This window comes from Mangifera indica, chromosome 4, assembly GCF_011075055.1.
Source record: "Mangifera indica cultivar Alphonso chromosome 4, CATAS_Mindica_2.1, whole genome shotgun sequence".
Lineage (NCBI taxonomy): Eukaryota > Viridiplantae > Streptophyta > Magnoliopsida > Sapindales > Anacardiaceae > Mangifera > Mangifera indica.
The window spans coordinates 18,307,377-18,447,859 of NC_058140.1; the positions used below are offsets into that span (position 1 = coordinate 18,307,377).

Genomic DNA, 140,483 nt, shown 5'->3' on the forward strand with positions numbered 1-140,483 from the left:
AGGAGAGAAAACCCTATGAATTTAAAGAAGAAAAAGTTAATTTTCAAAGTTTAGGTTAGAGGGTGAAATCGAAAAGAAAAATAAGATAAAATTATATATATTTTAATATGATTGATAAAATGACGATTTTATTCTTAGTTTTAACAAAAAATTTTAGGCCAAACAACTATTTCCCACCCAAGGAATGCTGAAATGTCAAGTTTTCACTCTTTATCTTTCATAATATCAAACACCTACCCATGAGTAGTTAAAATTAACGGAATCTTAACCCCTTAAAATTTTATCTCTTTTTGCCCCCCTAAACTTTTAAAACTAAAATTTTCCCCCAACATAAGTTTTAAAAAATAGTAGTTTCACCCTAGGGTTTTGTTTTGAAATCTCCGGAGATATCTCCGGCGCTATTGCCGACGACCTCTCCCTCCCGAAGCATCCTTTCCTTCCGACGATCTTTTTCCTCTCATTTGGAGGTCTGATCGACGTCGGAGACAAAGAACTTCGTCGGGGAAGACGAACCCAGACGAAGACGAAGCTGTCGTTTTCGTTTGGGAAGACAGTCGTCTTCCTAGAGGTCTTCTTCTGGGAAGATGATCGTCTTCCCAGACGAAGATGACAACTTCGTCTTCGTCTTCCAAGGAGTCTCCGACGCCAATCGAACCTCCAAATGGGAGGAAAGAGATCGCCGAAAGGAGATGGTGCTTTGGGAGGGAGAGGTCGTCGGCAATGGAGTCGGAGATGTCGTCAGAGATTTCAAAACGAAACCCTAGGGTGAAACTGTCATTTTTTAAAACTTAGGCTGGGGGAAAATTTTAGTTTTTTAAGTTTAGGAGGGCAAAAATAGATTATATTTTAGTTTATTTTTAATATTATAGAGAAAATGATGATTTTACCCTTACCACCGTTAATTTTAACTGCTCATGGGTGGGTGTTTAGTATTATAAAAAATAAAGGGTGAAAACTTGACATTTCAGCATACCTTGTATGGGAAATAGTCGTTTGACCAAAATTTTAATAACAGTTTATCTGTGGTTAGATATTTAAGATTTTGAAACTCTGCAAATATATATTTATCTTTGCATTAAAACTTAAATAAAAAATAACCCTTTGATTTATATATACATTCTTTTTTGAAATGAAAAATTTATCACATGCTAAATAGCTTATTTTTTATCTGATGAATTTTGTATATGTTCTGTAATAACAAAACATCCAGAACTCGTACACATGCAAAGATTTATCATCTAAATTTATTGTTTAATTTTTGTCCAAAGATATCTATGATCTTGTGTTCTTGTATGTACTAAAATTATATATAGCGGCTTTAAATTAAGATGTGTCATTCAACATTATAAACAAACGTACTAGCTGCGTCGATCGACCACTGCATCCAAATTTACGTGGGTGAAATATCATAAACCAGAAAATTAGAGTAATTGCAGAGAAAAATAGAAAAGATCTACAGAAATATATAGACATGAAGAGAGGAAACAAGAAAGTGAAATACAATAATATATTTTATGTACAATAGTCTATCACTTGCTTTCATTTCTCAGGGACTTCATCAGTGGTAAAAATGCCATAGGAGGGTTTTTTTGTTTTTTCTGGTTATGAACTCACAACCAGAAGTGGAATGGCATGAAACATCATTGAACAGATAAGAAGAAGGTAGACATGGTGGGGACGACAAATACAACATGACGAGAACAACATCGTCACCATTCTTAAGATGATCATTATAAATTCCACATTAACTGACGACACATACACGCACACTGAAAAAGAGAGAGAAAGAGTTTGATAGTAAGGTTAAAAACAGTGAAGGATCTTTTTCGTGCCAAGAGAAACTTTATATCAAAACTTAACATAGAAAACCTGGAATCCATCCCATTTGCACCACCACATTGTGTTTTGTTTTGTTTGTTCTCTAGTACTCTCTGCAGTGCGCTTACTCTTCTCTGAACGAGCCAAAACAAAATGGGAATCCTCACAAACTATCAACTAAACCTCTCTCTCTCTTTTACTCTCTATATCTCTCTTTGCATTTTCCTATTTGGGATTCATGTAAGTACACAAAACACACCATCATAACCTATTTGTTCACTGAAGGAAACACACAAAGCAAAAACATTTTCAAATAAAACACACCCACAAATTAAAAAAGTTGAAAAAAAAGAAATCAACAAGTGAATTCAAAGAGACCTGTGTTCAAGGTTATTGATATTGGTTCTTTGTCTCTTAACATTCGCTGAAGAAGACTCTTCACCAGAAGTCTTCTCCATCACTGCTTTTAATGCTTCTTGGATTGAGCTTATAGAATACTGTTGTTGCTGTTGCTCACCGCTACTGATTGAATCTTCTTCACCAGTAATGAACAAAACATTCTTTACACGCCCCCCGAGTGTTGTAATTTCTGCTTTCAGCGTTCTTAAACGTAAAGCTTTCAAGGTTTTTATCAGGTCAGGTAAGAGATCAGACCTATCTTCACAGCAAAGTGAAGCTTTTATTACGAACTTACCATCCTCGTCCGATGCGTCCACTGTTAGCTCATCGATTTCCGTTGGTACTGGACTCGTTTCAGCTATCAAAGAAGTCTGCCGTTTTAGCTCTTTAACATGTTGGATTACTTCAGCTAGTAAAGAAGCCTTGTCCGTCTGTCTCAAACAAACATCTATTAATGTACATGCAAGTACCACAGACAAAACAAAAGAAAATAAAAGTAAAGTTGTTGTTTTGTGTGTTTCACCGAGTGGACATTAAACTGTTGAGTATGTTGAAGTTGTTTTAGTTTGTGAAAAGAAGAGCTTATCGTTTGATGATTCAAACTCCATTGTTAACGATAACGTTTCACAAATGGAAGTGCACGGTTCACGGTATAGAGTGAATAGACTGACAAGAATGCCAGATTGTCTGTCTTCGTTTCTTTTCATTCTCATTTTAGTTTGACTGGTAACCGGCAGGAAATTTCTGCGGAAGCTTTTCTACTGCTTCTTGGTTCCTCTTTATCGTATCAATGGAACGTTTTTGTTTCCGTGGAACTAACAAAATACTCAGAAGAACAAATCAAAAGCAAACAATTTTTTTTTTTCAAAAGCAGAAAGAGATCAAAGTGAAAAGAAAAGTGTAGAAAATCAGAAATGTAACCGCCTTTGATGTCTAAATGGTAGGTTTTAATCATCTTATCAGACCAAAAACCTAATTCGAATCTTCCAAAGATCTACAGAGATCTTTGAATGGAAAAGCCCATTATAATACAAAACAAAAAGTGAACTAAAATAAAAGGTATTGGTTACTCAACAGTCTACCCCATATAATATACCCCATGTTGAAAGTGTGAAATGTGTGGGTTTTTTTTCAGTGAAATTTTTTTATCTTTACTTACTTTGGTGGTGCTGGGTAGTAAGCTGCGTAGCTTAGCAAGATGGTTGTTGATTCTTTCCCTTCGTCTCCTCTCAGCTTCACTGTGGCTTTTTGAAGCAGCGAGGGCCTTAGCATCCATAATTTCTTGGGCGGTCATTTTTCCAAATTCAGCTTGTAGACCAAAAGGGGCTGAACCGGGTTGAACCATTGGTCCAAGAGTATCTGATATGATCCTGAGATGATCACTTGATGGACCGTCATATGCAAACTGAACGCCGGGAGCTCTTCTGTTGACCAAACTCCCATATGATGATGGTGGAGGTGGAAGAAGAAATGGGTCATGTTCATGAACCGGGTTGGTGGTGTAGTTAGCCGGGTTGAAAGAGTGAACTTGAGTGAGAGACCATGGCAGGATGGGAGAAACTTCAGGAAAAATCAATCCTCCTCTACCTCCTCCATACATATCATTATTGTGTTGCTGTTGCTGTTGCATGAGTTGTTGCTGAAGAAAAAACTGTTCTTGATAGCCTTGAATGTTATGAATAGTTTGAGAACACTGTCCTTGATCTTCTTCCTTAAATCCGCACATCTCTCTTCTGTAATTAAAAACTAGACACCAAGAATATTCAATATGTATAGCTAGTTGGTTGGAGAGGTTGTTATCATATTGATCACTTACTTGAGTGAAAAGGATGAATAAAAGAAGAAAGGATATGGAAGTTGATATAGACTTTTCTATAGACAGAAAAAAATGGTAAAAGAGAACATAAGAAGACAGAGCTTCCTTTGATATGTGTAATAAATATGTGTGGATACACTGACTTTTCTGTGGTGGACTGGTGGTGGTGGTAAAAGAAAGAAAAGCCAAACCCAAAGACCTCTTGGACTCTATGATAATGATCTATTTCTCAATCTCTTTCACTCCTTTGTGCGGGTGAAGATCCTCTTTTATCCTTTGCTTGAAACTAAACTTCCCTTGGTGCTTTGTTGTTATAGAGCCTGTAAATATATAGAGCCTGTAAGTACTGCTACACTCTGCTTTCTTCTTACGGCATTCTCAATCCAACAATATCCCTGTAGCTATCAGGATGAATTGAATTGAAGTATCTTTTTTAATTTTTTATACACAAAGTAATATGGTGGTCGTTTGCTTAGAATAACAATATATGTTGCTAAGTGGTTGGTGGAACCGTAGAAGTGTATAATTACACAGTGTGTATGCAGTGGGAGAGAGAGAGAGAAAGGAAGAAGGATGGGAAACACAAAAACAAACACAGTGAACACACAACACACAGATTGTCGACCGACCAAAGACCAAAAAGGCTGATAGTATCATCATGATAAAAGGCTTAGCTAAACCCTTTTCTATTCTTTAAATTTTTAGCCTCTCTATTTTCCTACCTCGGTCAAGCCCCCACGTTCTTCCATACTCTTGGCTATTTCCACGCCACCCTTTCTGCTTCCCCAAGACCATGTAATCATTGTGTCTTGGAACATACTCCATCTCTCTCCTCTCTCTCTCTCTCTCTCTCTCTCTCCTGCTAACCATAGCTTTCTTCTTCATAAGTTTCTTGGTTTTCAGTTACTTGAATTCATTACATTACTTCTTACAGCAATTTCACTTTTGGAAGGTGTTAAAGCATTGTTTATTTTAATTAATAAACTTAACAAGTCCAATATTGTGTTTATGAAATGTGCCCACATTGTGTAATTTTGGAGGTATCCAAAATTTGTCTCATTTTTTGTTAAATTATGATGAAGTCCTTGATGATTGGCGGGGAATTAGACAAAGTATACTTTATGCTGGTTCAGGTAAGGTTTTGTCTATTGCAACACTACAAAATTATAAGTGTTTCTAATTACTTTTACCAAATGGCTCGGTATTCCGAGTTTCTAATCACTGTTTATCTTTACCCTATGCCACGAGCTCTAGAGTTTGCTGCAATCGGCTTGCTGGTTGGGCCAAAAGATGTCCTATTTTCTTCTAACATATGATGCGTTTATAGTAAAAAGAAAAAGAGTGAAAGAAAGAAGCATCATGGCTCAACTCAAAGGTCTTGACCAGGAGGGTCAAGGCATAACTTAGTTACACAGTTACTAAGTAGTTTAGCCAACAAAAATCATTAAACCAACCTACCCAATTCAGTTTTAAAGCTTTTTAATTGAAAATTTTCGAATATTAACCAATGTAGAGCATTGGTAGAAAGGTGGGTGAAGTTTTTACCCTATGGAGTGAAGCACTAGGCATATTGTTTGTGTGTACAATAGTAATAGTTTGTGTTGGGCAGAGAAAAGTTGAGTATATTTTAGAGGGGTTTGTGGCCACACGCATGGGTTGGTTGGTCCCCATTGTTTATCTTTTTTTTTTTTTTTTTCAGTAGCCTATTCATTCAAACATTTGATGATAGCTGCACCACCACTACTGCCTCCAGCTTTCTCTTTTCTTCTCTTCTCTTCTGTTCTCTTCTCTTTGTTTTTGTTTTTCATTATGACATCAAATCCACCCTGTCATGACGTTTTCTTCTTATTATACTTTTGCCTCTTCCCCTTCGCCTACACATTCAATTTTCTTCATTACTGCCTCTTCTTCATCCCCATATCTGTTGTTTAAGGATTAACATGGCTTTTAACTGTTGTCTCCCGCGAAAAACAGAAATTGGCTATTGCTTAATTCTACTTTTTGTTGGATGTTTTTCAATTCAACGAACAAAGGAAAGGGAGAATTCTTTTTACATTCCCTAATGATTCTTATGGTATAAAAAAATTGATCTGTTTTATGGTAGATTCTTAAACTCGTTAAACCTAAATTTTGGAGTAGGATTATTTAAGGAGTCTATGAAAATTTACCAGAATTGAAATATAAACTATATTAGTAGGAAATTCTACATTTTCTTGATATTTAATGAGGAATTTCATGCATCCTACGTAGTTGGATCAATCATGCATGTCAGTAACTCTATATGTTTTTCATCCAACAACTGACATAATTAATGTTTCTCAAAATAAAAATACGTTATATATTATTTCAGTACAATATGTCTAATATTAATGTGTCATAGATTCTCCCATTGATGTAAAATTAAGAGTGACGGATACAAAAGTACGATGATAATTCACATTTGCAGCGAAATCATTGAATTTTACAATCATTACAACAACAAAAAATAAAACTATAATCTTAATTGTATATTCTACAATGTTGTTAATTTTTAGGTAGACTGGTTCCTGGTGTAGTCACCGACGTCGTTTCTTTACCTTGGATGAGTTTTGAGCTAAAGGAGTTTCACACAAAAATTACTCCACCATTGTTGCTGACAATTGTAGAATTTCAAACCCAATACATTCTTATTAATAGATATTTGCAGCTTTTCAAAAACATAGCGTTCTTTAGCCTATTACCGGAATTTAAAGGGTCGTTTTTTCCAGTCTCCTCAACTGTTTTCTATAAGATTCGGGAAATCTTTGTTACGAAGGCTTTGTTATTAAATAAGTAGTGGATTATACAATAATTCAATATTTAACATAAGAGTAATGAAGTTAGAGGAGCCTAATAATCGGCACATCAAGTGCCTTTTGCGGATCATTGCTTATAATAAACAGGAATATAATGAATGCTCAGCTTCTTCCTCAGGTACATTGTACTTTTGAATATTTATAAATTCATATGTGGTCCATCATATGAATGCCACCAAGGTATCCTATTTCTTTATACGAAGTAGTGGTTCTCGCAAGAGATGGGCAGATTGCTACTACCACTATAGAAGTATATGATCTTAACTAACTATGACAATATATTTAATGCATAATTTGCCCACTCAAATAATTAATTCCTAGACGGCTAAAAATTAAAAGCCTTTCCCTAGATGTCACTTCAACAAATACCCATCAAAGACTGATGAGTTTCTCTTTTCTCTTGTCGTTTCAGTGAACAAATCTTTTGCTCCATCCATCGGCTGCATCACTTTCATTTTAGTTTAGCTTTTACGATCGCAAGTATATAATTTGGATGCTGGTATGCAAAGGATGATTTTATTAAATCTTTTATGTCTGCTGCTCGCTCTCTGCTTTATACACTAACTGGATATAATTCAACTCTCTCTTTTCTTTAAACATATTTGCAGAACTGCAACATTGAATTACAGATGGTCACTCATGACATCCACTATGTCGCTTTGCAGGGACTTGAATACTTCCATGTATATATAGATAATCCATGATTCATTTCCTTTTAAGCAAAAGGCGAAAATCATCAACAAATTGCACGCTACAAATAATTCTTAATTAATACTTGATTAACGAAGGCACCACATGATAGTCTGAGTTTACTAAAACTAATGGATTATATGTGAAAAAAATAACATTTTGGCTAAAATAAAATAACTATCTTTTATTCATGTGTATATATATATCATCTTTACATTTATTTTCTATTGAAGGTATGTCAAGTAAATAGTCTAACTTTAGAATCATGTACATGTGAGATATATATAATCAATTCATTTTGACAATCATTCAAGTGATTATCGATCTTAATTTTTATTTTAGTAAGTTGGAATATAACTAATAAACGATGAGAGTGTTATTCATAGATATAAAATTTATAACTATGATTAAAAAGTTAATATAATCCATTTATGTTGGACTTGATTGAAGTTTGTAGATAAAACAGAACTTTTCCTTAAGCTTATTATGGGTTACTTGGGGGATATCTCATTATAATTTAAATAGTCAAATTTAATAATATGTATTTAAATACTCATCGCCTAGTAAATTAAGGAAGATCAAAAGTTTGAATCGATTGTTAGAATTTCCAAATCCCTTAAACCTTTTTGTAAAAGTAGTCTTGGTCCAATTGGCAATCATGTAGCTAGCTAGTTGTCCTAATGGCGTGGATGAACAAGTGTTAATTCTTTGTCTGGTTGGAGGCAATTCCTATGACTACATTAGTCAAAATAATGACTTAAATTTCCAATGAAGTGTATCCCCATTATGGGACAGTGCGTTTCTGCAATATCTAATCAGAAGCCCACTTCCTAAGTCTCTTTCATTCACGCAAGTACAAAATATTAATGCCTCACTGCTTCTGTAATTATCATTTCTCTTAAGCCGAAAGTAAGTTCTCCCACTACCTTTAATTTTGACTTTCATCAGCAAAATTCTAAGGCAAGTTTGAAGGTTATTTTATCATTGTTCCTCAACCCCTTTTTATCATGAGGTTTGCAATATTTTGCAGCTGTGTTGCTTTGTTCTTCCATAATCATTCGTATGGATGATACAACAAGTAGAAATAAGAAAATTAATTCATACTTAAAGTGCATGTGATGAAGACAGTGGGAGTGATGCATGCTTAAACAGAACGCTTTGTAAATTTAGTCGACGATCACATGCATTCATCATGGAGAATTAAAGTTATAATTCAAAGCTTTGATTTTTGATCCTGATGATCAGTAATAATCTGGAAACAAAAAGACACTGCTACAGTAGAATGATTGTGCATGCATGAACATGACAGTGAGTATTTCTCAAGCTAACCTGTTTTTATAAAATGCTCATCAAATTGACATGCCAGACAAAAAGAACAATAAATTGATTACCCAAAAAGTCTTTGAGTAATTTATTTGAGCTTACCTGATTGTCTTCAGATTTTATAATAATATATAACAATATGTACCAAAATTTTGCTGCATATTGAACTTGTCTCCTGAGTAATTATGTTATCTCTTTTGAATGAAATAGTTCTAAACATAATCTAGAAATTAAAAATCCAAATTCTCCGATTAAACTTTGCTGTGTCTTCACATTCACACACGCACATGGTCAAGGTTGAGGATATGGATAATATACAGTATTACTGATCTTAACGGACCGAAGGGCCTACAAAATTTGAAGCCACAACGCACACAGATGCCCAATTCCCCAGTTCGTGGGCTGACAAGAAAACAACTAGCTGAGTTGTTTACTTGTCAACCAGATGAAAAGGGCCTACGGTTTGTAAGCATCAGAGCTTGGATGACAACAAACAAAATGGACTGGAGTTACGTGTATTACCGCAGAAATTTGGTGCTAAAAAACTGAGTTGCCATCTGACAAGACAAGCAAATTATTATCTACGAAAATGAATACCAATTGCCATCCAATTACATAAGGAAGTGTCGACCATTTTTGATGAGCAAACATGGGGAAAGGCCCCATATCTCTACACAAAGAAAGGAAACAAGCCCACTGTAAGAGGAGGCAGAACAACTTGAGGGAATCATGTGAGCGGAAATAGTGACTCGCAGGTTTTGCAGCCGTCTCGACAGCTGGCTCTATCTGTCATATCGCCTATTTATTCATTGCTTTTGTTCCTGAATTGATTGGTCTTCAATTTCTCCTGAAACGTAATTACTCTCTGTTATCCATCCATCCCATCCATGTCAGAAAGAAGCCACAGCTTCCGCTGCTCCGTTTTGGCTTTAGATACCGTAGCTTATCCCTGCACCGCCTAATCTGTTAACTGCGCCTAGTGAAAGAATTTGGATCTTAATCAATGCTACCTCCCACACCCACAAAAATTGACACGAGCCAATACAATGTATCTTCATTTGATTGAAATTTTGATCAAAGCAAAGGAGACGACTAAATTAAAAGTTGATATGAGATATTCTTCAATTCTTGTATCTTTAATTATATTGGTTCCCTTGCATTTTATATAGCAGGCAAGTGGTGGTCTTATTTTGGAGAGCAACATCCTGAATTACAAAAATTAGTCAATAGAGTTTTGAGTCAGACATGTGCTGGGGTGGGCTGAAAAGGAACCTGTGTGAGAAGTTGCTGAACATGGGAAGGAATCTTATCCACCAACAATTATTAAGTGATCTGACATTTGACGGCTCCGCTGTCCGCCAGGACAACTTGAAATTGTTATCCGTAATTCGCTACTTGGATGTACCGAGGACGAAAGTCTCACTAAGTCTAGATGAATAACCAAAAGAAATTTATTTTCGAGAAGTAATTTGAATGAGAATTTATGAAATTATTCATTACACTTTTTAATTATTTGTCATAATATTATTACTTTGATAGTATTTACACGGAAGGGATATGAATAGGTGAAAAAAGGGAGAAAAATATACCATAATTCTTATAGTGGGAACAAGACGATGGCGAAGAGGTGTCCCATCCTACATGAATGAGGATGAAGATAACCATCCTTGTCCTGCCCTTTCCCATTGCAATCTTTACCCCACCACAACTTCCTCACGCGTTATCATTCTCAACTGCTTCCCTCGCTTCCATTGCTTTGAGGACTCCACCACCACCCACACATGGGCCATAAACTTGCCTTTCCAAGTCGAATCTGTTGGTATTGATATCCAAGTAGAGCTCTCCCACTTGTCGCATCAAAAGACCATGGTCTTGCTATTGTTTGACTGGGTGCATTGCGTTGTTGGTTTGATGGAGCTGAAAAGTAAGCCAAACGGGTCTAACTCGAGTTGGGATGGGCTAGGATAGTAAAACAATTTTTTAAGGGAAGGGGGAGGGGGTTTGTTGTAATTGAAGATTTTGGCCGAACCACAACACACCTTTCTAAACTGAGTGGTGTCATGTCAACTCATTCATATATTGTGTTCGAGTTAGTCTGTTTTTTACCTCAAATACAAAGAGACAAAATTCCAACACTCATTTACTGAAACAGGTCTAATTGGACATTAACGAGGGTACAATATTCATAAATTACTCGTTTCCATCTTTTTTTAAATTTCTTTTGGCTAAGTCACATGAAAATCACGCACAGGGTATAGAGAGACAACGAAATAAAAAACCATTCTCTCTCTCTCTCTTTTATTTTTCCACAAACCATCAATCACAAGACCCCGAAGACTTGTCTCGTTGCCCACATGAATCACATACACCAAATTCAAACAAATGCCCAAAATTCATTACTTTTTAATATTAGGCATTAAATAATTATATTATGTATTTAAAAAAATTAAATAAAAACCAACAAGATTTGTTTGACTGACTGAGTCATACCTCATGAACTCAGCGTATGGCGCAACCATGATGGGAAAATCCGAGCCTCGATCTGTCCCTATCAAACTCAAACAAAAATCCTTGCTGCATCAGATTCCCAATCACCGAAGGCCCAGACTCCTGGTTAATGGGTTGCATCGCCAAACACTCCACCAGCTCACTCGTTTCAATGAAATAATTCCCTTGCGGAGGCCTCAACACCGAGCCGCCAACCAATTCGAAACTCAGTTTAGGATAACTCGGTCTCGATGTGCCAGAAATATTCACGCATAGATCAAACCCTTGAATCGGCTCAGCTGGACTCGGTAACTTCACTTGCCGTTTAAATGCAGCCAATATTTCACGGTATGCTGGAGCCGCCAACAACGTCAAAGTAGTACCCGAGTCAATGATCGTGCCTCCGTTGCCTAACTCATCGATTGACCAAACGGAAGGGTGGATCGGTAACTTCACATCGTTTAAATATACGCTCTTGATGCCAATGTAGTAGAATGTAGGAGATAAAGGGTTAACAAGCAACGCAGTGAAGTTGATTTTAGAATTCACACCAACGACGTCGTTCTGTTCACTGCCGATCACTAGAAAACTCGTTGGAGTTGGAGAGAGAGTGTAGTCCATTAGACAGTAAGAGAACTTGTTACCGAAACGTCGACCAAGTTGAGAAGAAAACGAAATGGGGCCCCGACCGAGGCCCATTACACCATTAGCTCCATTGAAGCTCTCACCGGTGACACTGGGACCGGAGTTGTGAAAGCCGCATCCGAAATTGAAATGTTTGAGTTGAAGTTGCTGAGAAGTAGTAGTATTAAAAGTTATTATCTCTTGAGAGAAGAATCCAGATGTAAGTGAGCCATCAGCGTATGGGTACTCATAACGGCAGGGGCTGTGAAGTTTGGTACGGTTACAGGGGTTGGGTTGAGGCGGAGGGGCGAGATTGCGACAGGTGCGTTGAAAACAGTGGTGAGGATAGAATGAAGAAGAGTGACGAGGGAAAAAGGTAGATCGGGGAGAGTGGAGAGAGCAGTTGCGACAGGCGGAGCACTTGACCCAAATGAGGTCACTGCCGGTGTCGGCTACGAGGAGCAGAGCTTGAGGAGGTGAGCCAATATGAAGTGAAACGAAGTACTGACCGGAACCAGCGAAGGCCCCGGAAATGACAGGAGATTTGAGGTTTTGGCGGTGGCGATGGTGGCGGTAATGGGAAAGGGAGGTTTGAATGTGATGTTGAGAACTGTGGAGCAACGGGAGCTTAAGGAATTGAACTGAAGCGGTGGCGACGGCGGCGTATAATAGAATGGGGAGTAGAACAGAGAGAGAAGAGAGCGAGAGTGAGAGCATAGCTGTGGTTGTGGGGAAGAGGACAGCTGGAGAGAGAAGAGAGGAGAGGAGTGTTGTTTTTGAGATTCAAATGATAATAATGCCCGTACAATTACACATCTGATATCTGTGACTCCTTGGGGATTTTATTTTGCACATTATACAATTACAGAACAGTTGATCAATATTAATATTAAAGACGAATGTCTAATTGAGAATCCAATGATTCAGGGTCACGTGCACCATCTACCTACATCTGCAAATGTTGTAGCTAGAATTCAATACAAAATCACATCTCTGTTTAACAATATAACATCAAATCAGACGCCTAATTTAAATGCTGACAGGATAATGTTTATTGACCAAAATAGTACTATGAGATAGAACCCCAAGCTTCATTAAAGAGGCTTCTTCCTTCTCTATTTATAATTTAAACAGCCAAACTTTAAGACGCCTAACCTAATAATGTTCCTTTTTTAATGAAATAAAACATGTCTCGAAGAGCGTGTTAACCCTGAATGAGTTTTTTTGGGTGAAACTCAACTGGGGGCCCGTGGGGATTTATGAGCTACCTATCCATCCATAAACGACCCACCAACCCGGCTTCTAGTTTGATCAAGTTGGATTTCATCCACCCATGCAGTCTCATTTACACTGCTTAAAGAGCTTTAAGCTTGTTCATTTTGCGTACCTAGTTCATCCAAGTTTTGTTTTTAAACTTTATAATCTAATGTATCTAGATATTTTAAAGATCTTACTAGTGATTTAGTCATTTTTATCTTAATATTCTTATACGAGGTGAGATGTGTATACAAACCCAGTTAGGATTATATTTTAAAAATCTCTGTTATTATTGTTTTACTATCACTTTCATGCTTTGCTTTCCAGATATCGCATTCCTTGTTCCTGATTCAACCAATCACGTAACAAAAATTTGAAGCAATTAATTATCCTGATGTTGAGAGGGCAGTTTTATACATTGATAAGGCAACCTTATTTATTCTTTTCCTATTCGAGCATGGGGCTCAATGTTTAAATCTAGCTGAAACATTTACAAATTTGATAAAATATATGTTAAATCTATAATAATTAATTGCAAGAGGAAGTATGGGGCACACGGAAGAAGCATGTGACTGGAAATTGGAAAGACAAGGTGAAATTAATGCATGTCTTCCTATAATGAAAGTTTAAAGACAAGCATACTAAGTTGGGAAAGAAATTGCACTGTGGATTCGGATAATGTTATATGCAAGACCACCTACTCAACTATAATAGTATTTATGTAAGAATTTAATATGTTTTTTCCAGTATCAAGAAACTCCACCTGAATTGGACTGTAAAACAAACTTCAAATCTAATAACCAAATTGAATGTGGTAAGTTCACGGGCTGATTGTAGTGTATGAAAGGTGGCTGTGAATAATGAAGATTGTGTTTAAATGCGTAAGCAATTTCTGAAGTTATTTTAATGCGTTGCTGTACTTTTTTTTCCAGTTGTAGTTTTTGATCGTGTTTTATACAAGTTCTAATTGTAGTACAACCTGTTGCCCTATTTTCATGCTTACAATTATCATTATGTACAAAATCCCAAAAGGAAATCAAACTTATTATGAAAAGAAAAGAAAGCTGCACGTCTTTGCAGAGCAACTGAGAAGAACTAGGGCTACTTGCTGCAACTCTAAATTTCTTTTCAACCTTCTTTCCAACAGGCCATTTCTTATTTTCTTTTTCTTTTTTCTTCTTGCAAGCAAACATTAAATTCAGTCGACTAACTAAAGCAACTTAACGTAATAAATTAACACAAAAGTTAAAACTAAATTAAGCTAAAGGCGTAAGTGTTTTCATGCAAGTGCATTTAATTTACAGTACGGTAATGTCCCATTTACGAACGTAGCTAAAAGTTTGAGATTTTGTAAATTTTTTTTATCATATGTAGATGACATTCGAGGATATAATAATTTCTTTTTCTTCCAAGAGAAGTTTTACTTCTATGCGAACAATCAAATTAAATTACATGTGTCATGATCCATAGCCTAAAATTAATTATAAGTGGAGGGAAATTTTTGGTAGACTTAGCAGACATAATTAATGAATGCATTACTAATGCAGGTATTATCCACCTTAAATCTAGTCTTATTCATTAATATCATTCTCCACAATGCCCTGGAACGAATAAAAGAAAAAGATTAAGTTAAGTAGAAGCCAGATCAGATGAGGAAAGATTTACAAAAGACCTTAATGGTTGAACATCGATCTAGAGGGAGTAGATTCCTGTAACAGAAACATATACATAATTCTCATTTTATGCTTGTTCATCAATGTTTAGGTTTTGGGAAAGAATTTTATGGGACATCAGGAACAGTGAAGAAAATGGCAGTTTGACTCTACAATAAGTTGTTCACTGATTCAACCTAGAAAACCTCAAGGTTCAAGTTATGACTAACTATTAATTGGGATATTACACATTCCACTAATTTTTCAAAAGAATTGTAGTTATTAGAAATTGATGTTATGAAGTGTTGAAAGCAGCCTTTGTTAATTTATTAAAACTCGATGGATACGCAAAGAAGATTAAGGGACCCAGATGGTTTAATTACTCTATGCTTTTAGTGACATATATATATATATATATATATATATATATATATATATATATATATATATATATATCTCAATTAGTATCAAGGTATACTAGCTTGCTCAAAGTTTTCCAATATTTCATTTGTCTTTTTCTATTGCTTTAATTTGAGTAGAATAGCTAGACCAACTCAATGTTCGAAAAATCAGAACACTGAAAACTGACAGTACAAAGATACCAAAAAAGCTCAACTAGAAAAAGAGAGAACCTTTAACAAAGACTTTCATAGATTCTCGGGTATAGCTTCATACAAGTTTATCAAGGGGTTTAGCTGTAAGGTTCGTGCATGCAGTCTTTTCCCCACGCATCTAAAAATGTTTTATGATTAGGCAGATATATAGTTATTTGAATTCATGCTAAGAAGCAACTGAAGACAGAATAACATAATTTTCCAACATTCCAATTTATCCATTTTTAGTAATGCAAAAACACCCCGACTAAAGAGGCGGAGAGTATTTATTTTTGTTTTATAGAATTTTTAATATATATATTATCATCTTAATCATCTCAAATGCCCAATGCCACTACTATTTGCCTCATTTTATGGCAAGCTTGGCCTCTGCAGCCATTACATGCGCCGGTTTAGGGAAATAAATATCATTATGACTTAGTGTATGGGGAAGCAAGAATGTTAACTTATTTCTATAGGGAGAGTACCAGAATAAGAGCAAGATCGAAACAAACTCTGTACTTAATAACTGATCTATGTAAAGAGGCAGTTTCGTTTAAGCTGATTCAAAAGGCTCGGAGAAGTGTAACATTATGTTATATATAGACTAATAATTATACAAGAAATTAGAGAAAGTAAAAATTCGAGCTATGCTCATTTATGGGCATATATGCGCATGCAATGAGAGAGAAACGAAAGTGACATATATGGTCATACAGTCAAAGAACTCTGCTCTCCCACGGGCGGGAAAAGCAGATGCAATAGCCAACAGGTACATGAATCTGTTCAATTGCTTTAATCAATAATTGTCCTTTCTTCTTTCTTTCTTTCTCCACTCTCCCTAGCTAGGTTTTCTGGAGGTAGATAGACATGTCTAAACCTTTTCCTCCTTTATATATAATAAGTATATATCTATTCCTATATTTAAATATATTCAAAATATATACTTAATTTTACAATTCTTATCATTACCTCACCGCAGCTCTTCTGTTTCTGTCACTTTTTTTCATCCTCTATTTTAGATCTGTATCGTAGTTTTTACAGAAAACACACTTCAAAGGCATAAAAAGAGAAGAAGAAAGATTTCGCATTCTCTTATAAATACCACTTTCTAAGCTAAACTTTTCTATTTTTATTGGCCTATCCTTTCGTCGGTTTCGATACCTATTCTTAAGCCATGTTTCCATCAGGTAGCAACTGTAACCCCTTTCCTTTCACAAATCAAACCATGCTTGGAACAGAGAATGGAAACCCTAGCTCTTCACAGGAACATCAATATCATCCCTCACCATTACCGCTCTTCTCTGAACCCTTCCTTGCTGACGAAAATGAATTGCTTATGACTCAAATTCTATCACATGAACCAATCATGTTTTCCAGTTCTAATCAGGAAGCTCAGAGTGAGATTGAAGTGGCATCTCCAATGAAAGTAACAAAAAGAACCATGAGGAACAAGATAAGTGTGAGTAGTGAGAAGAATGGTGAAAAGCAGGCGAATCCCCGAAAGAGAGCTGGAAAAAAGGACAGGCACAGCAAGATCCACACGGCTAAAGGCCTGAGAGATCGCCGAATGAGGCTGTCCCTTCAAATTGCTCGTAAATTTTTTGATCTTCAAGACACGTTAGGCTTTGACAAAGCCAGCAAGACTATCGAGTGGCTATTCTCCAAATCCAAGGCTGCAATCAAGGAACTTACTGAGACTTTTCCCGGTTTCAAAAAACGATGTGGTGGTGCTAGGAGTCTTTCGTCTACTTCCGAGAGCGAAGTAGTCTCAGGATTAAAGTGCAGCGAAGGAGCTCTGGTTGTAAGAGAACCTTTGATGGCCACCCCTAGAGAGGCAAAGAATAAAAAATCAGAAAAAGCAAAGGAATCCAGGGAGAAAGCAACGGCAAGGGAAAGACCAATTGAGAAGATGAAGAGATCAAAACATTGTTCTAACGAAGCAAACCCGAAAGATTTAGAACCATTTGGGTCAACTAGTACCCTTCCGACCACTCAAAATTTCGGTCCTTGTGGCCAAGAAATGAATTCGTTCCTGAAGGTGGTGGCTGAAGAAGAAGCTGGCACTTGTTACTTGCCAGAACATGAGATGGACCCTGTGAGCGTCATTGAGAAGTTTCTTGGAGTTGCTCCAGGATCGTCATCCACCTTCATTTACGCACACAACATTGCAGAATCAAGTGCCGGAAATTTCCATCAAAAGAATGCACTTTTTACGGGAAATTGGGACAATACCAACAACGATGGGCTTCAGTATACTTATTGTACAGAGACAAACATGATGGAATTAACAGGCAATCTCCAAGTACAAAACCCCTGTGCAATCTACACGATCAATCAAAATGACCAGGCTAGAAAATCTAGCTCAAATTTCATGACCACCACAAATGCCCATCACCAAAACCCTAACTCCGTTTTCATGTCTCCCTCAAATGCCCATGAACAAAACCCTAGTTCAATTCCCATGACCACCTCAAATATTGATTCACAGTCTCACCTGCTACAAAACCAATTTTCCAGCAACCCCAATGTTTCTAACAAATATTACCGTTTGAATTGAAGAGTAAATGCTCTTTTTAAGTGTATGAACAAGAAAAGTTGCTTGGCTTATCTCCGTTTCTTCCATAAAGTGAGTCCCTCCTCGCTTGGACGATTGAATACTGGGGATTTAATATTTCTTCTGGTTTATGAGAACTTGAAATTATGTTGTGTTGTATTTATTGTAATAAATGCTATCGTGTTTCTTTTTTCGTTTGTTGGTTTATCCAGTCATCCTTTTGTTTTGCATTATGAGGTAACTATTCATATATGATCGTGTTAACTCAAGATTGAAATAGCAAAGATACACTACAAATCTTTTAATGGAAATACTACCTGCTGAAATGCTGATGCAAATAACTTGAAATGTTGATGCATTTCCTTCTAACACCCAACATTTATAAAAAGAATAAAAATTCCAATGTATCCAGGAGTTAGATCAAATGAAGAGAAGATAAAACTCATGCAGGAATAGAGATATATACCTGAATATTTTCCTTTGATCTCTTTGTTCCTTCATAATTGGCTAGAAAGGATATACATGCTAGTACCTAGGACAACATCGTGAGATTTAATGGCTTAGCAAGGAACCCCTAAAAAAAATCTAGAAATGGAAATCCCGGAGAGGTAAGACTGAAAACATGCTTGGCCCGTTTATTTTTTTTGTTCCTTCATCATTTCTTGTGCTCATATAGATTATGGATAAGAAAATGCACTTTCTTACCAAAAGAACTGCTAGATGAGAGTACACTGCCTCACGGGTTCAAGAACCAAACATGGACTGTTGGCCCCAGTTTCATATTGGGTGGTTCCAACAGAAATTCAAACTTATCTAGGCGATCAGATTCAGAGCTAGCTGCTTTACCCAGGTAGAATTTTATTATTATCAGATTTTTTTTTTCCTCCTGACAGCATTCCACTGTCCTAACAAAGTTCTGATTAATAACAGATCTTCCTCCAACAGAATTGAACGGGTTATACAGTCGGTTCATGATTATGATGAATTAATCCTTAATAAATTAATAGTAGGTTTTAAAGAGTGTATTTTTAAAAACTAGTTGACTGATTATAGAACTTTCAGTTATAATTAAGCATAGGATTTCGGGATATACGGCAAGAAGATCCAATCTGTTGACCCTATAGTCTGAGAATTTAGGACTCTCTATTATATCCGGATAATGTTCTGAATTCCAATACATTAGTTATATATATTCATACCGGAATATGATGCACTGATGCAACATTATACGTTGAAGACATTTATATTTTTTAGCTTGAAGACTTTTAGAAGAAATTTTCAAGGTACAACAGCTGTATAAGGCCATTTATATGACAATAGTGAATAAATTTATATTATTTATGTATTATTAATTTCTCAAAGCAAAATTTTAGAAGGGAGGTGCAATTCCTTTCTCCCTGTTTTAAATTATTGACAATAAGTGCAGCTAATTCAGTAGACACTGGACCAAATACAGTTGGTATACTGCAAAACCATAGATGACCTAAGTATTCAGCCCAGCCGTTTTTTGGAAGATCTAACTTCACTTCTAAGTAATATCCCTACGGCCATAAAAAACTTCATGGCATCCAGGTTTCAATTATCGGTAGGATTGAGTTACCTTTACCTAGCAGTTTTCAGTTTGACCATATGTGGTTGTGCAGGTGGTTCTTTTTTTTTTTTTTTTGTATTTATGAATTTTTTTGTGATATTTAACGCCTATTATTTCTTGAGCTTGCACCTGCTAGGTGGGTTTGTTCAAAAAAAACTTTGACTGTACTCCCATTGAAGGACAGAAGTAAAAACTTAAAGCTCCTCAGCATGGTCTATCCAGTAGGAACCCTGGAAACTAAATATCATTTCTCCAATTATGTTTATCGATCATACACTAACTTTCTCGTAAAAATGGCAGAAAGCCCCAATGCTATTGCCATCACTGAGTAGAGAATCCCTATATAACATGAAAAAAAGGCATATTAGGAACAAGGAGAAATTAAAGAAGCATCCAAAAGGTGGCATCAGGCAGAAATGGAGGCATGAATATACTCACCAGACACGATTTTTTCCAAATATATTCAGCACTCTCTATTCCGGCAGCCTATTTCCTATAGAAGAGAGAAAGAAGAGAAAACGATTTGTTAACTCCATCATCTCAACTAACATCCTTCATATCCTCCCTCAAAACAAAATTTCCAAATTTTATCTTGAATGAAGGATGGCGAAAAACAACTTTCCAACTCAACAAACTTTCGACCATTGTTCCAATATAGCACACAACCAAAATATAACTCCTCCCTGAGATCAAAAACGTCTTCTCAAAATCAACCCTTCTTCCAAATTATTTACTCATCCTTGAAGCCAAAACTTCTATACTTTTCAGCTTTCACTTTTTCCCATACCGAACTCCTGTACAACATTCTCTTCTCCATTACTCAACTCCTCTGGAATACTCTTTGTATTATAGTAAACCCCATTCAATTTGCTTCTTAAACTGCAAAATCTAGCTGCTGAAAAAGGCTTTGTCAGCACACCCGCAATTTGAAATTTTGAAGATACATACTGCACTTCAAGAATCTTTGCAGCAATTTGCTCCCGAATGAAATGAACATCAAGTTCTATAAGTTTAGTTCGACTGTGAAACACTGAGTTGGAAGCTAAAGCATCCGCACTGATGTTATCACACGACACACCACTGCTTGATCTACATCTGGGTTACTTGTCTCAAACAAACTCTAGAGCCAATCAATTTCTGTGAAAACCTTACCAAGAGATCTATATTTTGATTCTGTCGAAGACAAGGCCACCACCCTTTGGGTACGTGAACACCACTGTACTAAATTACCACCAAAGAATACAAAAAAACCACTGGAACTTATTCTATCACCAAGATCTCATGCCCAATCAACATCAAAATAAGCTTCCACTTTGAAACCGAAGCTGGTCGAACAAAATTCCAAGATGCAACGTCCCACAACAGAGTCTAACTCGTCTTGCTTATAAGACTTATATATTATGCCTCTACTAAATTATAGTATTTCATCATTGCTTCAGGCACATGTTTCTTTTTCGATGTGTTTAGATCAATAGATCATGAATCAAATCTAGCGACAATCTAGATTTAATTTTCCTTGAGATTTTCCACGTACAACTTTAAATGTTTCACTTACAGGTGATTTAGTTTTTTGAAGGAAATTGAAGAATAAGCAATGGCTCACTAAGTTTTTGCCTAATCGTTGCATTACTGATCTAGCATTGTCAAATTCAAGATGTTAATGGCAAAAATCCACCAACGAGAGATAATTAAAATTAGAAGTATAATCTCATGCAAGCAATAAGACTTTTAGAGTGATTCGGTTGTTTGATCAGAAACCTAGGTCTATTATTATGATATTACTGTTGTAGATAAATTTTGACAGAGTAATAATATTAGATACCAAAATGTTGTCCCTTCAGCTTTTTAGTCAAGGGGGAGGGATAAATATGTAATTATACCTATAGATACAGCATAGGCCAAAGGACTATGTCCCTCCCAAGGATTATTGTTTTTTGAAGTATCCCCTTTAACTTTGAAAATCCCAAATGTCCACCTATGAGCAGTTAAAGTTAACGAAACTTTAACCCCTTGAAATTTTATCTCTTTTTCCTCCCTAAATTTTAAAAACTAAAAGTTTTCTTCCAACCTAAGTTTTAAAAAATAACAGTTTCCCTCTAAGGTTTGGTTTTCAAATCTCCGATGTCAAATCCGACGCCGTTGCCGGTTGTTTATTCCTTCCGAAGCTTCCTCTCTCTATCCATTTGGACACTCGATCGACGTCAAATGAGGCTTAGAAGACGACAGGAGACGAAAAGCTTCGTTAGGGAAGCCGAAGCTCTTCGTCTTCCCAGACGAAGAACACATCTTCATTTTTGTTTGGGAAGACAAATGAAGACGAAGAGCTTCATCTTCCCCGATGAAGCTCTTCGTCTTTCAAAAGAAGATCGATGTCGAACGAGTATCCAAATGGATGGAGAGAGACCTTCGAAGGGAGAGAAAGCTTCGGGAGGGATAGACAGTCGACAATGTTGCCAAATTTAGCGTCGAAAATCTAGAAACCAAACCCTAAGGGGAAACCATCATTTTTAAAACTTCAGTTGGGGGAAAACTTTTAGTTTTCAAAATTTAGGGGAGAAAAAAGAGATTATATTTTAGTTTATTTTTAATATTATAGATAAAATGACGATTTTACTTTTACTACCGTTAATTTTAACTGTTCATGGATAAGTATTTGAGATTTTCAAAGTTAAAGGGAGGATACTAGGAAAAACAACAATCCTTGAGTGGAAAATAGTCCTTTGGCCTACAACATATCCCAACACATTTTATGTAGATGTCTAATGAAATATGATAATCATACTATCTCGTAAGGATAGAAGATAATTCTTATCTGATAAATGTACTAAGTTGAGATAAAATATGGTTGAGCAAATTGCTAAATTGACCAAATTCATCCTTTCTGCTATTTTTAGATAAGATTCATGCTCACAATCTTATGTAAATAACATGATTAGTCACTCTATATTGCTCACATAGCCTCTTGTTGTATAATGACTAGACACATTTTTGTGTAGCTTTGATAAATTATCTATCCAGCAAGAAGCAGTCCCATAATTCAAATCTTGAGGTTATAAAAAAAAAAAAAAAGAAAGAAAGGAAGCACCTAAGAAAGAAGACGAAATAGCTAGAAATTTGTGAAGTGATGGACACTTAGAGATGGAGTCCTCCCAAAAAAAAATGAAAAACTGAAAATTTTAATAATAAAATTAGTAACAGCAAAGCAGTAACGTTAATAGAAGGCCAAAAAACTGTTTTCCACTGAGTTTTAGTCCTCTCACAAACATCCACCCACGGAGTTTCAAATCTCATCCATCATCTAATTTTAGTTAACTTTTTTATTAATTATAAAAGTAAAATCTTCATTTTTTTTATTAATATTAAAATAAATAAAATTACATCTAATTTTCTCATTTTAGTTTAACAAACTAACAATTCTCTCTTTCCCCACTCAAAAGTTTAAAAAATTGCATTTCTATCAGTTAGGGTTTTATTTTTTCATTTGGACTTTCCGATAACCAATCGGTTTCAATCGTCGATAGGTCTTCTATGCATTTTCCTCTCTGGTGGTTTCCTGACATGAAAACCACCCAAAATTTGACTGAAACGATCAGATGACATCACAAAGATCTATGCGTTGTTCAAACAATGTATATGTTTGTGCATCATTTAGATGACGCACATGTCTGTGCATCGTCTGACTAAAGCACAAAAGGTTAGTGATGCATAAAATTGTGTGACATTGTACGATCATTTCGATCAGATTTTGACTGATTTCTATATTCAAAAACCGTCAGGGAGGGGGATGCACAGAATTTCAGTTGATCATCGGAACCAGTTGGTCATTAGAAAGCTCAAATGAAAAAATAAAACTCTAACAGAAGAGAAAATACGAGCTTTTAAATTTGTAGGTGTGAGAAAATTATTAGTTTTTTAAATTAAAGAAGAAAATAAAATATAATTTTATTTATTTTAATATTAATAATAAAATAATAATTTTACTCATACAACTAATAGAAAAATTTAACTTGAGTTGAATAATAGGTGGATGGGTTTTTGAAATCTATGGATGGGTATTTGGGAATAGAATAAAACATGGGTGGGTATTTAGGGATAGAATAAAACATGGTTGGGGAAAGTGTTTTCGCCTCGATAAAAGTAACAGAGGTGGTGTACTTGGCAGAAGGACTCGTACTGAACCAATTACATCGGAGGCGAGAACTTTAGTTTCCCGCCTAATAGACTGATGGTAATAGTAACACAGACCATTGTTATTACTTCTAAGCTTTTATATCTTTTTACAGTAGAAATGGTGAAGTAGTTCAAAACATGAAATGAAGAAAAATTATAAACTTAATGACATTAACTTAGATATTATGATTTAGAACAGATTTTCAACTTAGTTTTATATCACATGTTTTAAGTTCTAGCGAAATTCTCTATAGCGATTTAGCATGGGACCCTGTTCAGAATTTATTATTTATATAATTTCAATAGCATAAATGCCTTACAAATCTTACATCCGGCAAACAGAAGTTTGAAGTAACTAAGGGATTAAATAAGATTCGCCATTATCGTTTTGTAGAGTAGTGAGAACTCAAAGAAGGAAAAATCCTACACAGAAAACGATAAATGTCCATACAGATAATTAAACAGGGAAAAAAATAGGTTAGACTAACCTGAGAAACTTTGAGAATGGTCTTTAACCTTGGTTTCTTTCTTCATTAGCCGGACAGGCATATGCAGTACACACAACAATAGCAAATGCTAGAATCATAACAATTTTTGGCGCAGTAAAAGACTTAAAATGATGCAAAGAAACTATACCGGAGAAAATTTAAAGTGGAGCTGCACTGTTGAAGAGTCAAAGCCGGAAAAGAGAGGTACCTCTCTGCAACGACAAACACCTGAAGTTTTGATGAGAGAAAAAGAAATTAGAGAGAGAGAGAGAGAGAGCGAGAAGAGCAAGAATTAAGAACGAAGATACTGTTATGTATACATGAATAAATGATCAATGGCTTTGCACTATACTGGCAGTGAAAAACCAATCAATCGCTTAAAGAGGCTCAAACTCAACGATGCCGTCTCTTAATCTTTGATAAGGTTAGTTACTTAAGATCTGCTTGTTCCAGCTCAGTTGCGTGTGTTGTGGCAGCGTTAGGTGCTGAAAGCATTATAACCTAATAGCCGTACGTGCTATGTTGCTACTGAGTAGCAGCCGTAGTTTTTGAATTTTACTATGCATTTTATATTAATTTAAAACCGGGAAAATTGTAAACCGCAGAAAAATAACTTGTTTATTATCAATGTGGATGTATTTGAATTTGCTTTTCTTTGCTGAGCCGTAATTTTAGGCCATCTTCAGTATTTTTTTGTACGTTGAGTGCTGTAGTGGTGAACATCCAAGAAGAAGAGAAATGAATTTATTGCTGAACATATACGCAAGATTCTCTAGCTGCAATGGGATCTAATGCAGAACTTTTGAATTCCACTGCATCATGCCTAATTTACTTTTTGTCAATATTTAATTCCTTCGGTTGTCATTACATGTCTTTCTTCCAAAATCTAACTCTTCATCCGAAATGGTGCTTCACCGAAAAAGCTTACTAGATGAAAACAAAATACTACGTTCCGAAGATATTCGTGGTCACGGGCGGAGGCAGGAAGATGATTGAGAAAGTACTTGAAGTTTGATTAACACCGTATGCCTTCTTCGTACACAAACCAAATGGCTCTAAGATTAATACGAGATATCTGACCATTGTACCTTCATCTCTACTGAGAGAAGTATAACTGATTAGTCCTTTGACCATGATTAAATATGTCATTTCATCAAGTCTTGAGTGACAAATAGTCATTTGGTCAATATTAATATCAATATGCTATGAATCAGTAAACATAAAAAAAATTACATACGACAGATTTATACATGTACACGCTCCGACGCCAATTTTCAGTCAAATGCAAATAGCACAAAACCCATATTAGAAACCCTCACACGCAATCTTAAATTATAGAAAATTTCTAGCTTAGAACCGTCTAGCTGAAACTGAAGTACCCTTATTTCTGCTTGCTGGCATAGAACTTTGAGACCATGATGATGGTTTAAAAGCTCCTGTCAGCAAGTTGGATGCTGCACTTGCACATATTTTCCTTCGCTTTGCTTCAAGTTCCATTCGTCTCTTATTTGACGTGGATGACCCAGATGACTCAGGAAAGATTGAAGCAGCTTTAATCAATGCTCGCTTATCCTTCCTATTCTTTTCAAACTTAGAAGAAAACCTCACATTTGCTGCAGCAGCAGTGTCTTCTTCACTTTTTGGTAGCAGGCGTAAGCCAAGACCCAGTTTCCTTGAAGAAACCTCTTCTTCAGCAACTCTCCTCTTTTGAGACTGAAAATAATGCGTGAATTTAGCACAATGTAGGAAAAATGAAGAACAAAAATATAATTTGCTCTCAGTGACATACTCTAAGTTTAGCCCTGAGTGCCTTGTTGAGGGCATAGTCATCTGAATGCCTAGCATCAGATACTCTCTGAAGGCTCACTAGTACTGGCTCTGCTTGTTTTTTCTTCTGCAGGTCCTGTTCCTGGTGCTCAAGCCGATAAAAGGGATCTGAAAGCTTACCCCGTTCTGCATGAAAAAATGTGTTCAGCTATTAGCTTCCATACAAACAATAACACAAATCATGTGCACCCCATCAAAGTAACCGGCTTTTGTTTTAGCACAAAACCTAACATTGTTGAATCTGACATGAAAAACACTCATGGTCCAAGAAAGAAAAACCAAAATGGCCAGCTCGGATACATGGTTGACTCAATTCAATTTCTATCTCCATAAGACATACAAAACTTTAATTACACCACACTTATTACTAACCTTCATCTGCAGGGAGTTCAAAAGTCTCTGCATCCTCAACATCAAACTCCTCAATCTTCCGCTGGGCACCGCTAATAATAACATATTCACAGTTCTTTGGATCTGTCTGGATAACAATCTGGTGTTTGCAGCATGCAGACTTCATGGAAAAGCTCCATATCTGAATGAAGAAATATAATCACTATAGCTGAGGAACGACTATCACCAATAATAGAAGCTAACACTAAGAGGTTAATTCTCCCATCAACCAAAGTAACAGGTTATACATGAATGTTAAAGGACTGTAGGCATATCATGAAAATCTAACCACAAATAGGCAATTGGATAAATCTCAGGCACACTCGCTCATAAAGACTCAGATTGACCATGCAAGTACAGAGTCAACTGTGATTTGAGTAACAAAAAGAAAATATCAAAGTCAATGCATATGGACAGGATCTTTTAAGAGACTGTTCAGCTCCTTCAAACAGTGTGCCAGCACAAACAAGGCTACAAGCAAAATTAGATATCCAAATAACACAAAAAATCAATTGACAAAATCTTTAACATGTTCAATTCTTAACTTCGACACCAGTAGGAATATGCAAACAGTATGAAATGTACCTTTGTAGAATAATAATTGCCCACTTGTTTCTTTTCTGCATTGAACCGAACACCCTTTGCTATCATAGAATTGCAACCACCACACCATATATTGAAAGGCATTTCGAACCTGAAAACATAACAACATAAATAGATGTCAGAAATTAACATTTGGGTATAAACATTCTGCATGGCAATATTTTATATAGCCCTGTACTTCAAAAATAATAATAATAATAATGTCATATAAAAGCTAATGTTAAAGAACGGGTCTGACTGTACTAATCGTCTGATAGTATTAATCTGAAGAGTAGCACTGATGATCAAGAGCTACAATACTAAAAGAAAGGTAAGCTTTTACGTGATAACATTTTTAAACTTGAGTACAGATCGAAAAATGATATATCAATCTATAATGGTGACTCCAAACTGTTATATTTGTCAAAGAAAAATTTATTCCACTCTTTTTATATCAAACTTAATTTAAGAAAAAAAAATAGTACATAGCAGCTATAGAATATAGCCATTAAAAAGGTTCATCTCAGTAAGACTATCACTTGTTAACCAGTATAATTTCAACAATAATATCTGAAAATAAGAAAACTGGCTCCTGTTCAAACGGTTTGACAAACCTCAAATTCATAGATCACAAGATTCTATAAATGACAATCTCTGTTACTTTTTAAAACCACATGGCTACACTTATAAAATACACTCCAGCACACACATGAACTATTATCACTTCCCACTATCAAATACATTCATAAACACCACCATAGCATGAGTACATTTCAGATATCAACTCAAGCTTTCTGAGAAACATTCATAATAAAAACCCAAAGAAAAAAAAAATTCGTCACCTTATAATCAAAATGCCCTGATCTATTTTTCTTGCTCTCTCTCTTAATGCATGTTGACCATGAAACTTGTTCAAAGAACCCTGAAGAGTAAAACCAAGATGAGAATGCACAATATAGATTTCTCATAAACTCATGACTCATCCTTATAAAAAAGTGCAAGGGTACCATGCAAGCACATACCTGATTTGGTGTCCATTCTGGAGGATAGTAAAAATTGTCTGCTCTAGCAGCTGCAAGTGAAGACTGCAGAAACACAAAAAAGCTTTTAGAAACTATATAAATTGATTACAACCCAGGAGGAAAGCCAGCAACTGAAACAACAGAGCATCATTTTTTAACCCAAGAAAAAGCTAAAAATTACATCAAACTGATTGACAAACTAAAATTCCAAATCAGGGACACAATTTTGACTCCCATGAATAAGCCAACAGAAAGAGTTTGACTATCCTACAATACCTAAGAGGACAAACAAAAAGGAAAAACAACCTCAATTTAATTTCCACTGAAATTTTAAACCAAACTAAAATCTTTTTAACAGTTAGTCATATTCTGCACAAAAACAACGACGAACCAAGTTCTGGTAATAAAAGATTAACCAATCCAACACTTATTCGTTCATTACGAATAACTTCCGATAAATATTCTTCAACGATGATGTAATAATAAGAAATTTTCACACAATCAATTGATCAAATTTTTTGACTTACAATCTTTCGTGATCAATATCCAAAATCAAATAATCATAATTAATAAAAAATTGAAGCTAGTAATTACTCAATAAGATCGTTCCATTTCACCACCGTCTTGTCCAATAAGACTGTAATATATTGATAACCTTAAAAACTAATGAGAAACCCTAACTGTAGCGAAGGAAACAACAAATCAAACAAAATAGCACTAAGAAAAATCAACTAAATATGCGAAGCTACTTACCATATTTTCTTCAAACTCTCAAGACTAAGATCGATGTTGGGAGATTTCTGAGACAGGAAATTGTTGTCTTTGGCACTAATTCTATTTCTGTTATTAAATTACAGAAAATTGAAATGCTGTCGTTTTGATTTCGTATTTCTGTTGGTATTTCGTAGTAGGTCGGCTTCATTGTGCTCCTAAAAGTAGAGAGGTTATAAGGTAGTCTAGGCCCAAAATCGAAATCTCGAGACTCAGTCCCGGACGAAGTCATATCCAACCCATCAATTATTGCTATTATTAGGGCCAATGGATAATTTTTCACTCAAAATTAAACCTAATTTTAAAAGCACATTTATAGTAATTTAAAAATCTAAATATCTACCTCATGACTCAATTATTTTTTAATTTTTATATTAAAAATAAAGATAAAATCGTTATTTTATCATTAATATTAAAAAAATAAAATTTATTATATTTTTCTCTTTAGATTTTAAAAACTAACAATTTTATCCCTCCCTAAAATTTTCTAATTTTAAAAATTAACATTTTTCTGCTTCCAAAACTTAAAGGATGCGTTTGGTTAAAAGTTTTTAAGATTATCTTGGTAATCTATCTTTTATTCCCTTGTTTGGTTTGTCAGTAATAAAAAATTACAGTAATCTTCTATTACCAATGCTGACGTGGCAGGTAATATAGGTGGTAATCTGATTACCACCTTCACCTTAGGTATTTAAAGATTACTGGGGTAATCTTGAGTTTATTCTAGAAAAATTATTATTTATTAATTTTTTCAAATAAAAATAAATTTATTTTTAATTAATATGATAAATAATATAAAAATATTTAAAAATAATTATATTTAAGTGCATTTAAGTAAAATATTTTACTAGTAATCTTTTATTACATTTAACCAAACACAATAATTATTTATACTTATCAAATTTTATCAAACATAGTAATCATTTATACTCAGTAATCTATCTTCAAGGTAATCTTTCTATTTTAGTAATCAAACATTACCCAAACCAAATGCCCCCAAAGTTTGTTTTCAATAACTCTTTAGGCACCATCGCTAACCCTGGTGACTCTTATTTAAACTCAAAGTTGTCATCGTCCCTAGGGCTGGACTCAAATCGAGTCAGTTTGAGCTATTCGTCAGATTTTCTAATTAAAAATTTTAATACAAAATGACGTCGTTTTGACCAATATATATTAAAACGATATTATTTTAATAACGAAAAATGAGTCAAACCGAATTCAAACCTAGTTCGAACTTGGCTTTCACTGGCTCGACGAACTTGAGCTCAACTATATGTGAACCCTAAACCCTAAACTCAAACTCGAACTCGAGCTCGAGCTCAGTTTGACTAGAATCCAGCCCTAGTCGTCCCTCCTTAGAGCATACTGTTGTTTGGAATCATTTGGACAACGAAGGCATCGACCTACGCTTCATCACACTATGCCTCTTTGTCATAGATGGAGGCTAGATTTCATCACGTTGTCGACTCATCGGACTATTGACTCAACTTAAGATGATGGTTGGTGTTTCCTCTATAACTTATGGGTGATAGCATCGTGGTCGATGACTGAAGAGAGGAAGAAAATAGACTATAAGTTTTAAAAAAAATTACTTTCTAAAGTTAAAAATTTTTGTTAAAATAAAATTGTTAGTTTCTAAAACTTAAAAAAATATATATAATGAATAAATTTTTAAAAACTCTTACCTTTAATAAAAAAAATTAATAATAATTAACTCATAAATAAATGTTTAAATTTGTATATTGTTAAAAGTGCCCTCATAAAATTAGGTTAAAACTTAAAAATAGCCCTCAGGCCTTGCTATTATTGTACTCTATCGAAACACCTGCAGGCTTTACTAATTTAATTTCTCGTGAACATGTTTTCTAAGGGAACGGTATAGTGTACCCCCTTAATTTTTTAAGATATAGTATTTTTATTGCATAATTAATACTTAAATCAACCAAAAATCTTGTGAAGATGAATAAAATTTCAATAATTTTTCTCAGATTTAGCGTGGGTAGAATTTCAAGTGATTTTCAAAAAAAAAAAATTATTGGATGGAGTTTTACAAGATCTGAAAATTAATAGACATCATCGAGGCAATTAATTAGAATTATTTTTCCCCACATCATAGTGTTACCTATTATTTAATCAAAGTATTTTTACATCAATAAAATTATGTATATGTCTTTATACACAAATAATAATATATTATTATATAATTAGATATTATTTTATTTTTAATTTTCAAATATTCGATTATAATAATATCATCTCATTGTTTGTATACATAACATTATTTTTTTCACATTAGAGTCTAATAATCCATACGTGATATCAGCTCACATGCTGAACTTTTGTATTTAACCTCTTCATATTGTCTGTGGAGGCATGAATAAAGGATAGGTTAAACAGCAAGTAACCCTCAGAAGTAGCACTTTTGTATATATAATTATGGTGTTTTATGGAGCATCATGCTTCTAGCTTTGTGTCTCCTCCTCCTTGGGTACGCACACGGCTTCTTAGTTCTTCAAATGCCTTCATGCTCTCCGCATCAAAGCCTCCGGCAAACTGCAAATCGATCCAAGTCAGCTTCTCATTGGCACAATTACTAAGAAATTCGGTTTCAAAATTTTCAACTTAGGTGAAATTTTACAATGACAGAACAGTTCCTCTTTCACCACTTTGAATGTGCTGCAGTTCTTCCTTTTAATAGATGTTTTCGGTTGATCAACTATTTCTTATTTTTTTGTAAATCTTATGCATATTAAACAAAAAATTGTGCCAAGTGATATTACCTGGTGGACACGGAAAGCAAATCGTACGCCTTGCAGAAGCAAAAATTCTCTGTTTGGTTCCTTTTCAGGTCCACTCATTGCATCGAGTTCTTTTGTTACACGTTTCATATACTTCCTTGCCAATTGAACAGATGAGAGCTTGATCTGCAATCAACAAAAACAGTGTGATTATTTTGTCTCTCACCAGCTGCCCAACAAATTCTCTCCTAACAGTTGCAAGTAAAATAGAAGCCAGTAAAATAGGTCCAAATTTAAACACAACAGTTTGAGGCCCCTCTTCAAACATATCACTGAATCATTGGTTTTGCAAAGTAGTAATGCAGTTACTTTCTAGAACATTTCATGATTGGTGAAACTTGGCTAACTAGTCCCCAGGGCAGTCAGCATCTATTATGAAGGAGCAGTTGATGAAACAAGCATGTATATCTGTACCTTGAAATAAATTTTCTAACTCAAATAATTTTTCCAGTTATGGGGGCATACCTTGCCAACAACTCCTGAATCTTGTAACCAGTTAACCGGAATTCCGAATTCTCTATACCTTGAAATAGCCATGTCTCTTGTCCGTAAGAGTGCAAATACACTCTGTTCCACTCTGGCAAAAAGAAAATAATAATAATAATCATAAAAATGAAAACGTCAGGGCAGCTACTCAAGAGAAAGAAGTTTATAACTGAATGAATGGATCGTTCACACGGGAGAGATAATGGCAGTTTAATTTGGTTTTTCAAAAGCTTATTTTCAACTGTTTATCAATCTTTCTTTTGCATTTTATAAATTCAAAATGTATGAGAGAATTCACATACTTTTCAAGCAATTTGTACATCTTCTTCAGTGCAGATTCACATGGGAGGTTGGGATCATCAACAAAAGAAGACATTTGCTTCTCTAATTTCACCAGGTCCTGATACTCAAAAGCAGCCTCTCTTAATGCATCTGCTTTCCCTTCAGGCCAATCAAAGTGCTTGAGAACAGCCCGTTCATCAACCTAATCAAACAGAAGAGAGTGGAATAATATGATTAGAAAGGAAGTCCTATAAGATGCATCTAAGAGCAAAGGATTTTCACAAAGTTATTTAGTTAGTTAATTTACACAATAAGTTTGAAGATAATAGTTAAACACCTTAGTTCTTAGCTCTTGCTTAAACAAGAGAGAAAACCATGGGAAGCATGTGTACAAAGCACCAAAAAGGTTATCATTAAGTTGTGGCATACATAATCTCCATAATTCATATTTCCTCAAAAAATAAAAAGCATGCACTTGTATGAAAATGGGATCCTCTTTTGATTTTGAAATAATATTTCTAATACTTGAAAGCTCATTGGGATACTGATTATTCAATTAGACATACCAAGAAGGAAAGCTCCTCATCTAGCCAGTTTACGAAAGCCACCAAATCATCAATGCTTGTGAAGGAAGCTGCTCGAACTTCAGCTGCCAACGACTGGACAAAATCACCTTGAGTTTCTACATCGGCTTTCACCTAGATCATGGCACAATTTCACCTTGTTAAAATTTTGAACAATCACACTGAATGCCCATGAAAAGGAGGAAAATTAAAATAGATGAACTATTTAGCATACAGCTAAAAGGAATGTTGATCTGTTCTCAATCTCTCCAATCATGTTGCTCCTAGCATCGGACACATTAGATGTTGATGAAATAAAAGAAGTTGTATCCTTCTTTGCTTCCCGTTTCATCAATGATTGATAGAATTCAACAAGTTCAGGAGCTCGTTGAACTTTATCTCCACTTCCTGCCACTCTTGGCAGGCTCCCTGGTGGAGGTGGAGGAAGAGGTGGCCCACTAGGAGGTGCTGGTGGTGGTGGTGGTGGTGGTGGAGCACCTGGTGGAGCTGGAGGTACACCACTGGAAGGATTTGCATTTGTACCCACAGCACCACCACCAGTTGGTTTTGGAGGTGGTCTAAGCACCCTGGGGGGCCTCCTCTGAATATTCTCAAGTTTCATCTTGCTTATCATTTGAGAATCAGCAGCATTCTCATTGTTAGATTGATCATTTGAACCACCAGAAACAATTGGCTTGTCCTTTACCAGAGCAAGTTTTGGTGGCAAAAGTGCAGGCTTAGACTCAAAATTTGAATTCCCACGAAACCTCTGTGCTCTTGCTCGCTCAGCTCTCTCCTTAATATTCTTTTCTCTCTCTAAGGCCAATTTATGCCGGTCTTTATATGCAGGATATTTTTCTGCTAGAACTCCATCAACTGATTTTGACATCAATTGGAATGAATCTGCAACATTATTCAGTGAGTCACTAGATTCGTGTTCTGCTTTCCCAAATGTAGTGATGGCCATAGCATCACCTGCATTTCTCAGCATCAAAGATTCCAAAGGACCCCTTGGTCGATGGCTCATGCTAATTCTGCTTGGAGAGCCTCCAGAGAGAGATCTGGTTGGTGATGAAAGAGTTGAATCATCTCTGCTTTTGCCCCATTTCTTCAGCTTTTGGATTAAGGTGGGTCTCTTAATGAGGTTACTGTACTTACTAGTAGAACTATCAATTGAGGCATTGTCAAAATCGTCACTCCCAGGTGAAGATGGGTGGGAAAAGTTACTTTCAAGATCTGTGTCCCCTTGGCCTCGCTCTGACCCTGCATACTCTAACATCAGCTGTTTAGCCTTCTCTTGAGATTTGGGGCTTAGGCTTTTGTTGAGATCACGAGCTGAAATTTTTCCAGCTGGTGCTTGGTAGTTCCGAAGCTCATACCTCAAACATGCATTGACCCATCGAAGGTACACTAGCTCTTCAACCTCACTGAACCTGTTCATCTGAAGCCCTTCCACTTGCTTTAACAGATCTTCATTAGCATGCTTTAAGGTATTAACCTCCTCTCTCACAGTGGCAACCATTTCACTCTGTAGGAAAAATGGCAATGTAAAGTAAGAATGATTTAATCAATCTGATGAACAAGAGTAGAATCATTAACATATTAGTGAAATAACCTAGGTTCTATCCACTCAACTAGTTAATTTAATTTCTTAAAAATATAGTTAGATCCTTCTTAGATATCTATAAGAACTCTATCCTTACTCAAGACTCTTCTCATTTGGCAGAAACATTCTGTCTTGAACAGCACAGTTAGCAAGGAAATTTTGAATAATTGATTATTTAGGGGAAAAAAAAAGGATGCAGAATTCTACTGATTTCAACAAAATCAGCAAATATGTGTGTAATAGCTTGACAGCACACCTAAAAGATTTACCAAAAATATCATGTTAGTTTTCAACTTGAAGACACTTAACTTTGGAAAGTCCAAATCTTTTCCAAATAATTCTTGTTATAGTTATTTTATCATTTCTTTGTTCCAATTACCCATCTTGAAGGGCACTTCAGTATTTTATGTAAAACATAGTTGATCTTAAAATGTCACGGAAGGAAGCAGCTTGATTGTGAACATCCATCCTATTCCCCAACCAAGGAATAAAAGAAAAGAAAAGAAAAGACAAAGGGAACACATATTTGAATTAGAACATAGATTTTGAAGAAAGCAGTAGAGCTACCTCTGTCATATTAGAGAGGGCTGCTATTTTTGCTTCAGCAGCATCCAATTTAACAGTCAACTCTCTCTTTTCAATTTGAAGTTCTTTATTCTTCCTCTTAAGCTCCACAACCAACATTTCTAACTCCTTAACAGATTTCAACTTATTATCAAGTTCAGCATCTTTTTTGACAGCTTCTTCCTCCTTTGCCTGAAGACTAGAAACCTGCTGTTTGAGCAGCAATAACTGACCCTTCGTCTGGTTAGCATCAAGTTGAATTTGCCTCTGGAGCTCCTTAATCTTTCTACTGGCAACCTCCAGCTCCTTCTTTGCAGAAGAACTCTGTAAAATCTCATCTTGAAGCTTCCTCCTCTCGGCCTGCAAGGAGTTTATATTAATATTCAGCATGTCAATCTCCACTGTCTTGATCTTGAGCTGCCTTTGTAATTCCACAACATCTGATTCCTGCTCCTTCAGTCCATAGTACTCAAGCAATTCACCTTCAAGCTTCACCTCCCTTTCCTGCAATTCCTTTACTAGGTTGCGTAAGCGTTCCATTTCCCTTGCATTATCCGCCATTGCAGTATCATAAACTTTATCCCTCTCTGCATCATCAAACTTGTCAGGGGGTAATGGATATTCAATCTCTCCAGATAAAAGCTCTTCAAACTCAGGTAAAATATCTCCATCTTCCTTATCAGGTGGACTACCACTAGCCCGATCAAATATGCTGCTAATCAATTTGACCTCTTCTTCCTCTTCTTCCTCCCACTACAATATAGAGCATGCCTTAATACAAAAGAGTAACGCAAAAAACTCCTATTCTTCTTAACGGAATAAATATAAGGCAGGCATAATTACTCTCGCATAATAGACCTTCATTCATCAGAAAGAAATTGAAAATTGATTAAAGAAAGCCTGAATATACACTTACCTTCTTCTCTTTGAGTCTCTCATTTTGACTTTGCTCACTATTTTCTGAGTTCCAATTCAACCCAATCAAAGGTTAGCATAATACAATGAACTTCAGAAAAAGTTTAAAAAGAAAATACACAACGCATAAACTATTTCATATAAGATTACCAAGCCATAAGGCTGAAAAAAAAATATAAATAAAAAAGGTTGAAAGATGCAGTATTTCTTTTCCTAATATAACTAATTTGCTGTATCATCAAAAATCAATGTAAATGATTGATAAAATGCAAGCACCTGAAGGCTTGGTAGAAGAAGCAGAAGACTTTGCTGCCTTAAGGTTGAGCTCCCTGACCGCACAGGCTGCAATTGAAGCAGCAACCAGGAATCCTAACCTGACTATCATGTAGATATTATTGTTGATATGAAAATTTTGAACTCACGCTCATCTATACACTCTAACCAACCCCAAAATTCCCCAGCCCCCATTTCTCCTCATCGCCATCACTTATAACTCAAAGTATCAGGTCTTTTGAAAAGCAAAAACAGCGTCCAAAATCCAAAATTTGCATACAGAGCTTTGCTTTTGCAAGTCTTTAAGCGAACCCGGATAAGAATGCTTAAAGCATGTTAAAATAAAATATATATACCAGCATTTTAAAAGATAATAGTTTAGTTGTATGCATAAATTCCTGACAAGTAGAATTCACGCTAAGAGCTACAGCAACCACGAATAACAAGTGGTCAGTTTTGCTCGAAAGGGATTGACAAAACACAAATAATGAAGTCTATATCTTACCGTTTTCCTTCAAGAGAATATATAGAGATAAAACAAACCCAGAAAAACAAGAGTGAAAGAGACAGAAGCAACTGTAAAACCTGAGCAAATAGAAAGTTAAAAAGTACCACCGGATTCTTCCTTTAAGAGGAGTGCTAGAGAACTTAGTTTGTCCCTTTTCAATCCAAATTAGATGTGTTTTGTTGGCTATTATCATAGCTAACTTGCAGGCGTCTGTGTAATTAAATGTCACAAGATTATTTCATGAAAAGTGAAGCTTGGATTCGGGTTTCAGTGGCAGAGGACCCGCACAGCAAATGTTTTGATCAGAGGATTCTGATTGTCCGAGAATGGTTTAACTTACAAAACTTAGTGATGTAAAATTAGTGGTTTATCACTGAATCTAAATTTTGTATTGATTTAAAATTATAATATCAAAAAATAAAAAGTTATTATTAATATATAAATTATTATTTTCTTTGGCACAAATAATTTTAGTGAGTTAAACTATTTCAAAATAAAATATATCATTGAAATAAAAAAAAAATCCATATTTAGTCCAACCTTAATTTTAATGATAAAATAATATTTTTATCAATTTATAAAATATATAAATATTATAGAATAAATATCATTTACACTTTTAAAATATAAACAAGTTCTTCTTTTCCACAAACTTTAAAATATATCGTTTAGACCATTATTTAAAAAATAAAAAATAAAAACCCTAACTTCAACCTATCTTAAATTCATAATTATACTAATTATAATTATAATTAATATTAAAATTACATTAGATTTGTGCGACTCCGTAAAAATTACATTATATTAGTACAATTATAGTCAAAATTAACAGTATAATTTTGATTGAATCACATTATTCTAATATGATTTTTAACTCGAAATTGTATAAATTTAGTGTGATTTTAGTTGTCATAGGTGACAAAAATGTGGTTGATGACTATTTTAAGTTTTGAAATTTAAATTTTATAAAACATGGGTGAAAATATTTAATAAAATTTATTATTTGACTTTATTAAAAATTAAAAGTTATCTATCTTAAAAGTTAACTAATTTCCTCAACAATATCTCATGGAAGGTGGAAAAATAACAATCTTAGCTATTGGCACCAATCTTTTTTCTTTTTAACAATTCTTTATTTTTCTAAATTCCTTTAATTTAATTTAATTTAATTTAATTTACAAGCTAGTTAAGGTAGAGGTGTGGGTATAATGGACATTTCATTTTATCATCAGTAAACAAAGTTTAGGGGGGTATTTGAGTAATTTCTTAATCACGGGAGATGGTGAAATACTCTTTGCCATACAATGAAGAAACAGATAGGATAGGAGTTGTGATATGTAAAGGAGGGCTGAAATTAAGTAATTGTGGAGGAGATGTATTGTAATTTGTAGCCAATAGAATGATTGTTTAAATTTACATGCGCACCTTTTTGGCTATCTTTGACAAACACTCTCTTATTTTATTGGATTATTTGGTAAGTGAGACACAGCAACAATGCGCGTGGCATGTCTTTCTTTTTGCAGGTTCTGGTTCTGCCTTTAATTATTGGGTGCATTAATGTCTAATCTTAAACCACTCCCTATCTTTTGATTTTCACTGTGTCAACACCCCAAATTATCCTTGATGTAATTCTATTTGACAAATTAAGACAAATTATGGTGGGCTCCAATGGCAATGTAGCGTCCAAAGTGCTATCCAGAATCCACAACTGACTCACGCCACACTTGTGATAATATCATGGGATTTATCATGGCATGATGACAAAAGATTTGGATCAGAGGATGTCATTTTAAGTGGCCTAAATCCACGCAAATTCTTAATTTGGTTTATGCAGCATTCTATCTGTTATTGCTGGCATTCACAACCAGCTTCAGCATGGTGAATTGGCGGCTCTGTTCTTAACCAAATGAATTTTCTTGATTGCTACATTAATTTCATTATTTCAATCCACTCAGAAATATCTGGCTGTTATAAGAAAAGACTAACAATGTTTCCCCATCCAATAAAACATAGTTACATACAGGAAATTCCAAAAGGAAATTTTGTGCACACCATATTATTCAGGCATTATTTCATAGCCCCAAGAAGTATTTTGACATTGTAATGGTTGATGTATTTTTTAAGTACTCGACACTCAGGCATGGCTGTTCCATCTCCACCTTCGTCCTACCTCCTCAAGAACCTTAGCACGGGCTTGACTTTTCCTTGCTTCATCTTCTACCCAAGATCTGCATTTATAGAACAATATAACAACAATTATCACTTCATTACATACCAACAAATTTTGATAAGATAAAGAAATATAATCATAATCTTCACCTAAGAATTCGAAGAGCTTCTTTCTCAGCTTCCAGTATAGACTTTGTATCAAGAAGTCCATCCTGCTTTGTTAGCAATTCACCAAGAATATTCTGTAATTTGCACTTCTCATCGACAAACATGGCCCTCTCTGATGCAAGCTTTTCTGTCATCTCATCAACCTCTTCCTTCAGATTCAGAAGTAGTTGCCTCTGACAATCCATGGCTGCCTTCTCCTTCAAAGCCTCAGCATAACCCATCTCTTGAACATTCAACTCCTGCTCCAAATCAGCACATGCCGATGCATAAAGTTTCTCCACCTCAAAACATTGAGTTCTCAACTCACTGAACTTCTCATCCCAACATCTTTGTATGTCTCCCCTATCAAGCAACTCAGACCTAATTTCCTCCATCTCAGCTTGCCTTGAGGACCTTTCAGCCTCAAGTCTTGACAATTCATTATATGTAGCTTCTGCCATCCTCCCACTCACCAATGCCACTGCTGCTTGAGCTTTTGTTGAAGGTTTATTTGGTTGAAATCGCTTGCTCTGACCTATGAAATGAGTATTCCAGCATAAAGTCATCATCTTTGTATGTTATTGGCTATCATGCAGTTTTACTATGTGGAAGTTCTCAACTCCCCAGAACAGAAAGAAGGCTAGGAAAACCACATATCATGAAGGAAAAAATCGATTCAAGTATTCAGGATTTGCTTATTACTCTGCCACTGGCTCTCTGAACATTTTCACAGTGGTGTTGAAATAATGAGAGGGACAGTGATCACTAATGAGTCTTCACACCACCTTCTATTTAAATTTTCCTTTCTCCTAGGAACAGGCTCTGACCTATTATTTCTAGTTGTCACACAAAAGTAAATTGTGATTCCCTAACTTGCAAAGAGGAATGTACTATAAAAGCATGTGTGTGGGAGTGTATATGATACAGACCACAGAAGAGGTTTTTACACATTTTTGGACAGTGAACTTAGAAATGATTAGAGCAACTTTGATTTCAGATAGAGACAGAGAGAAGAGATAAGTTGCATACCAAAAACTCTTCTAGCTATGCTCTTGTCTCCAGCTAGCAAGTCCATGTAAAGTTCCACAGGTGCCTCTGAACTGATCGCCTTCACATCCATATAACCCACTTTTGTTGATATCTGGACTGCAAACAGGTCAGGTTTTAACAACTATGAAAGACTGAGGAAGCATCAGTTTTACTTTGAAAAAGATCAAAGCAAAACATTGACCAAGTCATATTAGAATTTGTTGTACCTTTTGCAAGATTTCTGGCTTAAATTCATACTCTACTTGGGCTTTCCAGCCTATAAGATCCTGCCGAGAGATGAACCTACAGCACCAACTATTCTTTAACTACTGGGAAAAAATTTTAAAATAGAATTAAAATCAGTCCATGTGCTGTACCTCTCAGGGAAAAAGTTGACACTTTGTTGGCCTTCAGAATGGTCAGAACCATAGTTCTTCCCTGATAGCTTGCTGGGAACAATACCAGCCTCAGCAAGTGCTAAATTGCAAATTAAGAAATAAAAGTTCAAAATCCCTCTTCATTATATGCCCAACTTAAGATAAAAACAAACATAATGATAAAACCTTACCTTGGATAAACTCAAAATCTGGGTCTTCAACATCTACATCATTGAAAGCAGCAACCACGGACCCAGAAAGTGATATGGATGGAACAATCCTGTGCTTTGGACTCCTATAAGTTCAATTAAAAAAAAAAGGAGAATCAAACCATGAAGAATACACTAAAAAAATTGTTTAAATATATTGCAAGCTGCATACATGATTTGATTTATACCTCTCCAATGATGAGTTTATACAAACAAGCCATCTTGCATATTCCCTTCTAGTGCACAATTTATCAGTTTCAACATTATCTTCAATGATCTGTATACCTTAAAATTACAGTTGAGACACTCATGCTCAGAACTGGATCCAATGCTCCACTGACATTAGTTAAAAGGTCAATATTTAAAGAATAGAAGAAACACATCAAATATGCAAAATTCTAGGGCATCCAACTAGAAAAGTAATCATAAAGCCCAAATCCGGATAATTTTAAAATTGTCTCATTCATTGCAACAAAACAACTGTTTGGAGGCAATTAATATTCAGGAATTTCTGAACTCTATCCCTCCAACACTTTGTTCAGCAAAGAGTAAGAACTTTGACAGCTTCAGAACTCATAAAATAGCTGTACCACTTCAGGCTCATTTAGACATTGCATATACAACAATAAGAATATAGGAAATTGATGCCTCAACAAAGCCATGGCAAAGTTGAATTCACGACTTAATTTAAACAACATTTGTATCCCATTGTACTGCAACACCCAAAAATTAAAAAGAACAGATCAAAAAATTAAAAGCTCTAGAACTGAACCTTCAGTTTCTTCAATATAGACAAGGACTCTTGTTGAGTAGAATCTGTGGCAACTGACACAATAACCCGTTCAAGCCTGTCCACTGATCCTGAGGCACATGCAAGGCCAAAAAAGATATATAATAAAGTAAAATATGAATTTTACAAAAGAGTTTTTAGCTGCTGAGAGATTAAAAATAGAAACATTTAAGGAGAACATGGACCATAAGCAGCCAAAAAAATAATGAATGGAAAAAATGAAGAGCTAATATACTATGAATCTCTTCTAATTTTACAACAACCAGGTTGACATCACAATTTATACTGACAGTAAGCATCAGAAACTCAGTGAAAATGATAGTTATAGCCATAGGGAAGCACAACTATCAATCATTTCCCCAAGTATCTTCTCCCCTTTACTCTCATCTTAATGAATGTTGAAAGGTGCTGCTCATAAAGGAAAATACAATCCTAAAAAGCCTCAGAACCAACCACAGGTAACAATGGAGAGTGAGGAGTTCTCCTTTTGAAGTTCAGTCCAAATGCTTCTGGCTGGAATTTCTTAAAAGAACAAAAACAAAAAAAGTAGGAAACATTTAAAAAAAAAACTGATATCTGATACATCAGCATTTAGAAATCCAGCGGCTGTCCCTGAAACCCATTCCTTTTTGGACCGATTTTATACAAAAAAATCAATCATACAAAGAGTTAAACAACTTCTAACCTGAAATTTCAGCTTTGCAAATCTCACAGCAGCATAATAATCTAGTTGAAAGGGGATATTTAGAGATTAAAAGAAACTACATATTAACAACTGTGTAAATGTACCTGAAGCAACAGTTTTACCAGTGTCATGTTGTACACACTTAGGGCCAGGACTTGCGATGTTGTCTCCATCCGTTTCGCGAGAGTCCACAGTTTTGCTTTCATCAAAATTTGTTTCATTCAATTTCAAAATGTCATTCAAAACATTCCACGAACTACCAAACTGTAACTTGAAACCTGACATCAAAATACATTGCCGTAAATTTTAATAAAATCAACTCAGCGAAATCAAAGAATCAAATCAATTAAACAAAGAACGCAACCTGTTCTTGAGAGCGAAAAGTAAGAAATGGCAGCAAGTAAAAGAGCAAATGAAGACCCCACAGTAACTCCAATCACAAATGTAGAAAAACCTGAACAAAAGAAAAATGAAGTACCAGGGTTAGGTCAGACAATCGTTTAAATAGAAATAGAGAACGATCATGAGAAAAGGCAAATACCTTTCTTCTTGTTATTGTTTTCAGGAGGAGACTCGACAATGGCCCAACCATTATAATCGTTACTGCCACTTTGGTGCGGAGAAAGCCAAGAGAGATGAGAGAGAGAAGCTGAGAGGTGGACCAATTTGGAATTTCTGGTTCTGGGTCTGAGATAGGAGGGAGAAGAGAAGATGGGGCAATGGTGGCGAAGGCGTTGTAAGGGGAAAAATGAAGGAGATATAATATTTGTATTCGATGAAGAAGAGCTCGTATGCAATTGCAGTTCTAGGGTCCTCGAGACAACAAATTTCGAGGTTAGGGTTTTCATTTTGGAGAGTGGAATTACAGTAAGATCCGCCACAGGCCACCTCGGAGAAGTTCAAAGCCAATCTTCGGTAAAGCGCAAAGCCCTTGTCCATTTGGTATAGTATAGTGTTAAAATTTTGCGATACCCCGCCTATGGCATATTGTCAGATTTGCCCTTTTAGGTTCCATAACTAATAATTTTGCCCTTTCCAATCCTCAATTGATTTAACATGGTAATTTTGTTGATTATCGAGGGCCGTTTGATTCCCAATAAATAAATATTATTTTTGTAATTTATTTTAATATTAAAAGATTACCATATTCAACCCATGAATAGGATGGGGGCTGAGAAATTTCAACTAAAAGTCACAATTTCGAAATTTTAATGGATTAAAGTTGAATTTTTATAAAAAAATATTACTTCAATATTGACGAAAATAATAATTTAAAGAGGATTACAATACAATATTTGGCAAATAATGTGAAAGCCTAAAAGTCTCAAAGCCATATCAAGCCATCATCATTTCATTTTGTTTCCCATTCCCCTTTTGGCCACCATGTTGCCAAAACATTCAAACTACATATCAACTCAGCTAACCAGAAACAAATGAACAAATTTAACACATAGCACAGAAAACATACTTACATCAATACATCTTCTAAAATTGAATCTTATTATCTTGATCTATCGATTTCTTTTCTTTCATCAACAAGAACAGCACTGGAATTTGAGTACTTGAGTTTAGTTTGGTGAGCATGGAACTTGGGTGAAATAGCCACGAATATTACAATTCCACCAAGCAAGGCTAACCCCAGTCCTAAACTATTAACAACCATGGATTCTGGACATCGTTTCGATATAATTCTCCTGCTTTGTAGAAATGTCAGTTTCTCTATAAGACCTGTTTCTGCAGTTGCCACAGCCAACCCATATGTGTAGAGACCAAGGAAAATGTGCCATGGCAATACCCTAATTCTTGCCGCCCGCAGCTCCCCTCGATGCCAAAAGCTCAAGAAGCCCACTATCCACTGCATTTCAATCAAAAGACTTCAAAATTGTTACTCCATCTGTAAAGTCTATTAATCATCCCAACAAAATTTGGTGTGCAATAAAACTACTGTGTTCTTTGGGCCTCTCCTCGATGCTTAAAGCTCCAGAAGCCCACTATCCACTGCACTTGTTTGATTATCTTATAGGTTGATTCTCCAGCAAGAGAAAGATACCGTACATGCTATAAAATTATTGAAAAGGCAATGACTTATTCCCACCCAAGGTTTAGTCAAAAGCAAAAGTCACCCGCGTTAATTTTTTTAAATTTAAATACCTATTCATATATTAAAATTCATTATCAGAGTTAAAGGTAAAAACGTTATTTATCTAAATTATTTTAAAAAATTAAAAATTTATCATATTTTCTCTTCTAAACTTAAAAATTTAATAAATTTTTCTACCTAAAATTTAAAAAATGTCTATTTTCTTTTAAAGTTAACTATCACTTTTGGCGACAGTTACATTCTCTCTCAATTATGACCCATCATTGACTAGCAAAGACATAACGAAGACACATTTTAGTTAGTCGGTGATAGCCAAAGATAGAACAAGATTGAGAAAGAAGTCAGGAGAGAAAGAAAATATGACAGTTGCCATCTTTGAGTGTCGACAGTCATGACTAAAAAAATTTTAAAAGGAAATAGTTATTTTTTAAACTTTAAGTGGAAAAAATTTATTAAGATTTTAAATTTATGAGAGAAAATATGATAAATTTTTAGTGTTTCTAAATATTTTTACTAAATAACATTTTTTTACCCTAACTCTAATAATGAATTTTAACAAATAAATGAATATTTAGGTTTTTGAAAGATAATAAGTGAGAGTTTGGGTTCTCACTAAACTTTGATGGGAATAAGTCTTTTGGCCTATTGAAAATATCCAAAAAAAAAAAAAAAAGTATTTCTCAACCAGTCCTACTGAAAGAGAGAGCACTCTATCCTCATCTTATAAAATAAATCGGCTTCTATTTAAAACAATTAAGAATGCATTATTCTGTTGCTCCTCTACTTGGGCTTCTGGAAAGAATTTCTATTGGACCGCAATGGCCTTACCATTCACCATATGACTCTACATATGACTTGTTCATCATAGCAATCCTCAATATGAAGACACCCATCAAGTATATTCCCACTATTGCAGGAAATTCATGAACTTGCATTAAATATTCAAAAGGGCTAAAAAATTAAAGGAAAATTATAAGTAAAGATGAAGGAAATTAAAGAGCAAAACCTGAGCTCCAAACAAGGTAACACAAATCAAACCCATCCAAGAATGAAGACTGAAGAAATTAGCCACAACTCCATCTTGACCATGGAACTTTGTCCAAATCCCAAAAATCCCACAAGCCAAAGCGACTCCTTGAAGACATAAATGCACTGATTTCTTAAAACTCCTAGAGCCAGGCAACCATCTGTGCACCAGAATTGCTGCAAACAACAAAAACAAACAACACTCAAACGCCATTTTCCTAAAGACGCATTTTCTTGCCACGATTAATTAAAATATACAACTACATTTCTTTACGACCTTCTCCACTGATGATAATGAAACCGATCACCATCAACAAAGGATGAAGAACCTGTTAAAAACAAGAAAACCCAACACCATTTTTAGGTCCTGCTGTTAAAAGAAAGAAAACCACGCATGCAGAGAGAGAGAGAGAATACAAATACCGCATAGACGAGGTCTTCCTGAGAGGAAGAGTGAGGAAGGAAACTAGACTTAAAAGCAAGAGCCCATAAAATGACCAAACTTGCAACAAAAAGCCCTGATATTCTCGCAATGAACAAGAGTGGAAGTATTGAAGCAGAGAGAGTAGCCATATGGGAGTGTTTGTTTGCAAGATGTAGTTTTAGTTTCAACTTTCAAACACAGAGTTGATAGTGGACTGTTTAGAGCCACCGACAACTGAGCTCTGGATCTACAATAGCTCCAAAGGAAGCACTGTTAGCAGTAGAGTAAAGTAGTACTTTTATCTAAAAGTTGTTTATTTTGGAATGGAGCATCGAGAGTTACTGATTTTTTTAATAAATTTATAAATTTTTTCTAAGATAAGAAAAATAAAAGATGTTAAAGAAAAAGAAAAAAAAAATTGAAAGGACTTGGTGCTTTTCCCTTGGACTAAGATATGGCAAAGGCGGGCCACACCCTCCATTTTTGGCACGGTTCACGATAGTATAATCTTAAAATTAATGTCAGGACTCAGGCTCGTTGGTATAGCCCACTAGGCGTCTAATTGATGGGCTTAGAGACAATTTCAACCTCTAAGCATGATGAATTGTGCCGTGAGCTTGCAAATTCTTGTAACTCGTGTTACGTTGAGTGCCGTCTGCACCGTAAATAAAGACACATAAAAGTTAGAGAAATGTTATAGGAATGAGTTTTTATATACAAGTTTAACGTAAATAATTATATATTATTATATAATTAAATCATTAAAAAATAAAGATAAAATTATATTTAATTATATATTATTATTTGTATATAAAATTATACATATAATATTATTGTAAAATTACTGTTTTTTGTTGGGTAAAGGACTATTTTTCATCCAAGTTTTACTTTAATTTCAAAAACATACTTACGGACACATAAAAAACTTAAACACCTACTTATAGGTTAATTGTCATAACAATTTTTAGTTATTAGCAATGGTAAAATCGTTATTTCACTACTAAATCCTAAATTTTTATAAGTTACTATCATTAACCTCTCTAGATTTTAAAAAATAACAATTCACCTCATTCTCAAAGTTTGAAAAGTTTAAATATTATCTTTAGGTTTTGTTTAACTTCTTCGGTCATAACTATTTCAACCATTGGTTAATGTTTTTCACCTCTTTTAGATTCGACGATGAAAGATAACTATCCAACTATCACGAAGGACAACAATGGTTGTTGTCACATTTGAAAGACGCAGCAAAGGACGATGTTTTGCCATCCTTTGTTGCGTTTGGATGATGCAACAAAGCAAAGGTGTTTGATGGCACAGTGAAGATAATATTGGATACGGGGCAATATTATGATGATACAGGCAAAGGCACTAGGGATGGATTTGGAGTGGCTTCCAAATGATACAGTGAAGATAATATTGGCGTACGAGGCTTAACAAAGGTGTTCGATGGAAGAAAAGGAACAAAGGATGTGGTTCAACATTGTTGTGTGGATGCATGGGAAGGAGATTAGCTCAGCGTTAATGGAGGATGGAACAGAGATAGCGAGAAATGTAGTGATTCCATGTGAAGAGATCATTGAAGAAGAGAGCATCCAGTTCAAGTGGGAGAACGGGGATGTTCTTTTCTTTGACAACTTAGCTTTGCTCCATGGCAGAAGGCCCTCCCCGCCTCAAAGAAAAGTCCTAGTTGCCACATGCAAGTAGCTATTTTTAAATTCAATAAAACTATGTATACCCATTTTAGATATACAAATGTATACACATTTATATGTGTCATCATGTGATTGAATGATTTTGAATTAAGAATAAAACAATAACCAATCATATAATAACACATATGAATGTGTATATATTTGTGTACCTAAAGTGGATACATATAGTATTGCTCTTTTAAATTTTATGTGGGTCAACATATCTAAAGTATTTCCTTTTTGTTCCTTGGTAAAGCTAAAAATACGTATGAATATGTATTCCAAGGCGGTTTCAACTATTGCCGAAACAGATGAAGAAGACAAGTTAAAAAAGAAACAACGGTAGACACAACTTATTTCTGAACAATCCAAAAAACCGTAAACTTTAGAAACCGCACTAGATCAATTTTTTATCTAATGGGCAGTCGGGTAATAGATTTAAACACTATAAATCATGAAAAAGCAAACTGCCTATAAAGCCCGATCAGGCATGGCACGCCCCCGACCCCTTCCAACATGGCCATACCCCCTTCCATAATATGAACCTCGAGAACGACCACCATGTCTAGGCCCACGGCTACCTCGTCCACCTCGATGCCTTGAGAAATCACCAAAAGTCTGCACCCATCAAACATAAAAGATGCTGAGATCATGATCCCAACTCTTGGAAAGTTGAAAAAATCTATCGATACAAAGACACATTACCTCTGTGTCTATTTTCATTTGCTCAGAGAATCTAGTCCTTCCATTTTGTGATTCATAATCAAGAGCATTGCAGGAAATACTATCAAAAAAGTCATCCTTGTTGTAAACAGGCTGCAGCACATAAACGGAAAATCAAATATCGTATGTTAAAAAGGGAAAGAAAAAAGACTTTTCTTCAACAAAAAAATAAAATTCAACAGAGGCAGAAGACATCAACCTTGACACCAATCTTCTGTGCTCCATTATCCTGTTCATCTTCAAAATCATCTTCATCACTCATTTTTCCATCACCTTCTATGTTGTCCTTTGAATGGGATTTGTTACCCTTACCAAGATGACCCCATACTTCATCCTTCTTGAATTTCTCATTCATTGCCATAAAATCAAAATCCTCCGTGAATTTTGTCACAGGGCGTGAACTCTGCCAGATGAATAAAAAACTTTCCATAAGATTAACTCATGATTCATGCTCAATGAATTATTATGAAAACTAGTCACTTTGTCTTGACTAAATATTTGTCAAGAGGAAACAAATAAAAGCCTGCCATACATTCATCCAAAAATCTCTCATAATGAAATTCCAAACTGTTGAAAACACCTAACATATTTGCTCATTGACCCAACACTCCACATTAGGAAGTTTAAAGCTATAACCAACATGTATATCCTTGAGAGTTAAGCCAAACAATAGATCATTTACAGTTCTTTGTACAGAAACTCCCATAATTGTAATAAGACATATTTATAATATGACCCTACTTCCCCAATTCTTAAAGAGATAAAGGAGAATCAATTTGAAAACCTAGTTTTGATAAGCACAATGTGTAACAATTCAAGTTGCGAAATTGTCTGAAATGTGGAATGCCTTTAATATTTTAGAAAGCAAATGCAAATAAAGCAGTACCCCAATTCCTCTTCCTCTTCCCTTTTCATGGCCCATGTAACCATGACGAGATTGGAATGGAGCTCCATTTGGCTAATAAGAAAAAAAAGAAAGAGAAAGGACACAAGTCAAGAGTTTATAATTAGCCAAATAACAAAAAAGCAAAGTTAACATAATTCCAAGTATAATGAGAGCACAAATCTGGATTAACATTCTATGACAGAAGAAAACTACAAAATCCAATCAGATGAAAAATTCATTTATTACACTCTCATAACATAAAACAGTTTCTGAATTACTTGGGAAACAATGCACATCCCAGAAAACATTCTCAATCAAATACAAAGCAAGGACCATATGGAAAGGAAATAACAACAATTTTCTGTGGTACAGCAGCCTGCGTATATCAGAAATAAGCGGCAAGCTACCCCATAAAAAAGGTCAGAATACTTTTTAGCACACTCAAGCCCTCAAAATCATGGCTAACTGCAGAAGAGTGACACTGCTTAACAACAGGTGGAAAAGCCACCTTAAGTTTAACCTAAACATTCTGTTCACATTAAGATTTCTGTTGAGTTGGCTTAGACCATCACACAGACAATCACTTAAAAGAAAATACAGCAACCATACAATGCAGTGAACCAAATGCTAGCATAAATACAAATTATACAATCCCTACCAATCATATGATTGGCAGCAAAACTTAAACCTCAGAGAAAACACTTCCAAGGTAGTATGCATTAAACAAACACCATAGCCATACACATAGTAGTCAGAGAACATAAAATATCCATTCAGTTTTCCCATTCTTATCATCCAAGCAAAGGACTGAGGATTCAATTCTTATCATCAATGGCAAAGATAATAAATACAGAGGTGAAGGGCAACAATTCCTATTGATCCATTTTCCAATGTATCTGTAGCTCAAATCAGATCCCGTCTGTCACTAAATCACTCAATCAATCAGACTCTCCACTCAACCTCCCAAAAACCATCACACTGGTCAAGAAATTAAAAAATAATAACATAATATTTGCACAGAACAGTCAATATTTCCAAACAAGTTGATGAGCTCCCTGGGAATAATTAGTGTCATCCACATTTTTCCAAACTAAAGACACAAGCAAAAGATTTTCCTTTGAGAAACCATAACACATGCTACAGCTGGCACATTCATGCAGTTAGGCACACAGAAGGTGGCACAAAATAAAATAATGGATATAATGCTGATATGAAAACCTTTTGAACACCCCGTCGGGGTACTGGTAATGGCAAAATTGGTGGCTGAGATTCTGTTACAACTGGCACTGACGGTTCTGATGATGATGCTACTTGAACCACCTGCACGTCTTTATGAGCAGTTTGTGCAGACTGAGATGAAGATCTAGTTTGAGATGGATGGACTGCAGTTGGTCCTGACTGCAACAGCTGACCAGGGGTAACCAATGAAGGTGCTGGTGCTTCCATGTGCGTAGAAGTAGATGACCCGGCAATGAAGGGCATAGACTGTGATGAGCTTTGATAAGGCAATACTGGAGCAGAAATAGCATTTGGCTTGTCAGATGCTGGTTGTACAATGGGATTTATTTCTAAACCAGAAGTAGTCAGAGGCAGCAGTGATGGCAAGCTTGCATTTATTGTAGAGGGAAGAGTAGTATTACGACCCTTATTAGGCAACATTTCTGAAGATAGTGTAGCAGAGGGCACTAGTGGTAGTGCTGATGGCAGAGTTGAAGGTGATAAAGAAGTGGGTGTCAAATTAAGGGAGCTAGTACTAACAGAAAGTAATGGAGAAGGAGCTTCTGGCACATTTGAACCTGGCATATTAGAAGCAGCTCCAGGCAAGTTTGAAGCTCCAGTGGGCAAAGGAGCATTAAAATTAGGATATTGCATGGAAGGAGGCATCGAAAGCCCAGGAGGTGGTCGAAGCAAAGACTGCTGGTGCAAATGCGGAAGCCCATTTGGGGGGCCATAGTATCCCTGCCAATACATTGGCAAAGCAAGCCCAGCACCATTTGCAGTTGGAGGAGGAGGTGAGGCTCCCCATGACCCTAGATTCCCTCCAGGTTGATAGAGAGGTAGACCACCTTGGAAATTTGAGCCAGGTAGTCCCAATTGTGCATTGTGGGAACTAGGATCACCGCTAACAGCAGAAGGCAAGCTCGTTGATGGTCGAGGATAGTGAGACTGAGAAACAGAACATTTAACTCAGAGTGAGGTTAACTAGATATAAGGCATCACTTATTAAGGCCTTTGCACCAACTTACCTGAATGATAGCTGGGTCATTGTTTATAGGTGGTGTTGGCTGAACAGGGGGAGAAGATTTAACCTGTAAGTCCTGAAAAACAAAGCATAGAAGAAAATAAAGTTTGGGCATATAGCTAATAACACAAACATTTGATAGAGATAAACGTTGAATAACTTGTTCATAAACCAAATCAACAAGGTCTCACTCCCTAGCTGTCATTGTCATAGTAATTTACCAGATGTCAGTTGATAGTCATTCACAATAAAGGCTGATACTTCAAGTTATAAAAGTCAGCGATATATGTTAAGTTGGATATCCAAAAACATAAAAGGATCAGTTCAAACTGATCAACCCCCATGGAAATGACAATTAGAAAACCAAGTTAAAAGTAATATGTGACATATTACGAAAACATAAATTAATGGATTAGAAACCGCCAAAAGAAAATAAAAATTTAAATGGCAATACAATTAAATTTGAAGCAACTAAATAACACAAGGCCAATTTTTCTGCAAACACCAAAGACTGAACCACATTGTAAACATGAAGTTAACCTGAAATGAAGATACGAAAACATGTTCCCATAAGAAACATGAAGAAAGAGAGCCAATGACAAATAGTATAGCTTCATAACAGCAATTAAATGCGTCAACCAGAAATAAGCCATAAATAAGTTATCTGTGTAAAGTACTTTGATGTCACTTCCACGAAACAATATGTATTCATAAACTTTGTCACTAGGAGGGACTTGGGGACCATCTTTTTTTCTCCCTTCAGTTCCAAAAGATCGTACTGCCACACATAAACACTTCAAATCACCAAATGACAGTGCAACACAAAAAAAAAAAAGGTATAAATAAACATAAAACTAAAAGTAAACATTAAACTCGCATTTGTTTTTAAAATCAACCAAACAATCCGCATAATCTATAGTCAAACCCAAAAATTAATAAAATAACAAAGAAACGAAAACCAGCACCGTTTATCAAGCCAATACTGGACTCTTCAGTGTTGATATTGTACAGAACGCCCTCGTATCTGATTTCGGACTTGGAGGTCAAGCTTATCAAGCTTCCTATATATGAATCCACAGTTGACGAGCTCGGTTTCGAACCAGACGAACTATCGGTCGCCATATAGAGAAACAAACAATTATAACTCCAATCTCTGTTCTTCCTTTGTGTTCTTCTCCGGTTCCAGCGATAAACTAGGGTTTAGGTTTGGGGATTTAACTTTGAGATGACCGGGTCTTCGTTTGTGGCAATAGAGATGATTTAATACCCGCAGTTAAGCGTGTTTGCTAATTTTGTTTCGGGTTGATGAGGCGACCAACGGAGTGAAGCCACGTCGGTAGATTTTGGACTTATTGGTCTTTTTGTAGAATTCAGGGAGAATTTTAGTCCAAACATAACTCTATTGAGTAGAGGTGGGAACCCAGTGTTTGCTGCACCTGGTGGATCCTTTAGTTTTAACGAATGTAATCGAGACACGTATGCAATGTAGATAACGTGTCAAAACCCTAGTTAATATTGTAAATACATGATTATCAAACTGGCTTAAATAATAAAAAATCAAAATATAAATTTTAATCATATAAAATTGTCTAAAATTTATTATCTGTAAATTACCATTAGATACTTAAAAATTCTATAAAACTAAATTTCACTTATACTAAATCTTTTGATTAAAATTTATCGGCCAAATGACTATATCTCACCCCAGGTTAGGTGAAAACACAATTTCTTATCTCATAGCTATAAAAATTTTAAATATTTATCATTTTGTTAAATTTTATTTTTACTATTAAATGTAAAATTATTATTTAATACAAATATTTTAAAAATTAAAAATTTATTATATTTTATCTCCAAGTTTAAAAACTAATAATCAACTTGACCAAAACTATGAAAAATTTACATTACCTTATAAGTTTTTTGTAGTAGCTCCCTATGGCCAAAGGTAATGGCGACAACGACATTCTTCTTATCTTCTAACTTCTCTTTTAACCGTAATCTATTTTTTACTATTATCAGTCATCTTCTCCCCTCATTGATGGTGTAACGAAGAGATTGAGATTTGAGTCTTTTTGTTACACTATCGTGTCATAAAGAGATCCATATCTCAATTTTTTTGTTACGCCATCAACGAAAGGAAAAATGATAAAAAATATAGTACAACTGAGAGGGAGAGAGAATATTGTTATCGCCATCATCTTCTATTGTTAACATCTATTGCAAAAACTTTAAGAAAAAATTTTAATTTTTCAAACCTTTGGTGATAAAAGATAATGATAAAATTATTAGTTTTAAAACTGGTGAGATAAAATGTCATTAATTTATAATTTTTAAAATATTTTTATTAAAAATAATTTTATCTCTAATAATAATAAAAAAATTTAACAAAAATATAAATATTTAGATTTTTAACTGTTCCAACATAAGAAAATGAGTTTACTACAAACCTTGGCCGGGAATACTCGTTTGGCCAAATTTATTTTCCCAATTTTATATGAACTTCAGGTCACGGTGAGAGAAGTATTCCTCTGTATTTTCACCGTATACCACAATATTACTCGTATTTAGCATTTGCCTAAAGCCAAAAGAGCCGTTGCGGATCGACCATTGTTAGGCCCACCATCGGTGACAGACACGTCATTTCACACCGATCATGAAACACCGCACGCTCCGAACTCCGAAGTCACCTTTTATATAATGACTATAATACCCTCTAAGCAAGTTATGCAAGATAAAAATTTCGGGACATAGAAGTAAACCCATATAGCAAACAAATACAGAGGACGCGAGTCTTCTTCGCATTGATAATACGCTGGATTTTCTGAGTTATAAAAATAATTCAGAATCCATAGCCAATTCAAGTCTGTAAGCAGATATTAAGTTTGAAATAAAAATATTATTTCCCAGTTTTCAGACTCAAAACTTCTTCAATCTCCGTCAGATTATCCGTTGCATCGTAGTTTTACGGAACACCGAAGTAAAAAGTTAGGGTTTCATTTTCCAAGAAAGTGGATTTTTGATTACTAGAAACTATGTTCACGCCGCAGAGAAGGCCGATTCCGGCAATCTCGCTCACGCCGCGAGGCACCGAAACGCTGAGGAGCGGTACCATTTCCAAAAATGGTAACTTTGGAGGCAAAGGGAAAGCCGTTGCTTTTACTGAAAACCAACCAGCGCCACCGCCGCCACCACCCGTGACTTCGCTGTTGGAGGCCAACGTCCAGGCGAGAGGCGAGGCGGGTGAATCGGAGGATGATTGGAGGGGGTTTCGGGAGGCTGGGTTATTGGATGAGGCCACCATGGAGCGGAAAGAACGTGAAGCTCTTAAGCAGAGAGCCTCGAAGCTTGAACGAGAGGTATAATTTTAAATTTTGAAGGAAGAACCTAGCTAATTAAACTGCAACTGTTTTTCACGTGGCTTATTAGGACTTGTCTTTTCTTGGTTTTCTTGGTTTGCTTGTGTCCTCATGTAGACTATCTTGTTCATTAAATTATATCTGTTGGTTTTATTTATCAGACAAAGAAAGAATGAAAGATAATGTGTAGTTTAAAGTTAGTTTTCCCATGGCAATGTAGCCCTGTGAACTAGGTTGTTGAGCAGAGTGAGGTTAGAGTTATATTATGAGCTAAGTGTTGAATGGAGAAAGTGGTTCATTTGAATGTCCCCTACCTGTAATTCGGTTTAGTTGAGTTGAGCTCTAAGAAATATGTTTTTTTTTTTTTTCATTTTTACCCTGCAATTGCATTTTTGCTAATTCATGAAGTGAATTTTTAAAGATATGATGAGTGGTAGTTGATATGTATGGAGAGTTGAGTTGCCCTGTATGTATGATGTTTTATTTCTCTTCGCTACTTTTATGCTTGGCCTGTGATTTGATGTAGAGGTTTACTTTTCCTGTCAGAAAGTTTAATTAAACTATAAATTGTTTTCTATTGTCAGTTATTGTTTTTATTTTTTTTAATTGGTGATCTTTTTTAATCTTCTGTTCCTTTATCATCTCAATTCTTTCATTATGTTTCTAATGTGAGATGACATTGACTGTGTGGTTAAAGCCTTATATTATTTAAATTTGAGCAATGTCCTTTCAACATCTGATAGACTGCTTCTGTTGCAGTTGTATGATTATCAGTATAATATGGGGCTTCTTCTTATTGAGAAGAAAGAATGGACTTCAAAATTTGAAGAGCTAAGGCAAGCTCTTGAAGAAACACAGGAGATCCTAAAGCGTGAGCAGTCAGCTCATTTAATTGCATTAACTGAATCTGAGAAGCGTGAGGAAAATATGAGGAGAGCCTTGAGCACGGAGAAGCAGTGTGTGGCTGATGTAGGCTATTTCTCTTCAACTTTAATTTTTCTCTTCTAATGATACATAATTGTGATGCATGTTTGATTATGCTTCCCGTTTGCATGCTATTTTCCACTGTTGTAATGCAGATATTGTTCTTTATGATTACTTGCTGATTTAAATTTACAGAACATTTTTCGGTGTTTTTTATTTTGTCTTGAGAAAATCTTACAAAAAGCAAAGTCTTACAAATAGCCATTCAATTTTTTAGTTTGGTTATTTGATACAGTAATCTTTCACTGATTCTTGAGTATGTAGTTATTTGAGAAATTTTGCAGTTGTAGGCTGTACAGTGCTTATCCATGGAACAAGTTAGGGAGAAGTTTTAATTAAACTTTATGTCTAGATATGTGAATTTCTTTACTAGATGGTTTTTAGTTTATTTTTGATTGTCTTGGGTAATATTTCTCCAGAAATTGATATGAATCTTAGAAGAATCACACTTCAAAAGCTAGTTATTAAAAGTGGAAAGTTCAAAACCATTTAACTTTACACTAGAAACTCATACTTTTCAATGTGAGATCCAAATCTCATAGCTTGCATTTGAGATCTTAACATACTACCACACTTTGTAGACTCGGAGCTCATGCAGGCTGGCTGTGCTCTAGCTCTTTGCTAACTTTAAGCCTACGTCGCACGATTGCAATTGGAAGACATGATAGTGGTTTTGATATCGAACCCACACTTTTCGATGTGGGATTCAAGTCTCATACCTTATATTTTTTAGCTTTATTGTGACTAATTATAAAATTATTTTTTTCCATGTTTTTCTCTATTTTAAAGCTTCTTTAAATTTTACTAATTAAACTTGTTATTTGATGCAAAGATCCATGGTTAAGTAGAAAGGAAGAAACAATGCTAGATTATCAAAGTTTGTTTATTCGTGTTAGGTTTGAATTCCTCACTGAGTTTGTTTATTTTTATATTCTTTTATTCATTACATGACAAATTACCAAATTAAAGATGTCTGACCTTAAGTTTGACTTTCTATAAATCATTCCTGTTTCTTTCTTGCTTGAAGAGCATCCATATCTTTAGACCATGCTTTTTATTAACTTGGTATTCTTATGTAAAGATCTCTGGTTAAGCAGGCAGAGTTTTATCCTGTCAAGGTTGATTTGTCTTCATAGGTTGATGCTTTAAGCTTATTTTAATGTATCAGTGAATTTGTAGCCTGAAATTAAATGCATTACCATCGTTGGACACCATAACCTTGATTCTATATGTTACATTGTGTAAAGTTGTTACACACAGATGTATGGATAATCAAAATCAAGGTCATCATGTTTTTAGAGGAATTGGCTATGATTTCTTTCAGTTGGTGTGTTAATGTAAACATCACTGTTTTGTTATTATTAGATATGTGGCACCACATTGACAAATATGAATCACAGTTTACCTCTTAATGTTGTATTAAGATAGAGCTATTTATAATGTAATGCTCCTAGAAGAATTGAAATTTCTTTCAATTTCTCAATATACATTATTGGAGTCTGTTTTATCCACAATGAGTTTAAACATTGGTTTCAAGATAGTGAATTTTGCATGTGTGACTTTTTTTTAACCATTGACATTGTTCCATTTGGCCTTGAATGGGTTCTTAATCTTTGTGGTGCACTCTTCTTATTTTCATGTATGTAATTATCGCATTTTGTCACTGCAGCTTGAAAAGGCTTTGCGTGATACGGAAGAGGAGCATGCAAAAGTAAAACTTTCTTCGGAGAAAAAATTGGTTGATGCAAATACTTTGGTTGTTGGAATTGAGGAAAAGTCATTGGTAGTGGAGGAGAAGATTCATGCTGCTGAAGCCAAAACTGTAGAGGTAAACAGAAAAAGTGCTGAATTGGAGATGAAATTGCAAGAGTTGGAGGCTCGCGACAGCGTGCTTCAAAGGGAACGCCTCTCCCTAATTGCAGAGTATATTTCATGTTTTGTCCCTTTAATGTCTCACTTAATAATTTTTTGTAAACTTGCTTCAGGGTTGGATTAATTTATATTTGATTATGTTGTTCTTAGACAAGAAGCGCACAAAGCAACATTCTATAAACAGAGAGAAGATTTACGGGAGTGGGAAATGAAATTACAAAAGGAGGATGAAATGCTCATTGAGCTTAGGAGACCATAAATCAGAGAGAGGAAAATGCAAATGAAAAGGATCGGATTCTAAAGCAGAAAGAGAGGGACCTTGAAGAGTTTGAAAAGAAAATTGATTTGTCCAACTCAAAGTTGAAGAGAGGGAGGATGATATAAATAATCGACTGGCAGATTTAATTGTAAAAGAAAGAGTCAGTTCTTTGGGCCAGTCTTTATTTGTTGGAAGTATTTTATTTATGTTCACATTTTCCTTTTCTTTGAGGCATAATTTTATTTCTTTGATTTTTTTATTCAGGAAGCTGACTCCTTAAGAAGCACATCGGAGGTGAAAAAGAAGGAGTTATTGACATTGGAAGAACAACTTACTGCTAGGGAAAGAGTGAGTTTCAATGCTTAATGTTTATTGCTGCAAATATCATAAATAAATACTGGAATATGCCTTTCTTTTGTTTATTTTTTGTCTTCATTTGGTGAACTACAACATAATACGTAGGTTTGGATTCGAGTCGAGCCCACTCGAGCTCGAGCTTAAGCTCGATTCGAACGAGCCCGAAACGAGCCAACCCTATATAAGCTAGGTCGAGTTCGAGCTATTCGCAAAATTTTGATACAAAATGACGTCGTTTTGACCAATATGTATTAAAACGTCGTTGTTTTAATAACAAAATAATTAAAAAACTCGAACTTAAAACCAGTCGAGCCGAGTTCGAGCTTGATTTCCACAAGTTTGAGCTCTATTATATACAAACCGAGCCAAGCTCGAGCTCAAGTAAACTCGAGCTTAGCTCGGCTCGAATCCAGCCCTAATAATATGTGTAGCTTAGTTTAACCATCTTTTGACAGTATTGAAAGCCTATTTGGCATGGATGTAGCTCTTGGTTTTCCTGCATCTTTCGCTTTTCCGGATTTTCACTCTTCAAATTGAGCAAGCTTGTTAGATGTTGGACTTGCAAGTTGTTACTCGCATAGTTTGATTTTAGGTAGTCAAATTTTCAAGCCTTTTAGATAGTTGCAAATATTTGCCGTTTTTGATATACTATCTCGAGCTGCAATGCCAATATAGTAAACATAATTTTAAGTATCTATTGATTTTCTGGTTTGTGTGTGTGAATGCTGTCGTGAGCCTCTGCTTTAGTTCTTCTCATGGCCTTGCTAGAATTAAACTTCTTCATTTTTGTTGCAATTTTTCTCCCTTAAGCAGCACATGGCAGCCAGAGTTTGTGTCCCACTATCAAACTTCATGCTGATCCACACATTTGCTTGATATCTCTTTCCCTCTAGCGCTCACCTTCCCTCTCTTTCTCAGTCAATATTTAGTTCAACTCATCAACTTTTGTTGCCTCATATGTTGATTGTCCGAAGTAATGAGTTGCTGAGGCTTGCAGGAATTTTCGGAGTGGTTTTTAATTTTGCTTGAACAGGAGTGGCAATTGATTGCTACATATTCCAATTAGTGTGCTTGCTTGCACTTGAGCATCTGTTTGTGTTAGTTTGTGTGTTTGTTAGTTTTCATTTATTGTTTAAGAAGAGTGGTAGTTGAGTGGTCAGATTAGTTGGCCTCAGGCGACTTGCTTGAGTGGTTAGATAATGTGATGCTTTATGCTCTTTCTTTAAAGGAGACTTGCTTGCAGTTGTTTCTTTTGTTTGTTATGCTGGCTAGAATGTAGTTATATAATTAAGTTGGCATTCTAGAACTTCTGTCAGCCATGGGTCTTTTTTCAGGTGGAAATTCACAAGCTCCTCGATGATCAAAAAGGAATTCTGGACGCTAAGTGGCAGGAGTTTGAGCGAGAACTGGAAGATAAGAGGAAATCAGTTGATGAGGAAATGAGAAGCAAGGTAACTGCCCTGGAGCAGAAGGAATTTGAAATTAAACACAAGGAAGAGAAGTTGGGAAAACGAGAACAAGCATTGGATAAGAAGTCAGTGAGAGTTAAAGAGAAAGAGAAGGATCTTGAAGCAAGGTTGAAATCTGTAAAAGAAACAGAAAAGATTTTGAAAGCTCAGGAAAAAAATTTGGAGTTTGAAAAGCAACAATTGATTGCTGACAGAGAGAGCTTGGAGATTCTCAAATGTGACATTGATAAGTTAGGGGCTGAAACCTCTGAGCAGGAGTTCCAGATTCAAGAAGAACGTCAGAAGCTTAAAATTATTCAAGAAGAGAGGTCAGAACATTGCCGTTTGCAATCAGAGTTGAAACAGCAGATAGAAATGTTCAGATGTCAGCAGGAGTTACTTCTGAAGGAACATGAAGATTTGAAACAGGAAAGGGAGAGGTTTGAGAAAGAATGGGAAGGGCTAGATGAGAAAAGAGATGAAATTAGTAAAGAGCAGAAAAATATTACTGAAGAGAAACATAAGTTGGAAAAATTGCAGCATTCAGAAAAAGAAAGATTAAAAAAAGAGGAATCTGTAATGCAGGATTATATTCAGAGGGAGTTGGAAGCTATTAGACTGAAGAAAGAATCATTCGAAGCCACAATGAAGCATGAGCAGTTGCTTTTTACAGAAAATGCTCAAAATGATCGCAAGAAGATGCTTGAAGATTTTGAGATGCTGAAAATGAATCATGAACCTGACATGCTGAATAGACAGGAAAGAATGGAAAAAGATCTGCAGGAAAGACAGGGAGCATTTTATGAAATGAAAGAGAGGGAACTTAATGATTTAAATCACTTGAAGGAAGTTGCTGAGAAAGAAATGCAAGAAATAAGATCTGAGAGGGATGAATTGGAGAGGCAGAAGCAGGAAGTTAAAATGAACAAAGAAAAGCTGAAAGAGCAGCAACTTGGAATGCGCAAGGACATCGATGAGCTTGACATTCTTTGCAGGAGGCATTATCATGATCGCAAACAGTTTAAGCATGAAAAAGAACGCTTCCTCCAGCTTGTTGAGAAGCAAAAGAGTTGTGAGAACTGTGGAGAAATGACAAGGGAATTTGTACTTTCCAGTATGCAATTACCTGATGTGGAAGATGAGGATGCTCTTCCTTTACCAACACTGGCTGATAGATCTTTGGGCAACCTTCAAGATGATATATGTGTACCAAATGACTCAAATAATCAGAGATCTCATGGACCTGATTTGGGTTATGTAGATGCTGGAGGTCGGATGTCTTGGTTACGTAGATGCACTTCTAGGATTTTTAGCATCTCTCCTACTAAAAAGAGTGCCCATGTTTCTACTTCAGTTTTGGGAGAGGAACAACCGCAGATACCTGTGCCAGCTTATAAGCAAGAAAAGACTGATGGGTCTGGTGTGCTTGTCACCAAAGAAGCAAGAGCATGCAAAATTCCAGAAGATGAATTCCAACCATCCTTCAGAATGGCAAATGATTCCTTTGATTTTCAACAGCAGCAATCTGATAACAAAATCAGAGAGGTGGATGATGGGAATTCTCCATCTGTTGATGATCATAGCTGCATTGATAGTAAGGTAGAAGACATTCCTGAAGATTCCCAGCAGTCAGAACTAAGAAGTGCTCACCGGAAACCTGGGAGGAAGCCCAAGTCTGGATTGAACAAAGCACGCTCAGTGAAGGCCGTTGTTAAAGAAGCAAAGATGTTTCTTGGGGAAAGCCCTGAAGGGGAAGAACTGAATGTGAGCATGCAACCATGCAAGGATAATCAAGGGACATCTAGTCATACTGAGGAGGTAGCTGGTGGTACCACAAAGAAGCGGCGACGATCGAAAACCTCTAAAATTACAGAAAGTGAGCAAGATGGTGCTGATAGTGAGGGACCTTCAGATGGTGTCACTGCTGGTGGGCGCAGGAAGAGGCAGCAGACTGTTGTTCAAGCCCTACCAGCCCCAGGAGAGAAGCGATACAATCTCAGGCGACATAAGATGTAAGTTCCTGGTGTTTATTTGCAAGTGAATTTTGTGAATTTCTGCTGCTACCTCATTAAATTATTTAGCCCTTATATGTTGGCAGAAAGTTCAAACTATCCATGACATACTCTCTACAAGAAAAGAAATTTCTTCAACAATATCATGTCCATCTGCACTTTCATTGACTTTTTTCCTTTTACTTGAATTTAAATGAAACTTTAATACTAGAATAAACATATCATATATTGAATTTCTTTATCTGTTGTTTAATTTTAGAAAAGTGATAGCAAAATGTCTTTAGGTTGGTTGAGAGCTCTCAAAGCTTAGGGTTGTAGTATAGCTCACAAGGATGAGCAACATAGTCTCTTTTGGTTTAGAGGTTAAGAATGACCAAACTGTTGGCTTTGTTTACTTTATAGATAGGGTGTTATCATCACTTAGGTTATAAGGTTGTGATTGTGATACGTATATACAAGGCTTTCAGAGGCTATATTGTATGCCTCATTTAAAAAATCTGGAGAGGGGAAAAAGAAAGTTTAAACTTTAAACCATCAAATCGAATGGAGATTGATATCTGGGGACAAAAAAAAGGTGCAACTAAATCCAGTAAGGGATTTAAGATATCTCTTTGTAAAACAGTTTATTGATCTGGCCTTATGGCTAATATTGGTCATTGCTAAGGTGATCTTGCTAGATGTGTTGTTTCACTTTAGCTGTACAAGTAAGACAGCACACTCAACCAATCTGATATGTTTTATTATCTCTGTCAGTGCAGGCACAGCCGCAGCAACACAAGCTGCATCTGATCTGAACAAGACGGGGAAAAAGTTAGCCAAAGGTCCAAGTGTAGTGAAAGCAGAAGCAGTACTGAATCCAGGTGCTGCATCTGTGTTGTCTCTGGGAGTTGCCAGTGAAAATGGTAAATCTACCCAGTTGGTGGAGGTAACTGCAGTAAAAGGTGTGGAGTTCTCACAGGACAGGGCTGTCCAGGTAAAATGTGTTTCCCCTTCTATATTTGTGTGTGTTGCTGATTATTAACTGATATACCTGAGCCATTATTTTTCTGGACTGGTTTTTCATTCATGGTTATGCTATGCAGTTTAAGTCAACTGAGGACATTGTTGATGACAATGCTGATGGTCAGAAGTCAATTGAAAATACTGAGTTGAGTGAGGAAGTTAATGAGACAGCAGAATTTGTTGAAGATGATGAGAATGGTAGTACAGCCCTTGAGGATGAAGATGACGACGATGATTCAGATCATCCTGGTGAAGTCTCAATTGGGAAGAAGCTGTGGAAATTTTTTACATCTTGAAGGGTATTCCTCTTAGTTTCTTTATTTACATAATTTAATTCTTTGAACACACAGTTCGGTGTGAGTTCTCTTTCTGTTTTAGGTGTTACTAGAAGTTAATACAACCGGGAAAATTTAGCGTAAACTGGTATAAACCTGTCTTCTTCGGGGAATAAACAAATGTTAGGGAAAGCTAGCGTTGATACTGATTTTGTGCAAGATTTGGAGCCTGGTTTATTGTACCAGCACTCTTTTGCAGGTTTCTTTTTTTGTATTTGTAACTTCTTGGTGCAAATTTTATGAGCGATGACTTCTATAATTTTTATTTGCATCTATGGATGACAAAACCAAAGCCCTTAATCTCATGTATCACGTCTATGCTGGTTCATTTTCTTTGTGTTCCGAGAGCTGGTGTTCACGGTTATGGATGATTCTTCAAAACATAAAGCACTAACAAATAGAATGAATAAAATGTGAGCTTCAAAACAGAAACCACCGGGTGGCATGTAGCTGTATCTGAATTTCAAGATAAGTATTAATCACATTAAATAGATAAAATTTTAAATTTAATAATCGATTTTTTGATTTTTTGATTATCGTATTAGGTAAAACAAAAGATTAATAGAGTATTTATATAATGTAATATGGTAAGGGGTATTTATAATATCCTACCTTGACTCGAGGTGACAAAAGTTAATTAAAAAAAAGGAAGTAACATAAAGATGACGAAGCTCAATTTAACATTATACTTCATCTTAAGTTGGTTTCTGGGTTCTTGCAACACTCGTAAAAAACAACACTCCAACTTTCATCTTCGTCTCAATTTGCGAACCAAATTGGTTGTAGCTAGTACACGGTACAAATGGCTAATTTAATTGATTTAATTTGATTACGGGGATAAGCTAGGCACTAATTTAGGTGAAAGAAGCAGTGCATAGCAGAGAGAAAAGGACTTGTCAGTGCGTCTTAGGCCTGCTGCCATCGAAAATTAAATAGCGTTTGGACTATAGCCCTCAGAGTTAGCCCCAAAATTCAACAGTAGTGTGCTGTGTGGTCCAATGCCTCTTACCTTCATTTAGCGAGAAAAGGATTGTTTTCCACTCAAATTTTAGCCAATCTTAAAAGTATACTTATTTTTGATAAAAAATCTAAACATTCACCTAAAGTTTAATTTATTAGACCCATCCACATATTTTCTATTAGGGTTTAGGGGGTAAATTTATCATTTTATCAATAATATTAAATAATTAAAATTTTTTCTTATTTTCTTCCCTTTAATTTGAAAAACTAACATTTGTCTCATGAATTAAGTTTTAAAAAATTCACTTTTTCCCACTGAAATGCAGCTACTTTCTCCAGCGACAGCTGACCAACGACGAAAAAGTTTTCGTTCAGAAGTCAACCTCTGGATGATAATGGTCATCCAGATTTGGATGATGTTTCGTCGTTCAGATCTTTGGACGACGCTAGAGGGTCGTCCAGAATGGACGACGAGCGTCCTCCAAAGAATGGATGACGCTCCATTGTCCAGTGAAGGTCGATGAGCGTTGTCCAGATCTAGACGACGCTCGTCACTCTCTCTTCAGCCATGTTGTCATCAGTGAACGGAGAAAAAGTGAAAAAAAAAAAGTTAGGGATTTGGGGGGTGAAAGTCACTTTTCAAAGTTTAGGTATGAGGGTAAAAATTAATTTTTAAAATTGGAGGGGAAAATACGATAAAATTATATAACTTGAATATAAACAATAAAATAACGGTTTTACCCCTATATTTAATAGAAAACTTAACGACGGTTTAGAGATAGGTGAATGTTTAAATTTTTCATCAGTCATGGGTATATTTTTGAAATTAGACTAAAACTTAGGTGGGAAATGGTCATTTTCCCTATTTAGCTCTTTATTCTCTCTATTCAATTCAATTAACATATGAAGTTGTTTGTCAGGTTCAAGCTTATGGGGCTTTCTTCTCTTTATATTTGCCACCCCACATGGCTCCAGCCTGGCCTTCGTATGTCTTCCTTCTCTGTATCACTGTATTGAATTGTTTATTTTCAAATGTAATCTTCTGTTCATCCTACACTGTCCAATCTCTTCCTAATTTTAGCCAATAAATTTCACAAAATTCCTAGTATATGAAATGACATAATTTGGACCCTTCTCATGAAAAAATTATTATTAATGTTTCACAAATAATTTTATGAAGAAACTTGAATAAGATGGTAATAATAATAGTGAAAGACCTCAAATATGGATAGGAAAATAAGTTGAGTTGACCTATTCAATATGACTCTTTATATTATGACATGCATTGATTGATGGTGAAACCGTAAACAATGTAACACATCAAATAAGACAATTTAGTTGTTAAATTAAAACCATATGTTATATATATATATTATATGAATGATTAATTTATATTAATATTACAAGATTATGATAAACTTATAATCAACTATAGATAACAGTAATTTGATAACCTCATTGCATTTTGCCATTTTTCTCAAGTGTACGGGGAAGAAAAGGCTCAAAAAGCAAGAACAGGAAAGTAGCAAGAGATTTAAAAAAAAAAAAAAGAAACTCATCTTTGTCTTGCATGTATTTTCATGGACCTCTTCTTTGCATGGCCAAATGCAGATGGTCCCCTCAACTTCTGTTACTGTAAAAGGCTAATCCTAATCCTGTTCCTATTCCTATATATCTATGTTTAGACATCTCATGCAAAAAAATTATAATAAATCTCCCACCAACCATTTGCTTTTTACCATCTCTGTTAACTACCATTAATTCATGAATAATATTACAGTAATTAATTAAATCAAAGTCTGTAAAGAGAATCACCACACCTCAAAAACCCCTTCCTTTCGCTTTCACTTTTCCAAACTCTTTCGGCTTCATTTATTGCTTTTCTCTTCTTATTATTGTCATTTCCATTATTGCCTTAGAGAACTGTGCATACATCTTGTGTTCTGTTTTCTGCTATCTATACACTTCCTTAGCTTTTCCATAAACATGACCAACTTTAAGATGTCAATTTCTTTCCTTCGTCTTTCTGTTCTCTTTCTTTTTCTTTCCTATTCAGTCTAGTTGCTATTCACTCTTTCTTCTTCAGCTTTCTTTGTCACTAGTTTTCTATAACTTTTTATATCAATGGTTTTCAAAAAGATTTTGCTTTCATGTTGATGGTCGTGACTACTGTTTTCCTTTTTCTTTTTGGTTTTTTGTTAATCTCACATCGATATTTGATGTAAAAAACTCCAACTTGTCAAAAACTGAGAGACCCGTTTTGTTCATTGACCAGAATGTTGACCTGGGTGGTTGGAGCCAAGTTTCTTCACTCTGTTTTTACTTATTTTCTCTTAGTTTTTGTTGCTGCTTCTTGAAGTTAAGAGCTCATAAGATTTCTATATTTACCAATGAAGTGTTGCATGGGCATCAATCGGGTCATTTTGGTTCTGTTTTTAGTGTTTAGTTTGGGTGTGTCATGGTGCTATGGAGGAGGAGAGATTGGCATAGCTCCAATGGAGAAAGCAGAGCAAGCAGCATTATACAGTGCCATACAAGGATTTATGGGAAATTGGTGGAATGGCTCAGATCTCTTTCCAGATCCTTGTGGCTGGACTCTTATTGAGGTACAACTCCTTACCGACAATAAACTCTACCGTTGCATTGCTGAATCTCCATTTGACCTCTCTTTGTGGTGTTTTACTGTCAAAGAGTAGCTTTATTTCAAGTCTTTCACATTTAAAATTTCTCATAATTTTTATGAAAAAAAAAATGAAAATTTCAGATAAATAGATATATCTCATACAACACTGATGTTATGCCCTTAAAATAGTTATAATCTGAATGACACTTTGAAACTTCTTCTCGCTAAATATAATATATTATTGTCTGTCTTAAAAGTCTACCCTTCGTAAGATTTGGTAAGGAACAATATATTAACATATGCAAAAGCCACTTCTCAATCTTTACCTACCCTTTTTATGTCAAAATCGTAGGTTGTTCATGAATGATGCTGCTTTATAATTTTGTTTGAGCTTTGATTATGAATATTATAAGCACAGAATTACATTTTTTTTTTCTGGATTTTGCATAAACAGGTCATGCCATTGCAAGTATGTTTAGTCATAAGTGTCTGATGGATCTATTGCAAGCCAGAAAATGGCATATGTGAATCCTTCCCTCTCTTTGTTAGCTATAATGTCGTACTTCTTTAATAGAATGCCATTTCTTACAGTTATAAGAACCCCTCTTTGGACAACAATCCCATTTAATTTCTTACTGTAAAACGAAAGCTGTTTCATTTTTTGCACTTGCTGAAATTGAGTGTTCATGATCAGATAACAGATTTCCAATGTAGACTGGATTTAGCTATACTTATTTTGCACTGAAAGGTCACAATGTGAGATTTCATACTTTGGTTTTTTAATGTTCTTTATGCAGGGTGTCTCTTGTGATGTCTATGATGGCCTTTGGTATGTCACTTCCTTAAGCATTGGATCCATTCATGAGAACTCCATTAACTGTGTCACAAATGTGGAATTTAGACCACAACTTTTTCAGCTTAAGCACTTAAAATCACTCTCCTTCTTTAACTGCTTCACATCACCTCGCCAGCATCCAGTCACCATCCCTAGTAACGGCTGGGAAATGCTTGCTGGAAGCCTAGAATCATTAGAGTTTCGATCAAACTCAGGTCTGGTTGGACAAATTCCTACAAGCATTGGTTGCCTGGTGAAGCTCCAATCTTTTGTACTATTAGAAAATGGATTGACTGGTGAGATGCCAACAAACATTGGCAACTTAATCAACTTGAAGAGGCTAGTCATGTCTGGAAATTGGTTCAGTGGTCATCTTCCTGATATATTTAGCAGGTTAGGTGAACTACTAATTCTGGATTTAAGCAGGAATTCATTGTCTGGGCCTATGCCCTTGACTATTGGAGCTATGAAATCGCTCTTGAAGCTTGATTTAAGCAACAATCAAATGGAAGGAAAGGTCCCAAAGGAGATTGGCTATCTAAAGAATGTAACCCTTTTAGACCTTAGAAACAATAAGTTTTCAGGTGGGTTGACTGAGTCACTTCAAGAGTTGTATTGTTTAGAAGAGATGGCCTTGTCCAACAATCCAATAGGTGGAGACCTCAAGAACTTTGAGTGGGGGAAGCTGAAAAACTTAGCGATTTTGGACCTCTCAAACATGGGCTTAGTTGGGGAGATTCCTGAGTCCCTAGCTGAGTTGAAGAGGCTGAGATTTTTGGGTCTTAGTAACAACAAACTCACAGGCAATCTTCCACCAAAACTAGCAACAATGCCCACTGTTGGAGCATTGTACCTAAATGGAAACAATCTGACAGGAGAGCTTAAATTCTCCGAATGGTTTTATGGGAAAATGGGGAGGCGTTTTGGAGCCTGGAACAACCCTAATCTTTGTTACCCATTTGATTTAATTTCAACAGGCTATATCCCATATGGAGTCAAACCATGCCAACAAGAGATCACATTGCTGGAACCCAATTCAAAATCCAGGTTGAGCAATGGTGATGAGAACAAAAATTCTCATGTCATAGCCTCTGGGGGATCCTCAACCTCTGGTCTTACTGAGTTTGGATGGATTTTAACAGTTGAGCTATTAGTGGTTCATCTATTCTTCAACTTTTTTATATAAGCTTCTATCTAGTGCATGCTAGGTCTAGAATTAACCTGTTTAGATGTAATAGTTGTGTCTTTTTTCTTTTTGATCTTCTCTCATTGCTTGTCACCAAAAGCAAAGCAGATAGCTTTGTTCTGTAACACTAATTTTCCATAGCTATATTTCATTAGCTGAAATGAAATGGGTGAAAGCTACTTTTGAATGTATGCAAATATTGAAATATAATTTATATCTTATTGCATAGTATCAAGTCATTTTTCTTTTTGAGTTCAAAATCTCCAGAAATTCTGTAGAAGATTTTCCTTGTATTGAATCTCAGAACCTCTTTCCCTGTTACAACTTGATAGGCAAATTTTTATCTTGATCATGGTGGACCAAGCAACTCGAAACACTGGGAATATTTGTAAGTGAGTGGACAAAATCATGGAAGCTTGAATCGGGATCTGGATATTTTGGTTTCATATATATATATATAGAGGGTTAATGGGATTGAATTAATTATATTAAATGGATATAACTTTGAATACAGTGTATTTAACCTATTGAATTAATCGTAAGGCAACCTATCAGAAAGTAGGGAGAAGGGAGAAGAATGATTAGAGGAGTAGGTGGTCACTGGTCTGTACCTTGGCATTTATGTAATAGGCTTAGTAGCCTAACTGGCAACACCTCTGTTAGCTCTGGACCTCACGTTAGAATAGGATGTTGATGAGGCAGCTGATTCCAATTAAAGGCACAAATAATTGTCAGTCGATCTGCTGCTCACTTTCTCCTAGGATGGCTTCTTCTATGGATTGTTCTTGCAGGCATTAAAACGCCTCTCATCTCTGTGAAATAAATTAAATGTCACTCTCATTCGCTAATTTGGAGCTTCCCATTATCAAATGAACACTCAAATTCAAATCAAATAAATGTTATATGCTTTTTTTTTTTTTTTATATCCTTTGGGACAAGTTAGAGCTGACAGGAAATACCAAATATCTTAATTTTTGTTTTTGGTTTTATACGAAAAAATTATATTCATTCTTATTTTGTCTTTGATATAAAATGATTAAAAATTATATCTTTTTTTATAAAAATTTTTTTTCTTTCATTCCCCTCTTCCTACATTTTTCTCCTCTCATATTTATTAAAAAAAATAAATATTTATTAAATGTCAGAATAAATTTATAAAAATTTAAAATTTTAAAAGATAATTTAATATATAAAGATTTATAAAATATGTAAGAAAAAATATAGATCGAGAAGAGTTTTAATTGTAAAAATTTTAGTCGTCATTCTATCTTTAGCTCCATTTTCATTGAAGAATTCTCTTTCCCAAAAAATCTACGCCGTCTTGAGTTACCATATTTGGGACACACATTTTATAAGCAAAGTATTACAAGTAATATAAGAATAACAATCACACCATTATGTCAACATTTGGAGTCTATCAGTTGCATCATTACATCAGAGCAGCCTTCATCTTTGAAACAAGCCAAATGGATTATCATTTGTCAAGTCAATACACAAGAAACTAAAAGCCGAATGTTAGGAACTCAGTATTATCATCGACGGTACATTTTTCCCTTATTTTAATCATATATAATATTATTCATGTTTTCGTAGGGTAGAACCCTAAATGTGCTTGAGTAATTGTCAAGTTAGGAATGCACTATATGGTAATGTAATTGGTGGGTACGTAAAAGTAGTTATCTCCAACCCATAGAAAAGGCTAAATACTAATATCCAATACGATTATGGGAACATCAATCAAAACAATTTGAAAGGGACTTGTATCAATTGAATTGATGTTACATTTGGTGAGTTTCAATACTTGATAAGCGTGACACTTCGATTCTGCCTCCTATTTCTGACTAAGATTGTTATCAGCTTACAGTCATCGTGATAATGAAATTTCTTTTATCAATTGTATTAAACCATTTTCCCAATTCGAATTATTTATAGTCTTACCAAACTGAGATCAAATAATTTTCCTTGCACGCAACAAGCAAACTTCTTCAAAGAATCTTAAAGAATTTGAAGACTCAAGAAATCCTGGGATGAAAAAAAAAAAAAAAAAGTGTGAATTCGGAATTATAGGCAATATGGTATAGAGCGGGAAGTAGTCCAAGTTAAGTTTATGACTTGCTCCATTAATCCAACAAGGCAAATAAAAATTAATAAGAATTTAGAATGATGTAAAATGACTTAATAGATATACAGTGTGGAGTGTACAAAACAGTAATTATATAGTTGAAATATCATTATCTCGGCATATCATAAAAGATTATCTTTAGATAAAGATAAAAAATTTATAAAGTCTTACTTGTACTCTCAAAACTAGGAGATAATTGTTATATTGTAAAATTCTTTATTGACCAAACTCAAAGAACAAAACCAAATAAAGTGACAAGTTATAGAAACAAAAACTAAATATAGTTCAACAAAATTTGGCATACGGGTAGAAATCTCTTGCCCAAACGTAATGACTAATGATTTTTTAAATCACATTTCATTCATATCTTACGTCTATATGAAAAAATAATAACATTTTATTTATTAGAAATTATATAATTATCCTTACTCCATATAAAATGAAAGCAACAATTAATATTAAATTTAAATTTGAATGCAATGAATAAGATTGTTACCATACCTCTTCCTCCCATATATAAACATAAAAGATCGAGTAAAGGTGAAAGGGGTTAAAATCTAAATCATTAGAAGAGATTGTAAAAACACTTAAAATTCTTCTCGTAACATTTCTTCTATAAACTCTATAAATACTTTGTTATGACAGTTTTCCAAAGATCCAATTGACATAGTAATAAACATAAACTCTCAAATAATAAATTAAATCAGGTTAAAAACTTTTTTATATCTACTCAATCACGAATTCATATTTGCATTTAGAGATTATAACGTATAATTAACACAATTGTCTTGCTAATTCTCGTTCCCACTATCACATCCTTCCACTTTATCTAGTCTGACTAGGGGTAAATTCAAATCGAGTTTGTTCGAGTTTGAGCTCAAGTTTGGATCTAGCAAGCTTAAAATGAGCTAATCTCAACTGAGTTCGAGCGAGCTCGAGCTTGCAACTTTGAGTTCGAGCTACTTGTCAAGCTTGCAAGTTAAAAATTTTGATACAAAATGATATCAATTTGATTAATATGTATTAAAACGACGTCGTTTTAATAACAAGTTAATTAAAGTTTGAACTCACAATGAGCTGAATTTGTAGCGAGGACGATGAACTCGAGTTTGAGCTTAATTACTATAAATCGAATCGAATTTAAACTCAACTTGGTTATATCTCACTGGTGCACATAAATTTGCAGCATAAGTTTTGTTTTTAATTTAAAAGGAAAAAAAAAATTAGAACGGGGGATTGAATGCTACAAATTTAGGTAACTTCTTAAAATAATGATTAGGTACAAGTCTTAAATTCCGGCCCAAAAAGTTAGAGAAATATTAGTGTAAATCATCAAAATTTGAAGACCCAAACCCATTCCAACGCGGCGCGTTTTGGCACGAAAATACTAGAAAGATCTACCTTCATTTTCTCTAGCATCTTCCTCAATTCAATCATATCATATCTATGTCTTCCAAATTACAATACATTTTCTCTGAAATTACTATAAAAACTGAAGCTACCGAAAACAACTACCGCGTTACAAAATTATATTATTTAACCATCATGTGTTTCACGCTCAGCCATTTAAATTTATTTATTTTATTATTATTTTGAAGACTTTTTCCATTCAATATTCAACAATATTAATTCTTCCATTCCATTCCATTCTCATCGGCTTCGGCCTGCGTTTACGTTTACCTGCTACTAATGTCGGTTCCAATGGTCAATAGGTCTCATTTCCTTCTTCATTAAGATTAATCCAACGGCTGACATCACGTTGACATTTTATGCCCACCATCCACATGTTCAACACGTAAACCTTGTTCAAAGTCTCAACGTTAGACCATTTTTTTCCTTTATCAATTAATTGGTTAATTTAAGTTTTATTTATTTCTCTAATTAATATTTTATTAACTTATGTTCTCACCTACCCATTATTTAAACATTATGACATGAAATTTTTGAAGAACTTTTGAAATTAATATATGTACACTGAGATTTTATATCAAACTAAGGTTTTGTAATCAAATCACTTACCTAATTGTGACGCCATGAAAGGACAAAGCAATAGCATAAAATTCATGAAAATTGGCCAAGCCCAAGCACAACCTGCTTCATTTTAATTGTACATTTAGCCGATTTGATTAGGTAGATAAATCTAAAATACAATAATCAAATATATAATTATAAATATGATAAAAATTTAAATTTAAATATTTTTTCTAAAAATTTTAATACCCTATATTAATCTTCCCCAGTCATTCATTTCAATAATTTTAACAAGTTTCTCAAAATGGCACAAGCCTAATTTCTGATCAATCATCCCATACCATACTTGTCGCCTGTGAAGTCTGAATTTTATGCGTGTGTTAAAAGATTACTTTTTTTTTTTTGAAAAACAAAACCCAATGATGAAATACTATAGAAATGAACAACAAAATTGTATCTTAATTTCCGTAATATCATTTTCTAGTCGGCCAAACAATCCCCAAAATGAATAGTAATTATAAAACAGAGTGTTCTCCACGCCATTCAATTTGAACTTCGTAAGAGGGTGCCGGCAACAAATGGCAGCGAAAAAATATTAAAAACCGTTGACATTGAAAATTAAAAAAAATGTTGATGTAGTCGTTGGCGTGCAATGCACTCATCTCTCCTCTTTCCTTGCCATTTCCTTCCACCATGCATATATATACGCAAAATCCTCTGTTAAAATAATTTGTAACTCATCAATATCTCCTTAAAGGCTTAAACTCTACCGTTCTAAATGTCTCTCATTTCTCCTCCTTTTAAATCTATGCATATCTCATGCAAAGCCGTCTACTTCGTTTTCCTCGTTTTACTTGTTATTATTGGCTCCTGTTCTGCCATCAGGCCCGGCGGAACAATGTTTGAGGCAAATTTCATGATGGATTCAGAGAATTACGAGAAGCCTCACCGAGTAACGTATAGGACTGGGTTTGTATTTGAAGATCGGATTTTCAACTTCTTGCCCAAAGGGTCTCCTATTCCGCCTTCTGCTCCGTCCAAGACCCACAACGAGGTGGTCGACTCAACACCTCCTGTGTAGGCGGTTCTCTCTCAATTGGGATTCTTCAAGTTAAAAAGTTGCAGAGGTTTTTCAAGTGTATATGAAGCATAGCAAATGGATAGGCTGATGACGATGATCTTCATCATATCACACGGAGTAGTATTTTGATTTATTTCTTTATTGTGATTCTTAAAATTATTAAGTTATACTGTATAGAAAGATTTAGTTTTTGAGATACAGTATTCGTTCTATAGTTTTCAAGTTTGTCTGGCAGTTTTGTGACGATGAATCAAATCGAGGTTAATCTTACTTTGATCTGATTTTGTATTAATTATTCATTTATTATTAATTTAGTTTGCCATAAAGCTTGTGAGATTAGCTTTTTTCTGTAAATTTTTAGTTTTATTTACTGTTGACAAGAAGCCCCGGTGGAAACCCAGATTTCTACTTTGGGTGGCCATGGCTGCCCCCACTTCCTTCTCGAAACCGATCACGTTATTCATTGATGTCAAAATAAATCTTATTCCGCTTACATAAGTTTCCATTTCTGTCTATTGCACCACACATGATCTTTTGTTTATTTAATTTTTTTTTGAAATAATTAGAATGAAATATTAATTAAAAAATAATATGTAAAAACATAAAATAAATTAAAAACAAAGAATTAAGAAAAAAAATAACTTTTCTTTTTCTTTGCAAAAAAAATATTCATGACAAAGATGATGAATTTAGGGTCATTTTCTCAAATTTCAGTCGTAAATTACACTGCCAATTGATTGCATTTACTCCAAATATAAGTCAAGTAAATTATGTCTATAGAAGAAATCATGCCTCCGAAAGTCTAAATCCAAATCACTAGCAAAAATTACGCAAGATTTGCTCTATTGTTCACTTACTACACTACATTTCATTAATTTAAGCATATTTGTCATCCTAGATATATTTATCGTATGTTATTGTCTCACTAACTTTAAATATTAAAATGGAATTAGGTTTCTAAAATAAGAGGACAGAATGCCACCGTCAGACCTTGCTCTCTTATATATTTTAAGGGAAAATTGGTAACGTATGCTCCCTCATACTATATATCAAGCATGAATCTACATCGGAATGGTAGTTCTTTTATTTGTTTAGAGGGAAAGCGGAACCCATAAGAAAAAAAACACACCCACAGATATTTAGTTTAACCCAATCTTAATAAATAAATCTTTACTAATACTCAAACCCAAAATACCCAATTACTCTCTTTTAATTAATAGTTAAAAACTATTATATTGGTTTCTCTTACTATTGATAGTCCAGCATAAACAAAATATGTGGCACAAACATATTTATGAGGGGAAGGTCCCCTACAAATTTAATAAATAAACAATAAATAATTTCAACAAAAACCTCTGTTGACTTTGAATCATCGACCACTTTGACAACATTTATAGCTCATCTTGCCTGTCAATCTTCTTTACGTTCTCTACAAGAATTGGAAAGCCTATATTTTCCATCTTCCCAACAATTAAGCCTCCATCAAGCATATACAAGTGATTATTGGTCTTTTCTCCTCGTAGAATCACACTATTAATTATTCTTGTATATTTTGCACCAATCATTCTATCTAATGCATGTGTACCCAGAAGAAGTTAACTCAATCAAAGCAATAAAATTTGGGTCAAAACTTGACATATACCTTACATGACAATGAACCTTAACAACACCGTTACGAAATTTAAGATGAATACTTCTAACATCTTTAATATATACCCTCTCTTTATTATCATCAATGATATCATTAAAATTTTCATTATTTTTCAATTACACAAAACAAACAATTTCTATCATTGCAAACATGGATATATCTTTTCAAAATCATCTAAGTTTCATTTATATGAATTGCCATTATTTTTTACATTATTCACCTTCTTCAAGTCAATCAATTATATCTTTTTTCAATGGTGTGTATTGCATTTTAAATATATCTTTTCTTGTTGCCATGATAGCATCATTTGTCTTTATAATTTTTAACTCTTGACTTAGATATTCTTTTAAATTTATTATTCATTTCTTGAGCCCTTTTTATATTAGAACCCCCGCAACCACCATTTTAAAAAAATAATAATAAAAGTCGGTGCTATTGAAACTTTTCAAAGGAAGGTATGAAAAATATTTTGGGTTTGTTGAAACGGAATTAGATTTGGGATAGCCATACAAAATGGAAAGTGTCAGCAAAAAATTAATGCCCATCGTGACATCTTGGTTGAAACGGTCTAAGAGGTAGGAACAAAAACACGGGGCTAAAGATGAGAATATTTGGGATGACTTTATGAACACGGTGAGTCCAAATGCATTACCCTCTTGTCAATGGCCTAAAGTTTTGAGCTTTCCGTAGATAAGACTGAGTCAAACATTTATATAATTAATATAAAACCCTAAATTTAAGTCCAATTTTCTCCACGATACCAGAACCACGCAGTCTCTTTTTCAACCGTGCTGGCTCCTTTGTGCCCCCTTTTGGAACAAAAACAATTAAAAAAATTACAGAAATATTAACAGAGAAGAAGAATGGTTCCTACACCTAGTTTTTGCAGACAAGAAGACAGCTATATATTTGAGACCAATTCAACATCCACTTCATGAGTAATTGCCATATTTTATCTACTTTGAATTAAAAAGGAAGTATAGATAAACCCAAAACATCTAAATTACATATAGATTTGTTATATATTGAATAAAAACTATAGATTTTAAATTTATGGTAATATTCATAGTGTTACAATACATAAAGAAACTTTAAATATAAAAAAAAAAATGGTATAAAATGAAAAGCTATTTTCCCAAGCATGCTATTTTGTAATTCTATGGCTTGAATATTTATTTGAATTTAAAAAAAAAAAATAGAGGCTTGCAGGTTGAAACAATTCTTTTGTAACTATCTAGAATAAAAAGAACGAAGAAGCAAGGAAAACTGAATCATGTGAGGTCTTAAACAGATCACTTACTTACCCTACAAGCACCGTTTATTAAAGGCTAATTAAAAATGGAAAATAGAAAAATAAACCCAGCGAAAGCACATGCAAGTAAAGAAAAATAATTTCCTTTGCTCCGATTTCTATAAGTCCACTGTAGCAACACAAGAATTCATTTCTTTTGATAATGGGAAGGCACCTTTGATTTTTGTCCACCTTCTTCATGAAAATGAAATTTAACCTCAAATCTGCACTGAGTTTTCAAAATACATGAGGGACAGGTTGTGATGTACGTTTTCTTTCCTAATTTTCAGTCAAAGCAAAGTGCGAAAGGTCCTTGCAATCATGCGTTTTTGAAAATTAGATAGAAATTAAGTAACCATGTTTTTGATTTTCTATACGTATTAAAGATGTTATCATGTAATGATTTAATTGATAAAAAGTCCATAACAACTCATGGAGACGTTCTCATTGTAAGTGGGAAACATACTGGTTTGTAATCATGTTCTACAAGATAATATGTTAAAGCCTGAAAAAGCCAAATTTTTATTTGCCTCACATTTATAACACAAAATTATTTGAGATTGAATTTTAACATAAGTTAATTATTTTTATGTAATACAAATTTTAATTTTTATACTTATAAGTTTAATATATTTTTGATTTGATATTAGAGTTATCACTATGTTTCTCAATTGTAATTATATAACACAGGTGAGTTTATATAGCCATAGACTCTCTCATCTTGATAGCTTTTTTCTAAGATTCGTATCATTTGGTGTTAGAGCATAAACAAAACGACGGGTCTGACAAACTACAATGCTTTTGGATACAAATGACAATGCACTTGAGGAAGGGTATTGAAGATTAAACTTCAACATCTAATAAATATAATATAAGTGTGAAAGATTAAACTTTAACACAATCTAATAACTTAAAGTGTTATTAAATATAAGTGACAACACACTATAGTGGTTGCACTTGCGAGAGGATATTCGAGATTAAATTCTTACATCTAATAAATACAATATAAGTGTAGGAGATTAGACTTTAACACAAACTAATTAGTTTTGTGTAATTCGAATTTCAATTTCTATACTTATAGACTCAATATAAGATTTGGATTTTTGTTTTTAGCAAATGGTAGGTGAGTAATTTGGAAATCCCATAAGAAGACATTATAGACAACTACAAACATATACTCCCGCCATTCATAGTTTGTGTAGTGAAACCCTAATGTTTTCTAACTTCACCATGCTTTAAACTAATGCGGTGTGACAAAACTTCACCATGAGGCTAAATTCTTTAACTTTCAGTTCCTTCAATGAAGTCAAGGTACTTTAAATGAGAAAAAAATGCATGTATTTTGAAATTAAATTTATGCAAGTCATACAAATTCAAATTATTATTTACTTGATTGGGCTAATTACTATTTAAACATGAATAAACATAGTTGCCTCTTATTTCTTAAGACGAGTCTTGGTAGTTGGTGAAAATATAGAAGACATCTACAACCGGTAAAAACACAACACTTTTATTTAATATAGATTAAATGTAGACTTGACAAAAGGACAATCATATCGGATATGAGCCCAATCCAAATAGATATGGTTGATAAGGGTATAGATTAAAACAAGTCAATTTATATCGATAAAAAAATACATATTTATACTCAGTCTTATGGATATGGGTGATTTGTAGGTTATGCATTTTAATGAAAACAATTTAAAGAGATATCATATTTTCTTTCTATTAACTTCAGAATGTGAGCTATCTTCGAGGAAAAATTTCCTTTACCTCTCAAGTCTCATCTAATGTTTTTCTTAATAATGGACATTTTTGAATCTCTAATTCCAGAAGTGAGCTATCTTTCTTAATAATGTTTTCTTAACCTCCTTTTGTAGCTCTCACAAGTCACAACTCTAAAAATTGACTTCCTTCTGCGCTAATTCGAATGCAGCCCATTCCCAAGAGGCCCAGTTTACCAAAATTCCTAGCTCCTACACGAAGTTAATCACTTCAACTAGCCCATATTTAGATGGAAAAATGGGAAATATTTAAAGGGCAATTCAAGAATTTTGAAACCTTCCATTTCTTTTATTTGACCATTAATTTAGAAGATAGTTTTTATGATAGTTGCGCCAGAGTCATAAAGCCTACCAGACAAAGGGATAACATTGGACATTAAACTTTCTTGTTTACCTACTACCATTCTCTTTTGAATGTTTCCATCTTACTCCATGTACTTTAATTAATACTGTGTTAGCTTAGGTGATTTCTGGCATGTTTTGCAATTCAAATGAAATTAAGTAGTTGATCAACCATATAACATGGATTCAAATGTACAAAGACTATGATAATCTGTTTTGGTTTCTATAATAGTAAAGAGATTCACCAACCAACATGGATCTAAAAACTTACCAAACTAAGTGAATGAGGATCATCCCAAATGAAGACAAAACATATTCTTTATAAAAAAAAGATTAAGAAGAGGAAGTTGGGCAACCAAAGAAAAGCTCAACTTTAGCCTAACAATAAATATATATTGTATATGTGTGAATATGATCACAAGTTCTCGTTAAATGGGTATTTATATTCTGTAAGATAACATAAATATATATAAAAAAATGGTATGTACCGCTTCCTACGCAAGTATTTTTGTCTAAATAATTAAATAATGCTAGTAAATGAACAGTCTTGATGAAAACAACAGGCATGAACAGCAGTTATAATGGGTGATGGGGCTGAAGCTCATCAGAGGGCAACACGATGCATTATCTTCGAGAAACAAATGAGAGGTAGGATCTTTGAAACTGAGACAGTCTAACAGATATTATCACTTTGTGTCTCAGGCTTTACGGATCCCAATGGATAGATTTTTTTATTTAATTGCCTCCAGTTGTATTCAACAAAAAATGGCTTCAACGTTCAAATTGATCCCAATGAATTATTATTGGAAAGATGGATGGGGTCTCCGGTGAACTCTTCAAGATGGGCTCATTTTCAAAAGATTCAGCATTCCAATGAGGGAGAGTTACTTTTCCCACTCAAGGTTTGCCTAAAGACCTTTGACGGTATAAATTACATCTTTCTATCTAAAACCTAATTTGTTAAAAAAAAAAAATTAAAGCTATAATAAAAATAATAATTTATTATTAAAAAACTTAAGAAATAAAGAGTAAAACTTTTTTAAAGATTTTTTTTTAATATTTTAAATATGATAATTAACCTAATATAAAACACTAAATTATAATACAAGATCAAATTTTATTGATAAATTGATACTATTGATAATTTATTGATAAAATTTAATGACTTTGATAACGTTCGATTTTATTGATGTTATCGAGGTTTAGAGTTAAAGTTAAAGATAACAATCTAATTTTAAAAAAGGTTTAATCATTAATGATTTGATTGTCACTTCAAGATGATAAAAAAGTGATTGATTGTAGGAAGTAAAAGACTAATGAAAAGAATAAGATATTGTGCAAATTGAATATTTAAAATTTTTTAAAAATTATTTTTAACTGTGAGATGATTTGATAATTGTGAAGAGTAAAATTTCAAGAATAAAATGATAATAGTAAAAATATAACTGATGTCATCAATGATTGAAAAAGTATTTTGGAGCCAAACTTTGGGTGGATAAAAAGATTTGGGGGAATTAATTTCACCTTAAGGCAATTGTTTAGTGCCGAATACCCAATGGTTACTTTAAATTTAATATTAAAAGGTTAGAGGATTCCGTGTAAAAAGGTTGAACTTTGTAACAAGGCAACATTATTCGATTAAGAGCAATGAAGCAGTAGCATGCTGAATGCCGTTAATGGAATGCATAGATAATCAACCCATTGAAAGGAACAATCACTTTTTGGTTTATGATGAACAAAATGAAGGCTTTTGCCATCTCGGAAACACATTTGTAAAATCTTCAATAAAAGGCAGGGGATATATACATATATAATGGAAAATTTGAAAGGAAAAGCAGCTCATGTTCCCAAAAACTTCAAAAATAGAGAATAGCTATACATGGATATGCCCATAACCCATTATAATAAAGATCTCATGCATTTGAACCCCAAGACAATGCCTAGAGATCAGTGAAGGCATGCATATTACAAACTTACAAAGTGGTAAAGCAAGCCCCATTCCCAATACAAAAACTGCAAAATCCATTAGGAGCATACATAAATGATTAACCCACCATTCAAATTTGAATGGCTTGATCAATGATCGCCGCTAAACCCTAAGCAAGTAGACACTGAGTTCGGGACCTCCAGTACAATCAGGATTCATCATGTAAAAGGCCTCTGAATCTTTAGAACCTACTACCCTCTCAAACCTAGCTCTCATGTACATGAGTTCACCTTCGGACCCAACTCCATTCCCCTCTCCTGCAGGCAACACACCAGCACCCATCGAAATTGGTTCCACCGCTTTCAAAATCTTCCATTCTTCAGCCCCACATTCACGTTTCATTGCATACCCACATTTCTTGCCATTGCAGTAAGTCCTCCACAGTGGCTCCTCTAGTAGCTTAAAACCTTTCTTTTCGGTTTTCTTTTCACACTCCAGCGCAATCCTCACCAGCCCTGAAGCCATTTCTCGGACCAAAACACTTGTTGGTGTTGCGAGTTCGATCAAGAAAGCTGGATTTAGCTTAGCATCTTCTTGAAATGCAAAATGAACATGACCGCGTCGATACCCGAAAAGGGTAACTATCACTCGACTGCCTAAACCAGAATGATAAGACGACCGGCTCTTGCCAAAAATACGAAGTGCTGATCGGAGTTTAGAAACTGCAACAACTGGGAACTTCTTCCTCCGAGATGGAAGCTCCGTAATTTGAGTTGGAACTGATATTGTAAACTCCTCTTCTTTCTCCTCCTCATAGAAGGAGTTGGTTAGGATTCCTTCAATATCATCTTCATCTTCAACTTTCTTTCTCCAGTTGAAGTATCTCCTGGAGAATGAGAAAGAAGAATCATGAGGGGTTTTGGCCATGATTGTCTTCATCTGAGAAACAACCAAAAGACTCAAACAAAGTTCAAGTCTTGAGAGACTTGCAAGACTTAAAGGAGAAAAGGAAGTAGGAAAGATAAAAAAGAAAAAGTTTGAGTACGTTGATTTCTTGTATGCAGTTGTAATGTTGGGTGAATTTATTCTTGGTTGTATACGTTTTTGTCAACCCCTGTTGGGCAAAAGAGACTTGTTAGAGAATTCTGACAAAAGGAAGGTGAACAGCTCCGCCTAACTGAGCACCGAGAATTAAACAAAAGAATTGGAAGGAAGTGAGAGACAAGAAAGAGCGATAGAAAATAGACAGAAGAGGCGATTTAAGACAGTAGTGGAAACTGGGGGAAAATAGCCTTGCGTAGTTTTTAGATCAATGGGTGGGGGCTCAAGCTGAAAATAAGGAAAAAGAGAGAAAAGCTTGACTGATTAGTCTGACTAGCTTTGGAAACAGTTAAGAGCAGGTAAAGCCACACCAACCGTACCCACCAGGACCAACACAAATTCTGCCCTTGTGTCCTTTGTTGCTCCCCTCACCAATCACCTATGCAGACCATTGAACATATATCACTGAAACATCATTAGCCCCCTTGTGTTTTGTATACTGATTTCTCAACCTTCATGTCTGCTAATTATATTATTATCTTTATTATTATTATCATCTCTTTGGGCGGAGAAAATGATTATTCCCCAAGCTATATTATTTGCAGCTTTTGTATGCACAGCAAGTGATTTGTCACTTCACTTGCATGCAAATTATGCAGAAGGCTCCGTTTCCAGAGCTCTATAATGTTAATCCTGGAAACAATATACAAGTTTAAGGCCATGATTCTTTTTATAAAAACAAAAAATTTTACTTTGTGAATGCAAACTGTGCAGGAAAAAGTATACAAACCGCAGTCTGAACTTTGAATCTTGAAACTTCCGTAAAAGAATTTTTTTTAAAATAAGTGGGCTGTACAAAATAATTATAAATAGAGTTAACGAAAGTCGTCCGCCAAGTATCCTTGTAAGTCATAATTGAGATGAGATGGCAACAGTGAAGCTAGCAGCAAAGGTCAAAAGTGAAATAATCATATCACGGCTACAATCATCGAGCCAATAAACAACTTCTGCTTTCACAAGAATGTGAAAGATAGGGCCGCCTCTATAATTATCTAGTCATATGTTAAACCATTTTATAATGTAAATCAAGATCCCTAGATTAAAAGCAAGGACCCCGTGAGGGATTTTGCATGTGCTCCACATGTCTTCGCCCACTTTAAGCCTTGTAAGGTCAAATCTAGTTGAAATTTGAGGTATCACATGTTCAATACCACCAGCGTAAGTTCCATCACTCCACATTAATGTACTGGCTCTAATACTTTTAGGTAAAATTATCATTAAATATAAAATTTTATTTATTTGATATAATTAATTTTATTTAAAATATATATATATTTAATATGATTGGAAAATGTATTCCTTACTAGACATAAAGTTTTTAAGGGGACTGAGACAAGATAGATGTGTATAAAGTACAGTAAGTTGCTCATTAAGTCAAAAAATCATCACCAGCTCATGAAGAAAATTACAGGAATAAACAAATGGCAAGGAGCTTATGGCTTGTATTGAAGTGTCTTCCACAAAAGACTTTTAAGGTATGGCAGCTATATTCAATGTCCAGTTGTAAGAACAAACAAAAATCAAATACAAATTAGTCTGATGAATCAGGGAGAAAGGGTCAACAATGATCTGAAGTAAACATTTACCCGATTAACACTAGATTATAATTTCAGCATTAAGTACCGATAGATTTTTATACAAAGTGATTTTAAGGTTAAGTTGATAAGCCTTCTATCAGCCGTATCGGTAACTAACCAAACAATTAACTGTAGATTCCAATGTTAAAATATGGGAACGCAATCCTTAGCAGTTTTACATATGTGATGTAAGGAACAGTAGGATACGCCAGGATTGCATGAAAATTTATGGCAACTGGGAACTGTAATTGGAATTTTTGCCACTATAAGTTGTAACGATGCCAATAAGCAAACATTTAATTCAAAATATTGTATTTGAACTCTTACTCTCAGTAAGAGTATTGGTGCTGGTTATAAGAGTATGGCCAAAGGACTATTTCACCCCCCTTAAGTTTAAGTGTTATCCCAAAATTATATTAATGAGGTTTAAAAAATTTAAAATCTCATCTACCCGTTAAAAATTATAATTATGATTAAGAGTAAAATAGTTACTTAATAAAAAAATTTAAAAATTTAAAGTTTTATTACATTTTTCCTCCTTAATTTGAAAATCTCATAATTTAACCTCCATTTGAAGTTTAAAAAATCAAATTTTCTCCTTTAAAGTTTGCAAATCATGATAGGAGTCGCCGGATATGATGTCTCTGGTGTGTCTTTGCAATGACAGTTATACTTGGGTGGGAATGGTCATTTGGCCTAAGAGTGCCTTGAAACCTTTCAGAGTTTGGCACTGGTGGTTATAAGACTGCTCCCTGGACCTATTCTAGGAACAGGAGGATACGTTGGAGTATTTTATAGCAACTAAGCATATCTTTGCTTGAGAAGCTGTCCGCAGACCCTCGTCCGGTTTTCCCGGGATTGGTGCTGACTGCTCCTGCATTTATGCCCGACAACTCTACTGTCTGCCGTAGTTTTAGGTTGGAGTAAGTAACCATAACTTGTGCAACCAAGCGTATCATAATACATAAGCCCAAATTATAATGTTCAGTTCCATCGTTCACCATTTTAGTCTGCGTAATACTCTTAATTTTATGGTTTAACCCCGAAGATAGTACATGTTGATGTGCTAACACTACTCTAACAAATTTCGAAAGCTTACTTTAATTCACTCTTAGATCGCGTACCATTTTTCAACCAACAACAATTTTATGGGATGACATTAATGCCTAAATTTAGATTTACCGAGCCTCAAAATTTTAACCCACGAACTATAGTTGGCCAAGAAAGTAGAGGACAAAACAATTTCCTGATTTAACCAGTTTGGCACTCTCAGGCCTCACATTTACCCAGGGTCTGGTCAGGTTTGTGGGTTGGACTTCTGTGAGGACCCAACCCAAGAGCACGAGGACTTTACAATTTGGGGGAAATATCCATGACCCACCCTCAGGACTCACCGAAACAAAGCCCACAATAGAGAGCGCTCATACTAGAGGGGCATCACCGACTGACACGTGTTTGGTAGAGACACCCGTGGCTAGTCGAAGGGGAATTCTCATTAGGAGGTTGACCGAGGCCAAATGCAAGACGAAGATGGCCAAAGGCGCAATGTGCGATGAAAAATTCACTCGTAATCATAACTGCAAAAGTAGGCAGCTGCAAGTTTCAATTGTGAATGAGGAAGAAGAGGGGTCCGAGGAGAGTTGAGAGGAAACAGAGGACGAGAACTTGCACTTGTTGGATAACACGATGGTCCAGTTATCAATCAATGCAATCTATTGCGGGTATAAGTTCGCACTGGACTGTGAAACTAACAGGGAGCATTCAAGGCCGAGAAGTGATGGTATTAATTGATACAAGAGCAACCCACAATCTAAAAGATTGAATGCATGAACACATGACCCGCCCTAAGGGATATTAAAGCTCTAAGGGGATCTCTTGGATTAACCAATCAATACCAAAAATTTGTTCATCACTACCGTCTACCTTGCTAAAAAAAATTTATGTGGTCTGATGAGGCTCAACAAACTTTAGAAAGCCTTAAACAAGCTATAATAACAGTCCTATTATGGCTATGTCGATTTTTTCAGAGAAATTTATACTGGAGACAGATGCTTCCAGGGCCGGTTTAGGCATAGTGTTGAAGTAGGAGGGCCGCCCACTGTTGTTTTTAATCCATGCCTTGTTCGAAAAAATCATTCCAAGTCGGTTTACGAACGCAAGTTTATGGGCACTGTCTTCGCTATTCATAAATGGCGTTACTACATCAAGGTAGGCCGACTTATATTCCTCACAGACCAGAAAAGCTTACGATTTCTTATAGATGAAAAAGTTTTTAGTGAAGACTAGAAGAAGTGGGTGCTAAAATTATGGTGATTTAACTTTGAAATTCAGTACAAATTGGAAACTGCCATTAGATTGCTCACTGATTTCCCACTCTTTGGTGGCTCGGTTGAACATCTTAACTGAAGAGGTAGCTCAAGATAACAAGTTCAGGGACACTATGCAGAAGCTCTCAAAGAATCCTAATGCTTGCCTCAGACATTCTTTGAGGAATGACTGCCTTATTATATTTTTTTACAAGGAACACATGGTAATTCCTCGCTCTTCTAGTTCGGTTCCACAAAATTTAGCAGAATTTCATGACATAACATTTGAGGGACAATTGGGTTTTTTTTTTTTTTGTTTCACATAAAAACAAATTTCCTCTGTTTTACTGGGAAGAAATGAAGCAGGGTGTACATGATTTTGTGCCGCGTTTGTGATACTTGTCAACGCAACTTTCTGTAAGTTTGTATTGCAAGTGAACAAATGGTTAACGATGTGACATGAAAATCGCTACTTCAATGACCGAATCACAGAGCTGGTTCTGTTGCCACTGATCCAAGAGAGTACTTTGTTACCGGCATTTACGGGTTATGCCCAGACTGCATTTGCTCTTGATGATGGCAAGGCAAGCAGAGGGATATGAAAAGGGCCTGAGTGTACATGAAAATCTTTCAAGCTGAAAGCAAAGTTCACTTGTTGCGATCAATTTATGAATGTTCATGGTTATATACAGAGTCTTTCAAATCGAGAAAATAATTATTTGACTGGATATATAAAGTCTTAACTGGAAAGTATGAAGAGAGTCAAATCAAAGCAGCCAGTTATTCAAAAAAGATATTGGTGAGTACATCATAATCAAGACACTCTTAACATAACATTAGGATAAACCATCAAACATATTGGAGGCACTAAATGTTGTAAGTCACATAATCTAATCCACATATTGAAGTGCCTAAAACTGGAATATCCCAGAAATCTACTCAGCTGGGAAGGGATTGAATCCACTTTGAACCATCTTCTCCAAAGGCCAAAACAATGGATTAGGAAGATCATCCCAGGCATACCAATCCCAACCATAACACTTGTCTGGTTCAAGAGTTTGGGGCACCTGTTGAGGATCATCCAACACTGCCCGCATAAAAATTGTTACATATTGTGCTGGTTTAGGTTCTTTAAAGATGGTGTTAGTTGCAGTTAAGAAATCCATTTTCTGGATATCCAACCCAGTTTCCTCTTTCACTTCTCTGGCTGCACACTCTTCAAAGCCCTCTCCTGGAAATAATTCACTCGAATAGTTAAGGTACATTGTACGCCTCAAAGCTATCAATGGAGTCGATTAAGGTAGATTTGATTAGTTAAATTAATTGACTGAAAAATATAACCACAAACATAAAAACGTTTGACCTAGAGAGAGACTGACCAAACTCGAGATGCCCGCCCGGGAGAGCATAGGTAGAGTCACCGATGGAGGAGCGCCGCTGCCCCAACAGCACTGTTTTCCCAAGCAACACGAACACTGCTACGCCAACTCTCGGTACGTTCTCCATACTGTAACTATGGTAAAACCCTCCCCGCCTTGGCTAATGCCTTCTTTGCTATTTTGAGGGGGCATGCTTTTATGCTTGCAACGGTGTCGTTCTCCTGCTGCAGCTGGGGCGTTGACCATTGACTGAATTATATCCTTTTTACGTGGCAATATAACATTGGAAGTTGTGGGCATCTTGGGAAGCAAGTAAAGAGCTTTGACTTTGAACATGGTAGTCCATGGATAGATAAGAAAATGGGTAAAGTTATAATTAACAAAAAAAAAAAAGTCCCAGCTAGAGGCGTTTGTGGGCTGAGCCGAGTCAAGGCCCACCACTTAGCATGCTTTCGTGATCCTTCAAGACCCCTAACCCAGTTACAGGTGATGCTATGTTGATAACTAAAGTTGAGAATTTGAACTTTGTCGAAAGAATTTGGCTCGAGAGAACTGTGGAAGAAAAGTTGAGGAGATATGTTGATAGTGATTGGGCTGGAAGTGCAGTTGATATAAAGAGCACCGCATGTTACTGTTTTACTCTTGGCTCATGAATTTTTGCTGATAATGGCTCAAAGCACCACTGAAGTTGAATATGTTGCTCGACAACCACAACAAATCAAACAGTATGATTAAGAAAATTAATGATCTGGGAGAGGAACAAGTTGAATCCACTACGATCTTCCATTTCCATTGTTAAAAATTCAGTTCAACATGGAAGGACTAAGCACATAAGCATGAAGTACCATGCTAAAAGGGAAGCCAAGAAATGGAAGGAAATCAAGCTGGTTTATTGTAATTCTGAATCCCAAGTCGCAGATATCTTCACCAAAATGTTGCCTAAGTCCAAATTAAAGATGTTAAAGAACCTATTTAAAATTGTTACCAAAAGGTTCAAGGAGTGTTGAAGAATGAACCTTATGGTAGAAAAGGTAGAGCTGCGACATCAAAAAATTCCAGCCGCGACACAATATGGGCTGAACAAGCGGCGCCGGGGCATGAAAAAATTCATGTCGTGACACAAGGTTGCGCCACAAAACAGAATGTGGTATGCCACGGCACAAGAAAATGTATGCCGGGACACAAGTCTGCAATGTTTACAAATAACTTGTAAGAACTGCTTTGTTTAGTTTGTGTGTCTTATCCCCTTAGAAAATCATATAAATAGAGGGGTGCTTGTATTTATAATGAGGTTATGAGTTTCATATGAATGAAGAAATGTGTTTTCCAGAATTTTTGCAAGTAAAACTTGCTAACTAGATGCCTCCAATTCTAACACTCTTATCTCATTCCAATTAACATTTTGCGAGCTGAAACACTAAAGAGGATATTAGATCAGCTTATTTAAAAAAATACTATATATGTTTTAGTTTTCCTTTATTTCACCATTAAGTTTTTGACAACAAGATGCCAATTGTCTTTAAAGGAGACACCATGTCAGAGGTAATGGAGGTGAGGTGAGGTAAGGTTCAATCAACATGTATTGCAAATGACGTAATTGAAGCTTCCACAAGCTTTTCTTCTTAGTGGAGTCTCTCATTTCCACTTTCATGGTGACCACGCAAAGCAGCTATATTGCTAGCTATCATGTAGTCTTGTACGTGTTTTTGAGTGGGAAGTCACTTGATTTTTCCTTTATCGGATTCCGACTGCCATTGCCAATTCAATGCATGCATTACCACTCAATTTTAGGTCTAAATGCATGATTGAACTTATATTTATATCTTATATATTTGTTCATTGCAAACCAGCCTAACTTTTATAACTTTATTTGCACAGATAAAACATGATAATTGTGCAGATTTCTTTGTATGCCAGGTGTCCATTCTTCCAGGAGAAACTCTAAATAATCCTTGCCGACTATGCCTGTTCAGGAATTTTATTTTGCAATCATCAAAGTCTGTATTATTAGAAAACTAAGAGACAGTTCGTTTGTCCATGCATAATTTATCTTCCTAGTTATGGTAATGCAAATTAAGGAAAATAAATTTAACAGTTAGAATCAAAATTGCAGAAATAAAAGAAATCTTACATCCACTTGTCATAGCTGTTAAAATTTCCAAGAGCAGAACCGATATGTTTCTGTAGTTGGATGAAAATATGTATGTATATTTAAATTATAGAGCATTAATTTTCTAGTTTTTGCAAAAGCCTATTGTCTAGAGCAATGGAAATCACAAACACAAAATTTGCAAGACCAAAGACTCAAATATGCTCAACCTCATGTGTTTTTTTTTTCTCCATAAAAAAAAAATTTATATAAAGGGAGATATGTGGGTAGTTTTTGATGACTAATGTTGAATTTTAAGAATAATTAGATTCGTATGTGTATAGTATTTGATAACTAATGGACCACCAATACATATATCAGAAAACTTATCAGTTTCAAATAAACTGAATTTTGTTTCAACTATATTATCTTTCCATAGAATAGATTAAATGAAAATCTATTAACACCCTAATTAACACTAGTTGAAGAGATGATACAGATACAAGTGAGGGATGTTCATGCCCACCTTGAATCTCAAATGCTGCAAGTGGAAATCTTTTGTTGTCTTTCAATGGATTCCGGACATGATGATTCGTATTCGTATGGCCCGGTGTTTACATATGTTTCCCAAATATCTTGGATATTAGTACCTCCACATTACTCTTCCTTAACATGGCCATCAGCAGCATTATTTGAATAGGTAATTGAGCAAGTGCTTAAATATTACTTTCCACCCTACATCCATCAGCAATTATAAATGTTCTTTCAAGGTACATGAATATAAAGAAGTGGCCACTAACACACAGAAAGCGCACGGAAAAGATTAATGTTATATAAAATAGAAAGATTGTACAAAGCTGGCAAAGTAGCCAAGAGGATCATGGGATTGATATGTTATAATTAAGCTTGCATTAGCTAATAATCATTACAAGGATGGAGCTGCATCAATGTATATATTATCAATTAGAAGGAGCTCAAGAGTGTCAATAGTTTTGGCCACTTCTATTCTAAGATCCTCCACTTCCCACATGCGTCATTTTATAACCTGTTTCAAGCTTTTCCATTTCTTGTTTCTCACCAAACTTAGAAAAGATAATTTTTCACACTTTAAATTTGAAAAATTCACTTTTCAAACTCAAAGATAGAAAATTATTGTTTCATCCAAGTTTGGATAGAAACTAGTAACTTGGGCTTATTTTAATTTCAAAAGTCAAATTCAGTACACTCCCAAGTTCCTTGATTTCTTGCTTTACTTGTATTTTTATTTTTTTTACTCTCTTTGATTTTATTTAAATAGTAGTTCCATTTTAATCTTATAGGAATATTACTTTTCTTTTACAAAGTCTGCTTTTTTTAAGAAATAATTGTGGGAAAGACTGGAAAGTTGGAGTTATTGAGATGCGATAATGGATGAGCATTATTTATTTAGTCAAGTCTAAAAAGTCTGCTATATTAAAAAATATTCGGTCTGTGGACTAATTAGTAATTAGGCCAAATTCTCAATGTCACCAAATCTTTCCTCCCAAGTCAAGACACAAATTATACGTCTCCATTTAGGCAGTCTCTGTTATTCTCCTTTTGTGCCAACTGAATATGGAATTAATTAGTTGATGACAAGTATACTTTCTTTTTATATTTCCTTGTCAAAACATCGTACTACTTGTACACATATTTCAAAATCAAGTGAAATGGAATTGAATTAATGGAGCTCTTATGTTATTATCTGCTTGATTTTATTATGTGGTTGAGGAATTGACATCTACTATATTACATTCAGAATGCCTCAATTTAGATCTGTGAAGTGATTGGCACTGATGGAGATTGCGCTTAATTAAGGACAAGGAGTGGGTATAGAGGTGCTGGGCTTCAGGGTCGTACAGTGACAAGCCTTCAGGGTAGATTAGTCCATAAAATTTCAAGGATTTGATCGGGTCTTAATCGGATCGATCTATTTAAAAATTTTTAAAATACAAATTATTTTTTAATTGTTAAAACCGATGATAATATTTTGAACATTTTATTTATAATTTTTTACTTATAACGGAGAAATATCGTAGTTATATGATAAAAATATTATAATATAGTACAAATAAATTAATTTACATATTATATAGTTATAAACATAAATAAAATATATATATCATACAAATTATCTACATAAATAATATTTAAATGGATTAGAGTCATTTAATCTTGGATTTAGATGAAAGTAGTGGTCAAAGATAGGTTAGGGAGTTTAGTGAAGGTCGTTGGTGGCCGAAGATCACATCGGAGAGAAGTAGAAAGAAAATCATAGGTTTTGGGAGGAAAATATGATTTTTTAAAACTAGAAAACTTTAACCGAAGGTAAAATTATTAATTTTTAAAATTTATGTGTGAAAATATAATGAATTATATATTTTTTGAATATTATTATCAAAATAATAATTTTATGTCTAATTCTAACTAAAAATTTTAATATAAATTGGTTTATAGATAAAATTTTAAGTTTTTAAAAGTTAATTGATGTCAAATTTGGACTACACTATACTTGGGTGGGAATACACTATTTGGCCTTAAAAATATTACTCATTACGTGTGCGGAGGGTCGCTATTTCTGTGTCCATGAGGTGGGTATGTCGGTTCGTCGAATATTTTTGTAAATATGATTTTGTTCTTAAGAAAATTCTTAATCTGTGGTCAGACATTTGAATTGACACCACCAACATTTAAAGATAACTTTTAGAAGCACCATGCGTTGTGAAGGTAAGGGCTAACGAAAGGTACGGTAAAGATAATTTTCACTTGTCCATTAAACATAGTGCTTAAACTCAGCGGTCGATCCACTATCATGCAACAATTAAGAGTCAAAACCAGAATAATAACGACATTCTTACTTCTCCTTATTGTCTTTAATTTCCACCGAGTTAAGTGTTTTGAAAGCATTTCTCCTCAACTGGACTGGGAACTTCATGTGACAATAATATGTTCTGCAACAAATTAACATCCCATTAAGCAAGTTGCTTGCTGTTAATGTATGCATATTCCATTGTTTTCTTATCGTGTGCATGAACAACGATGAATAATCGTTTTCCAATTTGATGGGGTTGGGCTCGGTTTCCCCATTTCTCAATGCATTTCCCATAGTATTTCTATCTGGCTAGCTACAAGTTGCATATGTGAAGCATAATAATGCGAGAAAACCCTTCCGCAACTATGTTAATACTGACTGAAATAGATGAAAAATAAAATTTAAATATATGATTTAATGGAATCGATAGACGGATATTATAGAAATTGTACCAAAGACCTCTCCTTTGGACACATGGTGCAAATTAATTGCATAAGGGTTCACAGTGTGGTTTGTACGTGGTAAGAAGCACTAATATATGTTGAATCTCATCTCAACATATGTTAATGGAAGCCTCACTTTAGTGGAACACCGATTTTGCATTTTAATGTTGGCTTGGACAACTTACATAACAAGCTTCTAAACTCAACTGCGTAGCTTCATGAAGCAAGCAGCTAAACTCATTGGAAAAGTGTCCATATATATGAAGGATTTTGTGAAGGACTACTCAATCCATCTTTCGTCCTCTCCACTTCTCCCTGCCTCTGATTTACAGTATATTGTGTCTCTCACGCGATAATAATAAGATGTGACATTATTGGCTGCTGTAAGAGCTTTGGATTCAAATACACCTTAATTTGCTCACCCTGCAATATGCATGCACTTGAAAATTAACCAAGTTATAATGAAGGCAATCAACCGAAAGAGCATATATCTTCGCACGCCATTGTAACTTTTTATGTAATTCTTAGGCATATTCTTTAAACCATAAAATATAAGATATGAAGTGAGACTTTTCTGTAACAAGGGTTTTGTCATATCAAAAAATTAAAAAACGAGAAAGCCACAGTTGTGCAAATTAGTCGGTGAGACTCTGAATGGCCACTAAATCAAATGTTGCAGAAAGTTAGCTAGAAACAAATGAAAGGCTGCCAATAAAAGTAGATGATGAAAGTGAGAAATGAGAGTGTTTGAAGTCTGAGACTGCGCTGTAGTCCAAGTCTATCCAACTACTAATTGATCAAGCGTTTTTCAGGGCTTAGATGTTTCCTTTGAAGTCACATGCAATGCACCGTGCACGGTTGTTCTGCCCCTTATTGTTTCCAATTTCTGGTTTTCAATAATTTCCACCTGAATCAAAAAGGTGTGCAGGCTTTCCTTTCTTATTATTGACAAACAATTCGGATTATTTGATAAGACTGATGTTGTGTGCACATGTATAATAAATAGTAATTTAGAAATCAATAACCATTAATGTACCACGTGGTTAAATAAGATTTTATCTTTAATTTAAAATTATTTTATTATATGATATTATTATTAGTATTCAAATTGATATTTATTATAAGTACATATAAATTTATTTAACAATAATATTATGTATACTTATTTTAAATATACAAATAGGTATATACTTAATATGTGTCATTAAATGATTAGGTAATTTTTAATTAAAAATAAAGTAATAATGATTACATAATGGCATATTATATGTATACTTATTTGTATACCAAAGTTGAGTATGCATAGCATTTGATCTCATTTGTATTATCATATAATTGAGTGTTACTTTATCGTTAATTCAAAATTATTTGATCACATAACATTATCATCGATATCTAAATTAATATTTAATAGGTACATATTTAATATGTGTTATTAAATAATTTAATGATTTTAAATTAATAATAAAATAATATCAAATTATATAATAATATATTACGTATACTCATTTGTAGAATTAAAAGTGAGTATATATTATATTTGATCCTGATCTTATTTTAAAAAGTGTGTGTGTCGGTAACCATATATATTCAAATTAGTTATATCAAATACTTACCAATTTTCCGTATATTGCTTTGTATTTGATGCGACTGACACCGCGTATGCTTAAAGAATGGTTTTCCTTGCCATATAATGAGAATATGATGCAATTTGGAACTAGTTTCTTAAATAATTTTCTTCCACAATCAACTTTCCTATTCAATCCTAGCTTTTTATATAGCTTGAGAGCACTATTTTTCTTCCTAAATTATTGGTTTTTTATAGGTCAAAAAAGCCATTGGATTTAATATCACTAATTCATTTTACGCGCATGGCGATCTTGAGTACGATTTGCAGATATTGAAGATTACATTTTATGATGCCTTTACAGGCGTGAAAATGTATTTCCTAGTAGTCTTATCATTGATTTAACGGGACATTTAATATATTTGTTTAATTAATCAGATATTAAGATATTTAATTTTAATTATTACACCAAAATTATCTTGTCTTGACTTCTCCGATCTGGGTTTTTTTTTTTTTTTTTTTGCTGTGAAATCATGATCTCCCTTTTATTTTTTCAATCAAGACACCTAGTTTCTTTTATTTATTTGTAATTATGATTGCAAATGCAAATTGGAATAAACCTATAGTTGTTGATAGAAAACAAAAGTGGTGGTATATCAACGCCATTTGTTGGCACCTGACAATCTCAGATTTCGTAATTCTAATTAAAGTTAAAGCTAGCATCCTTCTGGCCCTCGCTAGCATATGATGATATAATAAAGATTAACTTTGATGAAAGTATATAACGGTGATTAGAATCAGAATTATGCTCTAAATATCTCTTGTATACACATAATTAGAAAAGGAAAATTTCATTCTGAATTCAGTAATGAAGGATCTTATTGAACCCATCACATCAAATTGTTGCATGCATTTTAGAAAAAAAATGTTAAAAAAAAGGAGAGAAGATAAAGAAGGAACCACTACCAAAATGACAAATGCCACGTGTAAAAGTTAAATCAACCCTTTTGATTATAAAGCAGAAAATGAACCTTGAAGCTAAGCATGGACACTTGTCAAGCAAATATGGTATATATTAGAGAATCAAATTTGCTGGAGATACAGTAAAAAGAAAAAAAAAAAGTAGACATCACTCAAGATATTTGAACAAGAGAATCCAAGGAAGGCAAATTTTGATTAGATTTGAGAGCCACCTGAAGTTAATCTTTTGGGGCATCGCAGATGGTGTTTGTTACTATTTATGCATCATTGTAAGGTCGGTTCAGAATATATAAGTCATCTTTAAGACGATTTCATACCCCAAGAACCAAACGTTTAGCCTGTAACTTAATTTTGTTCTCAGATTTTCTAGTATCAATCTGTATGTAAACAGAACTACAGCTAAGGCATATATGAGGAGAATATAATTAGGTAAGTTATAGGAATATTTTTTTCTTTTTCCTTGAAGGGTTAGATTAAAAGTAAAGGATTAATAACCGTGTTGAATCTGACATTAACGATGATATCTTTGAATCAATTTGTTTTTGTATAATTTCTTCATGACTCTTAGATAAGATAAGGTCTGTATAAAAAACTGCAATTCTGTTTAACTAGCGTAATAATTTAAGAAAATTCAATCTCTTGACCTTTTTTCAATAACAAAATCATGGCCCCTGGTCAAGATACTTATTCATCCAATTCCAAAAAGCTTTGTGTTGATCATTTGGCTCTAACACGTATGTAATTAGTGGACCCTATCAATTCCAACAAAATTTCGAAAATAAAAAGAAGTGAAAAAAGCATAGACCTTTCAATGAAGGTGACACTCTTCTTCAATCCAAGCTTTTACGGGAGACACGACACAATCTGAGCCACTATCTTACTTACTGAATGGGAATTGGACACCTATAAAGTACACGGGGAACCCACTTCTATTTTTCTTAAGGCAAACTCTCCAAGATTAATAAAGAAGATACTCCTTTGAAAAAAAAGGAGAGTTGATGGTAATAGAAACTTGGTGTTTGGTTTGTTGGAGTTGTGTTTGAGCTCGACAACTCAGTGGATGATGATTAAAACCCTTCATTTTTTTCATCATTATCAATGTTTCTTATCAAAACAGATTTATTTTTGTTTATATTCTGTGTATTCCAGCTTAAAATTTGCTTTTGAGTTTTATCTCGAGTTTCTGAGGGATCAATTCTTACATATATTTTATCTCTGACCACATACATCTTTTACGAGGAGGAAAAAGCCTGATTAAAAATATATTACGATGTGGATAAATATTGATTGAAGTTAGTGCTTGATCTTTAATTCGATAAGATATTTTTTTAGAGTTTCAAAGGTCATGAAAATTTTAAAGAGAAAGGTCGTTATTAGATAGTATTAAAATTACATAAATTTAGAACTATATCAAATTTCTTAGAAAGTCTTTTTTGGTCATTGAAAAGCGAAAACCTTAATAAATTTAAAAAAAGAAAAACCGAACCGATCTCTGTGTAATTCAGAAATAAAGGATTAGAGAGCAGAGTTGGTAGTGTGAAGTGATTATTAAAAGATGATAAGGGATGGTGATGTATTCTAAGGAAGAAGATCAATAGAATCATGGTGATTTATCAACTACCATCTTCACTGGTGGATATACCTTCTTGTCAAATAACCACACACATGGGAATGCAAATACAATGAATATATAGGTGACACATAAAACTATGTGTATTTAATTTTAAATATTTAATTAAATATCGTTAATATATTAATAGAATAAAATAATAATTTTTTTGAATAAATTCTAAGAGTTAATAAAACTGGTAAAATATTAAAAATTTTAAAATAAAAATCTAAATTTAAACTCTTATTATATTTGATACAATAATTATGAGTGTAATCATTATATTCTAATATTAAATCTCCAGTTAAAAAAAAAACAACTCCTTTGAGTGAAATTAATTAAATTGGATTAGAAGAAACTTTCAGGTCTTTTTAATAATGACATCACTACACTTTAAATATTTATGAATTCATCTCCCCTGGACCCTAACATGGTTTTAATTCTTGTGTTTGCTTTGTAGTAATGGTTAAGTCTAGTACTGTGCCGTGAATAATCACCACCTACGGCTCTACTTCTCGTGCCTTCTCCTCACTTTATAATCACATGACTCTGTTGTTGCATGTGATCAGCTTTCTCTCTTCTCCATTTACTCTTCGGTCAATCACAATTTCTCTTCATCTTCATCTTCTTCTTCTTCTTTCTTTTCTCTCATAATCTGTCGCAATGATGCCCCCTGATCGGCAAGAAAATAACACCATTAATCTCACTAACCGAACCGACAACGTTTTGGTTCATGCTGAACCATCCATGTCTGCCAACAATGTAAGCCCATATTCTGAGGATCCAATCTCAGCCCAAAGACGAGAAGCAACCCCAGCTAGATTTTCCATTCTTCGTCAATCCTTACACCCCGTAACACTCAAGGTATAACAACAGCTTATCATCACTCTTTTTTTTTTTTTTTTCTGTTTATATTTGTGTGAGCTTATCTATTTATGGAAATTGATGATACAGTTTAAAGATGTCGCATATACAATTAGCTTGACCACCAGCAAGGGAACAAACTATTTCGCTTCAAATCATCCCAAGGCGACAAGAAATGTACTCAATGGCGTCAGTGGTATTGTTAAACCTGGTGAGTTGCTAGCAATGCTCGGTCCGTCTGGCAGCGGCAAGACGACTCTTTTAACCGCTCTTGCAGGTCGCTTACCGGGAAAGGTTTCAGGCACAATTACATACAATGGTCAAGCATTTTCTAGCTCTGTGAAACGCAAAACAGGCTTTGTTACACAAGATGATGTGTTGTATCCACACCTCACTGTGCTAGAGACGCTAACATATGCTGCTTTGTTAAGGCTACCAAAGAATCTCTCTAGAGAAAAGAAGATCGAACAGGTTGAGTTGGTTATCGTGCAGCTTGGTTTAACAAGATGCAGAAATAATGTAGTGGGAGGACCTCTCTTTCGCGGAGTATCCGGCGGTGAACGTAAGAGGGTTAGTGTTGGACAAGAGATGTTGGTTAATCCGAATTTATTGTTACTTGATGAACCTACTTCAGGGCTTGATTCCACCACGGCTCAGCGCATTGTGGCTACATTAAGAGGCCTGGCAAGAGGTGGGAGGACCGTGATTACAACAATTCATCAACCTTCAAGCAGATTGTACAGGATGTTTGATAAGGTGGTCGTTTTATCTGAGGGTTGCCCCATTTATAGCGGCCTTGCAAGTCAAGCCATGGAGTATTTTGGTTCCATAGGATACGTGTCTGGCTTCAATTTCTTAAACCCAGCTGATTTTCTGCTTGATCTTGCTAATGGTAAGGAATATCTCTCTTTTTTTTTTTTCTGAACATTAGCTAATTAATTTTATCTCAATATTTTTCTTGCTGAAATTAAGAAAATGCCACCAAAGATATCTACCAGACAGTTTCTTTAAAAAGAAAAAAAATTTTGAGTTCGATTTTTTGGATTTTCCTTTCATCGGCTTTTTGTTTTTGTCATCTTGCATATATACAACATGAGTTATGTAATTGAGGTGGTAATACGTAGTTGGATAATATAATTATTTATTTATTTATTTTTTACTTAAAATCAATCAAATATTAGTATCTTATACAAGTATATTTATAAAATTTGTTTGTACATTTGGTATTACTAATTACAGTAAGTGTAGGTTCGAGCTCAACCAACTCTCAATTAACTTGCTTGTCACAACCAACTATTAATTTAACTCTTAAAAAAATAGCTTTTACAATTTGTCTTGTGCATATAGATATATGTATAGAAATTGGATTGGACCCTGACAGCTTCTGCCAAAAAAGTGGAGAAAATTATTTTTACTTTCATGATATTTTAGCCTTTTCTAATTTATATCTCTAAGTTTCATTGTCCCTGTAAAGAGTCTAAGAATTATGGTTGTTTTAACCTTGCTGCTATTTGTCAACAATGTGCTTCATCACAATGGTGACTGAAAATAATATTAAAGAGAGCTAATTCCTAACTTTAAGCCCATCAAAAAATAATTAAGTTTACATTAAGAATGAATAAGTAGAAACGTGCTGGCCAGGCCATCTGCTGCATTAGAAAAAGAGTCTCAAATGAAACAGAGTGCAATGTTTTCAGGTTTTTTACTTTTGTAACTTTACATCTTTTGGAACTTCCAAGAAAATTGCTTGTGTCGGCTTATTTTTAGGAGGAACGGCTGGTAATTCGAGATGCGCTTTATCAATTGGATTCAGTCTATTTCGATGTGTAATTTTTGTGATGTTCTACTTTAATTCTTCCTAATTCCAGAATTAATAATATGGTGATTCAGGTATAGCTCCAGATGTAAAACAGGATGATCAGCAGGAGTTTCACGGCAGATTAGATAACCATGATGATCAAAATTCAACTAAAGAGTTTCTAATTTCATCCTACAGAAAGAACCTGCATCCCGCCTTACAGGCAGAGATTCGCCAGAATTCCCAAGATCCTAGTCTTTCTACATCAGGAGTATCCTCATCAAGAAGTAAGTGAAATTTTCTCTCCCTCTCTCGTTGTTTTTGTTTTATTATATAATGAAACTGGTTGAATTTTCTGTTTGCCTGCGCTTTATTTAGTTTTATAGTGATTATTATGATGTGTGTTATCCAGGGTGTAAGAATCAATGGACCACCACCTGGTGGGAACAGTTTAAAGTGCTGCTGAGAAGGAGTTTACAGGAGAGGAGACATGAATCATATTCAGGCTTAAGAATTTTCCAGGTCATGTCTGTTGCAATTCTTTCAGGCCTCTTATGGTGGCATTCTGACACTTCTCATATACAAGATCAGGTATTATAACATCTGTTACTGTAAAAAAACCTTCACCAATTGTGCATTTGATTGAACTTTTTAATTAAATCCTAATTATCTTATCTCAAAACAATGGTTCAACAGGTTGGACTCCTCTTTTTCTTCTCCATCTTTTGGGGATTCTTCCCTTTGTTCAATGCTATATTTGCCTTCCCTCAAGAGCGACCAATGCTTGTTAAAGAACGTTCATCCGGCATGTACCGTCTCTCTTCCTATTACTTTGCAAGGATGGCTGGTGACTTACCGATGGAGCTAGTTCTCCCAACTATCTTTGTCACTGTTACATATTGGATGGGAGGTCTTAAGCCTTCATTGATAACATTTTTATTGACCCTTTTCATCATCCTTTTCAATGTGCTAGTCTCTCAAGGGCTGGGCCTCGCACTTGGGGCCATTCTTATGGATGTAAAGCAGGCCACAACACTGGCTTCAGTGACAATGCTTGTGTTTTTACTAGCCGGCGGCTACTACATTCAGCACATTCCACCATTCATAGCTTGGTTGAAGTACATTTCTTTTAGTTACTACTGTTATAAGCTTCTGTTGGGAGTTCAGTACTCAGTAAATGAAGTTTATGAGTGTGGATTAGGCATGCATTGCAGAGTAATGGAATTTCCAGCCATTAAGTATCTTGGTCTCAACAATTTATGGTGGGATGTAGCGGCTTTGACAATAATGCTGGTGGGCTACAGGGTTTTGGCTTATGCTGCTCTTAAAATGGGACAACCTCACTGACTAATAATATCTGAAAAATAATAATAACTGATGAAGATGCTCCGCTATTTGATGGCTAGTGATGTACTCTGATTGAAAATAATGATTTTAGTTCTTTGATTTCAGCTCCGGTAAATGTAAATTGGATTGAATCATGAGAATGATTCATGAAGCAATGTAATTTACCCAATTTTATGAAACTTGTGGTTCAGATTTGTGTTGGAAAATTGGTTGAGGTTACAAGAATCTTGAACTCTGTCAATAAAGGAATAAATCAGAGTCCATTAATCAGGGAATTGGAATAAGTGAAAATGATCTTCCAAACAACTGAGTAGAATAAGCATATGAAACTCAATGACTTACACTTAATGACAACCATTTTTCTCTTAAACTTACCATTTCATCAAAACTCCTTCAACCTATTCAATCTCAAACTTGCTTGCAACATATTCTCACACTTCAAAGCTGAAATCAAGCATAAAACATTATTACATCTACACATGAAAAGATAACATTTTGATCCAATAGTCTGACTCAATATCAAAATATTATCTATTTTAGATATTGATAGTTTGTTCTTATTAGTGACTTTTTTTCGATAAAAAGATCACACAATGTGATCAAAGAGTTAAAGGATGATATGAATAGAGTTACTCATGTTAACAGATAATCACTACAAAATGAAATAATATTTTTTTATTTCTTAAGCGACAATTGACAAAAAGTGTTCAGGACTTGTTAAAAAATGTTTGTCATCTTACATCCATTGGCAGCTTTGGAGAAAATGTTCCAAACTTGTTTTTGGACCATTAAAGAGTTCATCAAAGGTCTATTTTTTAGATATAGCAAAATCTTGACAATAGAAATTAACAAATTATTTAACCAATTATTTCTTTTCATTTTCAACTGATATAAAATTTTTATATATATCTAGTATCTCTTTCATGTTTTGTTAATATGAATATATTATGAATAACAAAACCCAAAAACAAAAATCTAATAGACTATTTTTTTAAAGAGGACAATATTTTGTCAATCAATTGGGCTATTGAAGAATTATTTTAACTTTGAACTGAGTTAAATCTGGCGAAATACACATTATTAGAGGTTTGTAGATTATTAATATTAAGATTTATGCATATATGTGCATGTGTCAAATATTGTGTTTATTCGTATAAACCCAAGAGGCTATTATTATTATAATCAATAACCCTTTTCTGCTTTTTTCATTTATGTAAAGCTATTTTTTTTTCCAACCATCCATTATTTGCTGCCCATGTAGGTCATATTACCTTTATTGACAAGTTCAGTTATTATTACTAGCCACAAGTATTTGTTAGTTGAGCAAATTATTTTGGCCGACATACCTTATCACTTCTAAAGCACTCAACCATGTGTCTTCTACTTGTTACCTCTGAAACATTTTCAAGAATGTATAAAAGTTTGTCATAATTTCCAGTAATTTATAATATATTCAGTCTTATGAGCCTGACTCAACTTCAATTTCCAGAAGATCGAATCATAATCAGGTTTTATTTTATGTTACAGAACAATATTAAAAATCTTTTGGCGTTACATCAGTTATTTTATCTTTTGGATTTCATTTTATGAGTGAAATATCTATGTGATGTGCCCACACGTTAGAATAAGCATAATATAAAGTGAGTAAATTATGCCCTGAGGAAGAGCATCTAATGAGTGCGGCATCTCCCACCGAGAGGCCTCCAGTCTACTTATTCTATTCTCTTCTGTGCCACCATTGATAGCTCCAGTTGATTGCAAATTTGTAACTCCACTACTATATATACATGTCTTTTGATGCAATTATCGGTCGAGGCCATCGATTTCTCATCTCTTGAATTACTTGAGTGCAGAAATACAAATCATGGCATCAGTCAAAGCTGAGAAACCTGTTGGCACTCAACCTGTTAAGGCCGGCACTAGCACTCCCAAGGCTCCCGCCTCCAAGCCTGCCCCTAAAAAGGCCGAGCAAAAACCCCGGGAGCCGAAGAAGAAGGTACAGATATGATTGAAATACGATTAAAAATAGTTTTGCATAGATCTATAAGAGAAAATGTTTGCTAAGATATTTACCTGTATATATTATTCCTGGACTAATATTGATAACCGTGTCTTATGGTTGATCAGGCATCAGGAGGGAAGGCAGGAGCTAAGAATTAATAACGTTGAGGAGGACAAGAGCCTTGGTGAATATGTGAAGATCTCATGAAGCTCAAACTTTTGTTTGTTGTTCTTCGTTAGCCTTGTTTTATATTATGAAAGCTCTTGCTTCCAAATTATATCTATGTATCTCTTCAAAGGCTTTGCCTAATAAATAAAGGCTTAATAGTTCCTAAAGTTTATGAGTTTGTTGTTGGAGGATTGATTTACTTTTGGATTTCCTTTTGTTTATATTGTTAATTACCTAGACCTCCACAAACATCAATATTTATAAAGGAATTTCTTAAAAGGGACTAATTTTTTTTTTTATTGTATTTGGTTATTTCAGTTGCAATAAAAAATATGAAAAAGGAGACGAAGAAATTGTGACACTTAATACATATGAGCTATAGATTTATGATTTTATTTTTGAGTTTTATAATACAAAATACGTCTTAATAATTTAAATAGCTCATAAGCTATATAATTATCTCATATTGTGATGTGATATGTCTATACTTTATTGATGTAAGATTCATTTAAATGTCACAATCATCCTACTTACGGGACTCAATGTCTTCGTTGAGATTTATCTCACCGTTACTCAAGAAGACACACGTAGAGTGGATTGAAATACTATCCATTCTAGTTGTTGCCAAGAAATCTAGTGCAAATAGGCTCAAATAGATTTATATATCTTTTATAAAGCCAATTCATATATATATATATATATATATATATATATATATATGATCTAAAGGTTCATTAATTTGCTATAGTTGACAAATTTTTAAATGGGCCAAGGGACTATTTTCCCCTCAAGTTTTAATCCAAAGTTTTACCTATGAGTCATCTATTGTTAGAATTTTTTATTAAAGATAAGATAAAATTATTATTTTACTAATAATATTAAAAATATAAAATTTCTTATATTTTTCTCCCAAAGTTTTAAAAACTAACGACTTCACTCCTACCTAAAGTTTTATAATTTTGAAAATTCAGATCCCCCCCCCCCCCCCCACCTAAAATTTTTTCTTCACCTCTTTAGCTACCGTCTTTGACGCCAACGACCTCTCCTTTCTACCCTAAACCATTGGCGAGTGCATGGGAAGCGATTTGCTCCAAAGCATTTCCTGTGCATCGGTCAATTGTTTTGGTTAGAAAAGAGAGGTTGTTGAAGCCGGAGTGGTGAAGAAAAAATTTGGGAGGGGGAGGGAGGGAATGTGACTTTTCAAAATTAGAAAACTTTAGATATGGGTGGAGTTATTAGTTTTTAAAACTTAGATGAAAAATATAATAAATTTTATATATTTTTTAATATTATTAGTAAAATGACGATTTTACTTTTGTCTCTATAAAAAATTTCTAACAACAGTTGACTCATAGTGGAACTTTGGGTTTTTCAAATCTTATGAGTGCGACTTGGAGAACATATTAAAACTTGGGTGGGATATAGTCCTTTGGCCTTTTTAATGAATCAAACTGTTTGGCGTACGTGTGAAATATTTGATAATCGAGATGACAACAGGGTGAGTGGGGGTGAAATAATTTAATCCCCATTTTTTTCTTGCAAGAGAAACCCTTGTCTTCATCTTGTTCCCAATATAGGGATGATGGAAAATACCCTTCCCCTCCTATCTCCACTGGAAAAATTCTTCACACGGTGAAATAATTTAATCCCCATTTTTTTCTTGCAAGAGAAACCCTTGTCTTCATCTTGTTCCCAATATAGGGATGATGGAAAATACCCTTCCCCTCCTATCTCCACTGGAAAAATTCTTCACACATTCCACTCTCTGTTTCTATTAAAAATATAATAAAATATTTATTAAAATTTAATAAATATTTATAATAATTTAAAACTTTTAAAGATAATACAATATGTAAGGGTTTAAAAAATATATAATAAAAGAGATAAACTAGAAAGACGATAGATAGGAAGGAGATAAATTAGGTATATATCTATTAATATCTTTGATTACATAAATTTTATTCATTTTTATCTTTACCTTACCTTATTCCTATCTTATCGCTACCTTTATCATAAAATTCTCTACTTATTTGAAGAAGGGTGGAGTGAAGGCCCAATTTCATAGATGAAATTGCTATTTTATGTGATGATGTAACAAGGGGAGGAGCGAATCGTATCTCATGAAAACAACTAGTGAAGATATTTGAGGCCATTTTAGACCGTTCATATATTTGTGGTTCTCATTTAAAATCCTTTTTCTATTCATGTGGAGCCCACAAGGGTCAAGTTGCAAAAGTTAACCAAGATCTTTTCAAGATGAAGGATTACTACTCCGTTTAAGGTTATGATAGAAGACTAACTTTTGAGGGCTTTCCGAATGCAAAAGATCAAATTGGTTTACATATTTTGGGATACTGATTAGTGGTATTTTTATTATAGTTGATAAACTTTAACCTAATTGAACACACATGCATGCGAAGAAGAATATAAACATATTCGTTGGAGACTATAAAATCGAAAGTGATGACAAACCATTTTCTTTTTAAATTAATTAGGATAAATATTTTGAAAAAGGAATATCAAGAACTTGGGAAGTTTGCATTATATGTATCGGCATAAGATGATAGAATGAAGGAATCATGAAGGCCTTTATATTCTGACAACGACAAAAGGATGAGGCAGTGGTGGATAAAAATTCTCAGGGTGATTACTGATTACCAATAATACCAGTAAAAAAGACGAAAGAATCTGACACAACTGTAACTTAATTTTAAGTGCAATCCAGGTCATTTATTCCATTCTTTTCAACAGTTTCCATCTCCTTTGTCCCAGTACTCCTGATTCTAATTCCTCACAGTTTCACAACTCTGCAATATATAGCCATGTTCCGGAGAAGAGGATACATAAATAGTAGAGCCATTTAGAGATACATATACACACAAAATCATAATGGCATCATTGAAGCATGAGAAACCTGTTGGCACCCAAGTCAGTGGACAAAACAAGAAGGAAGCTTCCAAAGTTAGTACCGAAGGTGCACCCAAAGCTTGCTGTTCAAAGTCAGCCCCAAAAACGACTGCTCAAAAGCCTCAAGAACCTAAGAAGAAGGTATACATATACTTTTGTGTATATATATATATATAATATATATGTCGTTACGTTATTTATACGTGTATTGTGTTATATCTTACTTTTCATATTCTTGATTTACTCGTAATTTGCTTGAGCTAAGGATAAAAAATTTGTGGATTGTGCAGGGATCAAATGGAGGCAAACCAGCAGCGAAGAATTGATACGATGTGCGACAAAATCATCAAGACCTGAATTAGTAATAATCTAATTATAAATAACTATATATCAAATATCTCAATTCATATAGACGAGACTGGTCATCTATGTAAGTCTTTCTGCAGCTTGTTAGGCTTGCCCTTATGAAATAAAATATTATATTAATAGAGCTTGTTCCATTCAAATAGACGAACTTTTACAACTGAATAAAGAGGTTTAAGACTAATTATAAGATTTGTAATATATAAATTGATACTTTTACTAATTAATTTTTCTTGGTACCTTAAACAATTATACAATACATGTTCATCTTTACAGAGTACTTTCAAGTTTCAACAAAACTTTGATCTCAAACTACCTTTAATTCAGTCATATAATGGATGAAATTAATACATAATATATCAAATGTCGCTCTGCATAATTAAATGGTACCATACGAGGGCCTTAATTATAATTTGTAAATGAGTTATCAGTTGGACTATTCTTCAGGCATCATGAAGATTGTTTACGGACTTGTCCTGATGGTAAAGCATCAGGACAAAGTTGATGAGTTGATGACTTTCCTCTGGTACCATTGATCATGGAAACCAAATTTGAAATAGGGTTTAATAATGGGGAGTAGCTTGCGATAGAAATTAACACGGTGGGTCTTGGAACTATGACAAAGTTTGTATTAGCATGCTTGAGAACAGCAAGAACAAGCTCTCATATTAAAACATAATAACTAAATCATTTTAAAATACACGAAGGAATAGAATGTGTTTGCCTAGAGAAGTACTCAAAGCATACGCGGAGGCGAAGTTCTTTCCATTAGCTTTCATCGATCAAACACGAACACAAAACATCTACAGTTGAATAACCATAATTACGAAAACCCAGTACTACCTGCCGCAGTTTGTTAATTTTTCTATGCATCCTTGACTACGAGCTCACAACAGAACTACGGGTAATCACCGTTCCCTTCATACTCCGGCGGAGGCGGAGGTTGGTAACTAATATTGCAACGAGTGATAATAATATGTCTATTACCATAAGAGTCATATCTTTCATACGCACAAGTCCCACTGTAACTACTCGGAGCAGGAGGAGGAGGAGAGGTGTATTGTTGCTCAGTCACATTATTTTGACCTACAGCAGTAACCGGTGGAGATTGACTCACATTTCTTACCGTCTCATAAGTTGTTTCAAATGAGGGGGGAGGTGGCACAGAAGGCGGAGCATCACCATTGGCAGAACCACTATGATCCGATATACTAGGTTTTGCGCCACTTTTACTTTGGTTATGTCCAGGACCTTCACCAACAGGAGCTGCCAAAACAAATAACCCGTAAAAATATGTATAGATATAAGTAAATTCGATGCACAGAGACAAGAAAGTGTATATATACACACAGTTTTGAGGAGGAGAATATAATAATCTTGCCGCAGGGCAACTTGGGATGAAATAGAGAACTGTGATTAAGACAAATCCGGAAATGAAAAGAGAAGAAGTCCTCTGCCTCTCCATTTCTTAAGGCTAAGGTAATTTGCTTTTGCATGTCTTTATAAGCTGCATGAGGAGGGGGAGGTGGTAATTACTAATTACATAATTCTTTATTTAAAAAAATTAATCCAGGATTAAAATATATTACATTAACATAGCTGTGAAGAGGAACTAAAATAATAAAATTACCTATCTAAATAATAGTATATTACTATATAAATAGATAATTTTAAATTAAAAATAAAATAATATTTAATAATTTAATAATAAACTATCACGTATAGTCAAATTTATGCGCATTACTTTTTTTAAGTATTGTTACTTTTTTGTCATTTCATCCATACCACTGAACACGGGAACTTTAATGTGATTGATGTCTGTATGTCAACGTGGAGTAGCTCGTGATAGAAATTTATCAGAAGACTTGGTCAGTGTAGGTCCAGCTAGGAAATATGATAGATTGTACTGTATAATTAACAAGGATGTGATGATGTTATGCTGCTTACCTGTAACTGGAATGCTACGTTAAGCGTCAACGCATCCCAATTGTGGACTTTTAAACAAGGATGTGAAAGATTTGAATCCAAATTTTTAAAAAGAAATTTTAATTTTTTATTAATTTTGCTAATTTATATTACATTAATTTGATATTTACTATGTCGTCATTTATATGTTAAACTAATGTATACTGTCAGCTAAATTAGGTTACAAGAATCGAGACAAGAGATTAGCATATACAATATCCTTCAAAAGATGTTTACCCTACAAAGCCGTCTAATATGGAGGAGAGAGCTGGGCCTCATATTTCTTACCAATGTTCATAATAAGTTTGTATGAATTGTCAAAGCTCGTGCTACCTTTTTGTTGTAACATTGCCTGGTATAGACAAAATTCATATACAACAATATTTTGAAGCTTGAAACAGCCTTCAACTTGATTCCGGAAAGGTTGCCTGATTCTTACGTTAGACGACTTAGAGAGTAAAACTGTTTATATTAATTTCTTTTTTAAAAATTCAAGAGTGAATTTTGTATTTAATAGTTTTTTTAGTGGCATCAGGGGTTAATAAGTTATTTAATTGGCTTTGGAGTTGAGAGTAACTTGGTTTTATTGACTAGGGATTTAGAGCAATTTCAAATACTCGAGGGATTTTTAAATATAGATATGCATACGGGTTTTGGAGAATTTTCCTTTAAAAAATAAAAAAATAAATAAACTAACCAATGTTGTTTGTAAATAGTATAGAGAGGAGGTCAGAAAGATTTTTTTTTATATTTGAGAGGAGGTGAGAGATTCTATCTTAAACTTGTGGGGAATTATTGAGAAAAAACAAACCTCAGAGGAGGCAAGGGATTGTAAAAATCTTATTTGAATGAGTTGAACTAATTGCATTAGATAAAAACTTTAGATCTAGTATTTGGTCTCATAACTGTTACATCAAATAAATCAAGGATTTTATCTTTTTAAACTTTTGTTTTTATGTTTGAAATCAAATTCTTTTTTATTCAAACTGTTTATCAGGACCAAGCTGATTGAACTTGATTATTCCATAGTAAAAAGAAGTGTTTTGGAAAATGAGGAGCATGAAAACTTGATGAGGAATTACTCTTTATGATGAGTCCAACTCTATGTATCTGATTTTATCATTAGAAATGACAGTAAGTAATTATATAATTTATTACCATTTTGTTTCTGTATTGAATATCCATACCAATTACATTGATAATTACAACTTGTCGATCAGAATATATGTTCTCAATGATGTATGCAGAGTTCATTATCTCTTAATTATAACATGTAGCTAAATAACAACCCCTTTGAGAGAGACTTGCGGGGGAGCAAAAATCAGCTAGTATCCCTAAGTCTGCATATCTTATTCCTTGCAATATGAAGATTAACTAGCTCTACCCTGGGTTAATTTGGACAATAAGGCCTTCAGTCTATAAATCACAGTTTTTGTCGTTTTTGCTGCAAGTAGATAGCATTAATTCCACTTGTGTAAACATATATATATCTACATATTGCCATTTGAAACACAAACACAAAATTGCATGAGATTTCAAATGATAGCTGGATCCATGATTATTGCGTAATAAATAATAACAAAACCTTTTGCTTCGGACCTTGAAGCAGATTGCCTGCCTGGTTAATTAATTAAGGAATCACGGTGACGCTCCCCTATTATAAAATCCAACTGGTTCTCTTGGACTACTTGTCGGTCTCTGAGGCAAACAAGAAGCATATGGTCTACCTCTGCCACATGAAAAGACGGGCTTAGTCCCATTGCGAGTTGCCTCAGAAACCGATATAGAAGGCGGAGGTGGCACAGAAGGCGGAGACTCACCAATGGCGGAACCACTATGATCCGATATACTAGGTTTTGCGCCGCTTTTACTTTGGCCGTGCTCATCAGCTTCCCCGACAGGAGCTGCCACAACCAAAAAACCCGTAAACAAATATGTATAGATATAAGCAAATTCGATGCACAGAGACAAGAGAGTGTATATATACACGTACAGTTTTGAGGAGGAGAATATAATAATCTTGCGGCAAGGCTAACCGGGATGAAATAGAGAACTGTGGTTAAGACAAATCCGTAAATGAAAAGAGAACAAGTCCTCTGCCTCTCCATTTCTCAATTTAATTTGCCACTTTCTTAAGGCTGAGGTATTTCGCTTTTGCTAGTATTTATAGCTGAGTAGACATACATATAGCGTTTCTCTTTGACAAATTCAGTTGGATTGGTTTTTTTTTTTTAAATCTCGTCCAGACCACTGAATACGGAATCTTTAACGTAATGATATTTGTATGTTAGTATGGAGAAGCTTGTGATAGAAATTTATTGGAAGACTTGACCAGGGTAGGCCTAGGAATATGATAGATTGTTAAGTATTGTACAACAAAGAATGCGCTGATGTGACCTACCAGTGGAATGCTAAGCTAAGCCTCTACGCATTCCAGTTAAGGACCTTACAGAGAAAAGTATTAGATATAAATAATTTTTTTGGGTACATTTATTATAACATTTTTTCATGTTTTTTATTATATTTACTAAATATAAAAATATTTTTGTCTAAAAAATTTATAAGTAATAATAAAATCAAAATCATATTAATAATATTTTAATACATAAGATGAAAGTAATAATTTAATTAATGATATATTATTGAAGTGTATTAAACCTATAAATGTGGAGATCGAAATTCGTATTACACAAAATCAATTAATTTGTGTTAAGATTCAATCTATCACATTTATATACCACTCACTTTACTCACTTTAATTAAATGTGAGACTTTTCTCTTTTAATCTTCAACACTTTTCCTCAAGTGGAACTATTATAAGCTGTTAAACTTATTGTTTGATTGAATCCATTTCGATGGATGCATTATTACTTGTATTTAGGAACATTTTAGACTATTAGGCCTGTTATCTAGTTTATGCTTTGATACTATGTCAGAATATATTTGTCTCTATAAATGTTAAGATCAAAACTCATATTATACAAAACTAATTGGTTTTGGTTTTGTGTAATATTAGTTTTGATCACCACACTTATAGACTTGTGCTCAGATATCATATCAAAATATATTGGGTTTATAAGTATGGAGATCGAAACTCATGGTTTTGTGTAATACAAGTTTCGATCTCCACACTTATAAGTTCAATATATTTCGATATGATATCAGAACTCAAAACATAATAGGTGGGGCTAACAACTTAAAGTGATCATGATACTAAATGTTAACGTATCTGACCAAACAACGGGTCTAACAGTCTATAGTGATTGCATTTGAGAGAAAGTATTGAAAACTAAAGTCTCATATCTAATAAAAATAAAATAAATATTGTATGATAGAGTTTAATACAAACTAATTAATTTTATGTAATACAAGTTTTGATCTCTACACTTATAAATTCAATATATTTCGACATATATTACTTGTCATATCCAAAAAAAATCAAAATATATTATTACCAAACAAAGTTTTTTATAAATTATTAGAATAGTCTTTCAAAATCATTATACAAACGCCCCATAAGTGTCAAATTTTAGATCTAATATACAAATTGGAAGAAATCAAAAGAAAAATGTTACACACACACACACATTACCTGCATTTGATTTTCTCATCATTTATATGTTTAACTAATTAATGTATCCTGTTATCTTAATTAGAATTAATGCAAGAGTTGAGATAAGAGATTAGCATATACAATATCCTGGAAAAGATACCGTCTAATTTGGGGGAGAGAGGTGGGCCTCATGTTTCTTATCAAAAGTTCTTCTTCGTTTCAAAGCTTGGGCTACTTTTGTAAATATTGGGGCTGACCCAACAAAATTCTTATACAACATTAAGCTTGAAACAGTCTTTAACTTGATTCAGGGGCTGTATTTCTGTATATGGTCCACAACATCCTACAAAGATTGCCTGATTCTTACGTTATTAGACGACTTGCCATCGTCACCTCTGTGAGGTTTGGAAATAGGGGGGGCAAAGAAGTCATATAACAAAACACAAATGATAGAATAAAAATGCAAAGTCAATCGATACGGTATTTTAAAGATGATGCCACATCACTTTGCATTAATATCTTTTTAACGGTTGTATTTCTCTTCTTTAAAACTAAGAGTTGTCTTACTTTTGAAATAATTATAGAAAAGATGGAAATAAAAATGAGAACTTACATACACACGAAGAATAAAGCTAGCAATTCTAATAGACTAGTATGATTGTATCATTGGAAGGAACGTCCTCACAGGAAATTAAATGATAAAACCCAATAAGAGAAATGAGAAATTAACTGTCTGGACAAGACTGCTTCCACTTTTATCATCTCATCAGGTTTTTTTGAGTTCCAAAATCAAATGGATTAAGGACTTACAGTACAATCCCTGCCTAAGCAAAAGGAGACACTACAAGAGCACTTGACTTCCTACATGAACAATATCTGATCTAAAGGGCTAATGTCAGTATATTTATCTGAGATATCATGCAAGATTTGTATTCAAATAGCTGCTACATATATAGTTAGACTAATTCTTCTAAAATCTGGCAATAACAGGATCGATAATGAACTTAACGGTTTTATGGCTGAGAACAGAGAGGTTGACAAATTTTAGAATGGACTCACACTGCGGGACAACTTTATCATGAACTCAGGAACAAGGCGTCTTCTTGGAGGAGCCACTGCATCTTTGGCAAGAGCTTCTCCATCTTCAGCATGAACAATAGCAACTACATCTTCAAACATGTCATCTCTGCCACCGCTCATCGGATCCTGTGATGAGTGAATTGACCAAGCATAGAAAAATTAATTAACTGAACTAACATAGATTTTTATAAGCTTTCATTTTTCAACAAAGATATCACAGATAAAGCATGTGAGTGAATTTAAGCAATGGCCTGATTTTGTTCTAGTTGAAAGCGGTGTTTCTACCAGCCTTAGGACCCTTGACAATAAAATTAGTCAATGAAAATACTTCATCATCAAGGCAGCTGGGTGAACTGATTCTTTTGGCATTACTTCATCCGACATTTATAATACTCATTCCTGGTCAGTCTACAATGACAGTGATAATTCTCAAGACGAAGGCAGCACTACCAATCATTGGAACAACCAACTTTCGGACATATGAGAGATTCGCTCAAACTTCAGTCAGTTTTATGCTTTCTAATGAGTCTGGATGCTTTTCAGGTTAATCTTGATATATTCTTTTTATGCTTTCTTGACCAGATTGACTTGCGTTCGGAGTTTCTCTACAAGGAATTTAACTACATGTAACCTGAAATTCAGAAAAATAATGGAGGACACTAAAAGAATATTGAAGACTTTTTTTTTTTGCAAAACACTAATGAATAATAATAAACAAAACAATCCGTTTCATTTCCCAAAGGGACAAACAAATAATTGGCCAAGAAAACCAAGGGTTTAATCTTTTTAAACTTTTACACTTATATTTGGAATCAAACTCCTTTTTCACTCAAACTATGGCTAAATGACTATTTCTCACCCAAGTTTAAGTGCTATCACAAAAACACACTGGTGAGATTTGAAAAACCCAAAATTTTACTTATCCATTAAAAATCTCAATTAGGGTTAAGGGTAAAACTGTCTTTTAATCAAAAAACTAAAGTTTTATTTCTTTGACCCCCCTAAGCTTGAAAACTCATAATTTAGCCCACATCTGAAGTTTAAAAAATCAAAATTTCCCCCTAAGATTTGCAAATCAAGGTCAGAATCATCGAAGATGGCCGTCTCCAATGGTGTTGGCTCTCCCTCCTGACTCAACTCTCCCTGTTGATTTCATCTTAATCGGAGAAAATAGCCTATATCGGTGGTTGAAAAGTGATCAACAAAAAGAGTTGAGTTGGGAGGGAGAGCCAACACCATCGGAGACGACTATCTCCAGCAATTTCAACCTTGATTTGCAAACCCTATGAGAGAAATTTTGATTTTTCAAACTTCAAGTAAGGGTTAAATTATAAGATTTTTAAGTTGAGGGAGGGGACATGTAACAAAATTTTAGATTTTTATAATTTTTTATTAAATAATTATTTTACCCTTAATTATAATTGTAATTTTTAATCGATAAGTGAGATTTTAAATTTGTCAAACCTCATTAGTGTGTCCTTGGGTTAGCACTTAAATTTGAGGGTAAAATAGTCCTTTGGCCCTTGAACTATTTATCGGGACCAAATCGATTGAACTTGATTATTCCATAAGTAATAAGTAGTGTTTTGGATAATGAGGGAGGAGAAGGAAAACCTGATAAGGAGTTACTCTTCATAACGAGACAAATCCAATTGTACTTGGGTTTTAATGTATCAGATTTTATCATTAGAAATAACAGAAGTAATTAATACTTTATTACCATTTTGTTTCTTTATTGAATATCCACACCAATTACATTGATAATTACAACTTGTCGATCAGAATATATATTCTCAATGATGTATGCAGAGTTCGTTATCTCTAAATTATAACATGTAGCTAGACTTGCGGGGGAGCAAAAATCAGCTAGTATCCCTAAGTCTGCATATCTTATTCCTTGCAATATGAAGATTAACTAGCTCTACCCTGGGTTAATTTGGGCAATAAGGCCTTCAGTCAATAAATCACTGTAATATATTCAACTTGTTTTGTCGTTTTTACTGCAAATAGATAGCATTAATTCCACTTGTGTAAACATATATATATATATATTGCCATTTGAAACGCAAACACAAAATTGCATGAGATTTCAAATGATAGCTGGATCCATGATTATTGCGTAATAAATAATAACAAAACCTTTTGCTTCCGACCTTGAAGCAGATTGCCTGCCTGGTTAATTAATTAAGGAATCACGGTGACGCTCCCCTATTATAAACTCCAACTGGTTCTCTTGGACTACTTGTCGGTCTCTGAGGCAAACAAGAAGTATATGATCTACCTCTGCCACATGCTACTGCACTGGCTGAATTCGGCGTACTTTGGCCGGTCGCAGATTGGTCTGTGTTTGAGTGACTTCCGTGAGCACTGGATTTACTTTGTCCGTTAGCTTCCCCGTTTCCACCTTCTGCATCAAGTAGTTAATATTTTAATTAAGATCCATATTATATTTTACTAAAACGAGGAATAAAATTAATTTAAAATGACTTAACTGTGAACCTCGGCCGCCAACTTCCGTGCAACTGCTCCTTGTGGAATAGAAAGAACCGCTATCAAGATAAAACAGCTGAGTATGAGAGCAAAACTAGGAGCTTTCTTCAGCGTTGATCCCATGCTGTTAACTAGCTTAAGTTTTTATTTTCTTCTCGTTCAAGATAAAGCCCTTTTATTGCTAGCCCTTTTATATAACATTATTGGCTGCAGTCTTATTTATATAACATGGGTCAACTCTGATTTACCTTTTTTTAGTAGGTTGACTCAGGTCAACCAAAAAGATCTTAACTTTTTAATCACGTTCTAGCTTTCTCAATAACTGAAGGGTATCAATCAGACCAAGTCAAACTTTTTCGTTGAAGCTAGATCGGGCGAAAGACCGGGGTACCTACTCAGAAAAAGATAAGGATTTTATTTTTGTGGATTCACACCAAGGGTAGGTTTAGACTCCGACCAAGTTCATTTGATCTCCAACCTAAAAATTTAATATTTGAAAAAATTTGGGAATTGTTACAGAGCCAGCCAGGTGGCTTTCCACCAGATTAAGTCAAGAAAAAGTGGTGGGAAAGTATTTAGTGATTGCACGCATATGAGAAGAAAATTTGGCTAAAAGAACGTGAATGCATTAATAGAGTTGGAAAATTGGCTTGGAAACTTGTCATCTTTGTTGACTGGAGGGGTGGTAAATTACCTATAAATACCCTCCTCCTCTCTTTGTGTAACACACATATTTCTTCATTCGGGAAAACATTTTCTTTGAATTGTTTTTGCTCTTCTTCTTCTCTCTTCTTACTTTTACTTAAATCTCATTATCTTTACATACTTGATTATTATTTTTATAACAGGAATAAATTAAAATGAGGATTAAATAAATAAAACCATCTTTGAAATTTGCAAATATGTTAAATCCATCCTAAATAATTTACCAAAAAAAAATTTCTATCACTTAGGATTATCCTTGTTAATTTTGAGAAAAGTGTTATACAAAGCTTTATATATAAATAATAATATATGATTATATAATTAAATAGTTTTAAATTAAAAATAAAATAACACTCAATCGTATAACGATATATCATTATTTGTATATAAAATTATATAAATTGTTTATACAATTTTATTGATTAATTTTGGTTTGTCAAATTAGCTTTAATTATTTACTAAAATAAAAATAATTATTCAAGTTCATCAATTTGGTAACGTATGATTAGGGGGTGACGAAAGTATAACTTCACAAAGGAAATTTGAATTTGATTTATAATTTTTAAGATGTCTCTTATCTTAATCTTAATGGGTTAGTCTGCACTGCACCTCATATGAAGCTAAAATGCTAGGGCTTCTCTCTTATTCCAGTTCGCTGAATTTATACTTTTCTATCTATAATTTTATAATTACAATTTTCATCTTTAATTGAAGAAAGAAAGTTGAGTTCATCAAATTAACGAAGTATACTTATACTATTAGATAAATGATGACAAGACAATATAGAGATAAGAGTGATACAAGAGGGAAGTCCTCACAGGAAATTAAATTCTACAACCCCACAAGAGAAATAAGAAATTGACTCTGTGGACAAGACTGCTACTTCTATCATCTCATCAAGCTTTTTTGAGTTCTCAGTTTACTAATAACAACCAATTTAAATGGATTAAGAATTTCTAGTACAACCCCTGCCCCAAGCAAAAGGAGACAATACCTTATCATTTCCAAGAGCACTTGACTTCTTCTACTTGAACGACATCTGATCTAAAGAACTAACATTAGTATAGTTAACTGAGATATAATGCAAGATTTGTATACAAATTGCGGCTATATATATAGTGAGACTAATTCTTCTAAAATCTGGGAAATACAGGATTGATAATGAACTTAACAGTTTTATAGCAGAGATCGGGTTAGCAATTATCAGAATGGACTAACACTGTGAGCCAACTTTATCATGAATTCAGGAACAAGGCGTCTTCTTGGAGGAGCCACAGCATCTTTGGCAAGAGATTCTCCATCTCCATCATGAATAATGGCAAGTAAGTCTTCAAACATGTCATCTCTGCCACCTCTCATTGGATCCTGTGTTAGAGTGAGTTGACCAAGCATAGATAAATAAATTAACTGAACAAACATAGATTTTTATGAGGTTTCATTTTTCAACCAAGATATCACAGATAAAGCATGTGAGCGAATTAACGATTGGCCTGATTTTGTTCTAGTTAAGAGCAGTGTTTCTACTAGCCCTAGGACCCTTGACATCAAAATTAGTCAATGAAAATACTTCATCGTCAAGGCAGCTGGGTGAACTAACTCTTTTGGTTATCTAACTTTTATAATACTCATTTCGGCCAACAAGAACAGTGAGAATTCTCTAGACACAGGCAGCACTACATAATTCATAATCATTGGAGCAACCACTTTTGGGACACATAAGAAATTAGCTCAAACTGCAGTCAGTTTTATGCTTTTTAATGAGTCCGTATGCTCTTCAGGTTTTTATGCTTTCTTGACCTGATTGACTTGTTTTTGGAGTTTCTCTACAAGTTTTTTAACTGCATGTAACCTGAAATTCAGAAAAATGATGGAGGACACTAAAAGAATATTGAAGACTATTTTTTGCAAATATAATACTAATAAAAAATAATATGCAAAACATTCTATTTCGTTTCCCAAGGGAGAAAACCAGCATGAAGAGATCAGACAGAACCCTTACCTGAAGAAACAAATCTGTGTGAGTCTTTCCTTCATACAGTATTGATTCAGCTTTCCCTCCAACTCTTTGAAGAGTATTTGCAAAATTCTTACTGCAGAAACAAAATGAAAATAACCACCTTTTAAAAGCACTAAGAACATTCATGAACTAATTCATAGACAATAGAAGGCAGGAGAAAAATGACAAGAACAATGGAAAAAGTGATTACTATTCATGACTTAAACAAAGTCCTATTTCAGAAAATATTTTAGTATACTAAATTTTTGAATGTGCAGCCAGGCTGCGGACCACCATTCTTCCAGTTATACAATATTGACAATCTAGACAATCTAGTAACCTCCATGTCATATACCTTCAGCACAAGTTTTAGGGGGCTGTTCCAAGAGCAACCATTAATCAAAGTAATTTATGAGTAAGATGTGTGGTCATTTTCATTCTGAGGTTTAATAATACAGCTGTTCAGATTATCTTACTACATCATTATTTAGACTCTCTTCTGAAGCAGAGTTATTGGACACCACTCATGTTCTGTTTAACCTATCACTCCCCTGAAACTTTAACTTATATTTTAATGTCTGAAAAAAAGAACATAAATTTACCCTAAATGTAACATAGGTATAGCAATCATATATTTTAATGCTTCAACAACTCTTTCAATTTAAAAAAAAAGAAGGAAAAGAAAAAAGGAAAAAAGGAAAACAGGATTTTGATTTAAAATAATTATATTCAATCATCCAGTCAATTTAAGAGGAGATTCGAACCTTGCATCTGCTGGAATGGAATAATCTCCAGTACCGTGAAAAAGAATAATGGGAGGAAGAAGAGAAACTGCATTTTTAAAGTTTGGATCTTGGACCAGTACTTCAGGAGAATATAGACGGAGAGATTGCTCCCCATCCATAATGCTGTAGCCATTAAGAGGCAGCCAAAGAAGAAAGCATCAACTTTAAGACAATGCATGTATACCCATAACTAATAACAAAAGGATGAAGTATGTACCTTAAAAAGATGGAACGGTAGAGACCCCGACTATGGAAGTGATCTATTAGGTCAAACAAATTGTATCTGTTCGGAGATGTTGCAAAGAAAACTGTGAGAGAATACTGAAGACAATTCATATGCAGTCCAGGAGATATTAAACAAAAAATATCTTAAAAAATCACAAGAGATGTATATTCTGAGCATCATATTGTTAATAGACATGCATTAGTTGTTTACCAAACCATAGTTTCATGGCAACAAGAAGTATATAGCAATGCTTCTATGAATGTATAATATCAGATCTCCTCTACTAATTTACTCCAGCTTAGAAAGGAACTTAATACTTGGGGAAGTAAGAAGACTTCAAAATTGTCATTGAGGAACTAAACTAAAACCATGCTAGCTTAAAGTTACACTTCAGAAGCAAAGAAAATATTAGCCAAATTGATACAACACAACTTCCAATGTAACAGTCAAATGTTGTAACTCCAAAACCTGACCACTGCAGTTTCCAAAACACAAGTAGTTAATTTCGGTCAGGTACATATGGTATTGAAATTATTGATGAATTTGGGTGATCTGGTGAACTAGTTTACCACTCTTGCCATCTAGTTCCCAAAAGATGAAACACAACTATAGCTCCTATCATTAGAATCAAATTTACAATTAATGATCATAAAAATGGACATTGTGGGTGGTCTAGAAAAAATTTGAAAAAGAAAATTACCCTCCAGATAAACCCAAATAAGCTTTTATCTGGGAGACACTCCAAGTTGTGCTCTCTCCTTCACCAGCCTCTTTGATTGCCTGCTCCAAGAGTGCACATGCAGCAATATGTGCACCAGCTGACTGTCCCATCAGATAAATTCTGTCCAAAGAAAGCACAAAAGGCATAAAGTAAAAACCAAGATGACCGCTCATAATTCTTCAGGGTATGCAAAAAGGAAAGAATATCTTTACCTTTCAGGATCACCTCCAAACTTAGAAGCATTATTGCAAACAAAAGAGATACCCTGGGAAGCATCCGTTACCATATCCTTGATGGTTCCCTGAGGAAAATTTCTGAATCCATTGCCAATTATGATACCAATATTACAGGTTTGTTGGTGTTATATAATAGAAACACAACATTCATATTAAAAATGCCCACTTGAAAGCAAATTTAGAATAATACCCTCAAACTAAAAAAATAAAACTTAACAAAGGGAAAGATGCATAATCATTTTCAAGAAACTTGTGGCGGTGACTGTAATAAGTACTACCCAAAAACTACATCTTTTAAGGTTCAACAGGCAAGGAAAGCCAGTACATGCACTATATGATCATCCAATTTGGAGGCACCACTAAGACAGAAATGCAGAAGTCACAGGAAATCTATTACAAAAGTTCTGTTAACCAGAAAGCTCATCAGTGCAAACGATCATGTGTTGACACAATAAATAAGGGTGTTATTTTATGTGATATGGGGAGCATTGAGACCATATGATAGATAGAATAAGACCAAAAAGTGCTTAAAGGTCTAAGTTTAGCTTTTGTATGGATGTCATAAACACGACCTAGCACACACATGGTAAACTCAATACATTCACAATCAAGAACAGAGCATTCACTTAGCAAGATAGCACATACTATGTAGAACATATATTATAGTTAACAGTAAAACACCTGTAATCAATGCAAGCAACTATGATGCCCCTTTCTGATAACTGCTGCCCTAAAAGAGAACCCCATGCTTTGTATCTGCATCATCAGGAACAAAAAACTACTCAAGACAGTTTAATTCTTAAGATTCAGAAAATATATCTGGCAATGGTTGTAAAATACACAGAATCAGAATTGAAAATACTATAAATAATGTGTATCAAATCAACTTGAATCAACTATGGTTGTAGAATAAAAAAGTTATCAGGATATTTATTTCCCTCTTATGCTAGCATGCATCCAGCTCTACCTGCTTCAATTGTTTTCTCTTAACTTGTGTAGAGTTTTTTAATTATAAATTTTACTGTTAGAGAGAAATTATAGCATTACTATATAAGTAAAATGATGCTTCTATCTACTTCCTACAATCTGATATATACATTTCTAAATTATTTCTACTCTTACAAACTGAAGTTTTCTTTGGTAATATAAACATAGAAAATAAAGGAACAAATAACTCACCCAATGATCCAGGCTCCACCTGTTACAAATGCAACGATCGGCTTTGGTCCATCACTAGTCTTAGGTAAATAGAGATCAAGCCTGCACTTTACAATATTTTAGCCACTCAAGCTCATCTATTGGAGGATTTGTATTATGCACATTAAAGTATAAGAAAAAATCAAATTCTCAGTGCCTACCTATTTCTTGGTTGATCACCATAAACAATACCTCTGCGGACCTGACTTGAGAAGAAATAGTAATATCCAACTGTAAAAAGCTTTCAAACTAGTTATGATTTGAAAAAAGCATAAATTTTAGTTCTTCACATCAATAACTCTAGTCTTTGTCAGTGGGTTTTCTGTAACATCTATTTTTGCATGAATTTTCTCAGATTGCTGAATGTAGCAGACCTTGAATAAAACCAGGCATAAGCAACAATGCATAACAGCCAAGAGCAAGAAATCTCATTATCCATCTGTAGCCTACCCTGGACAAAAAATGATCATGAAGCATCTGATAGTTAAATAAATGCGAAAAAGCATCTCAAAAGACAATTTAAAAGTAAATAATGTATGTTCTAAATTTACAAGTGTAATGACAAAAAAAAATTATTGTACTTCTTGCAATTATTTTCTGACTCTTTAATATTAATAAAACATAAGCAGAACACTCAGTAAATGTTCCCATATAATGTCCAAAACTTTTCAAAAACCCTAGCGTGCTTTCTTCACTCTCCACCATGGTCATATTTTTTTAATTTCTGGCTACCAATGTTGTCTAAATATATATGGTTCCCTATTTTGCTTGGCATTAAAAGATTGCAATCCAATGCTGATGCATGTAGGTTTTAATAGACCAACAACAGAAACATACAGAAACTTCCCTCTAATTTTTACCTCATTATGAACAATCAAATCACAAGCTGAAAATTCATTTCCCAAGTATCTAATCAGCACCCAGATTAACTACCATTAAAAAAAGGGTTACGGCTACCTTAATATCTGTCTATTACAAAGCCGTTTTCACAGATTTAACATCGAAGCTATGGCTGCTCCAAATTCCATCACGTCCGGCACTTATATAACAAATTTTAAGTAATTGTAACTTCAAATTTTTATTTCGATGTCATAAATTTCCAGTGGCAAACCACTTACTTATATGAAAACCCAAAATGCATTCATTATCATCATATTTATTTACAGATCAAACACATTTCTAATAACACAAATAAGACATAACAATATTAAGCCGAATAACTCGACTAAGGCAGATGAACTAACTAAACGATATCCATTTCACACCAAATGGGCAACAAATATGTCCATAAAAAAAGAAAAAAAGAAAAAAAAGAAAACAAACTCATCAGTAAACAAAAATTGGAAATTGAAAAAGCATACCCAAGATATCTTAGCAGCTTCAAGCTTAAGCGAGTGATCAAGAACGTTTCAGCAGCAGCATGTCCCACACCCTTGCTAAAAGAGCGGCGACGGGACCCACCACCACCACCACTACCATCAGAGAGAGAAGCCAACGAGTTGTCGCTGGCGCTCCGCCGCCGTCGGTGTTGATAGGAGTTGCCGTTAGCGGAGGAGGTAGAACTATAACTAGAAGCTCTGGAAAGAAGGGGCTTAACATCAACGGATTTGTTATCATCGTCAAATTGAGAAGAAATGATGAGACTAGTATTCAGGTCATCGTGATCAATCTCCGGTTTGATCAACACTGATGTTGGAGGTGATGCTTCAAGAATCAACAGCTCGGAAGGCCGCTGAGTTATGGGCAAGATCTGCGACGGCATATTCAACTTTCAAAAATGAATTTGTGTTTCGTTTTGCCTGTTGAGTCTGTGTGCGAGAAAGAAGATCCGGAGGGAGAAGAAGAAGCCAATCGCGGTTGGCCAAATGGTGACGAGGTAATTTTAAGTTCAAATTATTGAGGAGGCTGATTGGTCTTTTTGGTTTTTTATTCAACGGGTTAGATAATGACGACGGAATTATATGGACTTAAATTGGATGATATTTAAATTTTAAAAAAAAAATTAAGCCATTTTTTCAAACTAGTAAGATATGGATTCAAATTTGGCTCAAATTTTTTTTTTTAAGTTTTTAATTTTTAATTTATTATATTAAACTTTGTAATTAATTTTACATATTTAAAGTAAAAAGAATTATGAATGTAAATATAAAATATAAAATTTTATTAATATTTTATTTAAATAAAATTATGAGTTTATTAAATGACCAATTTAACCATATTAAAGCTCAAAACTCGAACTTAACATTAATCAAATTTTATTATTATAAATGAAAAAATATTTATAAAAAAATAAAATTATATATACATATTTTTTATATATAAATTATACACATATAGATATATTATGATATAATTTGATAATTTTAAATTAATAATAAAATAATATTTAATTATATAATAATATATTTATATAAAAAAATAAATAGACATAGCATTATTTAAAGAGAAAAGATAAATGAGTTCACTCCCTTACTGTTTGGAGACACAGTAAGGAAGGAGAATGAGACTTGGAAATTAGAAGTTGGTGGGCTTGCGTGGTTGTGATTAAAATGGTATATTGACAAAAGTTGATGGTGTTAGTAAGAAGTGGATCATATAAGTTAATTTTCACATATGAACCCTTAATGGGCTAGGCTCATCTTCCTAATTCTGATGTTTGTTGGGCTTCACCCATCTCATTTAAATTGAACTTTATCATTCTTCAAACCATGAACATGAAACCAATTCAACAGGTTAATTGAATTTAATCCTATATTCTTTACAAGAGTATATCCTATAATCCTTCAAATTTTGAGTTTAATAAGCTTAAGAGGATACTTAGAGTTCCGGTATTTTTTTTTTTTTTCTAATAATGAGTTTTGAAAATTTTTATTTATTTTACATAATCATCATATTTCATATAATCTTGAAATCTTATGGTTTTTTCATTATTGCCTTCTATTTCATGTATTTTTTTTTTTAATTGTAAGTTTGTTACGTATTGATGAAAATAAATATTATTTATAACTAAAGAAGATGAGTTGAATGATTAATAAGATTCTATTTCAATCTTATGTATATGATTATGTTAATAAAGAAAAAAAATTACTTCTTTACTGTATTTATATGATTGCGAGTGTGACAATATCATCTCGATCCTTTAAATAAAACCTTTTTTATAAATGTGTTGAGAGATCTATCATGCATGTGTAAGCTCTCTTTTTTGCTTTTAGATGCTTAATTTTTTAATCTAATATAAGCAAATTGTAAAGCTTTATGATGTTAAAGATGGCCGGTCAAAAAAGTTCATACAGTTTCTTTAGAATGGCTTTGCTGCACATTACTTTATATGACTTTTAAGGAATATAAAGGTAATGAAATTAGACATATATATATATCTAAATTATTAAGAAGATCGTGTAGGGATTGGTTTGTATTTCTGGATTTCACAATTGCAAATGAAAAAGTGTCCATTATTCCAGTAACAAAATGCAAAGTGTGTACTTTACCAAAATCTTTCAAATGATTAATACCCAAGAAAGAAGTATAAAATCATAATTGGCACAACCACAAAGAACACAAGAGGAAGAGGAAAAGATAAGATAGAGTAGATCTAGTACTAAATCTCCAACTTCCTACAATACACCAATCAAAATTAATGCACATTTTGGCAGCCGGGGAAAAACCCTTTTCTTCTTTAATATAATTCCAATGAATCATAGAGAGGATAAGAAGCAATACTGTGGCTGCACAACCAACCCCCCATTTTAAACAAGTGTTCATCATCACTCATATATATATTTATATATATCATATAAACCAGAATCAATATGCAATGCTTTCGTTGAGCACATAAAGAAAAACAAGCTTAGATTCCTCACCTTTTTTGTGTAAAGCATCCATAAAGAAGTGGTAGTGGAAGCCAGAATGAAACAGTGATCTCAAGACATGACTTAAGCTTATTAATCAATCAACTAAAGTGCTTCAAAATAGTGACGATCTATACATACACACGCACAGACTCTTTTTCAAAAGATTCCCTTTCATGCAAACTAAGATTACTATGATTTAATTTAATCATTAATACAATGCATATCTTTGAGTTGCAGGAGTTGTTTGAGACTTGACAACTCTTTAATGGCGATATATATAATACGTAATCTTCTGAGTTAGACCTTGGCGTGCATGATGGGAGAAGTAAGGAGGCTTGAAGGGACTCTTGGAAATTATTAAAACAAGAAGCATTTACAATAAATGACTTCGAAAAGCAAACAAGTTTCCCCGCATATATTTATTCGGTAAGATTTTGTTCTAGTCTTCGGGAAGCCAAAAAGATTGAGTTGATTGTCACATTGATTAGGCTAGCTAATTTGTTCGTTTTTATAGTTAGCTCTTCTCCATTGAATGTAAGAACTAATAGCGGTCAATACTTCAAACTTTTCCACTTTATTTTTCTTTTCTTTTACTTTCTTGGTATAACTTTTTGCCTTTTCTCTGGGTAACACAATTTCAAATGAACATGATCATTATGGTTTCTTTATCAAATAAAGCTCAACTTCATATATATTAAACTAAACCCAATAATTAAAAACCTGCAAGTTGAATACATAGATTAGTTTTGAAATTAATTAGCTTCTACTTGATTAATTTCTTAATCACCCTCACGTGTTAATTATCTTGCATGAACTAACAAGGTATTGATACTAAATTATAATTATATGGATTATATATATTTTGGAATCATATTATTGTTATAATGGATTCTTTGTGTGTAAAGCATTAAGATTATTAAAATTGATTTATTTATCTTGCTGATCTACTTTTCTATGGTAGCAGTATTGTGGACTGTTCTTGACAGTGCAGCCCACCTTAATTAATTATGGATCATTTGATTATGTAGATGGATTCCTCTAATTAATTTGATGTGTCCTCATTTAAATTGCCAAAGCTTTATGCTATTTGTGTAGTGGGATTTTCCCTACCCAAATCCTTATCTTTAACACGTATTCATCTAAATTCGTATAATGAAGAAGAGGTTCAAGTAGAATTTGTTATACATCTTAGATAGCAGCTATATGAATCATCATGTCCCGATTATTCTTACTGATGATCCGTACACGAAACATTTTTGCCGCATGCAAAAATCCATTAGCCGGCCCTTTTAATTGAAAAAGAAAGAAAGGCTTTTATAATGTGGAGGATGTTATGTGTGCTATAGAAGAAACTAAAAGAGGATTGAAATCAGAGGATTGAGATATTGCGGATTAAATTGAAAACTCTCACAATTTCTTATTATTTTCTCAAATATCAAGCAATTTAAACCCCATGCATTTATATGAGAAGTTGCTCCCCACTGCCTCAATTACTTCAAGGGTGGGAAATCCACTTATATATTATTGATACCCTCATTGGATTCTCACCATATACAAGGTATTGAATTGTATCTGGGCAATTCATACTGATAACGTATTGTGAATGTAATATAAGACTATAAAGAGGACTGAAATTACAGGATTGAGATATAGAGGACTAAAATTAAAACTCTCAAACACTAATATGTGCATTCAAATAATGAGAGGGGTAGGTCGGTTATTTGTAGATTGCTTCCCACGTCTTCAAGTGCTTCAACTGTGGGAAATCCACAGCCATCCGTAGTATTCTTAACAAAATTTTGAGACTGTTTTAACACAGTTGATTTGACGTGGTGTGAATGGAGTGCTAAATCATTTTGATATATATCTATAGATGCATGAACTTGAGGCTTAGCTACCTGCATGCCTGGGCGTTCCCTGTTACAATTCGCCTCAGCTTGTCTACCAAAAGTCTAATATATGATCGTCGCTAAAACATGACACGCCAACATAAATGTGCTGCTTCATAATTGGAGATAATGTAATTTAGATGGCACTCTCAAAGTTGATTTATACAAACCAACAAGTATCAAGTGAAGTGCCGATTGCACGACTTGCCTCATATTAATACATCTACTATAGACCCAGTGTTCGGATTGATTAATCATGCACTTTAGTGTAGGAGCGCTAGAATCCTACACTAAAATGCTAATGTGAGGCAAGTCGTCTTGCATTTTAGCATCATACGTCTATGGGTTGTTAACTAGTTAATTAGCAGCCTTAGAATCCTCTTGCAGTTAACTCCAAACCCAACTTGTAACGGCTAATAATTAAGATCTATTGCATTCAATTCTTATCTATATTAATTTTTCGAAGAACTGTTGGCAACTAAGATTATGCCAATAATTAACATAATCCTTATTTATATTTGTATTGCCTCTCCTCTCTCTCTTTTTTCTTTTCCCTATGATCTGTTGCCAGATTTTTGAAGGAACAGTATATTTCAAACTCCCTTGCGATCTTAATATGTGATTTTAATTTAAATGAGAGGGAATTATACTTATATGTATCAACATTATCTTATTTATGAGGGATTTGAAAGTCTTGCTGAATGAGATTTATGAGGATGTTATATTATAGAATTTGAATGGGTATCTTTATTGATAGGATTGTAACCACGATTTTGCAATAAGGATAATTTTTCATTTCATGAGCTGTAGAATCAGAATCATTTGATCGTTAATCACTAACCGAGATGTCTAAATTTCATACATGATTTCATTGAGACGTGGTTGAGCTAGAGAATTAGTTAAGTGTTATGTTCTAGTCATTGCATCTTGTTACACTTTAAAGATTGATCTCCAGTAAGACATTTTGACTGCACAGCATTAGGAAGTTTATCACATTCATTGAAAGGCTGCTAGTTACATGATTCTGTCTTTTAAAAAGAATAATTTAAGCTCAAAATCAGAATTAATAACTGCCAACATCTTTGTTTTACTAGATTGAATGCTATATTTTTCTTGTCAAAATTAAACTTTTGAAAGTAATTTAATAACTTTTTTTTGTTTTTGTTCTAAGAATTACAATCTAAATTAACATTAATTTATTCTTGAGTATATAGGCAACACATAGTACTAATTCATTTCATGACAAGCACCCAAATTTGATATATCAGTCATTTCTATAATATTCTTTTTAAAGTCTCAGGAGAAATTTAATTTCAAACACGTCATAAGAACACAAATCCCAACTCATTTAAAATTAATTCGAGCATAAACCCTAGAAGCCAAGCGTTGGACATCTATAATGTACTTACTTTAAATAATCCACATTTTCATGCATGTTTCCATATATAAGTTAAACAGAAGACATAGGGTATCAATACTTAGTTACACATCACATACATCAGTATCAAACTTTAATTTTTGTTTTTTTTTTCATTTCTATTCCATTCCCAACTAGATCTCCCAAAGATTATGGTGCCTAACACGTTTGCAAGAATCCGAATACCTTACCGGCCAAATCTAACTATCGGAGAGGATGATCATCATATCACACATGAAAGATGCTAAGTAAAGCATATACTCACTGACAATCCTAGGTGTGTTTTTGATTTAATGTTGTGCATGAGTGACTCATGATGTATTATGATAACGTTTGATACCTTTAACAGTACTTATACAAGTATATGCCCTAAATTGGATTATTTACCTGAGAAAAAATGATGATAGAGGGAAGAAAGAAATGGATTCTCAATACATTATGGAGGCAAGATGAGAATTTTTTTACTAAATTGTAGGATATTCTCGTTTGATAGCCAAATCCATTTAGTTTTAGTGCCATTACAGGGAACCATAATCCAAGAATCATATGCTTACAATCTTTTTCAATGCTTTTGAATTTGAACCTAACATATATATACTTAATACTTCCAGAGTGTGCCTTTGCTTTTTAATTTAATAAATTAAATATACTATATATTAAAATTAAGGCAGGTGTGGAATTGAAGAATGGTATCTTATTCTTTTCTTGAAGGCATTTATCCAGTAGTGGGGCATGAATCCAACAGCTCTCATTCAATGCAAGCAGTAGGTAATTGATTTCAAGAATGGATGGCTGAAGCCATGTGAGATATCTTTCTTACTTATCAACCTCTTCTTAATACAATCTTGCTTTAGTAGAGTTGAAAAACACTGTTTCAGAAATCTCTCAAGGGTCAACACATTTCCTGGAAATTGAAATTTCAGCCTTTCTAATTCATCAACAATCAGATAGATATGGATAGTGATGTTACAGCAAATTGATAGATTGAAGACGAATATAGCGTAAGATGAGGGATGATGTAATAAACATAAGTAAAAAAAAATCGTGTAAATTAATGGATTGACTAATTAAATTGAGTAGGCTTATGATTGAAATGATATATTGTTGTTTAAAACATTTTTAAGTGGGAGAAGTGGGTCAAAGGGTTAAATTTGTATACAACATAGAAGATGAACACTAAAGGGCAAAAAAGGCGAAAGGTGGGTAGCTTACAAGGGCGCACCCGAAATTGCTATCCTAATCAGACCATAATCTCATGGCTCCAATAAATCAAAATCCCTGGATTTGGTGGGTACCTTTCTCTTTTATCTCTTTAACTGACATTTTACGTGGGATTTTTCATACATTATTAAGTTAAGTAGAGCAAATTAATGCTTCTAAGTAAAAATTATTAGAATTTATAAAGGTGAATATATTGCAAATCGCAAAGACACAAAAAGAGAGACAAAGAGCGTATCTTTGAGTCAGCCACCTTATCATAATAAGGCACGGACGCTGTCAGTTTTCCACAATTGTATTGTTGGTGTTGTAATCCATGTCCACGAAGTAAAGGCTTTGGAAATATAGTAGAAAAAAGAGAGAGCCACACGCAATTTTTTTTTTCTTTTAACTTTAGGGTTTTTGTAAAGTTTTATTAACTTTTGGTTTTTAATTTTATTGTTTGGTGGGAGTTCTCATCGTGACAAGTTGAAGCTGAGAGTGGGAGTGGAACAATCAGAGAATAATGGAACATGGAACCTTCTCCCTACAACTACTATAATTTTTACTAATCTATATTGTTATATGGCATTATTTCTTATACCGAGCGCATTATTTCCTCTATACACATGTTTATTTGAGATATATCCTTAGGTATAGGAGAATATATTGTGCATGGGAATATATGATATTTAGTTACGTTATCTACAGGAATACTACTATCACAAAGATCATGAATACCGCGTTAAAAAAGATATTCTAATACTGTATTATTCTAGATTAAGACTTATAATTAAACCATCTCAATACTTTTCCTTAATAGTTTATCCTTAATATGCTAATGTATCTTACCTTAATTTGATACAATATCAAAGATTTGATAAATGATAAACTTAATTATAGATATTATGAATTGTATGACAATTGATTAATTTATATGAAATCGTGGGTGCTTCCATCTTGTTTTTGAAATTCCCATCACTAATTGATGTGGCAATTAGGAGTCGTGTGATATAGTCTGATGATCAGAAAATCCACATCTATGATATGTTATTAATTGATGTTGACATAACAAAAAATGTACTACGAAGGATGTGGTGGAAATAATGACTTCCCCAGTATGTGTACTTGAAATAGTAAATCTATTAAAGAAATATTGTTTGAGATCTTTCTTTTAGCATCAAACTGTTTATGAGATTTCTCATCAGTATATGATATATGCAATTCTAAATCTTGCACAAGATAATGATACTAAGGATCCATTACTAAATCATGATATCTACTAAAGTGTAAGATCTACTCAATGTAAAGAAAATATAAAATACGCAAAGGATTTCTAATATGATTCGGTCCAATGATAAAAAAACATATGCCCATAGTATGTTATTAATTGATATTGATGCAATAAAAGTTATCCTAAGAAGGATGTGGTGGAAAAAGTGACTCTTTCTCGGTGTATATCTAATATCTACTAACTTTCTCTTTTCTCTCTTCTTCCTTTTTGTGTAAATCCTTCCTATTTATAGTGTAGAGAGGAGAAGTCACATTCAAATAATATAATTTAAATATTCCTAATTCAAATATTATTCACATAATTTATTCCTCTTTTAATTGAAATAAAATAAAATAATCATATTTCCAACATAATCTAGATTGGGAAGGAAAAAATACTTTCCCTTATAGACATGAAAGAAATAATAAGAAAATAATCTCGTAAATGTTTGTAAGATACACTGTCTATCTTATAGAGTTATTTTTATTGTATCAAAGTAAAGAGCTTATCTATACTCTTGGGTGGTAAGTGGATAATAGACGTATGTAATTATAGTTACTGATTTGAATAAGTAGAAGCTTCACGAAAAGATTTTCTACAGGAAGGAGTTTATTGTACAGCACATCTTAATTGTATAAGCTTTATTATCCAATTAAGTGGTGATGGGATATAATTGAAACCTTTATTATCCTCAATTAGTGGAAGTCTGGCTGGTCTAATTAGATTTAACCTTTGTGTTTTGTTCTTCAAGTAGCCAATCAGTTTCAGTTTCATAAATAAGCAGCTCTTGACTTTCCAATTGGACAACTGCTCACAAATTATACATATTGCCCTCTTCATTATGCATTCATCATGCAAAATTGAGGTCTCCTAAATGACATATATGTTTGCTTTTTAATATATGTGTGCAATTTTATTTTTATTTGATTTGTAAAGAGAAAGGTTCCATTGCCATCCACTTTAAATTCTCAAACCTTTTGAAACTGTTCATGAGTACATGTGGGGTAGAAGTGATCACATCCGGTGGAGGTTTGGTCATTCTCCGGCGAACCTGGCCACTTTATAGTTTCAAGTGGAAGAAGCATAGGATATATATAGTATAAGTGCCAAGGATATGTTAGAATGTGCTGTCAAGCAGCACATCAATCATATTCCCTCTCAGCCCCATAAATAAATGTGGCTCAGGGGTTTCTAATGAACACACTCACAACTCACACATCATCTCTGAGCCCCTTATTGCTAGCTCTTCACTAATTTTCTCTCAAGAACAAGAGAGAATTATGAAGTTCTCTAAGCAATTTGAAGGCCAGCTTGTGCCTGAATGGAAAGACGCTTTTGTTGATTATTGGCAACTCAAGAAAGACCTCAAGAAGTTTCATCTCCTTAATAATATTAATGATCCTAATACTATTACCACTTCACCCACCTCAACCAGGAACCAACAGCATAACTCTTTAGCTAACACCATAGTTTCTTCTCTTGGGAAAATCTCTTTATTCAGCCACCATCATCATAGAGAACATGGTGCCATTCAAGTATATATCAATTCTCTCTTGCATTTTGCTTTTATTCATAATTGATATACTTCTAATTGGTTTTCATGAATTGAAGAGGGTTGGTTATTTGTTTTTTGATAGGTGCATAAGAAGCATGCAAGTTCAGCTAGCAAGGATGATATGTATGAGACTGAATTGCTGGATCAATTTGTGGATACTGATGCTGCACAAGAGTTTTTTGCATGTTTGGACAGGCAACTCAACAAAGTGAACCAGTTCTACAAGACTAAGGAGAAGGAGTTCTTGGACAGAGGGGAGTCCTTGAAGAAACAGATGGAAATTCTCATCGAACTCAAAACCGCCCTCAAGTGGCAGCGTGCCAAAGGAGCTTCTTCCCAGGATGCCAAGGAGGATCCTTCTATTTCTTGCACCATCTCTTCCTGTGGTACGCAAATGCAATCAATATACCACATTTGCTTTTACTCTTGCAGTAGTCAACATAGATATGTAAATTTAGTTTTAACTAATACATGAATTGGGCATAGATGGATTGATTGTTCAATGTAACTATAAAGGGATTTTTTATTTTTATGAAGAGACATTAATTCTTTGCTACTATGTATCTAATTTTCTTTTCTAAACCGGCTACAGATGAGGAGTCCATTAAGGACAGAACAGAACAAGAACAACTACAAGATCAGCAGCAAGACAGCAGCACGGATGACTTGGAAAAAAATGATGTTGGGTTGGCAGAGTCACCAGGATCAGAGGAAATTGGGAAATCAATGAGAATGAAAGGAGAAGATGGCAAACTCAGGACACTGTCAAGTCATTTTTTCAATTGCCAGGGGAAGAACTTACGAATTAATATACCTCTAACAACTCCATCTCGTACGTTCTCGGCAATCAGTTACTTGGTCTGGGGAGATTTAGTTAACCAGTCATCCAAAAAATTTTCTGAAGGAAGTAGGCTGCATATCAACAAAACAAAGATCCATCATGCAGAGAAGATGATAAGAGGAGCTCTCGTTGAGCTCTACAAAGCGTTGGGTTATCTCAAGACCTACAGGAACTTGAACATGCTTGCTTTTATAAAGATTCTGAAGAAGTTTGACAAAGTAAGAAACTTGTGTGTTTTCATAGATATTTCATTATGTTTTATGCATGAAAGTTAGAATAGATTTTATTTACTTTTCTGAGTTTTTTTTTTTTTCTTTCTCAGGTTACTGGAAAGCAAGTTCTTCCCATTTATCTAAAAGTAGTCGAGAGCTCCTATTTCAACAGCTCAGATAAGGTAAATAACAGAAGCCATAAAATGAATAAACCATCTAGTTCTCATTAGCATAACATTTTAGCATGAACATATTTGGGGGATTATTTAGATGTGTGCCACTAGCTATGCTTTTCATTAGGTTAAAAAACTGACAATTTAAAGTGGCCATTGATCCTGTAGCTTTGTCTGCACAGAGTATGCCTAATGTTAAAGTAAATCGTACTTTAGACTTTTTGTCTGATACATAGCCATATTGGAGTACCACTTTGTAAAGAAAGTTGAATTAGCTTGTTAATTAGTCTCAGCAATGACAGGTTATGAATTTAGCTGATGAAGTGGAGGAGTTATTTGTCAAGCACTTCGCTGAAGATGACCATAGAAAGGCGATGAAATATCTTAAGCCTCAGCACCGTAAAGAATCACATTCTGTAACCTTCTTCATTGGTAAGTTCCTGGAAATTTTCACTGAAAAAGGAATCCTTGATATGTGATATTTTCAATTGAACTATTTGTTTAAACCATTTTAATTAGATGGTTGAGATTATTCACTTTGTGGCAATACTCTAAGAAAACAGAGTATGATTAAAAGGAAGGGTAGCTTTTGATTCTCTTTTTTGGGTGGATGATAAAGCATAGGTCCCATATTTCACCCTTACAAATGTTTTAGGCAGTTTGACCATAAAAGGGTGCTGAACCTTTAAAGGAAATCCATTAACACCAGTAATTAGTTCCATATGGCACCAAGCTATGGGCCATCATATAGTGAGCATATATTTGTATTGTTCTGTTACACAGTCCTTAATGCATTTCAATCTTAATATGATGAATCTGCATCAGTATTGGGTTAATGTTAACTTGTTTTCTTTACATGTAATCAGGACTGTTCACTGGATGCTTCATTGCTCTCCTTGTTGGATATGTAATTATGGCTCACATAACAGGAATGTACAGACCACAACCGGATACAATGTATATGGAAACTGTATACCCTGTACTAAGGCAAGTAGCCCTCATTATTCAATTTCTCATTTGATTTGTTAAAAGGCAGCTTGCTGACAGAACCAACTTCTCTATTTGCAGCATGTTCAGCCTATTATTTCTACACTTCTTTCTGTATGGTTGCAACATTTTTATGTGGAGGAAAACCCGTATAAATTATAGCTTCATCTTTGAGCTGGCCCCTACCAAGGAGCTTAAGTACAGAGATGTGTTCTTGATATGTACCACCTCAATGACCGCTGTAGTAGGAGTTCTGTTTATTCATTTGTCACTTGTCACAAAAGGGTATTCATTTACCCAAGTTCAAGCAATTCCTGGCCTTCTCTCATTGGTAATTCTTTGAGCACATTGTTAATTAGATGCAAATATTAAATGAACCATAATACTTTCGAATCATATTTATTAATTTTGACATTCATCCATGTGTGCAGGTCTTCTTAATGTTACTTTTGTGCCCGTTGAACATTTTCCATCGATCAAGCCGTTATCGCTTCCTTTGTGTGATCAGGAACATCATACTATCACCTCTCTATAAGGTATTGCCATTACAAGTTTTGTACAGTTAGATGGTTTCAATTCAGCAACTGTTTCAGTCAGAAAGCTAAGGAGATATTAAAATGACAAAATCATCTTTATCTAAACAGGTTCTCATGCTGGACTTCTTCATGGCTGATCAACTCTGTAGTCAGGTAGATTTATGATCTTATTAAATGCAGTTTTTCTTGAAATGGTATAAAACCTTACAGCTTATCATCGATAGCTCACTGATAAATTCTTTTAATATCTTATAGGTGCCAATGCTAAGGAATCTAGAATATGTAGCTTGTTACTATATAACTGGCAGCTTCAAAAATCAGGACTACGGTTATTGTATGAGAGCAAAACATTACAGGGATTTCGCTTATGCAGTGTCCTTCCTACCCTATTACTGGAGGGCCATGCAGGTATACTATTAATCTAAACCTCTTGCTTATTATTTCTTTAATTATTGAGTCAGTCTTTTAGAAGATTATATCTCAATATTTTTGCTTAAACTGATAAAGCTTTTTCTGAATTGGGTGTGAAGTGTGCCAGGCGCTGGTTTGACGAAGGGCAGACAAGCCACCTTATTAATCTGGGCAAATATGTATCAGCAATGTTAGCAGCAGGAGCCAAAGTAGCTTATGAGAAAGAAAGGAGTGTTGGATGGCTGTGTCTTGTTGTCATCGTGTCAAGTGCTGCAACTGTGTACCAATTATATTGGGACTTTGTAAAGGATTGGGGGTTGCTTCAAATGAATTCCAAGAACCCCTGGCTAAGGAATGAATTAATGCTTCGTCGAAAGATCATTTACTACTTTTCCATGGTATATTTGATTACATCATTCTAACCTCATTGTGTTTAAATTTGAGCCATTGGCATGCAGCTGACACCTAAAGGGATCTATCAGAAAAAGTAGATGATCAGTTATATCCATCTCCAGGAAATGAGCACCTACTGAACAATTTCAATTAAGAAACCAACTTAGCTTTTTCAAAGATATATCAAGATAATAAGTTTGAAGAATGGTGAAATTATTAGATACTAATAATGCTATTCCACATATGAAAAGTTAGATTCCCAGTCTAATTCATAGCAGACAAGATACAAAGAAAGAATTGTCTGAAAAACTACACATTACTTGGACACTCAATTTTCCTTCTGTCTAGAAAAACAGATATTTTAACAAAGCTGATTTTAACTCATATATTGATTACCATGCAGGGATTGAACCTTGTTCTCAGGCTGGCTTGGCTACAAACAGTTCTCCATTCAAGTTTTGGGCATGTTGATTACAGAGTAACTGGCTTATTTTTAGCAGCCCTTGAAGTCATCAGAAGAGGAATGTGGAATTTTTTCAGGTACAAGTTTGCCTATCTAAATAATTTCTTGTAATCGGTCCTACTTACATTTTTCCATATTACAGTCCTTTCAGTATTTCAATATTTATACTAACTATTGATTTAATTATCCAGACTGGAGAATGAGCATCTAAATAATGCTGGCAAGTTTCGAGCAGTGAAGACAGTGCCACTTCCATTTGAAGAGGATGAGGAAGATTGATGCCTGATTGGCAACAGTTGCTTACCGAATTCGATTCAATGGGAACCCCAGATGTTTTCCAGTTGAATCCTTCCAAGAAAAACCTTATTGCCTTTTACAAGTTGATGCAACAACTAACCAGACATCAACTTGATTTTTATTGTTCCCTGGATATTGGAACAAAGTGGTACATACTTGTATACTAAAATCTCTTCAACAAAGAAAAGAAACTAATGCAAATGCATGCAGTTTCATTAAATATCTAGTTAACGCCTTGATCCAGATAGTTTTGTTGTTATGCATGCTTTTCACCCAAATTCTTGGTTTGGATGCATGAAAATGACAACCCAGATAAAAAGTCAATTGATGACTTATAAAATACTGCTTTAAGAGGAACATTTCCAACATGACAGAGAATTGATGTGCATCCAATTGCCTTTGTGCATCAAGGCACCTGCTTCTTCTGCCCACTTCTGCTAGATTGTTTTATAAAACTTTATAATAAGAATTTTCCCAAAGGAAAGAATTGTCAAATCATTTTTTTGCTGTAGTAAAACAGAACTTCTGTAGTTGAAGCAAATACCAGAATTATATGGAAACATATACACTAAAAGTAAATGCTTCCAATCTGTAAGAACAGATTCCATCCAATCTTCATGATTATCACTTGCTTTTAAGATTATAAACCTGAAGCAAAAGAATATCAGATTTTAAAAAAAAAATTGTGAAATGCCAACATGAGCTTGCTGAAACAACTGAGGGCAAATAATTTATAACACAGTTCCCCTGCAATTTTTGCTTCAACCCTGGTTCCCAGAAGGCTGCAATTGAATTAAGGTTTTTTTTACACTTAGTCAATAAGAAACATTTGGTTACACTAGAAAGGAACAACTTCTGATAGATTTCACTTCTGATTTCATTGTTAAGAGTTTATCAAAATTTTATTTTAAAAGTTTACAATTACTATTACATCGTAACCTGCGCCACTCAAGGTTTAACCCTGATATGGTCTTGTCCAGTTTTACACCAGACCTCTTTTGTAAGAATCTCAAATTAACACCACCTCATCTACATTGGGGTTAGCTTTATAAATTTAATCTTCGAAATTTCCACATTTGATTAAATAAAAAAAAAATTTACCATAATAGCCGAATTTTAATCCTCATTTGAACACATCATTCTCATCCAAATGAAGCCAATTCGTTTGGATAACAAAGGTTTAGATAAAGAGTTTTAATTATTTGTCTAAATTTTGCCTAGATTTCGTTGAATTCAAACGTCATTGATCAGAGAGGGAGACATTGTCAAGAGGGAGAGATTGACCGTCGTTAGTGGAAAATTGCCGGTAAAATTTGAAACCCTAGGTAGGAGGAAAATGTAACTTTTTCAAAACTTAATTTTAAAGAAAAATTGTTAATTTTTTAAATTAAAGAGGTAAAATGATATAAATAATTTTTTTTAAATTATTATTAAATGAGAATTTTATCCTTAACTCTAATTAAAAATTTTAACCTAAATTAGTTTATGGGTGAGTGTTTAAGTTTTTAAAAATTTGAAGATAAAACTTTGAGATTTCACTATACTTTAGGTGAAAATAAGTCTTTTAGCCTATTTGGAAGGCTTCTAATTATTTGTGTGCTGAAAATTCTTTGCTGCTCTCTTAGTTTAAAAAAAAAAAGGGCGAATGACTATTTCCAACCCAAACTTTGATGAGTTTATTTTTCATTTTTTTAAGTTTAAAAAGTCCATTTACTCATTCATCATCTATTTCCGTTTACGAAAACCGTTTGATTTTATTACAAATTACCAATTTGTTATTTTTAGGATCAAATGACTTTTTTACCCTTTTACATAACAATTTTTATTAATGGGAGAGGATAATGGCTAGGTAAATGGACTTTTCAAACTTAAAGGGTGCGATATGTCATTTCACCAAAGTTTGGGTGGGAAATAGATTTGACCAAAATTAATTCATCCCACCAACAGAAAAATGCTTCTTGTCAATGTGTTGGGTGTTTGAGGCATCACAAGTAAGTTGATAACCTTTGTCTGGTGATTGAGTATGACTTGCGGAAGGAAATCAGCATGGAATCGAATACTGATCAAGCTTGACAACTGATTTTTTGTATAGTTTTGTTGTTATTTTTTGAAATTCATGTTCATCTAATATTCTCTTTACCTGTAAAAAGACAAATTAAAGTATTCTTCTACATGAATGCGAAAAAATACAACAAATATCAACAGCTGTTGTTCCTTCATCTGTTGCTTTATTCTTTCCTACTTCAATAAATTTCTGATATAATTGTACATATGAAAATAGTCATCACATGCAAGAATAGCATTTTTCTAAAAGATTGCTAGAAATTGTATCCTGTGACAGCCAGCAGGATGGCAATAGCTAACCCTGTACATGTCCACACTCCAGATCTTCCTCCTTGCTGGTGCAGTGTATTTGCTCCATTCTGTGAGCCGGAAAAAAAAAGGAGGGATTGTTAGGAACAATTTAATGTTGACATTTAAATAACTGAATTTTAATTTCTCAATTTATGTCCAATGTGTGACCTGCGCTTGAGAAGAGATTTTATATTTTTGATTAAGCATATTACCAAATTCAGAGCAGGTGATGGTGCTGGTGTTGTTGTGTCGTCTGAGTCTGGCACTGTAGGCGGTGCGGGGGGGCTTTTTAGAACAGTTGGTGCTGGAGCTGGTGCATGATGATGACTCTTGTGCTTGTGCCTCCGCTTGTGGTGTGGAGGTGGAGCAGCTGCAGGGGTTGGTGGTTGAATAATTGGTGCTGGTGTTGGTGGTGGCTTCGCAGGTACAGGTGCTGGTGCTAGTGGCGCTTTGACTGGAGTCGGTGAAACCTGTGGTGGTGGTAAAGCAGGTGGAGGTGTGGCTGGTGCTGGTGGTAAAACTGGTGGAGGAGTGGCCGGTGATGGAGGCAGTGATGGTGGTTGTGCTGGAGTTGAGATCGGAGGACTTTGCGGGGGTAGTGGCGGTGGAATTTGAGGAGGTGGAACTGATGGAGTTGTAGCTGGTGCAACTTTAGGAGATGGTGGTGATATAGGAGTTGCTGCAGTTACTGGTGGTTGTGTTGGTGCTTTTGGTGTCATACTGGGCTGAGGGACAGCTGTAGTAGGTGGAGGAGCAGTGGTGGATGGTGGAGTTGCAGTAGTTGGCAAGGTAGGGGAGGCTGCTGGTGTCTGTGCGTTGGTAGTGGTGTCTATAGAAAAGCCGAGGCAAATGAGAATCAAAGCACCAAATATTGAATCCATTTTGATGAGGTAGCTTTTGGAGGGAAGATAGAGTCATTATATACCCACATTTGAAGGAAAAGGATTATTAGGAGTAAAGTATGTTTGGTGAAATGTTGGAGGGATGTAAACTTCATGAGAGATTGAGAATAGCACATCTCTTCTAATGATTGGCGACTTCCAAGTGATATTGTTAAACTTAGCTGTCTTTAGTGGGACCTTCAGGATTGAATCGCCTCGTTCAGTCTTAACCTCATAATGAGGCCTCGTAGCTTGGAAATCTTGCTGAAAGTGAGGTCTGAGGAGGTTTTACCACTTGCAAATTTCATTGATTGGTTTGTCATTATAATTATATTGCAGAGATGACTTAGACCACCAGTTCTGTGTTCACCTAAGAAGCTTCATGTGGAAGGAATGATTGAATTTAGTCATCTGGAAACTTATGGTAGGCGTTTATTATAAAGTTGCTTAAACTCTATTTCCTTCTCAATCTTGCTTTTGAGTTCCTATAATTTACTTGAATCTGGTATTATATACATTTAGTAAGCATTTCTCATTAACTTGATGGCACATGGTACATATGATCCATGGTGTAGAAAAGAAATGAAGCAAAATAAGAGAGTTGGGAAACAGACCCACCAACCTATTGACTACGATGTTGATCCTAACACAACCTGAACATCAGTAAGAAGTTGCCATCAAACC

General features: G+C 34.3%; 19 protein-coding genes and 3 long non-coding RNA genes across 23 annotated transcripts; 7 read left to right on the top strand and 15 right to left on the bottom strand.

The window, feature by feature from the left end:
* Positions 1–1,466: 1,466 nt before the first annotated feature.
* Positions 1,467–4,475, bottom strand: LOC123213304 (transcription factor bHLH30). Its single transcript, XM_044632705.1, has 2 exons — positions 3,377–4,475; positions 1,467–2,648 (listed from the first exon to the last, which is right to left on the bottom strand). Exons 1-2 carry the CDS (start codon positions 3,941–3,943, stop codon positions 2,187–2,189), a joined length of 1,029 nt encoding a protein of 342 aa, XP_044488640.1. The 5' UTR covers positions 3,944–4,475; the 3' UTR covers positions 1,467–2,186.
* Positions 4,476–10,423: 5,948 nt separating this feature from the next.
* LOC123213280 (aspartyl protease family protein 2) lies at positions 10,424–12,826 on the bottom strand. Its single transcript, XM_044632677.1, has 2 exons — positions 11,371–12,826; positions 10,424–10,797 (listed from the first exon to the last, which is right to left on the bottom strand). Exon 1 carries the CDS (start codon positions 12,706–12,708, stop codon positions 11,380–11,382), a length of 1,329 nt encoding a protein of 442 aa, XP_044488612.1. The 5' UTR covers positions 12,709–12,826; the 3' UTR covers positions 10,424–10,797; positions 11,371–11,379.
* Positions 12,827–16,369: 3,543 nt separating this feature from the next.
* Positions 16,370–18,349, top strand: LOC123214858 (transcription factor TCP12-like). The gene has a single exon (XM_044634862.1). It carries the CDS (start codon positions 16,671–16,673, stop codon positions 18,051–18,053), a length of 1,383 nt encoding a protein of 460 aa, XP_044490797.1. The 5' UTR covers positions 16,370–16,670; the 3' UTR covers positions 18,054–18,349.
* Positions 18,350–24,083: 5,734 nt separating this feature from the next.
* LOC123212800 lies at positions 24,084–24,748 on the bottom strand. The gene is made up of 2 exons (XR_006501618.1): positions 24,620–24,748; positions 24,084–24,527 (listed from the first exon to the last, which is right to left on the bottom strand). It is a non-coding gene; the product is annotated as an uncharacterized LOC123212800 (long non-coding RNA).
* A 711-nt stretch (positions 24,749–25,459) lies between these two features.
* LOC123212914 (coiled-coil domain-containing protein 130-like) lies at positions 25,460–29,032 on the bottom strand. The gene is made up of 7 exons (XM_044632151.1): positions 28,874–29,032; positions 28,121–28,183; positions 27,941–28,020; positions 27,102–27,210; positions 26,499–26,658; positions 26,089–26,252; positions 25,460–26,012 (listed from the first exon to the last, which is right to left on the bottom strand). The coding sequence occupies exons 1-7, from the start codon at positions 28,874–28,876 to the stop codon at positions 25,650–25,652; spliced, it is 942 nt and encodes a 313-aa protein (XP_044488086.1). The 5' UTR covers positions 28,877–29,032; the 3' UTR covers positions 25,460–25,649.
* Positions 29,033–31,132: 2,100 nt separating this feature from the next.
* On the bottom strand, positions 31,133–37,226 carry LOC123214126 (protein CHUP1, chloroplastic). The gene is made up of 9 exons (XM_044633862.1): positions 36,382–37,226; positions 36,107–36,150; positions 35,194–35,943; positions 33,256–34,548; positions 33,024–33,155; positions 32,478–32,659; positions 32,155–32,266; positions 31,672–31,815; positions 31,133–31,444 (listed from the first exon to the last, which is right to left on the bottom strand). Exons 1-9 carry the CDS (start codon positions 36,488–36,490, stop codon positions 31,346–31,348), a joined length of 2,865 nt encoding a protein of 954 aa, XP_044489797.1. The 5' UTR covers positions 36,491–37,226; the 3' UTR covers positions 31,133–31,345.
* A 1,592-nt stretch (positions 37,227–38,818) lies between these two features.
* LOC123215118 lies at positions 38,819–43,225 on the bottom strand. 2 transcript variants are annotated; one of them, XM_044635185.1, is made up of 11 exons: positions 42,834–43,225; positions 42,657–42,746; positions 42,415–42,570; positions 41,590–41,678; positions 41,006–41,094; positions 40,800–40,903; positions 40,609–40,708; positions 40,459–40,534; positions 40,232–40,343; positions 39,206–39,737; positions 38,819–39,114 (listed from the first exon to the last, which is right to left on the bottom strand). In XM_044635185.1, exons 1-11 carry the CDS (start codon positions 43,138–43,140, stop codon positions 39,021–39,023), a joined length of 1,749 nt encoding a protein of 582 aa, XP_044491120.1. In that variant the 5' UTR covers positions 43,141–43,225; the 3' UTR covers positions 38,819–39,020. The 2 variants fall into 2 exon arrangements, with proteins under 2 accessions (XP_044491120.1, XP_044491118.1); XM_044635183.1 differs by having other exon boundaries at positions 42,397–42,570.
* A 389-nt stretch (positions 43,226–43,614) lies between these two features.
* LOC123213309 (probable transmembrane ascorbate ferrireductase 4) lies at positions 43,615–46,157 on the bottom strand. Its single transcript, XM_044632711.1, has 4 exons — positions 45,843–46,157; positions 45,697–45,748; positions 45,400–45,596; positions 43,615–44,147 (listed from the first exon to the last, which is right to left on the bottom strand). The coding sequence occupies exons 1-4, from the start codon at positions 45,990–45,992 to the stop codon at positions 43,794–43,796; spliced, it is 753 nt and encodes a 250-aa protein (XP_044488646.1). The 5' UTR covers positions 45,993–46,157; the 3' UTR covers positions 43,615–43,793.
* A 1,654-nt stretch (positions 46,158–47,811) lies between these two features.
* LOC123214140 (protein decapping 5) lies at positions 47,812–52,637 on the bottom strand. Its single transcript, XM_044633879.1, has 8 exons — positions 52,351–52,637; positions 52,063–52,163; positions 51,390–51,461; positions 50,362–51,309; positions 49,144–49,215; positions 48,457–48,660; positions 48,240–48,350; positions 47,812–48,152 (listed from the first exon to the last, which is right to left on the bottom strand). The coding sequence occupies exons 1-8, from the start codon at positions 52,505–52,507 to the stop codon at positions 48,006–48,008; spliced, it is 1,812 nt and encodes a 603-aa protein (XP_044489814.1). The 5' UTR covers positions 52,508–52,637; the 3' UTR covers positions 47,812–48,005.
* Positions 52,638–54,167: 1,530 nt separating this feature from the next.
* Positions 54,168–63,269, top strand: LOC123213602 (nuclear matrix constituent protein 1-like). The gene is given in 10 exon segments (XM_044633075.1): positions 54,168–54,741; positions 55,501–55,710; positions 57,395–57,648; positions 57,748–57,848; positions 57,851–57,955; positions 57,958–58,016; positions 58,121–58,204; positions 59,548–61,673; positions 62,427–62,646; positions 62,756–63,269. Coding segments are annotated over 10 exon segments (3,699 nt in total). The 5' UTR covers positions 54,168–54,417; the 3' UTR covers positions 62,972–63,269.
* Positions 63,270–65,872: 2,603 nt separating this feature from the next.
* Positions 65,873–68,845, top strand: LOC123213333 (piriformospora indica-insensitive protein 2). Its single transcript, XM_044632746.1, has 2 exons — positions 65,873–66,576; positions 67,391–68,845. The coding sequence occupies exons 1-2, from the start codon at positions 66,361–66,363 to the stop codon at positions 68,612–68,614; spliced, it is 1,440 nt and encodes a 479-aa protein (XP_044488681.1). The 5' UTR covers positions 65,873–66,360; the 3' UTR covers positions 68,615–68,845.
* Positions 68,846–80,625: 11,780 nt separating this feature from the next.
* Positions 80,626–82,435, bottom strand: LOC123213407 (protein MIZU-KUSSEI 1). The gene has a single exon (XM_044632839.1). It carries the CDS (start codon positions 81,720–81,722, stop codon positions 80,946–80,948), a length of 777 nt encoding a protein of 258 aa, XP_044488774.1. The 5' UTR covers positions 81,723–82,435; the 3' UTR covers positions 80,626–80,945.
* Positions 82,436–86,520: 4,085 nt separating this feature from the next.
* LOC123213492 (nudix hydrolase 1) lies at positions 86,521–87,334 on the bottom strand. The gene is made up of 2 exons (XM_044632932.1): positions 87,147–87,334; positions 86,521–86,998 (listed from the first exon to the last, which is right to left on the bottom strand). Exons 1-2 carry the CDS (start codon positions 87,271–87,273, stop codon positions 86,703–86,705), a joined length of 423 nt encoding a protein of 140 aa, XP_044488867.1. The 5' UTR covers positions 87,274–87,334; the 3' UTR covers positions 86,521–86,702.
* A 9,777-nt stretch (positions 87,335–97,111) lies between these two features.
* LOC123213036 (ABC transporter G family member 21) lies at positions 97,112–100,880 on the top strand. Its single transcript, XM_044632359.1, has 5 exons — positions 97,112–97,529; positions 97,620–98,421; positions 99,420–99,614; positions 99,740–99,918; positions 100,024–100,880. The coding sequence occupies exons 1-5, from the start codon at positions 97,329–97,331 to the stop codon at positions 100,672–100,674; spliced, it is 2,028 nt and encodes a 675-aa protein (XP_044488294.1). The 5' UTR covers positions 97,112–97,328; the 3' UTR covers positions 100,675–100,880.
* Positions 100,881–101,906: 1,026 nt separating this feature from the next.
* Positions 101,907–103,011, top strand: LOC123213375. The gene is made up of 2 exons (XR_006501696.1): positions 101,907–102,670; positions 102,802–103,011. It is a non-coding gene; the product is annotated as an uncharacterized LOC123213375 (long non-coding RNA).
* Positions 103,012–105,532: 2,521 nt separating this feature from the next.
* Positions 105,533–106,241, top strand: LOC123214756. Its single transcript, XR_006501891.1, has 2 exons — positions 105,533–105,892; positions 106,042–106,241. It is a non-coding gene; the product is annotated as an uncharacterized LOC123214756 (long non-coding RNA).
* Positions 106,242–106,722: 481 nt separating this feature from the next.
* Positions 106,723–107,581, bottom strand: LOC123214952. The gene is made up of 2 exons (XM_044634981.1): positions 107,465–107,581; positions 106,723–107,380 (listed from the first exon to the last, which is right to left on the bottom strand). Exons 1-2 carry the CDS (start codon positions 107,577–107,579, stop codon positions 107,013–107,015), a joined length of 483 nt encoding a protein of 160 aa, XP_044490916.1. The 5' UTR covers positions 107,580–107,581; the 3' UTR covers positions 106,723–107,012.
* Positions 107,582–109,607: 2,026 nt separating this feature from the next.
* Positions 109,608–110,231, bottom strand: LOC123214987. Its single transcript, XM_044635014.1, has 2 exons — positions 110,073–110,231; positions 109,608–109,983 (listed from the first exon to the last, which is right to left on the bottom strand). Exons 1-2 carry the CDS (start codon positions 110,185–110,187, stop codon positions 109,718–109,720), a joined length of 381 nt encoding a protein of 126 aa, XP_044490949.1. The 5' UTR covers positions 110,188–110,231; the 3' UTR covers positions 109,608–109,717.
* Positions 110,232–114,663: 4,432 nt separating this feature from the next.
* On the bottom strand, positions 114,664–115,400 carry LOC123214416. The gene is made up of 2 exons (XM_044634163.1): positions 115,205–115,400; positions 114,664–115,119 (listed from the first exon to the last, which is right to left on the bottom strand). Exons 1-2 carry the CDS (start codon positions 115,323–115,325, stop codon positions 114,905–114,907), a joined length of 336 nt encoding a protein of 111 aa, XP_044490098.1. The 5' UTR covers positions 115,326–115,400; the 3' UTR covers positions 114,664–114,904.
* A 1,243-nt stretch (positions 115,401–116,643) lies between these two features.
* Positions 116,644–122,986, bottom strand: LOC123214415 (probable isoprenylcysteine alpha-carbonyl methylesterase ICMEL1). The gene is made up of 11 exons (XM_044634162.1): positions 122,430–122,986; positions 121,443–121,519; positions 121,230–121,299; positions 121,051–121,131; positions 120,553–120,627; positions 119,848–119,949; positions 119,615–119,755; positions 118,906–118,971; positions 118,668–118,811; positions 117,907–117,997; positions 116,644–117,272 (listed from the first exon to the last, which is right to left on the bottom strand). The coding sequence occupies exons 1-11, from the start codon at positions 122,828–122,830 to the stop codon at positions 117,111–117,113; spliced, it is 1,410 nt and encodes a 469-aa protein (XP_044490097.1). The 5' UTR covers positions 122,831–122,986; the 3' UTR covers positions 116,644–117,110.
* An 8,535-nt stretch (positions 122,987–131,521) lies between these two features.
* Positions 131,522–136,785, top strand: LOC123213010 (phosphate transporter PHO1 homolog 1-like). The gene is made up of 13 exons (XM_044632322.1): positions 131,522–132,230; positions 132,333–132,636; positions 132,843–133,309; positions 133,414–133,485; positions 133,779–133,908; positions 134,343–134,463; positions 134,545–134,794; positions 134,895–134,999; positions 135,108–135,152; positions 135,255–135,407; positions 135,530–135,808; positions 136,207–136,343; positions 136,458–136,785. Exons 1-13 carry the CDS (start codon positions 131,976–131,978, stop codon positions 136,543–136,545), a joined length of 2,406 nt encoding a protein of 801 aa, XP_044488257.1. The 5' UTR covers positions 131,522–131,975; the 3' UTR covers positions 136,546–136,785.
* A 1,965-nt stretch (positions 136,786–138,750) lies between these two features.
* On the bottom strand, positions 138,751–139,858 carry LOC123213533 (lysine-rich arabinogalactan protein 19-like). The gene is made up of 2 exons (XM_044632990.1): positions 139,131–139,858; positions 138,751–138,986 (listed from the first exon to the last, which is right to left on the bottom strand). The coding sequence occupies exons 1-2, from the start codon at positions 139,797–139,799 to the stop codon at positions 138,882–138,884; spliced, it is 774 nt and encodes a 257-aa protein (XP_044488925.1). The 5' UTR covers positions 139,800–139,858; the 3' UTR covers positions 138,751–138,881.
* Positions 139,859–140,483: the final 625 nt, after the last annotated feature.

Coding starts and splice junctions, on each gene's coding strand:
- LOC123213304 (XM_044632705.1), bottom strand. CDS start 3,943: ATGTGCGGATTTAAGGAAGAAGATCAAGGACAGTGTTCTCAAACTATT. Junction 2,649..3,376: donor TACTACCCAGCACCACCAAA/GTAAGTAAAGAT, acceptor TGTTTGAGACAG/ACGGACAAGGCTTCTTTACT.
- LOC123213280 (XM_044632677.1), bottom strand. CDS start 12,708: ATGCTCTCACTCTCGCTCTCTTCTCTCTCTGTTCTACTCCCCATTCTA.
- LOC123214858 (XM_044634862.1), top strand. CDS start 16,671: ATGTTTCCATCAGGTAGCAACTGTAACCCCTTTCCTTTCACAAATCAA.
- LOC123212914 (XM_044632151.1), bottom strand. Junction 28,021..28,120: donor CAGAATGGACACCAAATCAG/GTATGTGCTTGC, acceptor TTTACTCTTCAG/GGTTCTTTGAACAAGTTTCA. Junction 26,659..27,101: donor GCAATTATTATTCTACAAAG/GTACATTTCATA, acceptor TTCTTCATTCAG/ATATGGAGCTTTTCCATGAA.
- LOC123214126 (XM_044633862.1), bottom strand. CDS start 36,490: ATGATAGTCAGGTTAGGATTCCTGGTTGCTGCTTCAATTGCAGCCTGT. Junction 33,156..33,255: donor GATCAACATTCCTTTTAGCT/GTATGCTAAATA, acceptor GCCATGATCTAG/GTGAAAGCCGATGTAGAAAC. Junction 31,445..31,671: donor TTGCTTTCCGTGTCCACCAG/GTAATATCACTT, acceptor ATCGATTTGCAG/TTTGCCGGAGGCTTTGATGC.
- LOC123215118 (XM_044635183.1), bottom strand. CDS start 43,140: ATGAAAACCCTAACCTCGAAATTTGTTGTCTCGAGGACCCTAGAACTG. Junction 42,571..42,656: donor CTTTTCGCTCTCAAGAACAG/GTTGCGTTCTTT, acceptor TTTTGATGTCAG/GTTTCAAGTTACAGTTTGGT. Junction 39,115..39,205: donor GAAGCTCTTCGAATTCTTAG/GTGAAGATTATG, acceptor CTATAAATGCAG/ATCTTGGGTAGAAGATGAAG.
- LOC123213309 (XM_044632711.1), bottom strand. CDS start 45,992: ATGGCTACTCTCTCTGCTTCAATACTTCCACTCTTGTTCATTGCGAGA. Junction 45,597..45,696: donor CATTATCATCAGTGGAGAAG/GTCGTAAAGAAA, acceptor TGTTGTTTGCAG/CAATTCTGGTGCACAGATGG. Junction 44,148..45,399: donor TTACCTTGTTTGGAGCTCAG/GTTTTGCTCTTT, acceptor ATTGAAATGCAG/TGGATAGTGGGCTTCTTGAG.
- LOC123214140 (XM_044633879.1), bottom strand. CDS start 52,507: ATGGCGACCGATAGTTCGTCTGGTTCGAAACCGAGCTCGTCAACTGTG. Junction 51,462..52,062: donor TTCGTGGAAGTGACATCAAA/GTACTTTACACA, acceptor TTTGTTTTTCAG/GACTTACAGGTTAAATCTTC. Junction 48,661..49,143: donor GAAGAGGAAGAGGAATTGGG/GTACTGCTTTAT, acceptor TTCATCTGGCAG/AGTTCACGCCCTGTGACAAA.
- LOC123213333 (XM_044632746.1), top strand. CDS start 66,361: ATGAAGTGTTGCATGGGCATCAATCGGGTCATTTTGGTTCTGTTTTTA. Junction 66,577..67,390: donor GTGGCTGGACTCTTATTGAG/GTACAACTCCTT, acceptor TTCTTTATGCAG/GGTGTCTCTTGTGATGTCTA.
- LOC123213407 (XM_044632839.1), bottom strand. CDS start 81,722: ATGAAGACAATCATGGCCAAAACCCCTCATGATTCTTCTTTCTCATTC.
- LOC123213492 (XM_044632932.1), bottom strand. CDS start 87,273: ATGGAGAACGTACCGAGAGTTGGCGTAGCAGTGTTCGTGTTGCTTGGG. Junction 86,999..87,146: donor GGGCGGGCATCTCGAGTTTG/GTCAGTCTCTCT, acceptor AATTATTTCCAG/GAGAGGGCTTTGAAGAGTGT.
- LOC123213036 (XM_044632359.1), top strand. CDS start 97,329: ATGATGCCCCCTGATCGGCAAGAAAATAACACCATTAATCTCACTAAC. Junction 98,422..99,419: donor TCTGCTTGATCTTGCTAATG/GTAAGGAATATC, acceptor ATGGTGATTCAG/GTATAGCTCCAGATGTAAAA. Junction 99,919..100,023: donor CTTCTCATATACAAGATCAG/GTATTATAACAT, acceptor ATGGTTCAACAG/GTTGGACTCCTCTTTTTCTT.
- LOC123214952 (XM_044634981.1), bottom strand. CDS start 107,579: ATGGAGAGGCAGAGGACTTCTTCTCTTTTCATTTCCGGATTTGTCTTA. Junction 107,381..107,464: donor ATATTCTCCTCCTCAAAACT/GTGTGTATATAT, acceptor TTGTTTTGGCAG/CTCCTGTTGGTGAAGGTCCT.
- LOC123214987 (XM_044635014.1), bottom strand. CDS start 110,187: ATGGAGAGGCAGAGGACTTGTTCTCTTTTCATTTACGGATTTGTCTTA. Junction 109,984..110,072: donor ATATTCTCCTCCTCAAAACT/GTACGTGTATAT, acceptor TGGTTGTGGCAG/CTCCTGTCGGGGAAGCTGAT.
- LOC123214416 (XM_044634163.1), bottom strand. CDS start 115,325: ATGGGATCAACGCTGAAGAAAGCTCCTAGTTTTGCTCTCATACTCAGC. Junction 115,120..115,204: donor GTTGGCGGCCGAGGTTCACA/GTTAAGTCATTT, acceptor TACTTGATGCAG/AAGGTGGAAACGGGGAAGCT.
- LOC123214415 (XM_044634162.1), bottom strand. CDS start 122,830: ATGCCGTCGCAGATCTTGCCCATAACTCAGCGGCCTTCCGAGCTGTTG. Junction 118,972..119,614: donor TATTTGGGTTTATCTGGAGG/GTAATTTTCTTT, acceptor ATCTCCGAACAG/ATACAATTTGTTTGACCTAA. Junction 118,812..118,905: donor TACCGTTCCATCTTTTTAAG/GTACATACTTCA, acceptor TAATGGCTACAG/CATTATGGATGGGGAGCAAT.
- LOC123213010 (XM_044632322.1), top strand. CDS start 131,976: ATGAAGTTCTCTAAGCAATTTGAAGGCCAGCTTGTGCCTGAATGGAAA. Junction 132,231..132,332: donor GAGAACATGGTGCCATTCAA/GTATATATCAAT, acceptor GTTTTTTGATAG/GTGCATAAGAAGCATGCAAG. Junction 135,408..135,529: donor ATTACTGGAGGGCCATGCAG/GTATACTATTAA, acceptor TTGGGTGTGAAG/TGTGCCAGGCGCTGGTTTGA.
- LOC123213533 (XM_044632990.1), bottom strand. CDS start 139,799: ATGGATTCAATATTTGGTGCTTTGATTCTCATTTGCCTCGGCTTTTCT. Junction 138,987..139,130: donor CATCACCTGCTCTGAATTTG/GTAATATGCTTA, acceptor TCCGGCTCACAG/AATGGAGCAAATACACTGCA.